The 114128-nt window shown below is 41.2% G+C and overlaps 1 protein-coding gene and 1 pseudogene across 1 annotated transcript; both read right to left on the reverse strand.

The window, feature by feature from the left end:
• Positions 1 to 1091: 1091 nt before the first annotated feature.
• LOC122224102 (maestro heat-like repeat-containing protein family member 1) lies at positions 1092 to 96348 on the reverse strand. Its single transcript, XM_042945488.1, has 41 exons — positions 96330 to 96348; positions 76430 to 76536; positions 75979 to 76101; positions 74898 to 75060; positions 73736 to 73828; positions 73152 to 73306; positions 72636 to 72776; positions 70524 to 70622; positions 69872 to 69950; positions 68972 to 69082; positions 67907 to 67980; positions 66892 to 67008; positions 66635 to 66679; positions 65679 to 65823; positions 64097 to 64140; positions 63222 to 63381; positions 62662 to 62714; positions 61954 to 62064; positions 56627 to 56743; positions 46807 to 46929; positions 46296 to 46448; positions 45715 to 45837; positions 45268 to 45347; positions 44531 to 44666; positions 43387 to 43476; positions 22585 to 22689; positions 21787 to 21922; positions 21238 to 21335; positions 20531 to 20680; positions 19274 to 19428; positions 18894 to 19029; positions 18091 to 18284; positions 17077 to 17214; positions 16775 to 16892; positions 16212 to 16352; positions 15673 to 15846; positions 11790 to 11948; positions 11282 to 11404; positions 9451 to 9556; positions 7572 to 7637; positions 1092 to 1711 (listed from the first exon to the last, which is right to left on the reverse strand). The coding sequence occupies exons 1-41, from the start codon at positions 96340 to 96342 to the stop codon at positions 1383 to 1385; spliced, it is 4983 nt and encodes a 1660-aa protein (XP_042801422.1). The 5' UTR covers positions 96343 to 96348; the 3' UTR covers positions 1092 to 1382.
• LOC122223925 lies at positions 34342 to 35512 on the reverse strand (annotated as a pseudogene).
• Positions 96349 to 114128: the final 17780 nt, after the last annotated feature.

The raw sequence follows: 114128 nt of genomic DNA on the forward strand, positions 1-114128 counted from the left end.
TGCCTACGTTCCAGTCACCAGGGAGACATGACAAAGATGGATGGGCCCCTGCCCTTGAAGAACATGTCTTGGAAGTCAGATATGCTACTTTCTCTTCCACCCACCTGGGTGGGTCAGACCTAGCAGCAAGGCAGGTTAGGAAACATATTCCTTTTTCTAGGCAACCAAACACACAGTTAAAAAAAAGAAGGGGAGAAAAAATACTGGAGGATCCACAGGCAGTATTATCAAGGCCATTTCTAGATGAGACGTCAGACGCACAGCAGTGAAGTGCAGAGCTCTGAGGTAGGATAAAAGAACCAGTCACTAATAATGGTTATGTGGGAGAGGGAGCAAGGATTCAAGTCTGAGTTTTAGAGTGATTTTTAAGTGTTGTTTTCTAAGTTATTTTGAGAGAGAGAAAGAGCATGAGCAGGAGAGAGGTAGAGAGAGAGAAGGATAGAGAGAATCCCAAGCAGGATCTGCATTGTCAGCACATAGCCCAATGCAGGGCTCGAACCCATGAAACTGTGAGATCATGACCTGAGCCCAAATCAAGAGCCAGATGTTTAAGTGACTGAGCCACTCAGGCACCCCAAGTGTGTGTGTGTGTTTTTTTTTAATTTAAGTAATCTCTTCACCCGACATGGGGCTTGAATTCACAACTCCAAGGTCAAGAGTCACATGCTCTTCCAACTGAGCCAGCCAGGCACCCCTAGAGTGATTTTTAAAAACAAATTAGAATGGACTCAAACTTATCCCCACAAGAATGTCACTTACTCTGTTGCAATCTGATGTGCTTTTTTAAGTGAGAGAGATGGGGCTGGTGTTACTGCCACTCCACTGTTTACACCCACAGCCTACCTTTTTCTGTTCCAACCTGAAATCTGAATGTGCCCATGTAAGTGTGTCAGGCCTGGGAATTTCATCCAAGGTGTGAGGCGGTGGGGGGAAAAAGATCAGAAACCAGAGGGTGTGCTGTTCCACCATCCTACTCCTCTTCACTCTCGTCATTTGGAATTTTACCTGAAGGTTGAAGGAGATACAAAGCTGTCCCTGTCACTCAGGTTTACCCCCAATCCCCCAAAACTAGGATGAAAGTCACCTTGTCTTAGGACGAGAAAATAAGTTTTATTGACAAATGTATATGCTGATAGCCAACAATCCCCTAGGGAGAGACACATACTGTGCCTTCTAGGATCAAAACCGCCTCCTTGGGTTTAATCCCAGGTAGCCCGTCCAGTTGGAAAAAGGTAGGAGAGCTACTGTGAATCAAAGTACTGCTTATCTGGACAACAAATGGAAAAGGCTTCAGTCCCAGAGCAGTTAGGTGCAACTTATTTAGGGGCAGGTCCAGCTTCTGTAGGTGGACTTTCAGATGTTGGGACCTGTGACCATATTGATTATTTATCTGAATTACCTATTATGAGTGGAGTAGTTTTCACCCTCCTATTGTGCCAGTTGCACAAGGAATTTAGAGGGCCTCGAAGCCAATTCCAGATATTCTTTTTCTGATTGTCATCATCATCTCTTTCCTGTTTGACAGTCTTAAACAGTCGCTTCTTTCTTTCTGAGGTTTTCATGCCAGTGACTTTGAAGATGTTATTGCTCAGCTGGCTCATCCTGGAAGCAGAGATAGACTCGGGATTAAGATATTCATCAAGGTTTTTCAGGGTAGTAGTGACCAAAGACTGGATAGATTCCACAGGATCATTCCTCAGGCTTCCAATAGCTGAAACCAGAAAGGAGGTCAACTCAGATTCTCAATCTCCAAGGATGCCATTTTTTTCCACCCCACATGCCAGGTTATTATTCTATAACTTCATTTAGAATAATTTTTGTCACCATAAAAGTAATACTTCTTTTACTGTAGAAAAAATGTTTAAATAGAAATCATTTTTTTAAAGGAAAGAAAGAAAAATCACTCACCCCTCGCCCAGAGATAAGACTGTTAATATTTTCGTTCCTATCTTTGCAGTATATATTTTTTAAGTAATCTCTGTGCCCAACATGGGGCTCACACTTATGACCAAGAGATCAAGAGTTGCACGCTGTGCTGACTAAGCCAGCCAGTCACGCCGGTAGTATTTTTTTAGATACCGAATATGGACACTTCTTTTTACAAAAATAAGATTTACATTTTTTTCTTCCCACAAAATATTCTGCTATACACCGTAATATCCAATCACATGATTCTATCATAATTTCTTTGATGAACTCTCTTATTAGTGAGTAATTAGGTCGTTTGCAATTTTTCACTGTTATAAACAATAACTATTAATTCTTTCAACAGCTGTTACTGAGCGCTTACTATCCGCTCAGGTGCTAGGGATACAGTGGTGAACAAGAAAGATTCCCCACCCTCAAGAACTTAACATTCTAGTGGAGGAAAGACAAAACAAACAAGCAAATGTAAATGAAGTATGAGGAAGGGAATTAACAGAGTAATGGCAGTGAATACCTGGGAAGGAGCTCTTTAGATAGGCCAGTCAGGGAATGCCACTCTGAGAAGGCAACATTTGAGCTGAGAAGTAAGAAGCTACATGAAGAGAAAGGGCAGAAGCACTCCCGAAGGTTGAAGGTTGGGATGGGGGCTTCTATTCACAATGTAGAAAGTAGCCAGTGTGGCTGCACCTTCTAGTGGGGGGGGATGGTGCTATAGGCTAAGGGTGGAGAGACAGAAACCAGATCAGTCAGGGCCTCGTGGCCAAAGGTAAGGGACCAGACTTCAACCTGAAGAACAATGGAAAATCACTGAAGGGTTTTAAGCAAGGGGCGACATGATTCAATGTACATGTTTCAAAGAGAATCTGGCTTCTGTGTAGAGAAGAGACAGGGGTGGGGGTTGTTAAAATGGTCCAGTTAGGGAATGGCCTACAGGGGGGCTTAGATCCAGGTGGGAACAGAGGGATGGAGACTGGAAATTAGTTAGCATGCAAAGAATAAAGAGAACAGGACAGGTGTTGGCTCAAAAGGGCCTTCAAGCCCATCAAAATCTGCTTCAGGTTCATCTCATTTGTACTTAGCACAGGCGGAAGAACTGGGCTCAAGCTACACAGTAAATACATAAATCCTGTGAAGAGCCATCTCGTGATCACAAGGTTTGTTAGGCACTAGATATGAGTGTAAATGTAACCGGAATTACTTTTGTTGGGGAAAAAAGTCCCTCCTGTCTACATCATTTAGGCAGTCTTTCTGAGAGGCTCGCTGGGATGAGGAAGGCAGTTCTCTGGTATGCTGAGGAGTCTAGGGTATTCATTCTAGGTGTACCTTCCCTGACATGCTCCAGTCACTGGGAATAGGGCTCTACTACCCAGTAGAGACCTCAGTTGTAAAAAAAATGAGGAGAAGGCAATAGAGGTACAAAACATTAGGGTCAGAAGCCAGGGTTAGGGCCCTAATGGGACAGATGCTGCTACCTGGTCACTGGGGGGCAGGAGAAGGCATGGCTACTCTTAACAGCAGCTAACAAACTCATTCTTCCTTGACCAGAACTCCGAGCACCCTCTCTGCCAACTGCTTCCGGCACCCTGCCCTGCCTCAGTCCAGAAGACTAAGCCAACTCAACACAAAGGTTCTGTGGGACACGTCTGTGCCCAGCAAAGCACGGGTCTTTACATGCATCTGTATCTGATACTTAAACAACGTTTAAGATCAGCACTATTATCCTCATGATACTGATGAAGAAACTGAGGCACAGAGACAGTAACTCGCTCAAGTTCACACGGCTCATTATTGAGAGAGCCAGTATTCGAAACTGGGCTAGCCGACATTGGAGCCTGTGTTTTTCATTACACATTGACTTGGAAGAAAAGACCCTTAAAAGTCATTTACCTCACCACTTTTTACCCTAGATAAAGAGCAGTGAATAAGCCAGAAAGGAAACAAAAACTTGTCTTTCTGCAGTGCCTGCTAGGCATTTCCTCTGAAAGATGAGCCACCATCCCTTTATTTATTTATTTTTTTTTTACATTTATTTATTTTTGAGAGACAGAAAAAGACAGAGTGCAAGCAGGGGAGGGGCAGAGAGAGAGGGAGACATAGAATCAGAAGCAGGCTCCGGGCTCTGAGCTGTCAGCACAGAGCCCGACACGGGGCTTGAACCCATGAACCGTGAGACCATGACCTGAGCTGAAGTCAGACGCTTAACCGACTGAGCCACCCCGGCACCCCATAGCCACCATCCCTTTAAAAGCAGCATATCCAGAGTATTAGCTCAAAGCAGGTCCCAGGAAGGTAAGTGGGCTCCAACCAGAAGGCAGGTCCCTGAGGACAAGCATGTGCAGCACTAGAACAGTGACAACAGCAAAGCTGTGGTACTCGTGTCAGGCCGTTCTGACACGCACACCCACTCTTATGTACACAAGGACCCGCACACAGGGGCAGGGCTGTAAAAGCCAACATTCTCTCCATCTTGTCTCTGCATCAAAGGAAGCAAACCGTGGCATGGAAGAATTCAAACATCATTTCCATTCGGCACTGGAATGAATCACACAGGCACCACTTAGCATAAGCACCCTGAATCCTTCCCACCCCACCCCCCACCTTGGAGGAGTTGAGAACTGTGTTTCGTGAAGTATCCCTACCACCCACAGCAAAGTCCTAAATCCTTACCATGGCCGAAAAGGCTGGCAGGATTCTGGCCCCACTGCTGTTCTCTGAGCTCATCTCCTGTTCTTCCTTTTGCTCACTCCACATGAACACGCTGACTTCTTGTTCCTCCTTGAACATGCCAGGTGCTCTTCCCTCAGCTACTCAGATGGTTCACTCCCTCACTTCCTCCAGGTCTCCGCTCCAATGCCTCTTATCGGTGGGGGCACCTCTGACCCTTGGATCCCTGGTCCTGCCTCACCTTCTCCATAGTGCCTATCTAACACATATGTACTTGGTTAGGGCTCCTCCCCTACCCCGCTGGAAGGGGTGCTGTAGCAGGGTGGGGACATCAGTTTTGTTCGCTGCAATTTCCCAGGGCTTAGAAGAATACCTGGTAGACAGCAGGTCTTTAATAATTAAGAAACTAATTTAATTGAGAGCAAGCGCAGAAGTACCTCCTATAGCAAACATAGGTATGGCTATTTTAGGGACCAAAGGATTTTGCAGGGGAGGTAAAATTTCTCTTCTGATATACGTTGGGAATCTCAGCTCTTCTTCCTCCACACCCCAACTCCTATTCCCTCTTTTTCAGGACTTTGATGAAATTAAAGGACAATGGAGTGAGCATTCATTGGTGCAAAGGTCCCTGAATTTGGAGGTACCTGGGTGGCTCAGTCAGTTAAGCGTCTGACTTTGGCTCAGGTCATGATCTCACAGCTCATGGGATTGAGCCCTGCATGGAGCTCCATGCTGACAGCGTGAAGCCTGCTTCAGATTCTCTCTCACTCTCCCTCTCTCTCTACCCCTCCATTTCTCTCTCTCAAAATAAATAAATAAACTTAAAAAAAAAAAAAAAAAAGTTCCCTGAATTGGAATTCTAGCTCTGGCTCTCCCAGTAATTCACTTCTATGATCATGGACAAATACCTCTGAAATTAGGAGGGTTAGAGACTGGGACTAGGAAACACTTCTCTGAAGTACCCCTAACTTCAGAGGCAGAAGAGAATAAATGCGTAGCCTCAAGGGTCTGGATGAATTACCTCAAATCTCATATACTCCACAAATCTTTAGAACCTCTTTATCTTAAAAATTCATGTATAATTTGCATTCTACTCCAAAACATGTCTATTATTAAAACAGTTGTTTAATGTTTTAATTTTTAAAAGAGTTTCATTTAGAAATATATACTAAAATATTTATAGATGAATAATATGAAGTCTGAGGTTTGGCTCAGAATAAGCTGGCAGGGAGGGGTGTATGTAGAGAAACAGAGGAAACAAGGTAACCATGAGTTGATACTTGTTGAAGCTGGGGGACAGGGTTGGAGGGTTTATTATACTATTTGCTAGATTTTTTTTTTAATGTTTAGCTATTTTTGAGAGAGCAGGTGGGGAAAGGGCAGAGAGAGAGGGGGGGGGGGGACAGAGGATCAAAAGCCGGCTCCATGCAGGGTTCAAACTCACAAACTGTGAGATTATGACCTAAGCCAAAGTCAGATGCTTAACCAACAGAGCCACTCAGGTGCCCCTATTTGCTATGCTAAAAACTAAAAGAAAAATCTTAAATTAGCTGGAGAAAAGGGATAGATTAACCTGCAAAGGAACAAAAATTAATGACAGCAGGCTCCTTTTAGCAGCAAATAAAGCCAGAAGACAGTAGTATATCTTCAAAGTGCTGAGAAATAAACTGTTGGTCTTGAATTGTGTCACTATTAGGGGCACCTGGCTGGCTAAATCAGGGGAGTATGTGGCTCTTGATCTCCGGGTTGTGGGTTCGAGTCGCACATTGGATATAGAGATTACTTTTAAAAAATAAAATTGTTAATTAAAAAAAAAGAATTGTGCCACTAGTAAAGCTACCTTGCAAGAATGGTGATAAGAAAAAGTCATTACAAACAAGCAAAATCCAAGAGAGCATAACATCAAGATACTAGCACTAAAGAAACTTCTAAAAAGTGTATTTCAGGATGAAAAAAAATGAAGGATGGTTAGAGATAGAGAAAGGAATGGAGAGCATATAACGCTGCAGTAAGCCCTCACTGTTTGTATAATGTAACAACAAGAATCATAGTATCTAAGTTCTGGGTTATAAAAAAAAAAAAAGAACTAAAATATTCAGTAACAAAAGCCTGTAAATTGGGAGGGGTGGTAATTGGAACTCATGTCAACACAGGAAGGAAGGTTAAAATGTTTTACTCTAAACCCTGTTAAGCTCAATATGCATGATAAAAGCCTACTTTCTGGTATCCAGCCCAGAGAAACACTTACACCTGTATACAAGGAGACATATGTGTATACACACACACATACACACACAGACACACACAGACACACACACATATATCTGTTGCAGAAAGTTATATATACATGTATATATGTATGTATACATATATATAACATTGTATATCCTATAATATATTACAGTATATATTATATGTTACATAACATATATATTCTATGTGTACACAGCAAAAGCATACAAGACTACATAACAAACAGGGGAAGAGGGTAGAGGAGCCAGACTTGAGCGTGAATAGAAATTTACCCCCCAAAAAAGAACTTTACCCTTATCAATAATGTTCCCATTTTTTTTTTTTTTTGCAAACAGACTACATTCATGCATTTCTTCCGTAAATAAAAATTAGCTTTAAAATATTTTTACTGCAATAAAAAAGAGCACAAAACTGCAAGTTCTTTAGGGGACAGGGGGTGTCTCCCTTGAACACCACTGTAGCATCAGCAACTGACAGCACATGACAAATTTTGAGGGACTAGAACATTTTGGTTAGCCTTGTTTTTCTCTAAGCAGCAACACAATGGATAACTTGTTTTCTTCCTCCTACTTCTCTCCATTTTCTCCTTGTCCATATAACATTTATAGTGGTAAAGACATACTTTGTTGAAAGTAACAAAACATGTCCTTAAGGGATTCCCCCTCTTCCTTTCTGTCTTGCCCCATGCCTTGTGGTACCCAGAACCCAGGTACAAGGCCCGGACTCACCATTCTGTAACAGCTCCACATCATCCTCGTGAATTCGTTTCATGGTTAACCTCTTAATTGTTAATCCTAAGGATAGGACAGATGTAAAGTCCTTTCAGAATTCCAGACCTTTGGGCCACCCTTTCCCCCCCTCTAGCGAACAAGGAAGTGTGTAAACCAGTTCTAGCAAGAAATGTTTCTCCAAGATTCCCTGTGGCTCACGTGTCAGTATTCTAGTGAAAGAGCAATGCTCAGAGCAGCTGTGACCCAGGAAAATGTTGTTGGCAGATGACAAGTAGGGCATGAATCCAGGGTGTCAAACTCCATGGGGTTCCCACACCAATTGGAAAATGAACAAAGGGCATGAGGCAACTAACTAATCTGCAAAAATAAAATATGCATTGTCAGTAAACATAGGAAAAATGTTTAATCTCACTACTGGTAAAAAAAAAAAAATAATCAGAACAACAGCAAGCTACTCTTTTCACCTATCAAATTGGTAATGAACGTTAAAGTACTACCCAGGGTTAGCAAATATCTGTAACATGGATACATACATGCAGTAGTGGTAACAATGGGAAATGATTGCAACTTTTTAGATGGCAGTTTAAGCACCAAAATCCTTAAAATTGTGCCTACCCTTTGGGCCCAGCAATTCTACTTATTAAGAAATTTATCTTGGGGCGCATGGACGGCTCAGTCCATTGAGCATCCAACTTCAGCTCAGATCATGATCTCACACTTCTTGGGTTTGAGCCCCGTGTCCTGCTCTGTGCTGACAGCTCAGAGCCTGAAGCCTGCTTCAGATTCTGTGTCTCCCTCTCTTTCTTCCTGCCCCTCACCTGCTCGTGCTTTCTCTCTCTCAAAAACAAACATTAAGAAAAAAATTTTTTTGAAGAAATTTATCTTAAAATAATCATGGTGGCATGTAGAGATTTAAGCACTGTCTCTCTGCTTATAAAAACAAAAGATGACACGGTCTCAATATTCAAAAATAAGAACTGGTTAAATAGTTTCATAAATCTACCTGTAAAATGGAATTAATATTATGCAGTGATTTAAAAAAAATGTTGAAGGGTATGTAATGGCATGTATTTGTGATAGGCAAGGGAAAAAACAGTATACCAAACTTCATGGTTTTTAAAATGGCTGTGTGTGTGTGTGTGTGTGTGTGTGTGTGTGTGTGTGTAGTATATTCTTAGGGGAAAATTCTAGAATGTTAGCAGTGGTTAAATCCAAATGGTAGAATTTCTGGCATTATTTATCTTCTTCTTTTTTGCCAATCTGAATTTTTTTAAGTTTTCTAACACAAACACACACTGTACTGCTATTATAATTTGAAACAAAAATATTTTTGAAAATCCATGGGGTTCCAATGGAAGCAATAGTTGTTTCCTTTTCAAACATGTATGGTTCTTTTCCCCACAAAGCAGCGTGCAGTCAGTGTGGGTGGACCCACACAGAGTGGGGCAAAGGCACAGAGCCTTCTCTTCTTCCTCCAGCCTTTCTAACATGGATTTCTTTTCATGCTTATTTATTTATTTTGAGAGAGAGAGAGCTGGTGAACTGTGGAGAGGAAGAGAGAGAGGGAGAGAGAGAATCCCAAGCAGGTTCTGTTCTGTCAGTACAGAGCCAACATGAGGCTCTATCTCACAAAGAGTGAGATCAGGGCCTGAGCCGAAATCAAGATTCAGATGCTCAACTGACTGAGCCACCCAGGTGCCCCTCTAACATGGACTTTGAGCCTGGGTCACAGGACAGCCTCTCTAATCAGGTCAGAGCTAGGAAAGGAAGTGACCTGTTTCACAGTACCATGGTTCTGGCTTAGCCCTTGTGGAAGGCCAAGGAGGGTCCCTTGCTGAAGACAAGAGGGAAGAGCTGCCAGGAGGAAGCATCTTACCTATGAAGTTGATGGCAGCTTCCCGTAGGAAGGACTGAGGGCTCGTCAGGAAGTCGAAGCTCTGGGACAGAAACTCCCCCACAAGCTGTATTTTTTTTGTGCCCACCTGCGGAGCCAAAGAGGGGTGGTGCTGACCAGGAGCTGGGGGGGGCGGTGCCTGGGAGCACCACTAGAGGTCCCCTCACCCCCCTCACCCTGTCCACAAGCAGCACTGTTCTGTCTTCAGTCAGCTGAGAGAGCTTCAATCTGGAACCTCAGAGATCCCTACCCCAGTGACAGGGCAGACTTTAGCAGGAAGTTCATAAAGAGGATTTTGCTGCTTCATACCAACATGATAAGGGGAAACACAACTGGTGTGGAGCCAGGAGACCCAGGGCTGAATACTGACTCTGACACTGGCTCCAGTTTTCTTTTCTTTTGTTTTTTTTTTAAATAGAACTTGTTGGCCAGTTGGCTAACGTACAGTGTGTAGTGTGCTTTTGGTTTTGGGGGTAGATTCCCGTGATTCATCCCTTACATACAACACCCAGTGCTCATCCCAACAAGTGCCCTCCTCAATGCCCATCACCAACTTTCCCCTCTTCCCCACCCCCCCATCAACCCTCAGTTTGTCCTCTGTATTTAAGAGTCTCTTATGGTTTGCCTCCCTCCCTCTCTGTTTTAAACTATTTTTTCCCCTTCCCTTCCCCCATGGTCTTCTGTTAAGTTTCTCAAGTTCCACATATGAATGAAAACATATGGTATCTGTCTTTCTCTGACTAACTTATTTCACTTAGCATAATACCCTCCAGTTCCATCCATGTTGTTGCAAATGGCCCGATTTCATTCTTTCTCATTGCCAAGTAGTATTCCATTGTATTATACCCCAACTTCTTTATCCATTCATCAGTTGATGGACATTTGGGCTCTTTCCATGATTTGGCTATTGTTGAAAGTGCTGCTATAAACATTGGGGTACATGTGCCCCTATGCATCACCACTCCTGTATCCCTTGGGTAAATTCCTAGCAGTGCTATTGCTGGGTCATAGGGTAGATCTATTTTTAACTTTGAGGAATCTCCACACTCTTTTCCTAAGTGGCTGCAACATCACTCATCATCAGGGAAATACAAATCAAAACCACATTGAGATACCACCTCACACCAGTCAGAGTGGCTAAAATTAACTCAGGAAACAACAGATGCTGGTGAGGATGTAGAGAAATGGGAACCCTCTTGGTGGGAATGCAAACTGGCTTCGGTTTTCTGATCTTTAAGAGTGGATATATAAGACCTGCCCATCCTTCACAGAATTGCAAGGCTCCACTGGGATAATGGATATAAAAGTGCTTTGTAAACCTAAAGTGGGTCTACCTATATAAGGCAATAAGCACCCAAGTCCATAATATTAAAATTACTAATGTTAATTCCTAATCTACTTGCTTAGCCCTTAAATATTTACTTTTCAACAAGGATTCCTGACCTCGTCCCTATTCTTGACTTCGTAGGAGCCACAGACCCTAACACCATGACCACTAAAGCCCTGATGACTCCTGCCTGCATCTCTTCCTGCCAAGTGTCACCAGAAAACCTCTGCCCCATTGCCATCTACTACCCTCACATGACCTCCCTAGCCTCTGAAAGCAGACACTGGGATGTTAAGAGAATCAAATATGAAGAACCAAGGACTGGCCTCCCAAATGTGTGTTCTCAGATTTTGCTGATGGTAAAGAATGAGAATTGAGGAAGAAAGAATGTATCTTCTGTCAGCCCTCCCCTCCTTAGCCTCTTAGCCTGCCTTTGGGTTCCTGACATGAGTATTGTGGCCTGGCTTCTCAGAGACTCTCACTCACCAGGTACTTGCACGTTTCTTCCAATACCTGGATGTGATCACTGAGGGTGGTGTGCTGGAATGTCTGTGTGAGTGATGACCAGCCAATCACCTTAGTCCACTCAGTCAGGGCCCCTCCACAGGCCTACGGGATGGAGAGAAGGGGATCCCCAAAGCCTCACTCCTATGGTTCTGCGGAGCCAGGGCAGGAGGCTAAGTGGAAGACCATGAAGGTAGCCCCCAGGGGGCTCAGTTGAGGGTTTGGAGCTGGAATCAGGTAAAACGTGGGACCTTGTTCAGGACATGGGACATAAATAGCTTCAGGGAACAGAACCATATCAGGATGAGATCAACAGCATCCAAAAGAGAGGGTAAAAGTGCTCAGAGCCAGCCCCGAGGATGACACCAAAGATGTGGACAGGAAATGTACAGCCAAGGCTGGGCTCATGAAATAGAGTCAAAGGGAAGGGGGCTCTGCTCTAGCAAAAAAAGGAGGGGTGGGAATCTGCCAGGACAAAGGTCGCCAGTACCTTGACTACCTCGGTGTTATTATCCTGAATGCTAAGCAGCAGCGGGACTAGAAAACTGTAGATCTCTCTTCGGGTGATGGCTCCCGGCTTGAATTTGTTAACTCGATGCAGCATGTGGCCCAGGGCAGAGGTGGCCGAGATCTTCACCAGGTCCCTCTCCTGCCACGAAGAGCAAAACAGAGATGGGCGGCTGTGCTTTCCCTCTGGCCCTGCCTGGCCTGGCTCCCTACTCCCACGTCTCATTTCCACGTCCAAAGTACCCTGATGGCACTGTGTTTACCATGTAAAGGCAACACGGTTTGTGTATCTGAGTAATTCTCTTTAGAGTCCAGAGCTAGTAAGTCCCTCTGTTAAGGCACAGGCTTAGAGAAGCCAAGATCATAGTTTCATTTCTTCCCTGGGTCACAATGACAGCTTAATTTCTCTTCTAAGGATTTAGCTAAGGATTTGGCTAAAATTTTAGCCAAATTTTTAAAAATACCTATAGCTATCCTAGTTATACTGTGAATAAAATTGTTTAAATCAATATTAGCCTGTACTAATTAACAACGGTCATAAACAGCTAAACTGTACACTTTCAAGAGTATATTCTATGTTAATTGAACAAATGCTTATTGGATAGCTCTCAGGAGCTAGGCATAGCACCAAATAACAGAGATGTGGTGGGACAAGACAGATAGTCCTTGAACTTGTAGGATTTGGGAAGCAGACATTTTAACAAAATAGATATACATGTTGTTATTTTTTGCACAGTGAACATAATAACAAAACAGATGATTCAGTGTTAGTACTTTAACTAAAAAGTATCACAGGCAGTTTGGCTCAAGATCAGTGATTGAGTACTGCTTCACTTATCCCTTCCTGCCCCAAATCCCTGAAAGAAATAGTAGAGACACGTCTCTTTAAATCCATAATGGTTCTGAAATAGTAGATGGGATCCCCCCTGACAGAGGACTAGAATATCCCTGAAAGACACACAGCAGACAGGATTGGAATTAAAGTTGAAACCACAGTCCAAAGTGTGGGCAAGAACAGACTGCTGGAGGAGGTGGGCATGTTCTGGGAATGCTCCAAGCTTAACAGCTCTGAATGTGAGGAGCAGAAGCGATGCTGGGCAACTGACAGGTGGTCATTTGGAGAGGGGTAGTCCAGGGGCACAGCACAGTGTCTCCTTCCGTGCTGCCCTCCCAGTATCCTCCTTGCTAAATAGCAAGCAGGAGGGAGACATACCACCCCCACAGAGCAGGGAGTGTGCTATCTCGACCAGAGAGAGGGGATGGGGCCCTGCGAGTCTGGCAACACCCAGGAAGAACAGGGAATCCCACAAAGACTGGCTATTGGTGCATCCTACTGTCCACATATCCCTGGACACGTCCCACAGTTACTGAAGCCAGGCTGCAGTCATAGGTATTTCACAGAGGGCTGGCCAAGAGTCAGTAGTGTAAACTTTCCAGAACTCACCACCAAGACTCACCAAATGTTCAGGAAAATCAGGACCACAAGAGAAGCAAACAAAAACCTGCACCACCCGAGGATACAATTAATAATACAATGTAGGGGCGCCTGGGTGGCTCAGTCAGTTGGGCGTCCGACTTCGGCTCAGGTCACGATTTCACTGTCCGTGAGTTCGAGCCCCGCGTCGGGCTCTGTGCTGACTGCTCAGAGCCTGGAGCCTGTTTCAGATTCTGTGTCTCCCTCTCTCTCTGCTCCTCCCCCGTTCATGCTCTGTCTCTCTCTGTCTCAAAAATAAATAGATGTTAAAAAAAAAAAAATTACAATGTAAACAAAACCTTAGAGAAAGTATAGTTGAATCATCCAGAAGATTTTGTAATATCTATCTATATCTATAGATATAGATAGATATATGACATTTTTTAAAGTCCAAACTTTGAAATTATGAATAAATGAGTAAATAAATACAGGTAAAAGTAAAGTAGTGTCTCTATAGAATAATGTAATAGCTATTCAGATACCACACCATCAACTAGAAGAGAAAAATAAAGAGGAAGGACCTGCTTCATAAAAAAATATTAAATAAAAATTCAATAGGTGGGTTGGATACAGAATAACCACAGCTAAAGTGTGAGTTAGTAAGAGGAGAATCAGCCCAGAAATTCTTCCAAGGTGGACAAAGAGATGGGAAATATGAAAGAAAAATGAAGAAACACGGAGAATAAATCTAAAGAAATTGCAAACGACAGAACAGAAAGAAGAGAAAAAAAGAGGATATAGCAATAAAATAATAGAAGAAAATTTTACAAATGGTAAAACAACAGAGATTTGCCTAAGTTCCTCTGGCTAGGTGAATCGTAAAAGCAGCACCAGGAACCCAGAACCTATGACCCGAGGGTCAGTGTTCTTTTCATTCTGGCAGGTTGTCATTGTGTACATGATAACCGTTTACTATTTCTTGATTAGACCATAAATCTCAACTTTCCATTCTAGCAATATGGGAGAAAAGATAACCTGATAACCTTATCACTATAAATGCCTTTAAATGCTAGATAATAAATACCCCCAAAATTTTTAAAAAATTTTTTAATGTTTATTTATTTTTCACAGAGAGAGAGAGAGAGAGAGAGAGAGAGAGAGAGCATGAGTGGGGGAGGGGCAGAGAGAGAGGGAGACCCAGAATTCAAAGCAGCCTCCAGGCTCTGAGCTGTCAGCACAGAGCCCAATGTGGGGCTCGAACTCAGGAACTGCGAGATCATGACCTGAGCTGAAGTCAGACGCTCAACTGACTGAGCCACCCAGGTGCCCCTACCCCCCTAAATTTTTTTAATGTATAGCTAAGCTTTAAGGAAGTAAGAGAGATTCCCAGAAGCCAAAGATGAAGAGGTTCCTGACGCTCCAGCTACTGTGGGGGTAGGAGGATGCCACCAGTCTCAATAGCTGAGGGGCACATCTGTTCATACCAGCTGGTCTCCCTGGCTGGCCCACAAGGAAACCAGAAACTGGGAAGCAAGCACCCTGGGCAGACAGCTCCAAGAGAAGCCCTCTACTTAATGCATGAAGTTTCTTTTTCTTCCCTTGATTCTCTCATGTCACAGTTCCAAAACAAGCCCCATGGGAGTCTATAGGAGCCAAAACTCTGAGAGAGGGGAAGCTTACTCTCCATCTGAAGGAGCTGAGACCCCAAGAGGATGGATAAGCCCCCATTGCTTTATTTCCTCTGCCATCATGCCACTTGGCCCCGTTGTGGGCACATAGAGGTGCCTGGCACTGCAGAGTAACTAAAGTACCAGCTTTCTTGTGAGACAACTGGAAAAAGGGAGCCCCAAAGAACTGTAAAACCAGGGAGGTCACAGAGAGGGAGGAGCTAGGGAGAGTGACCCTATAAAGTTGTTTATGAACTCCTGTGTTCACTCCATGCATAGATCTGACCCTAAACCACATACCATAGACTTTGAAAACTGAACTACAGGACAGACAACAGTCCAGGTCCCAGGCTGAGATGTGAAATGGATTGGTATTGGTGTAGGCAGTTCAGATTCCTGAGCCTTTGAGTCCTTTTGACAAGGTTCCTAGCATTCTAGGGTTCCTGTGTTATCTGGGAGAAGGGTAGAGTTGTGACTTGTCTCCCCACACTTCACTCCAGAACCAATTTCATAGCAGGGTGCCATTTTTTTTTCCTTCAGTGGCTCTTGGTGAGAGAATGGGTAGATAACTGTGTGCTAGGTCTGTCTGTAATGGAGAATGCACTGGGGACAACCCTATGCATGGCTTCAGGTAGCCAAGTATCCTTTTTGCTACCCTTTGGTGACTTCAGCCTTCTTCCACAGTCCCACAGCCCTGCCCCAGTACCCTCCGCTCAGTTTCCAGGGCTCATCCTCAGTCCCAGCCCATACTGTTTCCAACTGATCCTAGGAACTTTGGCCCGTACATCATTGATGAGTGGACGCAGCTGCTTGGAGATGCTGCAAAATACCACCTTGGTGTTCTGTTGCTTCCCAAAGCAGATGATGTTCCGTAGGCTCTTTACTGCCTGCATTGTCACTCGTGCCTCATTCTTCAGGAAGTCTCGCAAGAATGGAACCTGGCTCTTCAGAGATTCTGACTATTTGGAAGAAGGCAGAGATCACTCACCACCTGAGGATCCTGCAACACCCTAGGGACAGGATTTTTGGAAAACAGTGCCTAAGAAGAACAGACATGGGGAATCTGAGGGCCAGATGTGCCCAGGAAGTAGAAGGCTGGTGTTCACAGGGTTTAGGAGGTCTGATGGCCAGTCTATGTAAGTCTACAAACTGGACGTTGTGCTGTCCTTGGATGAGAGGTTGGGGAATGTACTATGCCCTGGATAACTAAGAGAACCAAGAGGTAAGTCCAATTCTTCAGGGAGAAGAAGAATTGGGCTGAAGAGGTAAGCCCAATTCTTCAGGGAGTAACACTCAATTCCCATTTGGTTCTCCCCACTCTTACTTGTCCTGGGTGCAATGCGAGGTTACTGATTCCACGGAGCCCAACTTCTTTCATAATGATGTTGGGCTCGTTGGTCCACTTGATTAGATTGCCCAAAAAGTCTTGCCCCACAGTCTGAGCCACTGATCGGTGCCAGAGCAGCTGTGGGTATGAGGAGACACAGCTATGGATGGAGAAAAAGTTATAAGTACCCAGTACTCCCTCAGTCCTCCCTCAGATCCCATACTCAGGTAATGTGTGTGTCCAGTTGAGCACAGTGGTAGCTCTGTATACACGGGGTGGAGACTAAGTTTAGGAGGTAGAGGATAATGCTGAAAAGGTTTGAAGTTTGAGTCAGGTACTAGGATCCCTGGATCATTCTGGAGCACAAGCCGCTGGCCCCCTCCTCAGGCTTTCCTGCCTCCTTTAACCAGGCACCTGAAGTGCCAGAGAAGGGACCCCACTTTAAATGACTTAAGATTATCCTTTCTCTTTCTGGGGCTAGTTATTTAACATTTCTGTTAAATGTTCCTCAGCCCAGGATATGAATGGCCTCAGGCTGTGGACCTTTCCCCACGCTTCACCTGTGCATAGAAAGTCCTGGCCAGAATCCTCCTGTGATAGTTGGAGCTATAGAGGATGTTCCTGATGAGGTTGAGGATTCGATGCAGGATGGCAGGTTCACAGTTCTTCACAATGCCACTGGGGTGGGACACAGGAAGCCAAGAGTTGCTGGCGGGGGTGGGGGGGGGCAGGTGGCAAGGGACCAGCATGCATGGAACAGGGAAGACACGAAGGCAGGAGACCAAAGGATTGGGAGGTGGGGAAGGGGCCACTAAAGGCTGGCACTAGAGCAGTACCAGGGTTACTGGAGAAATAGCCTCACCTTGTCAGGTCCATGATCCCTATGTAGTAACACTTGGGGCTGGACAGAAGGTCCCAGCAGTGATGCTGATTTGCATAGACCACCACTCCTTCATATGCAGCTGCCACGAACACCAGCTTCACTACCTCCAAGGCACAACTGAAGGTCACCACCATTGGGTGTGTGAAAAGAAAGGGAGAGAAGGATGAACAAGGCATTATGCCCCGGTCTGCATCCTGTGCTTGCAAACCAGGAGACAGTTTCCTGCTTGGGTAGCTGGGTTCTCCTTTCCTGCTGACAAGAATCAATGGCTCTGTGAAAGCCATTTCCAAATGCCCATCCACTCCCTCAACTCTGGCCCTCATCTAACCACAGAATCCTATGAAAGAGACTATAGAGATATCTGAGTGCTATGGTTTTCCAATTCTGCTCTCTGGGGCACAGAATGGGGTTAGGATATCTCTTCAACTCCACACCCACCTAATCAGTATGTGGTTTTATTTGGTTTTGGTTTTATTTGTTCTCATTTTATATAAGATTCCATATGGATAGAATGTCCTGAGGTTTAAAAGAAAAAAAAAAGCATGACAACCACGTATTTAGGAGTCCAGCCCCCATTTTTGAGATGAGAAAACAGAACTCCCAGTTGTGACCTGTGCAAGACAGCAAAGCTAGTGACAAAGCCAAGTCAAAGGTCATCCAGATTCAAATGCCACAACAGCATGGAGAGAATGACAAAGATGCGGGCTTGCCCTACCACCTACCATCTAGTTGAATCTCTTCATGGGCAGTTATGAATATGGACATGAACTACTGAGTGAATCAGCTGAAGAATGCATACAAGAAGATGATAAATGAGAAGCTTGAAAATATGTGAGAATATTCTAGCACATGTGACCACAGTACGCACACCCGTGTTCTGTCTCCGCTCTTCTGTTCTCTTCCTTGGCATTCCTAGGGGGCCAGCATCCAGTTGTCCAGGGCCCTCTGGAATGGACTAGTCCCAGCTGTCCGTCACAAGGCTGTTGGGCTTACCTAGTAGGATCAAAGGGCTTGCTTTTGCGGCCTGGGCCCTCCTCCCTGTTGTAGACCACCATCTTCTGGGGGACGTTTTGTTCAATCACCCAGTAGAGATGATGCAGTATAGCCAGCAACAGCCGGGGGTAGAGCTCCTGGACAGCCTCCTGGCACAGGGACCCTGACAGCATCTCACACAAAGCACATGTCACCTGGCAGATGGTGGATGAAGACATAAAATGGTCCCACAGCCCCACACACGGAGTCCCACACCCTGCCCTCCCTATCACTGCCCAAAGGGCACAGCTCACTCTGACTCAGGCTTATAAGAAGCATCTAAGAACTGAAAGCCCACCACTCTTCCCTAGGAAAATAAGGGGGCCACACACAGACAATCTGCTTTCTCTTCACTCTCTTGACATCAGAAACAAAATTGGAAGCAACTCTAACATTTTTAGGAGAAAAGGATTTGGGGAATACTTTGTCCATCCCTGGCAACCAAACCTCTTCTGCCTCTAACCCCCATGCCACACCCCAGGCCCTGGGAAAAGGAGTACCAGCCCCAGAATCAGGAGACAGAGAAAGCTGCTTAGCTTTAAACATCAGTTTCCTTGTCCATAAAATGGGATCAATCCCTGCTCTCTCTGCAACATGCAGTTCTTAGATACACAGGTACCAAGAGGAGGTACAAGTGTAAATTGAATGTACAGTATTAGTGATTGCTCCTCTAAGACCTGCTCCCACCCTGCAGCTCTTGACCTTCAGCTCTGCCCCCAAGTCCCAGAACAGGAAGTCCTCGGCTCCCCTGCTCCCATGCTGACCGCCACAGGCTGGAAGGCCATCTCCCTAGATTCCTCTCTGGAGTGGAGCTTTTCCAGGATGCCTATGAGCAGCTGCAGGACGCTGATTGTGGTCTCTCGCCGGGTGCCAAATGCCTTCCAAAGGGCCAGATTGGTTCTGCGGGACCCAGGGGCAGCTATGTCACAGGCCCTGGTGACCAAGCTCCTAGGATTAGTCTGGTCTTGGGCCTTTGAAGGGCCAGTTCTCAGGGTCTAGACTTGGCCAGAGAACGCAGACAGGAAGTGTGATTGGTGTCAAAGAGAAAGCATCCCAATGCATTGATTTTTGGGCTGGGCTTGGGCTGAGGCAGGGGAGGGTGTACTGGGCTGGAGACTGTGTTCCCGGGCCATGAGAGGGATACCTGTCCCAAGGCAGGGTCTTGTTGAGCAGCATGGGCACAACCCTGTGGGTGTTGTTGCCAGCCAGCAAGCACATGGCCCGCATTGTCTCCTCCTTTGTGTTGGGCTCCAGCTGTAAGTTGAGCCGTCCCACAATCCCCTCCACAATTTCTTCAATCTATAGGGAAGAGCCAAAAGAGTCTCAGCAAGTGTTTCCTTGCTACCTTCCCCCTTCCTTTCTACCTACCAACTCCCTGACTCAAGGGGCTACTTGCAATCCTGCCAGTGACTCTTAAGGCAGAATTCTAGGGTGCCAGAGGCTGGACCAGCAGGGGTGACAAAAGGAACTCCAGAAGCTGGCACTGATGTCCACTAGGACAGATGTCTGCCCGCAGCCCAAAGTCCAGAGAGTTACTCCAAGGTTACTCAGGAGACACAAAAGGCTCTGGGAGGGAGACAAAAGCCCTATACACCCTTCAGGGCTTCTTCTCCCCACTGAGATCAACTTGAAATCCCTGAAACTGCAGGAACAGTTGGCATTGGATGTGGGGGGTACCATAGACTCTCATCTGGCCCTTAGATTCCTAGTTTATGGCCCGCTGCCAAGTCCATTTTATTATAATACCGCAAGGACACCCTCAGAAGTATCCTTCCATTTCTGGCACCTAGGCCAGGCAAGCCACATAAATGAGTGAAGGCAATAGGTGTCAGGAGATTCAGAGATAGGAAGGTCTAGAGAGCCCGTGCCATATATAAAAGGGACAGTGGCCAAAGAATTGCCCTATGTGACCTCATTTAAAAGTTTTTCTCAGTGAGGCAGGAAATGTGGATTTTTAGGCAAAACCTTCCTGTTTGTACACATTATCCTGAAAGAAAATGTACTCAAAGGTCAGTCATTCCATGAGCTTGCTAGTTTGCAATCCACAACCTTACCTTCACAGAAATCTAAGCCCCCTGACCCCCCCCCCTCCCTGGGAATCAGAGTGAATCCCCCCTTCAGTGCTTCCTTGTGCTTCAGCCACTAGGCCCTGCAGCTGCCCACACCACTGCTTGTGGTTGTCTTTCTCTGAAGAACCAGCCCTGAGCTCAGAATTACAGATGTCCGAGCTCAGTGGGACCACAGAGTAAATCCAGCCCAAGCCTACATGTTAGAGGTGAGTGAATTAAGGCCTACGAGGAAAGGGACTTCCCAAGGCCCTTCAGCTGGTTTGGAATAGAGCCAGCAGAGAGCCCAGGCTCCTGGGATGCATGACAGAGCTCCCACCACAGCACCACACTACCTTTATCATATCTCTGCCCCGTTCTTTCATGACAGCACTCATCAGCTGGGCTGCTGCCAGAGACACCGTGGCCTTGCTGTCAGTCAGACCCTCCATGGCCGTCAGCACCAGGTGGGTGAGCTGCATCTCGGTGAAGTACTCTGCAAATGCCTGTAAGGGTGGCATCAGGCCGCCTGCACCCAGGGCCTCCTCTTTGAGGTAGCCTGTGCCATCCTTCCTGGTTGGGGTAGGAGGAGAGACCTTTTCTTGAAAACATGATGTGCTTTTGTCCTAGGCCTGTGCTATCTGCCTAGCTCCTAGAAGACTCTTTCACTGGGAACAGAGTCTTTGGGAATGGGAGGGAGAAAACACTGACCTCAGATGCACCGAGGGGCTCACAGGTCAGGGGCAGAGTGCTGGGAAAGAAGGGCTGACACCAAGATCCTTAATGACATGTGTTTGAGGCATGGGCTGAGTCTACAAAAAGCATCATTAGTGTGAAGCAAATGCTTCTGGGGTGACAGGTAAGAAAGAAGGATTAGGACCCATGATGCTTAAGAGGGAGCATACTGTAGCATGTTGAAAAATTTCCCCAAAGTAAAAGTTCACAATCAGCAATGGAATGGGAAAGGGGATGGGATAAAGGAGTCCCACCGCAGGAGTCTATAATATGATGTAGGTTAGAGGCCCAGGCTCTTCCCAGTTTGTCTCTGGCCCTGCCCTCTCACCTTGGCAATCTCAAAGGTGTTGTTATAGAACACGTTGGCGCTATAGACTTCACTCTTGCCCTCTTCTTCCCATAAGCCCTGTTTTTTCCTTTGCATCTCTGAAACAAAGACACCCGACCCCACCCCTCAGACACTCGAAAGGTGTCTTAGGTTCCCCTTAGGTTCCCATCTGCCCAACCCAAATCACCTACTGCACTAAATCAGCTTGGGGAGATGTATATCCCATGGGGAAGGGGAATGGGCTGTAAGATAAGGAAAGGTGAGAGCTAATGTCAAAGGAATCCCCATGTTGCCTGCCTCAGAGCAGAGACAGAATAAGGTCAGAGTATGGTGCTCAGCCAGAGGGGGAGAAACTAATTCAAAAGAACTGTTTCCTGAGTAGCTATTTTGTCCCAAGAGGGTATAGGTAGATGTCTAGGGGCAGGTTCCTCATTGGAAATGAGGTTGCTCAGGTCACTTCCTAGCTCTCACTCTTCCAGAACAGTATGTGGGTGGATGGCCAAACCTAAATGGGAGGCCAGAGCAGAAGTGAAAAGAGATTCTCCCTACGCTTTTGCAGCAGGAGGATACGGTAGAGGTTGTAGACTGCCTGTGAAGACAGGAAGCAGATGTTGTCCACTGGGTCCTGGCAGCGCATGGCCAGCAGCCTTACCAAGCACCCCAACCGAGAGAACTTGATCTCCACCTGGAGAGGAGAGCAGGAAGTCACAAGTTATCCCAGCCATTCCCTTAGGCTGAGTTAAAACGAGAGGAGGTGGGGATTCAGGAGAGATATGAAAGGAAAGACTAGGTGAGGTTAACGGGAATGAAATTAGACAGGTGGGTTGTAGCTATTAAAAACTTGTGGGATCATAGTTTTGGAATGACCTTACACTGTCCCTCTTCTTTGCCCCTTGATATTGCACTCATTGTTCAGGCCTAGCTCAAATGTCTCCTCCTCTATGAAGCTTTCCCTTCACTTACACTTCATTTGTGTTTTGATCTTTCATTCCTCCTAGATTTGGTTTGTACTTTCATAATCACCTTCTATTTAAGTTTGTTCTATGCATGCTTCTCTCCCCAGTGGACTATAAGATCCATGAAAATAGAAAAACTGTCTGGTCATCTATGTATCCACTGTAACGCTTAGCATGGTGCCTGGTGAGTATTCAGCAACTGTTTGTTGAGATAGCTGGAATCAAACTGAACCAAGTGAAATGGAATTGAATTGGTGGACAGGGAAAAAGACAAAGGGAGGAAAGAGAGAAGGTGGGGTGAGGGTGAGTAATTGAGGCTAGGTAATATGTGACCAAGTTTGACATAAGGGTAGAGATGAGGGCCCACGCTCCAGGGCAGGCTCCTGCTCACTCCAAAGTTGTTCCATTTTGCAGTGAAGCCAAGAATACGGGCAGCACACCACATGGCCCGTTCCCTCTCATTGTCGTTCTGGGAATTCAGCCATATGTTCAGATGCTAGAGGAAGAAGAGAATGAAGGGAGAGACCTGTTAAGCTGTATTCTGGAGGGTAGAAATGTAACCTGAACCTGGCTTCTGCACAGGATCAGGACAAGACTTCTGAGAACAGGACTTCTTTTGCTGTCAGGCAGGTTATATGTGGCTCTGGCACCAGAAGCCCTCATACCTCCAGCCCCCAATTTACCTTATCTAAGTGCTAGAAACACCCTCATTTAACACCTCCTTTTTTAAAAAAATTAAATCAGTGGCTCTCAAATTATATTGACTATTATTCATTTCAATGGGGGTCAGTGTCTCCCAGGGTCCCCCAATAATGTTTTCCCAGTCTTCAATAGAAAGAGAACTTGGTAGTAACAAAAAAGAGTCACTATATTCACAGATTCCTAGCTGAATTATGTATAAACCTGCTTGAGAAATATAATTATGGATGATTCCTATTTGAAACATAATATGTCAGTGTATCACTATTGGTAAATTATGGACCCAAAATACCACCAATCCAAAGATGCATTGTCAATCTACAATAATCAATCTGATATTAATGGAACTAAACAAACAGCAATTTATAACTGAAAAAAAGAAGGGTAACAGATGAAAAATCTACAAGCAATGGAAGAGAATACTGATGCTGCATTGATAAGAAAACAACATTCTTCTTGAAGATTGGAAGAATTCTAGTGGGAGATCTGCAAGTCTTCCTTGCAGCCAGACTCTGATGAAATAGCCCCGTGCCAAGACTGTGGTCTCTAAATACCATTTTTCACTAAGAGGAATCATTGGTCATTGGAGAAACAGTTTATCCCAGGAATGAGACAGGAAATATACAAGATAATATACTGGAGAGCAAGGAAGCCATGAAAGACTATTGGCGTTATATTAGAGGGATTCAGGAGCTAACCTGAAGAGGCTCCCATTGACCAAAGAAGGGACAATTTAAGCATCCATAAGAATAATAGTTGTAATTGATCAAAACATATGAAGCATTTAAAAATCCATTTTAGGGGCGCCTGGGTGGCTCAGTCGGTTGAGCGTCCGACTTCGGCTCAGGTTATGATTTCGCAGTCTGTGAGTTTGAGCCCGGTGTTGGGCTCTGTGCTGACAGCTCAGAGCCTGGAGCCTGCTTCGGATTCTGTGTCTCCCTCTCTCTCTGCCCCTCCCCTGCTCATGCTCTGTCTCTCTCTGTTAAAAATAAAATAAACATTAAAAAAATTTTTTTAATTCATTTTAAATTTATATGATACTAGAGAAATAACCCTCACTAGTTATCTTTGGATGACTAGGAAATAAATACTTACATTACCTTGACAGCTAATGAAGGGAAACCAGCATTTATCTTGTTTTTCCTATATGAGCTATACCTCAAAGTAACCAAACAGCTTATAAAGTCGATTTCTCTTTATAGAAGAATTCCAGGTAAAAATAAATAAGGAATGATAGAATTACAGTGTCATCATTTTGCAAAAATAATAGAAGTATATTGACTCAGTGGACTACTACATAGCAATAAAAAAATGATCTGATGCTACATGTAACAACATGAGTGAATCTCACAGATAAAATGTTGAAGCAAAATGATATAGACACAAAAAAGTACATACTATAAAATTTCATTTATGTGAAGTTTAAAGAACAAGCTAAACTAATCTATGGTGATAGAAGTCAGAATAGTGGCTATCAGTGGTTATTCACTGGGAGAGGAAACTTTTGGGGGTCTTGGACATGTTCTATATCCTGATCTGATATTTACACAGATACATACATATATATACAAACATATATACATATATACGTGTATATATGTATATATGTAAGAATGTATCTAAGTGTACACTTAAGACTTGTACACTTTATCATAGCAAGTGATATCTCAATAACAAGGTCTTTTTTTTTTTTAAAGAATGTCACCAGTTCTCAGCCATTAGTGAATCTAAGCAGTGATCATCAAAAGCTCTAAACACCACAAGACATCATGTGGCTGTTGATAGAAGAAGACAACACTACTTGTGAAGTAAGCTTGCCAAAAATTGATCAGGTTCATGATCTAGATCCAACAATTACAATTAGAATCTAACAGATTCTAGGTCTCGCAATTTACAGGACAGATTTAGAGGAGTTTATTAAGTGGCCCCCAAAAGATGTAATTAGTACAACCCAGAATGTGGAAAATTTAGAGAACAAATGACTAGGTTTCTTCAACAAATAAATTTCAAGGAAAAAAATGATTGAAGGGCAATATATAGATTAAAAGAATTAAGAGACAGGGGCGCATGGTGGCTCAGTTGGTTAAGCGTCCAACTTCGGCTCAGGTCATGGTCTCATGTGGTTCATGGGTTCCAGCCCCATGTTGGGCTCTGTGCTGACAGTGTGGAGCCTGGAGCCTAGAGCCTGCTTCAGATTCTGTGTCTCCCTCTCTCTCTCACCCTCCCCCACACTCTCTCTCTCTCTCTCAAAAATAAATAAACATTAAAAAAAATAAAAGAGACAAACCAACTGATTGGGATGTGTGAATGTTTAATGACACCAAGAAATGAAATTACTTTCTTTCATCAGTGTTTTATAGTTTTCAGAGTACAGGCCTTTCACCTCCTTGGTTAAGTTTTTTCCTAAATATTTTATTATTTTTACTGCAATTGTAAGTGAGATTGTTTACTTAATTTCTCTTTCTGCTACTTTGTTATTAGTATATAGAAATGCAACTGATTTCTGTATATTAATTTTGCATCCTGTAATTTTGCTGAATTCATTTATCAGTTCTAGTATTTTATTTTGGTGAGGTCTTTAAGGGTTTCCATATATAGTATCATTTCATCTGCAAATAGTGAAAATTTTACTTCTTCCTTCCCAAATTGGATGCTTTTTATTTCTTTTTCCTCTCTGCTGTGGCTAGGACTTCCAATACTATGTTGAATAAAAGTGGTGCGGGTGGATATCCTTGTCTCGTTCCTGATCTTAGAGGGAAAGCTTTCAGTTTGTTACCACGGAGTAATGTTAGCTGTGGATTTTCATGTATGGCCTTTATTATATTGAGGTATGTTCCCTGTAAATCTACTTTGTTGAGAGTTTTTATCATGAATGAGTTTGTGCTTTGTCATATGCTTTTTCTGCCTCTATTAAGAGGATCATATGGTTTTATCCTTCCTTTTATAAATTAAATCTTGCCATTTGCAACAACATGGATAGAGCTAGAGAGTATTATGCTAAGTGAAATAAGTCAGAGAAAGACAAATACTATATGATTTCACTCATATGTGGAATTTTAAAAACAAAATAAACAAAAGGGAAAAAAAGAGAGAGGGAGGCAAACCAAGAAACACACTGATGGTTACCAGAGGGGAGGTGGATACAGAGATGGGTAAAACAGGTGATGAGGATTAAGGAGTGCATTTGCTGTGAAGAGCACTGGGTGTTGTATGGAAGTGTTGAATCACTATATTGTTCACCTAAAACTAATACTATACTGTGTGTTAACTAATTGGAATTTGTTTTATTTTATTTTAAAGTGTATTTATTTATTCTGAGAGAGAGAGGGGGAGAAAAGGGGAGGGTCAGAGAGAAAGAGAATCCCAAGAAGGCTTCTCACTGACAGCTCAGAGCCTGATATGGGGCTTAAACATACGAACTGTGAGATCATGACCTGAGCTGAAACCAAGAGTTGGACGCTTAACTGACTGAACCATCCAGGAGCCCCTAACTGGAACTTAAATAAAAACTTTTAAAAAATTGAAATAAGGGGCACCTGGGTGGCTCAGTTGATTGAATGTCCAACTTCAGCTCAGGTCATGATCTCACGGCTTGTGAGTTCGAGTCCCGCATCAGGCTCTGTGCTGACAGTGTGGAGCCTGGAGCCTGCTTCAGATTCTGTGTCTCCCTGTCTCTCTGCCCCTCCCCCACTCACGCTCTGTCTCTTTCTCTCTCTCTCACTCAAAAACAAATAAACATTAAAAATAAATAAATAAACATTTAAAAATTGAAATCAGTCTCCCAGAAATAATATATTCTAATCAGAAGAGCACCCTTTGGGGGCACCTGGGTGGTTCAGTTGGTTAAGCATCCAACTTCGGCCCAAGTCACGATCTCATGGTTTGTGGGTTCGAGCTCAGCATCAGGCTGTGTGCTGACAGCTCAGAGCCTGGAGCCTGCTTCAGATTCTGTGTCTCCCTCTCTCTCTGCCCCTCCCTTGCTCATGCTCTATCTCTCAAAAATAAATAAACATTAAAAAGAATAAGAAGAACAACAACAACAACACCCTTTGGAAATTTCAAAGGAGTCAGACCTTGTGGTATATAATAAAAAGGATACATTGCCTTTCAAACTTATCAAACAAATTGATATTTTTTTCATTTCTTTGAGTTGCTAAGTATCATAGTAACTTTGTAGCTATCCTGCTGGATTACAAACAAAAACTCTGTGTGGTGGAATGGAGAGATGAATTTACACTAAAATGAAGTAGACTCATTCTGATTTATATGTAATGCACTAATGACACCAAAATGGAAGAAGCTAAGTGAATGCCAGTTATTCTTAAGCAATTTTATGGCCACTAACAGATGTTTCCATAATGTACTTCTCCAAAGTTCCAACAGGGTACATTCTAAAGAATACATCTTGCATGAATTATCTTTTACATAAATGTGTAATTAGCAAGGTTTAAAAATGCATATGATTGAACCCTGTGGCATGATCTGTACTTGGCAATATTGTCAACTCAAATTACTGTGATTCTTGTGATATTAATTAGGTGATAAATAAGCAAAGTGTTGCTAGGGAAAAGAAAGTTTTCTATCCGAAAAAAAAAAAGTAAAATCATGTAAAAAGTATGTCTTTGACCATAAAGGAATTAGACCAGAAATCAATAACCACAAGAGAATAGAAAATTCTCCAAACATTTGGAAATAACACACTTCTAAATAATCCATTGGCCAAAGAGGAAGTTTTGAGAGAGATTACAAAATATTTTGAACTGAAATGATATTGGAGGTATATATTAAAATGTACAGGATGCTGCGAAAGTAGTGCTTAGAGGGAAATTTAGAAAACTAAATGTTTATAGTAAAAAAGGAGAAAAGGGGCACCTGGGTGGCTCAGTCAGTTAAGCGGCCAACTTCGGCTCAGGTCATGATCTCGCGGTCCATGAGTTTGAGCCCCGCGTCGGGCTCTGTGCTGACAGCTCAGAGCCTGGAGCCTGTTTCAGATTCTGTGTTTCCCTCTCTCTGACCCTCCCCCGTTCATGCTCTGTCTCTCTCTGTCTCAAAAATAAATAAACGTTAAAAAAATTTTTAAAAAATAAAAAACGAGAAAGGGGTGACTGAAGTGGCTCATACACTGGATTTCTGTACCATCTCCACTGCAGGAGGAAGTATAGGTGGCCTGATCCTTAGCCTCCAAGTGTCCCCTTCCTTCCCAGCAGTTGAAGTCCTGGGTTCCCTTCTTCCTGGAGGTATATTTTAGAGGATTGCTGGGAAGATGACTCACCTCGTTTCACAAATACAACTAGATAACACTCACCTCAGTGTAAATAACCTAGAAAATGACCTGAAGGCTGGCAGAACAAACTCCACAACTAAATGTAGAGAAGAGGGTAGGAAGGGGAGAGAGGTGGTGAGGAGCTAAACAGAGCTGGGGGACTGTCTGCCAAGAGGCTCACAGGCACAGGCAGGGGAGAGAAATAGTCTATCGATCTGGGAAGCCCACACAGTGAAGACAAATCCCTTTAACATTTGGCTATGAAAACCAGAGGGGCCAAATTTCATCGGTTCTTACTGATGAATCCAGCAGACTCAAAACCTGGAATTTTATACATCAGCAGGCTTGGCTCTGGGAGAGCTGAGAGGGTGAGAGGAAACTGAGTCCCTGCCCTTAAAGAGACAGCACAAAAAAACAGCCCTTCAGAGATACAGCATAGAAGGAGCAGTTTGAAAAACATCTGGGGCATATGGCAGGGAAAGTTGTTTACTAATCTCAAATTATGTCCTGGAGGGACAGAGATTGTTGGGAAGCTCCTCCAAGAATAAAAAGGAGCTGGCAGGTGCCCATGCCCCAGCATAAACACACAGCCATCTGTGGGGACCAAGGCAGCACCAAATCTCTACCTAACTTGCTAATACCATGAATCCTACACTGCCCCTCTCACATCTGCAGATCCATCCTCTCCAGCCAGGCCTGCCCTAGTCCCTGCACCGTGGGACCCCTCCCTCAGAGGACCAGCACACAAACCTTGCTAACACTGCACTTCCTGTCCCAAAACACATTGCAGATCCACCTCCAATATGCTCTTGCCCTGAGCCTATCCAAAGCAGAGCCACAAGCCTAGCAGTGTGCAAGCAGCCCCAACAGGGACCACCACCACTCCAAAGTGACTCCTGCCCTAGGAAGAGGGAAAGATAACCAGACACACCAATCAAACTACTATCCCAGCAATGGGTTGGGGGCTAATGGTTAGCCCATCTAACTACAGGCCCTGCTCACCAATAAAACGTTCTTAGGGACAACCCAGGGAAAGTGCCTTGCAGTTTGGTGCTATTGTATTTCTGGAAAATGCCTGCTCTGACTCAGCTGAAGCCCAAGTTGGCCCCAGACTGATACACTGACCACACAGGGACCAAACTCTGCCTTCAACAAGCAAAGAAAGCCACTGCAGATGATTGGATTGAAGGCAAGAGTGACTCAGCCACAATAGTCGGGTGCACACATCACACATAGGAGACACCCTTGAAGCACCAGGTTCTGGTGAATAGGAGATGTTGCACCTCAGGGCACTACAGGACCTCTTCTTCACAAGACTACTACTTTCAAGAGCAGGAGATGTAGCTGACTTTCCTAACACAGAAACAGACACAGCGAGTTATATACAAATGAGGAGACAGAGAAATATGTCCCAAATTAAAGAACAGGGCATAATTACAGAAAGAGACCAAAGAAAAATGGAGATAGGTAATATGCCTGATAGAGAATTTAAAGTAATGCTCATAAAGATACTCACTAGACTTGAGAAAAGAGTGGAAGACATCAGTGAGACCTTTCATAAAGAAATAAAAAAGAAGTAATTAGAGATGAATAACACAATAGATGAAATTAAAAATACACTAGAGTGTATTTAATAGCAGACTAGGGGAAGCAGAATAAAATTGGTGACCTGGAGGACAGAATGATGAAAAATAATCAGTACAAATGGGTAAGAGGGGAAAAAAATTATACAAAATGAAAATAGAATAAAGGAACTCAGTGACAACATCAAGTGTAATAACATTTGTATTACAGTAATCTCAGAAAGAAAAGAGAGAGAAAGGGGGGAAGAAAATTCATTTGAATAAATTAATAGCTGAAAACTTACCAAATCCGGGGAAAGAAACAGAAATCCAGATCAAGGAGGCACAGAGATCCCTCAACAAAATCAACCCAAGGAGGTACACACCAAGATACATAGTAATTAAAATGGCAAAAGTAGTGGTAAAGAGAGAATTTTTAAAACAGCAATAGACAAGAAAAGTAACATACAAGGGAAACCCTATAAAGCTATCAGAGTAGTTTTCAGCAGAAACTTTGCAGGCCAGAAGGAAGTGGCATGATATATTAAAAATGCTGAGAGGAAAAGATCTGCAGCCAAGAATGCTCTATCCAGCAAGGCTATCATTCAGAATAGAAGGAGAGATCATTTTCCAGACAAAAAAAAGTTAAAGGAATTCATGAGCACTAAACCAGCCCCACAAGAAATGTTAAAGTAGACTCTTTGAGTGAAAAGGACAGATCATAAGTAAGATCAAGAAAAGTAAGAAACACAAAAGCTGTAAAAATAAGTATATTTGAAAAAAAGAGTATATCTGTAAATCAGTCAAGGGACTCACAAAATAAAAGGATGCTAAATATGACACCATACACCTAAAGCATGGTGGGGAAAGCAGTAAAGAATAGGTTCAAACTTAAGCAACTAACAACTTAATATAGACTGCTATATGCAGATGTTATATACAAATCTAATGGTAACCACAAATCAAAAACCAGTAATAGATATGCAAAAATAAGGAGAAAAGAATCCAAGTATATCACTAAAGAAAGCCAACTTATTATGAGAGAAGAAAACAAAAGAAAGGAACAGAGAAGAACTACAAAAACAACCATAAAACAAGTAACAAATGACAATAAGTACATAACTATCAATAATTACTTTGAATATAAATGAACTAAGTGCTCCAATCAAAGATATAAGGTGATAGAATGGTTAAAAAAACAAGAGTAGGGGCGCCTGGGTGGCTCAGTCGGTTGGGCCCCCGACTTTAGCTCAGGTCATGATTTCGCGGTCTGTGAGTTCAAGCCCCGCGTCGGGCTCTGTGCCGACAGCTCAGAGCCTGGAGCCTGCTTCGGATTCTGTGTCTCCCTCTCTCTCTGACTCTCCCCCGTTCATGCTGTGTCACTCTCTGTCTCAAAAATAAATAAACGTTAAAAATAAAATTAAAAAAAAACAAAAAAACAAGAGCAATCTGCATGCTGCCTATAGGAGGCTCGAGACTCATTTCAGACCTAAAGACACATGCAGATACAGACTGAAAGTGAAAAGATGGAGAAACATTTATTATGTAAATGGATGTGAAACAAAAGCCAGAGTAGCATATTCATATTGTACAAATTAGACTCTTTTATGTGTGTGTGTGTGTGTGTGCGCGCGCGCACGCACAAAATAGACTTTAAAACAAAGATTGTAACAAGAGGCAAAGAAGGACACTATATAATCACAAAGGGGACAATCCAACAAGAAGATATAACAATTGTAAATAGTCATGCACCCAACATGAAAACACCCAAATACATAAAACTGTTAATAACAAACATAAAGGAAGTAATCACTAGTAATACAATAATAGTAGGGAACCTTAACACCCCACATATATCAATGAACAGATCATCCAAACACAAAATCAACAAGGAAACAATGGCTTTGAATGACACACTGGACAAGATGGATTTAATAGATATATTCAGAACATTCCAGGGGCACTTGGGTGGCTCAGTCAGTTAAGCGTCTGACTTCAGCTCAGGTCATGATCTCACAGTTCATGAGTTTGAGCCCCACATCAGGCTCTGCACTGACAGTGAGGAGTCTGCTTGGATCCTCTGTCTCCCTTTTTCTCTGTCCCTCCCCTGCTTGTGCACACGCTCTCTCTCAAAAATAAATAAACATTTTTAAAAAGAACATTCCATCCTAAAACATAAGAATACACATTCTTTTCAAGTGCACATTGAACATTCCCCAGAATAGATAACATATTAGGCCACCAAATAAGCGTGAACAAATTCAAAAAGATTGAAGTCATACCATGCATCTTTTCTGACTGTAATGCAACCTCAAGAAAAAATCTGGAAAGAGCACAAATACATGGAATTTAAATAACATGTTACTAAACAATGAATGATTCAACCAAGAAATCACAGAGAAAATCAGCAAACACATGGAGACAAATGAAAATGAAAACACAATGGCCCAAAATCTTTGGGATGCAGCAAAAACTATTCTAAGAGGGAAATTTATATCAATACAGACCTACCTCAAGAAGCAAGAAAAAAAATCTCAAATAAACAACCTAACCTTACACCTAAATAAGCTAGAAAAAGAATAAACCAAGCCCCAAAACCAGTAGAGGGAAGGAACTATAAAGATTAGAGTAGAAATAAATGAAATATATAAAAAAACAAACAAACAGTAGAACAGATCAGTGAAACCAGGATCTAGCTCTTTGACAAGATCAACAAAATTGATCAACTTTTAACCAGATTCATCAAAAAAAATTTTTAATGTTTTTCAATTTAAGTTTTAGTTAGCATACAGTGCAATGTTGGTTTCAGGAGTAAAATTCAGTGATTCATCACTTACATACAACACACAGTGCTCATCACAACAAGTGCCCTCCTTAATACCCATCACCCATCCAGCCCATCTTCTACCCACCTCCCTCCATCAACCCTCAGTTTGTTCTCTATCATTAAGAGTCTCTTAGGAGTGCCTTGGTGGCTCAGTCGGTTGAGCATCTGACTTCGGCTCAGGTCATGATCTCACAGCTCGTGAGTTCAAGCCCCATGTTGGGCTCTGTGCTGACAGCTCAGAGCCTGGAGTCCGCTTCGGATTCTGTGTCTCCCTCTCTCTGCCCCTAACCCACTCGCATTCTGTCTCTGTCTCTCTCAAAAAACACATTAAAAAAATCTTTTTTAAAAAAGAGTCTTTGTGGTTTGTTTCCCTCTTCTCTCTTCCCTCCTTTCCACGTGTTCATCTGTGTTGTTTCTGAAATTACACACGAGTGAAATCATATGCTATTTGTCTTTACCTGATTGACTTATTTCACTTAGCATAATACATTCAAGGTCCATCCATGTCTTTGCAAATGGCAAAATTTCATTCTTTTTGATGGTTGAGTAATATTCCATTGTGTGTGTGTGTGTGTGTGTGTGTGTGTGTGTGTGTGTGTGTGTACACCACATCTTCTTTATCCATTCATCAATTGATGGAAATTTGGGCTCTCTCCATAGTTTGGCTACTGTTGATAATGCTGCTATAAACATTGGGGTGCACGTACACCTTCGAATCTGTATATTTTTGTATGCTTTGGGTAAAAAACTAATAGTGCAATTGTTAGATCATAGGGTATTTCTATTTTTAGTTTTTTGAGGAAAAAATTTTTTAAGAGAGAGAACTCAAACAAAATCAGAGGAGAAATAACAACCAACACCACAGAAATACAAAGGACTGTAAAAGAATATTATGAAAAATTATATGCCAACAAATTGGACACCTTAGAAGAAATGGATAAATTCCTAGAAACATGTAACTCCCAAAACTGAATCAGGAAGAAACAGAAAATTTGAACAGACCAATTACCAGCAATGATATTGAATCAGTAATCAAAAACCCCTAACAAATGAAAGTCCAGGCCAAATGGCCTCACAGGTGAATTCTACCAAACATTTAAAGAAAATATTCCAAAAAATAGAAGAGAAAGGAAAATTTCCAAATTTATTATATGAGGCCAGCATTACAGATACCAAAACTACTACAAAAAAAAAAAAAAAAAAAAAAGAACTACAGGCCAGTATCTCTGAATATAGATGCAAAGATCCTCAACAAATATTAGCAAACTGAATCCAGCAATACATTGAAAAAAATCATTCACTATGATTAAGTGGGATTTAGTCCCATGATGCAAGGATGGTTCAATATTTGCAAAAACATGTTTTCAATAAGACACATTTATTCAGCATCATGATCAGACAATTACATTTAGCAATCAGCAGCATGAGTACAAAAAAAATCTACATTAAAACCCTTTGTTTTGAATCCTTTTACTTTCCACAGAACAGAAACTAAGATAACCTGTTATACAATTAGTCACAAATACAGTCCTTGAGTTTTTTGTCCATACACATGAATTTGTCTAAAGCATGTCTGCTTTATAGCAGCTAGGCCCTGCCATCACTATGTTTGGCTGAGTTCACAAATCTGTTGTAACCTGTAGCTTCCTTGTCACTTCTCTGGCTCTCCTCTCCTGCTAAGCTTTGTTTTCTGGAAGTAATTAAAACCTTCTGCCACTATCATAGCTACTGCTGCTGCTGGAACCACCATAGCCACCTTGGTTTTGTGGTTTGGCAAAGTATTGGCCTCCACCACCACAGGGGCCAGAGCTTCTGCCTCCAAAACTTCCTCCTTTCATGGGTCCAAAAGTTGAAGATTGATTGTTGCAATTGCCAAAATCATTATAGCTTCCACCACCTCCAAAGTTGCTTCTATCATTACCAAATCCATTATAGCCATCCCCACTGCCACCATATCCACCATCACCTCGACTGCCACCAAAGCCACCTCACCCATAACGTTGTCATTCCCACCAAAACCACCTCCACAACCACCACCAAAGTTTCCAGAACTACTCTGACCTTTTTGGCTGGATGAAGCACTAGCCACCTCTTGCTTAGATAGAGCTTCCCTTACTTCACAGTTGTGGCCATTCACAATATGGTATTTTTGAATGACAATCTTGTCTACAGGGTCATGGTCATCAAACGTTACAAAAGCAAAGCCTCTCTCTTTGCCACTGCTTCAGTCAGTCATGATTTCAATCACTTCAATTTTCCGATACTGTTCAAAATAATCTTAGATGATGTTCTTCAGTGTCTTCTTTAATGCCACCCACAAAAATCTTTTTCACAGTTAAGTGGGCACCAGGTCTTTGAGAATCTTCTCTTGAGACAGCCTTCTTTGGTTCTACAACTCTTCCATCCACCTTGTGTGGCCTCACATTCATGGCCGCATCCACCTCTTCCACAGTGGCATATGTGACAAACCCAAAGCTTCTGGAGCTCTTGGTGTTTGGGCCTCTCCTTACCACACAGTCCATAAGTGTTCCCAATGCTCAAAATGGCTCCTCAGACATTCATCAGCTGTTTCAAAGCTCAAACCTCTGGTGAAAATCTTCTGCAGCTGTTCAGGCTCTTTGGGAGACTGACTTAGATATGGTGGTGGTGGGGGGGTGGGGAGACTTCAACAATGCTTACTCCCAATATTTGCAAATTAATCAGTGTGATACACACATCAACAAGAAAAAGGATAAAAACCATATGATCATTTCAATAGATGCAGACAAAGCATTTGACAAAGTATAACATCCATTCATGACAAAAACCTTCAACAAAGTAGGTTTAGAGGGAACATATGTCAACATAATAAAGACCATAATTGAAAAACCCACGGCTAACATCATATGCAATGGTAAAAAACTAGGAGTTTTCCCTTAACGTCAGAAACAAGACAAGGATGTCTGCTCTCACCACTTTCATTCAACATAACTACTAGATGTCATAGCGACAACAATCAGACAAAAAAAAAAAAAAAAAAGGAATAAAAGGCATCCAAACTGGTAAGGAAGAAATAAAAGTTTCACTATTTGCAGATGACATGATACTGTATATAGAAAACCCTTGAGACTCTACCAAAAAAAAAAAACCCTACTAGAACTGATAAATGAATCCAGTAAGGCTGCAGAATACAAAATCAATGTACAGAAATCCATTGCATTTGTATACACTAACAATGAAGCATCAGAAGGAGAAATTAAGAAAAACTCACATTTACAATTGCACCAAAAATAATAAAATACCTAAGAATAAACTTATCCAAGGAGGTAAAAGACCTGTACTCTGAAAACTATAAAATACAGATGAAAGAAATTAAAAACAACACAAACATATGGAAAGATATTCTATGCTTATGTATTGGAAGAACCAACATTGTTAAAATGTCCATACTACTCAAAGCAATCTATAGATTTAATGCAATCCCTATCAAACACTAACAGCATTTTTCACAGAACTAAAACAAAGAATCCTAAAATTTGTATCAAACCACAAAAGATGCCAAATAGCCAAAGCATGCTTGAAAAAGAAAAATAAAAATTGAAGTATCTTAATTTCAGATTTCAAGTTATACTACAAAGCTGTAGTTATCAAAACAGTATGGTACAGGCACAAAAATAGACACATAGATCAACAAAAGAGAATAGAAAGCCCAGAGATAAGCCCACAATTATACAGTTAATTAATCTTTGACGAAGGAGAAAAGAATGTGCAATAGGGAAAAGATAGTCTTTTCAACAAATGGTATTGGGAAAACTGGAGAGCAATGTGGAAAAGAATGAAACTGGACCACTTTCTTATACCATATATAAAAATAAACTCAAAATGGGTTAAGGACCTAAATGTGAGACCTGAATCATAAAAATCCTAGAAGAGAGTACTAGTAGTAATGTCTCTGACGTCAGCTATTACAATATTTTTCTAGATATGTCTCCTGAGGCAATGGAAACCAAAGCAAAATTAAACTATTGGGACTATACCAACAAAACAAAACAAAACAAAACAAAAACAAAAAACAAAACAAGCTTCTCCACAGCAAAGGAAACAATCAACAAAACTAAAAGGCAACTTGTGGAATGGGAGAAGACATTTGCAAATTACATATCTGATAAAAGGTTAGTCTCCAAAATTTATAAAGAACTTATACAACTTGATACATACAAAAGACAAATAATCTAATGAAAACTGGGCAGAAGACATGAATAGACATTTCCCCAAAGAAAACATGCAGATGGCCAACAGACACATGAAAAGATGCTCAAATCACTCATCATTAGTGAAATGCAACTTAAAACTACGATGAGATATTACCTCACACCTGTCAAAATGACTCAAATCAGAAAGACAAGGGGTGCCTGGGTGGCTCAGTCAGTTAAGTGTCCAACTTGGGCTCAGGTCATGATTTCACAATTCCTGAGTTTGAGCCCCTCATCGGCTCTATGCTGACAGCTCGGGGCCTGGAGCCTGCTTTGGATTCTGTGTCTCCCTCTCTCTGCCTCTCACCTGCTCATTCTCTCTCTCTCAAAAATAAATACATATTTTTAAAAATTAAAAAAAAAAAGACTAGAGACAACAAGTGTTGGTGAGGAAAGGAACTCTCAAGTACTGTTGGTAGGAATGCAAATGGGGGTAGCCACTGTGGGAAACAATATGAAGATTCCTCAAAAAATTAAAACTAGAACTAACCTACAATCCAGTAATTACGACTGGGTATTTACCCCCAAATTACAAAAACACTAATGCAAAAGGATATATACACCCTTATATTTATTACAGTATTATTTACAATAGCCAAATTATGGACATAGCCCAAGTGTCCATCAATAGATGAGTGGATATAGAAAATGTACGTGTATATGTATATGTATAGGTATATGTATATGTATATGTATGTGTGTATACACACACACACACACACACACACACAATGAAATATTATTCAGCTGTAAAAAAGAATGAAATCTTACTATTTGTAACAACATGGATGATCTAGAGTGTATAATACTAACCAAATTAAGTCAGTCAGAGAAAGGTAAATACCGTATGATTTCACTCATACATGGACTTTAAGAAACAAAATTAGCAAAGGAAAAAAAGAGAGATAAACCAAATAACAGACTCTTAGCTATAGAGAACAAACAGATGCACACCAGAGGAGAGGTGAGTGGGGGGATGGGTGAAACAAGTGAAGGGAATTAAGAGTATACTTCTCTTGATGAGAACTGAGTAACATATAGAAGTGAATCACTATATTGTATACCTGAAACTATTATAACAATGTATGATAACTATACTAAGTTAAAATAAAATCAAAAGGAGAAAGGTTTCAAATTAAAAATCTAAGTTTCTACTTTAAAAAAACCTAGATAAAGTGAAATAAATTCAAAGCTAACAGAAGGAAGAAAATACTACAGATAATAGCATCAAAGAATAAAATCATAAACAAAAACATAAAGATATGAAGAAAATTAATAGAGAAAAAATGAAACAAAAAGTGGTTCTTCAAGGAGGGCAATAAAACTGATAAACTTCTAGAAAGATGGACAGAAGTAAAAAGAGAAAAGGCACAATAATGAAAGAAAGTTCACAATAAGAGCATAATAAGAGAATATTACAAACAACTCTCACATAAATTCAATAATTTAGATGAAATGGAAATGGACCAATTTTTCAAAAACTAAAACTCCCAAAAATGAAACAGATAACCTGAATAGTCCAAAACTATTTTTTAAATTGAATGCATAGTTTAAATACTTCCCCAAAAAAGAAATCTCCAGGTCAAGATGTTTTCAATGGTGAATTCTACCAAATACTTAAAAAGGAAATAACATAGATTATACATAGTCTCTTCCATAAGATAGAAGAAGATGCACTACCTAGCTCATTTTATGAGGCCAATCTTAAATTGATGACAAAATCAGACAAAGACAACAAAAAAGGAAAACCATAAGTCTGTCCCTCAGGAACATAGATACAAAAATTCTCAACAAAATATTAGCAAATTAAATCCAACAAAATATAAAAAAAATAATACACCATGACAAAATGCAATTTATTCTGGGAACACAAGACTGTTTCAACATTTGAAAATCAATCTAATCTTCTATATTAATAGTCTAAAGAAGAAAATCAACATGATCATATCAATTGATACAGAAAGAGAATTTCACAGCATTCAGCATCTATTCATATTAAAATTTTTCAGCAAACTAGGAACAGAAGCAAACTTCCTAACCTCATAAATGGCACCTACAAAAAAATCTATAGCAAATATCATACTTAGTAGTGTATAACTGAATGCCTTCCCACCAAGACTAGGAATAAGGCAAGGATGTCTACTCTTAGCACTCCTATTCAATGTCATACTGGAAGTCTTAGCTAGTGCAATAAGGCATGAAAGTGAAATAAAAGGTATAAGATTTGAAATGAAGAAATAAAATTGTGCCTATTTGTAAACAAGATGATTTCTACATAGAGAACTCCAAGGAATCCATATACCAAAAAAGTTCTAGAATACAAGTCAGTATTCAAAACTCAACTGAATTTCTATATGCTAACAATGAACAATTGAAAACTAAAAATTTTAAATAGTTGCAATTACAGTATCTCCTCAGAATGAAATACTTAGGTATATACAGGTTCTTCATGCTGAAAACTACAAAATGCTAGTGAATGAAAAAGAAGATCTAATAAATGAAGAGACATAACATGTTCATGGATTAGAAGACTCAACATAATAAAGCTTTCAATTTTTCCCAATGAATCTATAGATGTAATGCAGCTCTATAAAAATCCAGCAGGATGTTTTATAGATATAGACAAGTTGATTCTAAATTAATATGCAAAGGAAAAAGAAGAAAGAGAAATTAGATTATACAATTTTAAGACTTACTCTGAAGCTAGATTAATCAAGACAGTGTGGTATTGGTAAAGGAATAGACACAGAAGTTAATAGAACAGAATACAGAGTCCAGAAATAGATCTATGCAAATATGGCCAATTGATTGTGACAAACGTGTAAAGGCAATTCAATATATAAAGGATAGCATTAGAAGAACTGAAATTTCATGTGCAAAAAAAATTGAACTTCAACCTAAAGCTCATACATTATACAAAAATTAATTCAAAATGGGTCATAGATTTAAAGTAAAATGTAAAACTAAAAAGCTGTTAGAAGAAAACATGGAAGAAAATATTCATGACCTAGTTCTTAGACATGACACCAGTCATGATTCCACAGAGAAAAAAATATAAAATGGACATCATCAAAATTTAGAATTTTTTGGGGCGCCTGGGTGGCTCAGTCGGTTAAGCGTCCGACTTGGCTCAGGTCACGATCTCATGGTCCGTGAGTTTGAGCCCCGCGTCGGGCTCTGGGCTGATGGCTCAGAGCCTGGAGCCTGCTTCCGATTCTGTGTCTCCCTCTCTCTCTGCCCCTCCCCCATTCATGCTCTGTCTCTCTCTGTCTCAAAAATAAATAAACGTTAAAAAAAAATTTTTTTTTTTAATTTAGAATTTTTGCTCTGTGAAAGACCCTGTCAAGAGAATGAAAAGACAAGCTACACATAGCAAACCATAGATATGACAAGGGACTTTTATCTAAAATATATAAACAACTCTCAAAACTCAACAGTAAGAAAACAATCCCATTAGAAAATGGGCAAAAGACATGAACTGACATTTCATCAAAGATGTATATAGCAAATATGCACATGAAAATATGTTCAACATCATTAGCCATAAGGGAAACATAAATTAAAACCACAGTGAGGTAAAATTTAAAAATTATACCAAGGATTTTATTTTCCAGCAAGGATGGGAAGAAACTAGACATCTCATACATTGTTGGTAAAAACATAAAATGGTTCAGTCACTCTGAGAAATAGTTTGGTAATTTTCTGATAAGACTAAACATGTACTCACCATGACTCAGCAATTACACTCTGGAATATTTATCCCAAACAGTGAAAATGTATATTCACACAAAAGACTGTACATGAATATTTACAGGAGTTTTTTTCATAATTGTCAAAAACTGGAAACTACCCAAATGTCTTTCAATGGGTGAACGGCTAAACAAACTCTAGTATCCATACCATGGAATACTACTCAGCAATAAAAAGGAATAAACTAATGATGCAGACAACTTAAAGGATCTTAAGAGCATTAAGCTAAATGAAAGAAGCCAATCTCATAAAATTTTATATACTATTTGATTCCATGTGCTTAACATCCTCAAAATGACAAAATTACAGAGATGGAAAACAGATTAATGGTTTCCAGGGAACAGGGACAAAGCGGGAGAAGATGTGACTATAAAGGGGCAGTACAAGAGTTTCTTTTAGTGAGGGAACATCGTATATCATGATGGTGGTGGTGGTGGTTTCACAATTTATACGTGAGATTAAATCTCATAGAACACACAAATAAGTATGTGTAAAAACTGGCCAAACTGAGTAAAGTCTGTAGCCAAGCAGTAATATACCGACAATTCCCTGGTTTTGATAGTTATTGCTGTAATATACGATGTCACCATTAGGGGAAGCAGGGTAAAGCATTCAAGGGACTATATGTACTATTTTTTTGCTACTTCCAATGAATCAACAATCATTGCAAAATAAAGTTAAGAAGAAAACTAGCAGTAGGGCGCCTGGGTGGCTCAGGCGTTTAAGCATCCCAGTTTGGCTCAGGTCAGGCTCAGGTCATGTTCTCAGTTCACAAGTTCCAGTCCCATGTTGGGCTTTGTGCTGACAGCTCAGAGCTTGGAGCCTGCTTCAGATTCTGTGTCTCCCTCTCTCTCTCTGCCTTTCCCCCTCTCACATTCTGTGTGTGTGTGTGTGTGTGTGTGTGTGTGTGTCTCAAAAATAAATAATCATTTAAAATTTTTTTAAAAAGAAGAAAACTAACAGCAAAATGATTGGAAACAGCCCAATGTCTGTCCATAGGGAACTGGCTGAGTAAATTATGGTACATCCACACAATGTATAAAACCACAAAGAAAATAAGGACTGTATCTGTGAACTGATTGTGGATAAGAGAAAAAAGTAAGATCCAGAGCAGTAGATAAAATGTGCTACCTACAGCACAAGAAAGGCAGGAAAATAATAATAATATATCATAAACACAGGTTTGCTTATTTTCACAATAAGAAAGACAGGAAGGTCAAACCAGAAGCCATTAAAAATGGTTATCTACAGGGGATAAGTGGGAATGAGGTTAAGAGAATCAGAGGAGGAGCAAGAATTCTTTGCATGAAACATTATAAAGTTTTAAGTTTTATTCTCTTCAATTAAATAAAAGAAAGGAAGCCCTAAAATTTAACACAAACAAGTTTAAATTATCCCAATTTGATAATATAATCATATAGAAAATAATTATTTCAAGTAGCTTTTGAGCACAATAGTCTGACTATATTACTTAGTGATCTATATTTTGACAACAAAAGAAACTACAAAGAAATTTTGAGCCTCATGTGGTAGCTGGGGAACAGGATATTAGGAGAAGGCCAAAATATGATGACAATAGTATAAAGTAAATCAAATCAATTAAAAGACAAAATTTATTTTTTATTTTTATTTTTTAAATATAATTTATTGTCAAGTTAGCTAACATACAGTGTATACAGTGTGCTCTTGGCCCAGTGCTCATCCCAACAAATGCCCTCCTCAATGCCCATCACCCATTTGCCCCACTCCCCTATTCCCCCCATCAACCTTCAGTTTGTTCTCTGTATTTAAGAGTCTCTTCTGGTTTGCCTTCTCTCTGTTTGAAACTATTTTTCCCCCATTCCTTCCCCCATGGTCCTCTGTTAAGTTTCTCAAATTCCACATGTGAGTGAAAACATGATATCAAAAGACAAACAAATTTTAAATGAGCAGATGAGCCAAGCACTTTGTAAACATTATCTCATTCAGTTATCAAAATGACTATGTTAACTACTGTCATCCCATTTTCCAGGAGAAAACTGAGGCAGATGGAAGTTAAATAATTCCCCAAGGCTATACTGTTAAGAGCAGAATCAGAATCTGGAATTGCAGCGTATGGCAGTCAAGAGCCCATGCTTTTAACCTTTAGCTCCCATGAGGGAGCAGAGGGAGCTGAGAAAGATGACCACAGCAATGACTGAAGGGGAAGAAAGAAAAAGGAAAAGATGTCCTCCAAAGAGCAGACCAATGTTATCTGGATCCTAGCTCTGGTTATCCTTTCCCTAAAAGGTCTGAATCCAACCTTCATCCTCAGACCTCTTACTTTTCCCCCCAACTGTTCTGCTGTTCTATTCCCAACTGTACTGCGTTGATAGAGTCCCCCCCAAATTCATGTGCACCCAGAACATCAGAATGTGACCTTGTTTGGAAAATAGTCACTGGCAGATGAACTCAAGTAAAGGTGAGTGCATATTGGATTTGGATTTGGATAGGCCCTAATCTTATGACTCCTGTCCTTATTAAGAAGAAAAGACAGAGAAACATACACACACACACACACACACACACACACACACACACCCTCCTGCACCCCACAGATACCCTGTGAAAATGGAAGCAGAGATTGTAATGGTAGGTCTATAAACCGAGGGACACCATGGGCCACCAGGAATCACCAAAAGCTAGGAGGGATGCATGGAACAGGTTGTCCCTCAGAGCCTCCAGTGGAAACCAACCCTGCTGATACCTTGATTTTGGACTTCCAGCCTTTACAACTGTGAAAGAATATATTTCTGTTGTTTGAAGCTACTCAGTTGTGGTACTTTGTTATGGCAGCCCTAGAAAACCAATACACCAACTTCAGGGGCTCCTTACCACTGACCTCCAAACAGTACTGGATCTGAGAAGGCATCTCAACAATAAGTGTCTCCATTAGCCTTAGGAGGGATTGAAGGGTCTCCATGAGCAAATCCTGAGGGAGAAAAGAGAGATCTCAAAGACTTGCTGAGATATCAGTCCCATCCCTCCTTCTAAACTTAGCTCAGTGCTCCAGCTCTCCCAGGAAGCCTTCCTTGAGAAGTTCTGCTCCGCAAGTTTCCCCCTAACATTTCAAGTGCCACTTGCCCATTACTAACTTGAAGAAATTTTTCTGTTGTTTTCAGCAGAGCACAAATATCTGCTTGATACGCGGTTTGTCCTAGTGGATGGGGAGATCCCAGCTTGCCCCAAACATGGGGAAATCCTGTCAAAACCTTCCCTCTCTAACCAGAGCTACACTGAATAAGGCCTCATGGGGGTACAAGCGTAGGAAACCGACCTCAGCTTTCTCTGTATGTACCAGTCCTTCCTTCATAACATAAATAAATATGAACTGACAAAGAAGGACCACCAGACATCTGATGAAAAGGCCCAACTAAACAAATAGACCAAATGGTCCTAAAGAAAACCAAACTAATTCAGTAAGTAATAGAAACCTTTATTTTTAAAAATTCTTATTAATATCCTCAAAAAAAAGAAGCAGGAGATTGTGGTATCAGTAAAACAAGAACAATCAGTCAAAATAAAGGAGTAATCAGAGAACATGAAAGAATTCCTAGGAACTAAACATATAAATGCAAATTGGAAAACTGAATCCCTCTTCCTTCCTTCAAGGAAACACTACAGACCCTGTGGGAAATGGACTCAGCTCTCTTGCTGACTCTCTGAACTTATTTACCCATGGGCCTTTAGTAAAATCACGTTTGAAACCTTCCCGTCTGGTTTCAATTGTACAACAGTAAAAGGTAAAGAATTGAGTGTCCGTGTCTGGGCCAGAATATTAAAGTTGTGACAGTGGCAATCAATGAGTGCTCTCAAGAAGGAAGTACTTTTCATGAGTAGTGTTCAGACTATATGACCTAGTAATCTCTGATGATTATCATGTTTTTATCAAAGAGGTCCTTACATATAACTGCTGAACTTATACTTCTCATCCTCTCAAAAGTAAAAAATAAAAACAAAGAGACAAACATCAAAGAGTTAATTACTTCAGTGGCCTGGGCTTCCTGGGAACTGGATGCCTCCTTCTGCAAATCCTCTGTGGATGGCAGGCATAGCACACTCTGAAAGCACGTTTGGAGTAGCTCTGTTCTTTCTTCCACCTCTGTGAGGGGATGGAGCTTCCTAAGATCCATGAGGAAGGAGCAAAAATGTAACCAGAGAGTAATGGCCAGGAATAACAGCTGAGGAAAATAAGAGAGAGATGGTGGAGACAGAGGGAGAGGTGGGAGAAAGAAGATACCAAAAGAAAAGGTAACCAAAAGAAGAAAAGGAGGAAACAGTAAGAAAAGTTTTAAAATGCCAGGAATATGGAAAGAAAAGGATAAAGGGAAAGAGGAACTATTACAGAAAAGGGTACTAATATTTGGGGATGATATATTACTGTTTGGTTCCCCGGGTATTTTGAGGGAATGGGGGAGGCAGTCAATGATGGAGATGGAGGTGTTTAGTCAGGGACATCCCTGTGAGCAGAAGAAAGACTGGACCAGAAACAACAGCAAGTGCCTATGGAAGATGGGAGAGGTGGTCTCTGCCACATGCTCCAAAAATCCCATCCAAAAAATCTTGGTAAAAAGAGGTGGCATACATTGTCCAACAGATGTCTACAACTGCCTGGGGCCCCCATACTAAAAGCAGAGAAGAAAATAAGGTGGGGATAGATTAGGGAATAAAGAACTGAAATCCATTCAGAGGAAGGAGGACAGAATGGCTGGAACATTGTTACCTGAAGTTAGTGATGAAGTTCATTGCCCTCTGCCTAATGGAACTGGAGATGGAATTCAATGGCTCCTCCCTGATTAACTCCTGTAACACACCCACCCCAATCCCCCACCCCAGAGAACAAGAGGATGTGAATATATCTTTCTTGCCTTCCTCCCCCTCCTCCCACCCAGGCTGTATTCACAGGAAACTGGGACCTAGAATTTTCAGAGACTTCCAAAGACTCTGAAGGATAGCACATCTCTCCTACTCCCAACCATACCTTCCCCACAGCACTCACCCCTACCTTGAGAATGGGAAAGGGAACAATAAGGTAGGAAAAAACAACCAGAAAATCTGGACTTTTATCCTCCAGGCCTAGTCTAGGAGCATTGCCAATGGTTTCCATGAATGAGGACCCATCCTCCCTCCTCTGTGCATTTCTACCTCCATCCTCCTGAGTTGTACTTACCATCATAAAGGTTACAATTTCTATTTTCTGAGGGAACTTGAATTGAAAGGCCATGGGCTGGCTGCTCAAGATGTTTATTAGCTTGGTCAGGGCATCCAGGTACTCCAACTTCAGGTTCTTATCCTGAACCAACCAGTATACTCAGAGATTTCCAAGGTAGGAATGATCCTGGGGCAAGGGAAAACTACCTACACAAAATCTGGGAGATGAGGTGCTAAGGCTTCCTTAGGCTAAAACCCTGCATCTTCCTTCTGAGGGAAGCTTAGGAAAGCAAAGCTCCCAAAGCTTCCATGTCTCTTAAGTTATTGTCTTTTTACCAAATAAGTTCTTCCGAAGGATGTCTAGTTGGATGGTAAATGAATAGGGAATGGGAAAGGCTTCTTTTCCTACCCTAGGGATATATGCTCTGAACAAATGGCAAAGGCAGAAAAATTATTTGGGGCTCCCTCTTACCTCCCCTGAAACAACTGTGATCGCCCCACCCCCGAGTTCCATTCAAGGCCAGGCATCATTTTCTTGGAGCGGAAGGGCCAAAAAAGTCAGGGATGGGACACTGGAGAAGTAGAGAAAGCAGGAAGTACCTTTTCTACAATACAGTTGCGGTAGTGTTGCAGGACCATGGCCAGGATGTCATCTAAATGCATGAAGATGGCTCCCTTGCTCTCTGAAATAATCTTGCTATAGCTTAAGTAGATGATGTTACAGACCAGCCCCCATTCCCTTTGCTGATGTTCCTGTAGGGGGAAGGGGGAAACTTGCCTTCTCTTCATCTTATCCTCCTTGGCTGATGGGGAAATGGAGGTTCAGAGAGGAATGGATTGCCTGCATGACACGGAAGGGAAGATGGGGCTGTGGAATGGTGAACAGCTGGGAGGAAGGTGGTGCAGCTGGTGATACCAGGGCCTGATTCACGGCATAAAGGAGCACGGGAAAGGGACAAGAGGATGAAACTTCCCCACAGTTGGCCAGAGGGAAATAGAAACATTTATAGGTGGGTCAGCACACCTCAGAGAAGTGAGGAGTCTGGGGTGACAGGGATGCCTTGGAGGGCTTTGTGTGGGAGGTTGGCAGAGCTCCCAGGAATGCCATCACCTTCATCAGTTTGAGGATGGATGATGAGTTCTTTTCAGTGAGTATAGCACTATATGCTTGCAGTTGGTCCAGGGTTACCTTCAGATGTTTCATGGACACGATACTGAGCGCCACAGCAATGCCCTGTAATAGGGATAGCCTCAACCTCATGCCACAGCTCAAAGTGAGCCAGAACTTTATGTTCTCCCAGAACTATAGATTTAGAGAGAGGAAGAGAGAGGAATGGGAAAGAAAATAAATGGAAGGAAAATTTGGTTCCTCTGATTCAAATTACTTAAAATCAAGGGGGAGAACCAAAGTCCATACAAGAAATAATTTAAGAAGCAAATTACAAGAAACAGACTCTTAACTATAGAGAACAAACTGATGGTTATCAGAGTGGAGGTGGGTGGGAGGATGGGGGAAATAAGGGATGGGGATTAGAGAGTGCAGTTATCATGATGGGGGAAAAAAGAACTCTAAAAGATGATTGATAGATAGATAGATAGATAGATAGATAGATAGATAGATGATAGATAGATAGATAGATAGATAGATAGATAGACAGATGATAGAGTGGCACAGAGTTTATCAAAATTCAGGAGTCCTCATTTTTGTATTTTTCATACTAATTGACAACATCCAGAAAAGCCCTTCCTGAATATCATGGAGCAGAGGAACACCCCCCACACACACCCTGCCATAATATTTGTGAACTGTGGGCCCTCATATGTACATGAATTCATTTGTGGATTCAGTAGAGTTTTGGTGCCTAAGGCATGGGGGTGGGGAAGCAAATTAACTCAGATTATGAAAAATTAGAGTCACAGATTTACAAAATCTTGGGATTATCAAATCCAACATTGCAGAACAGAGAATACTTACATGCACTAGTAATTCAGAGAAGGGTGGTGAGGAGGGAGCAAAGGGGAAGAACAAATCCAAGGCACATTATTGACAGGATTGGATGGATAATCAGAGAAGAAACAGAAGAGAGAGACAACTAACAGACAGTGCAAATATTTCTAACCCTGAATAACAGGAAACAGCAGTAACTGACCAATAATGGGAAGGTGGAAAAGGGGGGCCTGTCTAGAGTTGGGGAGAGAGGAATGAGGAACGTCCTGCATGTGTTTTGTAGGACATAGTAGAAGGACAACTAAGTGAAAATGCTATCAGTGGTTAGTGGATCTGGGAACAGATGACTGAGTGGGAGACAAGAGCAAGGGAAACTTGGGGATTCTATAATTCCTGCCAGGAACAGCATTTAATTTAAATCCCTCTGCCTCATAACAGGCCCTTTGACTTAAATGTCAGCCAAGTGTCTTCCAGAGCTTATTCAACAAGGATATCTGGGCACAGAGCTAAAGGAACATCTAACACAGACAAGCAGGTGCCAGCTATTTGCCAACTGGCTTGTTTATGCAGGATAGGCCACCGTTAAGATTCTGCAGTAGAGGAGGCAGAGTGACAGGGACCTGGGGACAGTTACAGTTGCTCCAGGACACAGATCTTCAAGAAAGGATGAAGTATTAGTGGGACTTACAGACTTTCGACCTCCAAGTAGATGAAGGGAAAATTTTGCCTAGTTGTGAAGCAGGGACTAGTTGAAAATCAGAAAGGGGGTTTATTCTGTCCCTCTTCTTATGCCATCCCTTATCCATGGCTTCCAGTCATCCTGGTCATTCTTCTTCATCATCATCATCATCATCATCATCCATCATCATCTTCTTCATCACTGACATCATCAGAGTATTTACTGCTTAGTTTTTACCAAACTTAACACATGCTATCTCACTGATCCTAACCCTAAAGATTTGAGGTAAATATTACCAATCCTATTTTACAGAAAGGGACAATATAATTGTTCCCTAACGTAGCCATCCAGCTCAGATCTGAGCTCCAGATCTACATGGCTACTGAACATCTCCACCTGGCTATACCAAGGGCACCCTTTTCTCTCCTGATCAAAAACTGAATGCATCATCTTCCTCCCCATTTTGCCCTCCATTCCTGGTTTCAGTGAAGGATACTATTATCCTCCCAGCTGACCATGCCAGAAACCCAGGAAACATCCTGAACATCCTCTTCCCTCTTATCTTTATCCTTTGTATCCAGTCTGTCCCCAGGTGGCAGCAGAGGGGTCATTTTCACTTCCCGTCAAAGAATTCTGCATTCCAGTCCTACCACACGACTAACAGTTCTATAGACATGCCCCCAAAAGTTCTTGCTCCTGAGTCTTGTCTTGGAATATTATGTCAAGTGAGAATACCCACTTCACTACTTCTCCTAATCTAGACCCAACTAGCCCAAGTCCCCACCACCCCACACAGCCACTGTATGTCTCTGTGACCACTCATGTAAGGCTATTCTGTGTAGTCAGCTGTTTTCTTCCTATATGTGTCTGTCTCTTCAACGATACTGTTTGCATCTTGGGTTTGGTAAATACCTGATGATATAGTCATGATGATGGTGGATGCTCTGAGAATCTGGCAGGGAAGAGACATTGGAGAGGGGAGGCCTGAGAACATGGGTACCAACTCTACCAGTAACCAACACCTAGAGAGTGCTTGTGTGCCAGGCATTGTTCTAGGAGCTTTTATATATTTAATCCTTAAAACCATCCTTTGACACACATACTCTGTGGTATTCCCACCAAAATACATAATCTAAACCTAATCATGAAGAAATATGAGACAAACCAAAAATGCCATATATTCTACAAAATAAATGGTCTATACATTTAAAATGTCACGACTGCCTTTTGCATCTTTCCCAGACCCACGCCCTGTGGAGAGATTCTCTTCCCCCTTTGCCCCCTGTCTGGGCTACATCTGGCAGGAGGCTTCTTGGAAATTGACACATCATCCCTAGGTACAAAGGAATCAGATTTCAGGAAGATCAATTCAAATATTTGTTTGTCATTTAAAGGAATTTCAAGAAAGTTGTTACAGCAAATACTTGGCACACAGGAAGAGACAAGTGACACGCACTCAGAGACTCAGAAAAAACTTTCTTTCACACCAGTGCCAGCCCAGCAGAGTCCTCTCCAAAGGTTGAGCCCCCCAGCCCTGGTGCTAGCCTACTTTTATGCCTGACCAGCTTTCAGGGCTGAATGAGTGCCCAATTTGCCCTTTAAAACCATCTCACCCAGAGGAGGGAGGAAGATGGCGACGTAGGAGGACACTGGGCTCACCGCGTCCTGCTGATCACTCAGATTCCACCCACACCTGCCTAAATAACCCAAAAAAACACCAGAAGACTAGCAGAACAGAGTCTCCAGAGCCAAGCACAGACGAGGCAACCACAGCTCGGATTGAAGAGGCCCACAGAATTGGGTAGGAAGGGCAGAGAGGTGATGCGCGCTACACGGACTGGAGGGAGGGAGCTGGGGCTGAGGGGCAGCCCGCCGGCCAAGCAGAGCCCCTGAGTCTGGCTTGCAAAAGTGGAGGGGCCAGACGGAGTGTGTTCTGACAGCAAGTGGGGCTTAACATCTGGAAGGTTATAAGTTAACAGCTCTGCTCAGAGAGCGGGAGGGCTGGAGGACAACGGGAGGGAGAGTTGTTGAGCCCCAGACGACAGAGCTCAGCTTGGTGGGGAACAAAGGCACTCGCCAGCGCCATCTCCCTCGCCCATCCCCCAGCCAAAATCCCAAAGGGAACCAGTCCCTGCCAGGGAACTTGCTTGCACCGTGCAAACACCCAATGCTGTGCTTCTGTGGATCCATCCCTCCTGCGGGTCTGACTCCCTCCCAGTGCCACAGGGCCCCTCCTGAAGTGGATCACTGAAGGAAAAGTGAGCTGAGCCTGCCCCTCCTACCCCTGTGCACCTTGCTGATCTACCTCAGCTAATACGCCAGATCCCCAACACCACAAGCCTGGCAGTGTGCAAGTAGCCCAGATGGGCCACGCCACCCCACAGTGAATCCTGCCCCTAGGAGAGGGGAAGAGAAGGTACACACCAGTCTGACTGTGGCCCCAGCAGTGGGCTGGGGGCAGACATTAGGTCTGACTGCAGCCCCGCCCACCAACACAAGTTTTTCAAGAGACCACAGGGGAAGTGCCCTGCAGTTCCACACCACTCCAGGGACTGTTCAAAATAATGAAACGGAAGAATTCCCCTCAAAAGAATCTCCAGGAAATAGTGACAGCTAACGAACTGATCAAAAACAATTTAAACAATATAACAGAAAGTGAATTTAGAATAATAGTCATAAAATTAATTGCTGGGCTTGAAAACAGTATAGAAGACAGCAGAGAATCTATTGCTACAGAGATCAAGGGACTAAGGAACAGCCAGGAGGAGCTAAAAAATTCTATTAATGAGCAGCAAAATAAAATGGAGGCAACCACAGCTCGGATTGAAGAGGCAGAGGAGAGAATAAGTGAACTAGAAGATAAAATTATGGAAAAAGAAGAAGCTGAGAAAAAGAGAGATAAAAAAAATCCACGAGTATGAGGGGAAAATTAGAGAACTAAGTGATGCACTAAAGAGAAATAATCTACACATAATTGGTATTCCAGAGGAGGAAGAGAGAGGGAAAGGTGCTGAAGGTGTACTTGAAGAAATAATAGCTGAGAACTTCCCTGATCTGGGGAAGGAAAAAGGCATTGAAATCCAAGAGCACAGAGAACTCCCTTCAGATGTAACTTGAATCGATCTTCTGCACGACATATCATAGTGAAACTGGCAAAATACAAGGATAAGAGAAAATTCTGAAAGCAGCTAGGGATAAACGTGCTCTAACATATAAAGGGAGACCAATAAGACTCGTGATGGACCTCTCAACTGAAACTTGGCAGGCCAGAAAGGAATGTCAGGAAATCTTCAATGTGATAAACAGAAAAAATATGCAGCCGAGAATCCTTTATCCAGCAAGTCTGTCATTTAGAATAGAAGAAGAGGTAAAGGTCTTCCCAAACAAACAAAAACTGAAGGAATTCGTCACCACTGAACCAGCCCTACAAGAGATCCTAAGGGGGATCCTTTGAGACAAAGTTCCAGAGACATCGCTACAAGCATGAAACCTACAGACATCACAATGACTCTGAACCCATATCTTTCTATAATAACACTGAATGTAGGGGCGCCTGGGTGGCTCAGTCGGTTGAGCGTCCGACATCTCAGGTCATGATCTCGCGGACTGTGAGTTCAAGCCCCACATCGGGCTCTGTGCTGACAGCTCAGAGCCTGGAGCCTGCTTCAGATTCTGTGTCTCCCTCTCTCTCTGTCCCTCCCCTGCTCACATTCTGTCTCTCTCTCTCTCTCTCTCTCTCTCTCTCTCAAAAATAAATAAAGATTTAAAAAAATTTAAAAAAAAATAACACTGAATGTAAATGGACTAAATGCACCAACCAAAAGACATAGGGTATCATAATGGATAAAAAAACAAGACCCATCTATTTGCTGTCTACGAGAGACTCACATTAGACCTGAGGACACCTTCAGATTGAAAGTGAGGGGATGGAAAACTATTTATCATGCTACTGGAATTCAAAAGAAAGCTGGAGTAGCCATACTTCTATCAGACAAACTACACTTTAAATTAAAGGCTGTAACAAGAGATGAAGAAGGGCATTATATAATAATTACAGGGTCTATCCATCAGGAAGAGCTAACAATTATAAATGTCTATGCGCTGAATATGGGAGCCCCCAAATATATAAAACAATTACTCACAAACATAAGCAACCTTATTGATAAGAATGTAGTAATTGCAGGGGACTTTAATACCCCACTTACAACAATGGATATATCATCTAGACACATGGTCAATAAAGAAACAAGGGCCCTGAATAGATACATTGGATCACATGGACTTGACATATATATTTAGAACTCTGCATCCCAAAGCAACAGAATATACTTTCTTCTCGAGTGCACATGGAACATTCTCCAAGATAGATCACATACTGGGTCACAAAACAGCCCTTCATAAGTATACAAGAATTGAGATCATACCATGCATACTTTCAGACCACAATGCTATGAAGCTTGAAATCAACCACAGGAAAAAGTCTGGAAAACCTCCAAAAACGTGGAGGTTAAAGAACACCCTACTAAAGAATGAATGGGTCAACCAGGCAATTAGAGAAGAAATTTAAAAATATATGGAAAAAAATGAAAATGAAAATACAACAATCCAAATGCTTTGGGATGCAGCGAAGGCAGTCCTGAGAGGAAAATACATTGCAATCCAGGCCTATCTCAAGAAACAAGAAAAATCCCAAATACAAAATCTAACAGCACACCTAAAGGAAATAGAAGCAGAACAGCAAAGACACCCTAAACCCAGCAGAAGAGAAATAATAAAGATCAGAGCAGAAATAAACAATATAGAATCTAAAAAAAACCGTAGAGCAGATCAACGAAACCAAGAGTTGGTTTTTTGAAAAAATAAACAAAATTGATAAACCTCTAGCCAGGCTTCTCAAAAAGAAAAGGGAGATGACCCAAGTAGATAAAATCATGAACGAAAATGGAATTATTACAACCAATCCCTCAGAAATACAAGGAATATCAGGGAATTCTATGAATTCAATATCAGGGAATACTATGAAAAATTATATGCCAACAAACTGGACAACCTGGAAGAAATGGACAAATTCCTAAAAACCCACACACTTCCAAAAATCAATCAGGAGGAAATAGAAAGCTTGAACAGACTCATAACCAGAGAAGAAATTGAATCAGTTATCAAAAATCTCCCAACAAATAAGAGTCCAGGACCAGATGGCTTCCCAGGGGAATTCTACCAGACGTTTAAAGTAGAGATAATACCTATCCTTCTCAAGCTATTCCAAAAAATAGAAAGGGAAGGAAAACTTCCAGACTCATTCTATGAAGCCAGTATTACTTTGATTCCTAAACCAGACAGAGACCCAGTAAAAAAAGAGAACTACAGGCCAATATCCCTGATGAATATGGATGCAAAAATTCTCAATAAGATACTAGCAAATCTAATTCAACAGCATATAAAAAGAATTATTCACCATGACCAAGTGGGATTCATTCCTGGGATGCAGGGCTGGTTCAACATTTGCAAATCAATCAACGTGATACATCACATGAATAAAAGAAAAGATAAGAACCATATGATCCTGTCAATCGATGCAGAAAAAGCATTTGACAAAATTCAGCATCCTTTCTTAATAAAAACACTCGAGAAAGTCGGGATAGAAGGAACATACTTAAACATCATAAAAGCCATTTATGAAAAGCCCACAGCTAACATCATCTTCAATGGGGAAAAACTGAGAGCTTTCTCCCTGAGATCAGGAACATGACAGGGATGTCCAGTCTCACCGCTGTTGTTTAACATAGTGTTGGAAGTTCTAGCATCAGCAATCAGACAACAAAAGGAAATCAAAGGCATCAAAATTGGCGAAGATGAAGTTAAGCTTTCACTTTTTGCAGATGACATGAAGCAACAGAATGCTTCAATGCTTCAATAATGAAGCAACAGAAAGACAAATAAACTGATCCCATTCACAATTGCACCAAGAAGCATAAAATACCTAGGAATAAATCTAACCAAAGATGTAAAAGATCTGTATGCTGAAAACTATAGAAAGTTTATGAAGGAAATTGAACAAGATATAAAGAAATGGAAAAACATTCCGTGCTCATGGGTTGGAAGAATAAATATTGTCAAAATGTCAATACTACCCAAAGCTATCTACACATTCAATGCAATCCCAATCAAAATTGCACCAGCATTCTTCTCGAAGCTAGAACAAGCAATCCTAAAATTCATATGGAGCCACAAAAGGCCCCAAATAGCCAAAATAATTTTGAAGAAGAAGACCAAAGCAGGAGGCATCACAATCCCAGACTTTAGCCTCTACTACAAAGCTGTAATCATCAAGACAGCATGGTATTGGCATAAAAACAGACACATAGACCAATGGAATAGAATAGAAACCCCAGAAATAGATCCACAAAAGTATGGCCAACTAATCTTTGACAAAGCAGGAAAGAACATCCAATGGAAAAAAGACAGTCTCTAACAAATGGTGCTGGAAGAACTGGACAGCAACATGCAGAAGGTTGAAACTAGACCACTTTCTCACACCATTCACAAAAATAAACTCAAAATGGATAAAGGACCTGAATGTGAGACAGGAAACCATCAAAACCCTAGAGGAGAAAGCAGGAAAAGACCTCTCTGACCTCAGCCGTAGCAATCTCTTACTTGACACATCCCCAAAGGCAAGGGAATTAAAAGCAAAAATGAACTATTGGGACCTCATGAAGATAAAAAGCTCTGCACAGCAAAGGAAACAATCAACAAAACTAAAAGGCAACCAACGAAATAGGAAAAGATATTTGCAAATGACATATCAGACAAAGGGCTAGTATCCAAAATCTATAAAGAGCTCGCCAACCTCCACACCCAAAAAACAAATAATCCAGTGAAGAAATGGGCAGAAAACATGAATAGACACTTCTCTAAAGAAGACATCCGGATGGCCAATAGGCACATGAAAAGATGCTCAATGTCGCTCCTCATCAGGGAAATACAAATCAAAACCACACTCAGATATCACCTCATGCCAGTCAGAGTGGCCAAAATGAACAAATCAGAAGACTATAGATGCTGGAGAGGATGTGGAGAAACGGGAACCCTCTTGCACTGTTGGTGGGAATGCAAACTGGTGCAGCCGCTCTGGAAGACAGTGTGGAGGTTCCTCAGAAAATTAAAAATAGACCTACCCTATGACCCAGCAGTAGCACTGCTGGGAATTTACCCAAGGGATACAGGAGTACTGATGCATAGGGGCACATGTACCCCAATGTTTATAGCAGCACTCTCAACAATAGCCAAATTATGGAAAGACCCTGAATGTCCATCAACTGATTAATGGATAAAGAAATTGTGGTTTATATACACAATGGAGTACTACGTGGCAATGAGAAAGAATGAAATATGGCCCTTTGTAGCAATGTGGATGGAACTGGAGAGTGTTATGCTAAGTGAAATAAGCCATAGAGAGAAAGACAGATACCATATGTGTTCACTCTTATGTGGATCCTGAGAAACTTAACAGAAACCCATGGGGGAGGGGAAGAAAAAAAAAAAGAGGTTAGAGTAGGAGAGAGCCAAAGCATAAGAGACTGTTAAAAACTGAGAACAAACTGAGGGTTGATGGGGGGTGGGAGGGAGGGGAGGGTGGGTGATGGGTATTGAAGAGGGCATTTTTGGGGATGAGCACTGGGTGTTGTATGGAAACCAATTTGACAATAAATGTCATATATTAAAAAAATAATAAATAAATAAATAAATAAATAAAATAAAATGTCAAGATCATGAAAGATAAAGACTGAGGAACTGTTCCATATTAAAAATTGTTAAAGATAATTGATAAATAAATGCACTATTTGATTCTAAATTAGATCCCAGACCAGAGGGGGGAAAAATGTTTTTCTTCTGCTCTAAAAAAATGTTGGTGGGACAATTGGCCTTTTTCATAGATCAGCTGTATAAATTAGATAATTAGATAGTAATTTGCTAGTACTGTAGCAATGTTAACTTCCTAATTTTGATCACTGTGCTTTGATTATATAAGGGAATATTGTTATTTTTAGGTAGTACATCCTGAGGTATTTAGGGGTAAATACGCATGCATCATGACTGCAACTTCCTGAAGTGATTCAGAAAATAAAATAATAATAGTAAGTAACTTGCCCAAGGGCACACAGCTATAAAGTGGTAGAGCTAGGATTCCAGCCCAGGTTGTCTAGTTTGCCAGGTCCCAGCTTTTAACCACTTTGTCATCCTGACTCTTAAAGTAAAAATGCTCCCCCCATCCACCCTGCTTTGCCAGTTCCTCCACCTCACCTCCCTCTCATGCAGCTCTTCATGGACAGTTTGTAGGATGGCAGAGAGCATCATCTGCACCATTTTTATATTCCTCGAGGTCCGCAGGGTGAAGCCCAAGAATTTATATAGAAAAGCCTAGGAGAGGTGAAAGGGTAGAGGTGAAAGGCTATGCATAGCTTGGAATAAGCTTAGGGTAGCCTGGGGAATAGACATTTCCCAAACTGGCTTTGTAACTGTCAGCCAGCACCTTCCCCCAATGCCCCATCCTCCACACAGTCCCTCTTGTTCTGGGGGGGGGGGGGCATCTGGATAAGGTAGTAATCCTACAGAGCAGGGACTCAAGCTAGAGTTAAGAGAAAACTGTATTTCTAATTTCTCAAACTCTTAGGGCATGGATCATCCCTTTAGGGACTTTCCCTGATCCACATACTTCCCATTTCCAGCTAGGAAATGAAAAGTTCCTTACTTCAATGTTTTACAGTTTTCACCTCCTTGGTTAAGTTTATTCCTAGCTATTTTATTATTTTTGGTGCAATTGTAAATGAGACTGTTTTCTTAATTTCTCTTTCTGATGCTTCATTAAGTGTATAGAAATGCAACAGATTTTTGTATATTACTTTTGTATCCTTTACTGATTTCATTTATCAGTTCTAGCAGTTTTTTGGTGGAGTCTTTAGGATTTTCTGTGCATAGTATCGTGTTATCTGCAAATAGTGAAAGTTTTACTACTTACTTGCCAATTTGGATGGCTTTTACTTCTTTTTCTTGTCTGGTTGCTGTGGCTAGAACTTCCAGTTCTAATGTTGAATAAAAGTGGTGAGAGTGGACATCCTTGTCTTATTCTTGATCTTAAGGTAAAAGCTCTCAGTTTTTCACCATTGAGTGTGATGTTAACTGTAGGTTTTTCATATATGGCTTTCATTATGTTGAGGTATATTCTCTCTAAACTTACTTCATTGAGAGTTTTTGCCATGAATGGATATTGTACTTTGTCAAATGCTTTTTCTGCATGTATTGAGATGATCATATGGTTTTTATCTTTTCTTTTGTTAATGTGATGTATTGTTGATTGATTTGTGAATATTGAACCACTCTTGCATCCCTGCACTAAATCCTACTTGATCATGGTGAATGGTTTTTTAAAATGTATTGTTGGATTCTGCTTGCTGATATTTTGTTGAGCATTTTTGCATCTATGTTCATCAGAGATATTGTCCTGTGGTTTTCCTTTTTTGTAATGCCTTTATCTAACTTTGGTATCAGGGCCACAAACAAATGGAAAGATCTCCCATGTTCATGGATTGGAAGAACCAATATTGTTAAAATGTCTATACTACCCAAAGCAACCTACAAATTTAATGCAACTCCCATCAAAGTACCAACTGCATTTTTCATAGAAGTAGAACAATCCTAAAAATTGTGTGGAATTATAAAAAACAAACAAGCCAAACCAAATAAAACAAAACCCTGAATAGGCAAAGCAATCCTGAAGAAGAAGAACAAAAGGTATTACAATCCCAGGTTTCAAACTTCACTACAAATCTGTAGTAATCAAAACAGCATGGTACTGGCACAAAAAGAGACACATAAATCAATGGAACAGAATATAGTCCGGAAATAAACCCATGCTTTTATGGTCAATTAATCTATGACAAAGGAGACAGAAATATACAATGGGAAAAAGACAGTCTCTTCAACACATGAAATTGGGAAAACTGGATAGCTACATGGAAAAGAATGAAACTGAACCACTTTCTTACACCATACACAAAAATAAAATAGGTTAAAGACATAAATGTGAGAGTTGGAACCATAAAATTCCTAAAAGAAATAATAGGTAGCAATTTCTTTGACATCAGCCATAGAAACATTTTTGTAGATAGGTCTCCTCAGGCAAAGGAAACAAAAGCAAAATTAATCTATCGGAAATACACGAAAATAAAAAGTTTCTGCAGAGTGAAAGAAACCATCAACAAAACAAAAATTCAACCTATTGAATGGGAGAAGATATTTGCAAATGATGTATTTGGTAAAGGGTTAATATCCAGAATATTTAAAGAACTTATACAACTCGACATCAAAAAAGCAAATAATTCAATTAAAAAATGGTCAGACGACCTGAATAGACATCTTTCCTAAGAAGACATATAGATGGCAAGTAGACATATGAAAAGATGTTCAACATCACTAATTATCAGGGAAGTGAAAATTCAAAACCACAAAAAAATATCATTTTACACCTGCCAGAATGGCTAAAATAAAAAACACCAGGAATAACAAGAGTTTGTGGGGATGGGGGGGGGGGGGAAGGAACCCTTGTGCACTGTTGGTGGGAATGCAAACTGGTGCAGCCACTGTGGAAAACAGTATGGAAGCTCCTCAAAAAATTAAAGATAGACTAACCATATGGTCCAGCAAGTCCACTCCTGGGTATTTAACGAAAGAAAATGAAAACACTAACTCAAAAAGATATATTCACTCCTATGTTTATTGCAGAATTATTTATAACAGCCAAGATATGGAAGCAACACTGTTCATTGATAGATGAATGGATAAAGATGTGGAATAGAATATTACTCAGTCATAAAAAGAATTAAATCTTGCCATTTGCAACAACATGGATGGACCTAGAGGGTATAATGTTAAATGAAATAGAGAAAGACAAATACCATATGATTTCACTCATATGTGGAATTTCAGAAACAGAACAAATGAACAAAGAAAAAGGAGACCAACAAAAAAAACAGACTCTTAAACACAGAGAACAAACTGCTGGTTGCCAGAGTGGGGATCGGTGGGTGGACAAAGTACACTTATTGTGATGAGCGCTGAGAAATGTATAGAATTGTGAAATCACTGTATTGCACACCTGAAACTAATACAACACTGTATGTCTATTATACTTGAATGAAAAAATAAATTAAAAAACAACAAACAAAAAATAAAATAAATTTTGATAACAATGTCTCACTTGAAAAATTTTAAAAATAAAAACAGTTCCTCAAATTTGTGTAATTTTAAAATTAACATAGCATAATCAAAAAAGTATCTTTATGTAATGTTTATCTCTCCCTCCTCTGAATTTCAGTAGTCTTTATCCTTGCTTACTGTGTATTGCCTTTGTCTACCTTGTAATACTCATATTTACGTACTCACCCACTTTCCTGCCTCAGGGTTTCTATATTTCCTATTTCTCTGTCTGGAATCTTCCCTGGGCTCTTCAAAATGCTGTTTCATTCTCTTTCTGATCCTGGCTCAGTGAGCCTTCCCTGACCTCCTAAATTCCTCTCCAGCTCACCATCCTGCTTCTTTCGTTCAAAGCTTCATCACAACTGCTAATTATCTTGTTAATGTATTTGTTAGGTTAGTTCTTAACTTGCCCCATGCTCTCATCTCCAATGAGAATAAAGCTCAGGAGCAGTGCGTGTCTGGTTCATTGCTCAACTCCAGTGCTAACACAGTGTCTGACACAGTAGACAAATAGGGTATACCAGATGTTCAGTGAATGTTTCAACTCTCCCCCTAAAACCTCCTGTCTGTGGGCACCTTTTCTTCCCCTAGCAGATGCCTTTAGTGCTTTGGCCAGACTCAAGGGTTCCTTCCCTTCCCTGACTGCAGGCACCATCATGAGCAGTTCCTACCTGCAGCCTTTTTGGACCTTTTTGCCTGGAGGTTCCTGAGAGTTACATTCTTCTCTCTCCCATCCCTGCCCCATACCAACTATGGAAGTGACAGAGAGGTGGAGGGGTGGGGAAGTACAAAAGCCCCTCTCACCTGTCTCTAACAGGATGGACTCTGCAGTATAGTTTCCATCAGGGCTCCCCATATCCTTACTTAACCTCTCCCCTTCCTATCATGCTTCCTTTACTTTATCAGCTTCTCCTGAGAGCACTTTCTTGCTAAATCACTTGACAAGGACCCCCACCTTAGGCTCTGCTTCTATGAAACCTGACCTAAGGTAAACTGCTTCTCTGCTCAGCTGACAAATGATTACTCTTCCCAGACCTATTTATTCTTCTCTAGAGTGATGATCTTCTCAGTTTTCCCAGGACTGAGGTATTTCCTAATATGCTGGACTTTCAGAGCTGAAACCAGAACAGTCATGAGTGAACTGAGATGGTGGACCGCCTTTGAGAAAGCTTCTCTGGCCAGTGCCCACAGGCCAAGTAAACAGCTGCCTTCTGTGTTCCCAAGCAAACAGTGCACATTTTGATCCTGATGCTTACCACACTTACTGTAATTGTCCACTCTGTCCTCTGTTTGCTCAAGCAGACAATGATTTCCTGAAGGCAGAGTCTGTGTCTTTTATGTGAGTACTCTATGCCTGATTCATGCCTCCTGTGCTGTGAGCATTTAGTACATATTTTTAATAACTTTATTGATAAGATCAGAATTCCTGCTTGCTTCATTTTACCACCCACAAAGCTTTGCATATAGCAGGTGCTTCATAAATATTTATTAATAATTAGAGAGCTAATAATCAGTCTTGAAAATAGGGCCTCTTCCCTGGAGACCCCCCAAAGCCCAAGTAAAGTGTTGCTCAGTGATAGGAAAATAAGATTAAAAATCAAGAAACCTGGAATCAGGTGCCAATTTTACCTATAATTTGTGTAAAACTCTGAGTCCCTCTGGATTGAGCTGTCTGGTTATTTGGTCTGTTGAATTTACAGAGCAACTGCACAGATGTTGTTGTCTATATTCACCCACTCTCCTGTGCCGTAGGAGTTATTGCCACTTCCCAAGTGAGTCAACTGAAATTTCACGAAGGCTGAGACACCTGACCCAGATTACACCCAGAACACAGGAAAAGCCGGGACAGAAACAAAGCCTTCACCAGCATAGACCTTGAACTCTGTGAGCAAAGAGCCCTTCCTCCTTACTCAGCTCTGCAGCCCCAACATCATGCACAGTGCCTGATCCATGGTATGCCCTCAAATATTACTTGAATTAACTTGCTTAAATGTGACTGTTAGGTCAATAATCTTTCCACTGCACCCAAATACCAGATCTAATCTGTTACTTCTGAACTACTGGGAGGTTTAATTAAGGCAACAAATGGCAAAGTTCTTAATAAAACCCAAAACACTAAGCAAATATAAGACACTGATATTTCTGCTGTTCTTGTGTGACCACCAGCTCCATGTCCTCCCCAACCCTCCCTTCCCCAGGACCAAGAAACATGGGTTTGCTTTTCCCCCAAGACCTGTACTTTATGTACATTTCTGTATTCCCTCCCCCCAAGCTCCACCCCCCCATTTGTCTCTTTGCAACTACCACCCCCAGCCGTGTGGTGTGCCATGCACGCAGACACACACACACACACACACACACACACACACACCTACCTTCTCCTCCTCATCATCATCGTTGAAATAATTTATTCTCTCCAAGACAACATTAATGAGTTGCTCCAGCCAGCTGTCATCATCGATAGCCAATAATGACTGACTTGAAAACTGAGTAAAAAAGGAGAAAAGGACCACACAGAGCAGTGGCCGGGATTGTCTGCCTCATGAAGTGGGTAAGAAAGAAGCAAGAGACAAGGGGACATGGTCTTTAAATATGAAAAAAGAGCTCAAGAAATGGGGAGGAGCTGAAATATACAAAGGGGGTTAGTCAGGACTGAGAATGACAATATAGCAACAATGATGGTAATGCCAATGATGTATGTGAAACTATAGTCTACAAGGCTCTCTCTCTCTCCTATATTATCCTATTCAATTATGAGAGATAGGAGTTATTTCTATTTTACAGATGAAGAAGCTGAGGCTGGCAAAGGCTAAATAACTTGCCCAAGATCACAAAGCTAGGGCCCCATTTCCTTACTCTCTCTTGACAGTCGGACTTTGAGGGTGTGGAAGGTAAATTAAGGTTTAGGATATAGTCAGAGACTCTGATGCAGAGGCCAGGAGCCAAGGATTCCCCAGAAATAAGTTTTCTTGAGTAGGGAGGTCTCTTGATCATGTCTCAGTCTCTGGGGGGGTCTCCCTCAGGATCCTAAAGAGGAGAAAGAAGGCAAGTGTGGAGGGAGGAATGTCTCATAGGGTGCTCACCTGGAGCAGCCTGTCTTCCCACTCCTCCTGATTCAGGCTCTTCTCAGTGTGATCTAGGAAAGGAGAAAGCATGATCTGCCCGACCAGAAGGCCCCAGATGGGGAAAAAGAACCAACATCTGGACACTATTCCAGGGGCCTTATGCCCATCATCACATTTAATTTTCACCATGACCCCACAATATAACTATTCTCCCACTTTACAGAGGCTCCAGGAAATGTATGACTTTTCAAAGGTCAAACGTACCCAGCAGGCAAGTGTTAGAACAAGGATACCAACCTGGGTCTCTCTGGTTCCAAAGCCCACACTTTTCCCTGATCCTCTGCCCACAAGAAGGGGCATTCTGGGAACTCTGGAGCCACAGAATTCTGGACTGCATATCTACTCAGTGCAGAACATGGTCCAAGAAGCAGACCTACCCAAATGGCATCTCAGAAAGACAGAGAGACTGGTCCTGGTTCTCCTCACCCCAAGGAAGATCCATCCTGTACCTCAGACTCTTCTGGAGTCTGCCCCCCTGCCCCAGCTCCATTTCTCCCACCTTGCAGCCAACCCCTCACCATCCAGCATCTGCAACATCTGTGGGATCTCCGTCATCCACAGCTGGCCCACATTCGAGTTGATAACGGGGTGCAGGGAGGTGATAGGATGCAGGGCATATAGTAGCCTTAGAGAGCTTACACCAAACTCCCCTTCTCTATAGGGCTTCAGGGAAAACATCTGAGAAACAAGAGAAGCGAGCAGGAGGCAGAGAACGGATTTAAGGGAAAAGAAGGAAGAAAATAAGAACAAATCCATTGAATGGTAGAGCTGAAGCTTAGACCTTCCCATTCTTTTCCACCTGTGAACTACATGTTCTGCAAGATGCTCTCAAAACGTTGCCTCCTCTGTGATGCCTTCTTTGATTCCTGAAGACCAAATCAGCCCATCACTCTTCTAAGATCCCAATGCACCCCATGTATTCCTCTACTAACATTTATCACACTGCATTATGGGTAGTTATTCCCAGGCTTGTCTTTCCCACTAAGACTGTGAACACTTCAAGAGCAGTTCTACACCTTGTCTTTGCAAGTATACATAATGTCTATAACATAATGTCTGGGCAAATAGAGAAACTCAAAACACACTTGCTGAGAAAATGAGATCCAGAAAGCCATGTCTAAGATCAACAGAGAACAGCTCACAATAAGGCCACATAGAATACAGGCCAGGTCTTCTCCGACCCACATTCCTTCCCTCCTCCGAGCTGTTTGGCCTGGATCACCTCTCCCCAAAGTCTCTATGATCTTTGGCCCTACCCTTTATTCCTTGCCCAGCACAATGCCTGGAATAGAGTGGTACTCAACTATTTGTAGAATGGGGAGATGGACGGATAGATGGATGGATGGAAGGATGGATGGCAAGGTAGTATTCATCCCATTCATTCATCACTTACCACAAGATGGGTCAGGAGTTTCTGTGGGGAGATGAACTGGGTAGCTGAGTTAAAAGAGGATAAGAGAATAGGACAGAGTCAGTGCCAGCTCCAGGATGCCCAACCTCCAGCCCCCCATTCCCAGCAGCCCACCATCCATTCTTTAGTGGAGGACAAAAAGCAAAGTGGAGAGTGAGCATTGGTGCCATTGCCATGGGGATTTTGACATTTTGACTCAGCCTCAAAACAAACCATTTCCAGCATAAAACAGATGCGTGCGCACGCGCACACACATACACACACACACACAGGAATATTATTCAGCTATAAAAAAGAATGATTATCTCGCCATTTATGACAACATGGATGGACCTAGGGGGTATAATACTAAGTGAAATAAGCACAACAGAAAAAGACAAATACCATATGATTTCACTTTTATGTGGAATCTACAAAACAAATCAAATGAACAAAGAAAAATAGAAACAGAAACAGAATCATAAATACAGAGAACAGATGGTTGCCAGAGGTAAGAGATGGGCAAGATAGGTGAAGGGGATGAAGAGGTACAAACTTCCAGTTGTAAAAGAAATAAGTCATGGGGATGAAAAGTGCAAAGTAGGGAATATAGTCAACAATATTGTAATCATACTTATGGTGACAGATGATAACTATACTTATCATGGTGAACATAATGTATAGAATTGTCACATCACTACATGGTACACTTGAAATTAATACAACACTGTATGTCACCTATATCACAATTTTAAAAGCTTTTTTTTTTTTTTTTTGATAGAGATAGAGAGAGAAACTAGGGAAGAAAGGCTGCTATGTCAGCCTGGCATTGTCCAGCCAGAGCATGGTAAATGGTCATTACCCATGAGTGTATTCTATTAGTGGACACCTTGAAAACATCTCCCACTATTCTAAGTTGTAATCCAGGTATACATTTTATTGAGCGTAGACTTTCATATTTGAAAATCCTAGGTCCATATTTTAAATATCTATTGTTCATATGGATTATAATCAGAACTCTCAACACTGGGAAAGTAATTTGTTACCTTTCCACCTTTTAAACCCTAATAAAGAATGCTTATTTTCCAAACACACAAGCACACATACATACCCCAAGTAATGTGCTGAACAGATATCCTCACCCCAACTCTGACTCCCACTGGGACTCGAGGTCAAGAAGGGGTGAACAAAGAGTAATGCTCAGAATCGGGGCAAAGGGTCAGGAATGTCTGTGTACACATTACTTTGTAATTAACAACAATATTCTTACATCTCTACTCCAGTGTTTCAAGATGAGGAATAAAGGCAAGAAGGATTTGTGTCTGGGGTTGCCTGTCTCCCAAAGAAATCCCCTTTTCATTCACGTGAAGGGCCAAATGGCATCAATCTGCTGTGCTAACCCTTTGCCTACCTCTTCCATCATGGCTCAGGCTCACAGTCATAGCCCTGCAGATCTGCACCCTGTCCCTACACCCACCGCCCCTTCAGAATCTCACCCTGTCTCCTGCCCCCACTCTCCTGGCCTGTGGCAGCCTGTGCTTTCACAGTTAACCTCTCTCCACAGTCTTCCCCACCGTGCACTTACGCCTGAGGTGAAAGCTGCTGAGGTAGGGAACCTGGCCCAGGGAACGGGCCCTCAGAGCCATTTTCGTGGCCATCTTACTCAGGGGCACGAAGGCCAAGGTGTTGCTGGGCTGGCATACCAAGGTGATCAGTTTGGGCAAGGTTACCTAGTAAGATGTGGCAAGGGATTCAATGTCAAGCCCCAAATTAGCCCCAACTATAAGTTCTCCAACCCCATGGCTTTGTCTTCCTTTCCTGGAGGGGCATTTGAGACCTTATATACACAGTCTGCCCATTTCCTGCCCTTCCCTCTCACCCTCTTTCCCTTTCCACTCCATGTTGGTAAAACATAACCAAGGTCCTGATTAAAATTACAGTAGGAAGGACTTGATTAGATAGAGGGACTTCTTGAAATTTGGAATTGTGTCACTTGTAATCACCTTCACTGGGGAACATCCCAAGGGTAGAAGACATGCTAGTGATCAGGAGACAGCTTTGCTGGGAGAGGGGGACTCTGGGAGGGAGAGTAAATCACAGCTTTTCCTCCCATGGCCCCTGACTCAACTCTGACCACACAGCAACCCGTAGGAGTCTTCAAGAATCCCTAGAGATTGCTAAGACCAGCAAGGGTGAATAGTCACCAACTTTTTTACGGAAAGAGAAACTGCAACCTAGAGAGCAATTTACTCAAGATTTTACAGCCAGAAACTGGCTGAACAGGACCCAGGCTCAGGCCTCCAGGTTTACCATCCAGTGACCCTCTTCTGCTCCACTGAGCCACTTCTTAGAGAAGTCCCAGGCACTTGAGTGGTTTCAGACAGAGGTGGGGAGGGTGGAAGAGACAGTACAAGGGGTTATATGGAGTTGGGAGGGGGTGGAAGGCAGGCAGAGAGTATGCAATCTGGGTGTCAGGGTAGTGATCTGGGGAGTCAGGGGAGGAGGAGATGAAGGGGCCTCTTTGACCCTAGTTGTTTGTACCATCTGTAGGATTTTGGAACACGTTAGTTGGATGTCCTCTTCATTCTGGAATAAGAAAAGGAAATATTTAAATCTGAAACCAGTGCTAGCTGAGTCTTCTGGCTCAAGGCCTCCCCTGGCTCACCTCTCAGAGTTTAAGATATCAAAGCCCATTCTCATTGTGCCAACCATACCCTCCTCTTCTTTCCCTTCTGCTCCCAAACCTGCCCTTCTCTTGCTCCCACCCTCTGTCTGCTCCCTGCCTGGACCCTGCTCACTGAGCAGTCAGACATGCTGAGCTTGATGACATAGTTGATGATGATGCTCCCCTGGGGCAGGGCCAAGTAGTCATGCTGGATCAGCATCTCGATGAAGTTCAGGAGGGCCCTTCGCACCTGTGGGGGTTATAGACCATCATGTGGCAACATAGGAAGGCACATCAGTATGACCCTTCCTATTCCAGGTGAGGACACAGAGGACCAGAGCAGGTGAGGGGTATCTTCAAGCGACTCAGATCTCCTGACTTCAAACCCAATGTGACTCTTCAGTGGGCTTCAGGGGATGACAGCCACTGACCCTGACCACCTTACTCCACCCTCAAATTCTAGCCCATTTCAGCTGCTACCAGGATGCTACCATCCTCCTGGAGAACTATAAGCACTTAGCTTGCCCACACCTTATATAAGATAAGAAATTGGCAGAAGTATTGGGTAGGGAGAAATCGGAGTCCAGGAAAAGTACCATGTTCTGGCCTTCGTTGAGAAAGCCAGGAATGAATTCCTCAAGTCCTGAGGGCCCAGCCCTCATGATCCCAGTCTCTCCATTAACCTTCTGAATATTTAGGACTTTGTTTTTAGGGACAGTGTCATTGTTGTCCATTTAGCACCCTAAACCACTGCTCCTCTTCTCCCTGTCCTGCACGATTCAGAGCTGGGAGCAGTTTCTGCCTCTAAGCCTGGCAGAGCTTGTTAAAACCATGGCTTCTCAGACCCCATGCTAGATATAATGTTTGAGGTCTTCTTCCCCTCTGAATTTTTAGTATCCTTTAGAGCTCTGTGTCCCCACTGACAAGGCTCAGAAAATAGCTGGAACCACCCGTCCGCTTCTCAAATCCTTCTCAGGTTTGAAGAGCCCAAATGTAACCCATGGGAATGTCTGAGGCCATGAAGAGCTTGGTAAGAGTGCCTTACCTCTCCCCTCATCCATGAACCTCCCCCTCTCCATTTTATACAACTTCAAGGTCTCATAAAACCAATTGCCCTCCCAGCCCAAACATTTAGCCTTTCTGCTCACTGGTTTGAGATCCTCCTGAATCATGATTATGACTGAATGCATCACCTCATTCTTCAGTTGCTCTGTCTGGGGCACTAGAGAAAAGACAGACATGCAGCTGGGGGTCAATTTCCACCCTTCTCTGTTGTTTTGGGAGGCACAAGAAGATAGACAGTTGGGAGGAATTCTAGGTACTGTCCTGGTATTCAAGGGCCAGGTAGAATCCTTAGAGGTTATTTCCACCATACTTTTGCTTCAAAGCAGACTGAAGAGTGACCTAAAACAGTATTTTCATCAAGCTGGCATTTGAGTTCCAGCCCTTTCCAGTTTCCTATGACTGCCCACACAAATCCACCTCTCCAGCTGCTCCCCCTGCCCCATATATATCTCAACCTTTAGAACTATGACCACTGTTCTTCTGTTCTTCTTTATGTGAATTCCCTCTCCTAACTTGCTGTTACAATCTCCTTGCCTGCATCTCCTGCACAGAGCCCATCTCATCTCTGGATTGACAAGCTTCTCTGTTTTCCTATTGCACATCACCATGCTCACATTTAAACAACCTATCACATATTATCTTGCATTGTTTCACTATGTGAACAGCTTTATATTCCCTGCTTGATAGTGAACTCTTTTGAGAGTAGAGACTATGTTTTATTTAAGTGTCTATTTTCAGTACCTTGCACCGTGCTAGGCACAAAGCAAAGGTTTGGCAAACACTTGATTGGAGTTGAAGCCTATTCCCACAAGATAACAATCATAGACTACATCACTATGAAACTGACTGCATAGTGGGAACTTGTCTAAGCACCTGGCATATGTTTTTCTCATTTAATCTTCACTAAAAACCCTGAAAGGTAGGTATTAATATTACCTCCATTTTCAGATGAGGAAATAGAGGTACAGACTAAAAGCAACCTGTTACAGTTTGCACGCTAATAAGAAGTGAAGGCAAGATTTAAACCTATTGAGTTTACTTTGAGTTTACATTGAGTTTAAAACCAAGTTTTTAACTACTACATGGGACTGTCTCCCAGAGAAAAGAGCTCTCATAGGAAAGAAGATCCATAGGACCAGGCCACTCACCTTTCTGGAGCACATCTGTGAAAATTTGAATGGTTGATACTATCTTGGCTGGATCCTTGGATTCCACGTTCTCTCGTATTAAGGTTACCACCCGATCATTATATAACTTGGCTATCAGAAGGGTGTGAATACAAGGGAATCAAGTGTATGTTTAAGTAGGAAGTGGTAAGTAGAAGTAAATCATGTTTAGCAAACCACTGATGCCATGAACTAGATAAACTAGTGTCCTTTAGGTTGGAGAAAGGAAAAAGGGAAAAAGAGAGCCAGTGTTTACTCAGCATTTACCATGTGCCAAGCACAGGGCCAGATCGTTTTCCTGAGCTGGGCTCTGTCCCTCCACGGCTCCACCACACGCCCTCCCATAGGTCAGCACACTTTTCGTGATGATTAGTGTTGTAATTACAGGATCACCTTTCTTTTTTTTAATTTTTTTTATGTTTATTTATTTTTGAGAGAGAGAGAAACAGCATAAGTGGGGGAGGGGCAGAGAGAGAGGGAGACATAGAATCCAAACAAAGCAGGCTCCAGGCTCTGAGCTGTCAGCACAGAGCCCAATGCGGGGCTCAAACCCACAAACTGCAAGATCACAACCTGAGCCAAAGTCGGACCCTTAACTGACTGAGCCACCCAGGAGCCCCTACAGGATCACCTTTCTGAGCTGGGAATCAGTGAAGGAGAAAGAGAAGTCAACTTCAGGTAAAGGGAATGGAGCTATGTCTATACCCTTCGAGATTCATTGAATTTCAGGCAAAGCTCACATGGATCACTTTGCATTTAATCTAGAAGAATGGAAGCCTCTTATGGGAACTTAGGCCCCTGCTCCAGTCCAAGGAGACAAAAAAATGATCCTGAGTGCCCACCCACACAAATACCTGGGGTTAGGGAACTGTGGTAACTTACTCAGGATATAGAAGGCCTTCAGGGCAAGGCTGTGGTTCTGTACCGAGTGATGATTTGAGTCCTCAACTGTTTCACTCAGCTGTGGGGAGACCAAGGCCATCAGACCCAGGAGGACTGAAACTAAGGGCCCTGAATGTGGATGAGGAAACCAAGGCATGTATCCATGGGAAGTGTGGTGCTTAGCCATAAGGAGAACAAGAAAACAGAACCCAGGAATCCACATTCCCAGCCCCAAAGGGAAGAAGACAGTGGGAAGCAAATTAAACATACAGAAGGTAACCCTTTTCTGCAAAATGTTCAGTTTTCCTCTTCCTACTCTAGGCTGCAAAACAGAGGGCCTGACATTTCGCACAGGTATTATGGAGTGGTTTGAACTTTCTGCCTTTTAACCAGAGATTAGGGGGAAGCAGCAAAGGTCTGTGACCTTCAAGAAACATGTAGAATGTACCCAATTTACCTTATGGAGAATATCCCACTCAGTTCCCGGAATCCAGGCATTTGCCTATTCCAGGGAAACCTGATGTGTATGGTTAAGGTCACCATGTGAAAGACACCTCCATCGTGTGGAGGTTGTGACCTGAGCTGGGGTAGCCATCACCTCCAAAGAAGAGAGAAAGCAAGCCCATAATCCTTCTAGCCCCATAACACTCACCTGTTTGAACAGCATGCCTATAATATTTCCCAGCTGGGATTCCAAGTTTATACCTCCACAGCCACTAAGAGCCAGAGCATCTATAAGTTGGAAGATACACTGTGTGAATAAGGACAGAATAAGTACAAGTCAGCTCAGACTTTCCACAGCCTCAAGAGAAATCCTCTGTCCTCACATCTACTCTTCAAGGATGGCCCAAGTCATCATTGTTTCACACTGCCCTCTTGGACATTTCCAAAAAAGGCTCAGGGTCTAGTTCTTTCATAGCCTAACACAGTCATGACCTGCCCTTCCACTTTGCCCAATAAGCTATACTTATTTTCATATAATCTCATTATTCCACAGAAACCTATAGGGAAATTCAACATTGCAAGTATTGGCTGTCTTCAAAGGAGCAGGATAAATTTAAAAAATCAACATTTCCTCTCCTTTGGTCTACCTGATGGATTCCCAGTTAGGGCCAGCTTGCTTAAATAGAGCTGGCTAGTGCTAGTTGATGTCCAAACAAAATTATACTGTGGGCTGATAACTATCTTGATTCTTGACCACCATTCCTTGGAGAGAGGGAGGAGGAGGAATGAGAAGAAGAAAGGGAGTAGTCAAAACATTTCCACTGTCAGCCAAGACATGAGGTGAAATTTCCACCTGAATAATCTTCAGACTAGTAATTGGTATACAAATTTCAGCCTTCAACTGGCTAATTGGCTACATAGAGCAAACCTTTGTTCCAAATTCATAGACCATACACCAGGCAACATGGAGACATGTGCCAGAAGGGAGATTAAACAAGAGATTGTGTGGCTGGTCCACTAATGTGGAAAACTCAGAGCATATGTGTGAGAAAGGCCATCCCTTCATATACCAAGGAAAGTGTATTTGAGGTGGTAGCATAACAGTAGACTGAACACTGTAGTCACTGGAAACTTGATGTTAATGTGTGTTGCACTCAAAAAAAAAATCCTCCTCTTTGAAATTCACAAATGCACATTAGCATATTTAGTAACCCTGAAAAATATGCCTCTCAGATGCCTATTGGTGCATAATTGACCAATATGTGCAGCTGCCATGCTCTAAAATCCATCACTGTGTTAAAACTGAAGTCAGATTCCCACAGGTTTGTCCCAGCCAATGACTGAATATGGCAGGTCCACTAAAACGGGCCTATTAGTCCTTCAAGATATAGGACTTTTCTGATGGGTAACTTTGGTTCAGTGACTCCCTGTTGGCTTTACTAAAACTTTCTTACAACTGCACTGTAATCTAAAACCTTCCTCTCTTTCCTCTCTCCTTCCCTTCCTTCCCTCCTTCTCCCTAGCCTTATCAAGGGTCAGACATACATCATAGTCTGATGGCTCTCCAAATCCTCTCTGGTTCTATCCCTGTTTTCCCTCACAGATGTTTCTCCAATAAATCTCTTGCACCTCTAATCACATGTTAGTATTTGCTTCTTGGAGGACCAGATTAGCCTACATACTGAAAGCTCTGAGAAGTCCTGCATTTAAGATATTTATTTAATTTTAACTCAGTATTTCCCACCCATTTTGCTAACTAACACATCTTCTTTTTGCGGAATCCCCATTAAAATTTGAAGGGAAATTGGTTTGAGGAATGCCATTGAAATGGAAGAAGGACTGAAACAACAATCAGAAAATTTGGGTAGTGGTTCCGAGTCCTCTGCTCCTAAAGATATCTAATATTGGTGTAACAGTTCTAAGGTAGGCAGAATATAGCAATGGCCCCCCCAGATTCCAGGGCCTTTCTCCCAGTTATTCAATCAAGCAGTAATGTAGGTGTTTATATGAAGAGATTTTGCAGACATAATTAAAGTCCCATACCAGTTGACCTTAAAATAGGGACATTATCCAGGTGGGCTTGATCTACTCTGATGAGCCATTTAAATCTGAGTCTAGAGGTAAGAGGAAAGTCAGATTCAAAGTGTGAGATGAATTCAAAATGGGAGTGGCAGAATTCCAACAAAACCTCACTTTACAAAAACAAGTTTCAGGCTGGATTTGGCCTGTGGGCCGTGCTTTGCCAACCCCAGCATTAATTACTCAGTAAACATGGAAAGCATAAACCCATTAAGTTATCTTCTCACCCCATTCCAATCACCTGGGAAATGTAGAAAGGTGCCACTTTTGCAGACATCAAAGTCATTAACCATCGGGTTAAACGGTTCACTTGATTCTTGAGTTTGGATGGTGGAATGAGGAAGAAGAGATGGCCAATTATCACCAGAGTTTCCTCTGTCACCTGTGCCCAAGGAAACACAACAAACTTGCCTCAGCTCAGGGATGAAGGCAAGATAATCCCTTAGAGGCTTTGCCTTAGTCCTTTTTGTATCTGCAAGGTTTAGCACAGTGCCTAGCAAATGATGGTAATCAGTAAATGTAAGGTTGCTTAATTGCATACATATTATATGAACAGACAGTGGAGTTTTCTGTCTTAAAAGTTTCCCTTTTAAGGAGAATGGGAGGAGGAACCTGAGGAAAATCACCCTGCTCTTTTGGAAGAGCCATTTAAGTTATCCTCCCACCAATAAGTGGCTAGACATGGCCCTGTCCCATCTTTGATTCAAGACTTACTCCTTCAGCCCATGCATCCAGCCCCTGCTATCTACAATCCCACCTTGTTGTTGCTCCTCAGGGACCAACGATTGAAGAGAACCCGAAGGGTGAGGTAAGCCTTGATGGACAGTGCCTCTTGTGTGATGTCCATCATTTCATCATTCTTAGTACCCAGATCCAGATGTTTCCGGGCACTGATGACCAATCCTTTGAGCACTATGAGGGTTACAGGGAGTTTGAGCTGCACATCACCTTTCCTTTCCCGCAAAACGAAACATACATACATGTGGGCACAGTCTTCTCATCCCCAACTCTAAAAGGGTCTGTGGTGTCCTGTGCTGGGAAACACCAACCCATTCACCATCTCCCCAACTATCTTTCTTTTCTGACCACACTTTGTCCACACAGCAGGGAAAGGGAAAGTGGTTGAGGCTGTCTACACCCACAGCATCCCTAATCAAACTTGGTCCTTGCCCCAGATCAGGAGAAGAAAAGTCAGATGGAGAAGAGCAGCTGCTCTCAGACATTTCCTGCCCCTCCCCAGCCTTCTGGGATCCCTATTCAGAGGGACCCAGTCTCATTCTTCCCTTCTTTCCTCTCTCCCTTATTCCAGTAGAGTCTTCCCCAGACCCTCCTAATCCTCACCATGACATACTGCCAACATGTCATCCTCCTTTTGGGCCATCCTCAGAAGGTGCAGTATATATTCCCATGTGACACCAATGTAGGGGTCTGCACCTAAGAGAGAGAGTACAAGAAAAACATCCCTATCCCAGGGAGGGGTGCATCCTAGCCTTAGTGTAGGAAACTCTATAGATTGGGAGGCAGGAGACCTGGGTTCTGATCCTAGCTCTGCCTCCAGAGTCTGGGCAACCTGGAGCAAGTTACTTAATTTATCTGAGTTTCAGCTTCTTCAACTGTTAAATAGGACTACAATTCCTGATGTGACTGCTGCACAGGGCTGCTGGAAAGATTAAGCTCAATAATGGATGTTAGCATAGCATACAGATACAAGATATTGGTACAGCCTAGGCATGAACACTCCCTTCCAAGGACCCTTAAGGAAATAAAGAGCGATGATGTCTGAAGTGGATGTGAAAACATTTGTCCTGATTATATCAGGATACACATTTCCAATTTCTGTTACTGTGTCCTCTGAGCTTGCTGTGCAGCCTAAGCCACATGCCTTGTCATTTTTATCTTAATGCCCAGAAGGTCAGCTGACTTCCCCCAGATTCTCTTTGGCCCCAGTTCCAAGTGGTAAAGGGAAGTCACTGTCATAGGCCGGTGACTTGATTATTTTTTCATACTTTGTGATTGGGAGAGGGTAGTGGAATGAGTAAGAGAGCCACTGCCATCACCAATAGCCACCAGGATAGAGATTGTATGGTGATTCTTGGTCTCATCCTGCTACCTATTACCTTCCAAGCCCCTAATCAAATTCAAAACTTAAGGTTCCCTTAAGTAAACCACTCCTTGCTTCCTCCTTTGCCCCACCCCACCACTCTATTCTGCCTTCTCTCTCCACCTGGAGTCTTCTCTCCAGCTCCACAGTCTCTCATGCCCTAATATGTCCTACTCTGCCATTCTTGGTCTCCATAAACTCCCTCCTGAGTTCCCAGCAGCCCAATAGGGACCTAGTTTGTCCCCTTCCCATCTACACATACATCCCATGACTGAACTAAATGGAGATGTCCAATGAGAGGAATCAGGAGAATAAAGCTAGTCTAGAATAAATACAAAGCCCCCACCCCCTGCTGGCCCTATCCTCTTCTCAGACTAACTCTTCCACAATAGGGATCTATACCCTGGCAGAAGATGAGTCTCCCCACTGCAACCAGGAGACCGTTTGGGGGCAAGTTGTTCAAATGCCATCTGTCCCACAGCTTGAAGATGACTATTCCTGGAGACTGGAACCCCAGAGCCAATAGGACTTCAGTGCACAACTCCTCCAGTTCTCCCTCTGGCTTCTGAAAAGAGAAAGACTAACTGTTCCAAGGCTAATCCCCAAGATGAGTCCCACAGCTCTGAGAATCAGATTTGGTCAATAAGTGATTCTCCTCCATCGAATAGGCAGGAACTCACCTACCACCCATCCAATAGACACCTTCCCAGTGATGGAGGGCAAGAGCTTCCTAAAGTGTGCAAAGAACAGGAAGACAAGAAATCCGCACAATCTGTGTATTGGGGTGGGAGTGGGGATTAAAGTTTCCAAAGCACAGAGGTTTCACTGCAGCAGCAAGTGAATCATCAGGAAAGTGGGTAGATTACAGAAGCAACTTTGGAAGTCCCTGAAAGGTCAGTGGTCTTGATCAGAAGACAGGCCTGCCAAAGAAGGCAGGCAAACTGGAAGGAAGATACCCCATAGGTAGGTAGTTAACCAAGAAAATAAGGAACCAGATTAACCCAATGTCAGGGAAGTAAGTACAAAGTATGTGAATAGATGGATAAGTAGATATCATGAATGTTCACTCTAAAGGTGGGCTAGCATACAGATATGTGGGTTTAAATAAGTTAGTAAATAGATTGAGATGCTTAGTTGAGTTGTAATAACAAAGGTGACCACCTAAGGAATCCCAGGACACAGTCTGAAAACCAGGTCAGACTCTGAGATCAACAGCCCAAATCCTTCCCCCTTTCCATTTCACTCCTCCTGCCTCACCACTTCACTTCACTACTGTATCTTCCAGTTCTGTCTATGTCACAGTTCTTGAGATAGGCTCACAGTACAAGATACAGACTCCAGCAAACTGTTTAGAAATGAGATACTCATATCCAAGTTTTCACATAGTTTCCAAGTGTCATTATCCACCAGAAAGAACTCTTGGGCTCATACCTGGGGTGCTTTCTTTCCCCAAAGCTCCCAACCCAGAGGCACAGCTCCTCACCATGGTCTTCATGTAGTCAACGATGATATCTGTCACCTTCTGGCATCGTGGAGTTGCCATCTTGTTATTTAGGATTTTGACTTTCAGCAACTTGAGCGTTTGTAAGACATTGTCTGCTGACAACTATAGGAGAGAGGGGACTCAAGAAGAAAGGAAGGTTGAAGGGTAAAGATAATAAAGAGAATAATGATCCCTGGTCAAGAAAGGAAGAGGAGGAGTGAATCTAGGAAGAGGATTAAAGCTGGACCAGAGGTTGAGGAGTGAAGAATATGGGCCAGACTAGGAACACTGGAACTAGACCTGGAGCTATGAATGGACTGGACCAAGTAGTGCTCTGCTGACTGGAAATTTTCCCACTCTCCTGGCACAGTGGGTGTGTGCCCAACCAAATACCTTGATCGAGATGGTCCTATGCTGGCTGGAGCCAGGAAGATGTCTGAGATGTCCTCACCTGACCAGCAACTTGGAGTGCCTCCATAAAGTCCTTGATGTTCTTTTCTGAGACATCCAAGTTCCTGTCCGTGATCTCTGAAGAACCTACCATAACTATAAACATCTCTATAAGAAATAAAAATGGTGAGGAGGGGGAGCTGTTTCTCTCTTGCTATAGGTGGGTATTTCATCACAGGTGGGTATCATGGTATGATGAAAACATGCAAAGAATAATTAAGAATCAGAAGACACAAGTTTGGCTCCTGACTCAGAGTCTGTCCCCCACTAGCAATATATCCTTAGGCAATTTATTTAACTCCTGGAGACTCTATTTATTCATATGTAAAATAAGTATAATAAAAATTAACATGAGAGTCAAAAAAGATGAGATAGGTACTATTAGGTATCACTTTCAGCATTTCAGCCTGCCCTTTGGATCACATCTTTTCCCTTGACATTATAAAGTGCTTTCTATGGGTGAGAGTTGGATAGAGATTTGGAGTAGGAGAGTACTTGTCTATAGGACTACAAAAATTTCATAGAAATAAAATAATTTCATATTAATAAAATTGGCTATTATAAACTACAAACTTATATTCCAGTGACATATACCCATAGTTTTGGTTAATAATGATAGGGAAAAAAAGCCAGAAAATTAATTTGGTCTGAGTTCAGTCTATCTGCTACCAGCAACAATGGATTATTTATTCATTCATTCATTCATTCATTCATTCATTCAAATGTTCTGGTTTGTCTTCACTAAAGGCATTAACATGCCTTAATTTACTCATTTGTAAAATGGTCATCATTGTGGTAGTGATAGTAGAAGTAATAGTCATAGTAGTCGTAGCAATAGTAGTAGTAGTATCTAACTCATAGAACTGTTAGGAACATTATATGAAATAATATATGTAGAATAGTGCCTGGCATATAGTATTAACTCAGTAAATATTGATTATTATTCTCAATTAGAAACTGTTGGCACTCTACCTGAATCCACAACATCCCCATATCTCTACAGGAGAAGAGCCACTTACTGTCATTTTAAGACCAGGTTCTGGACATTAGATCAGGAGTAGGGGTGCAAATGAGACAGTCACAAAAAGCAACGAGAAAGGAAGTGTTTTACACAGAAGGAGAGAAAGAGGGAAAGGAAGAGAAATAGAGAGATGCTACTTAAAATAAACAAACTCAAGTTCCCAAAGACATGTAGAAATCTAATGCTACAAAAGATAGACAACATAACAAAATCAACAATTGGAACAGGAAATTACTTCAGAGGAGATTAATTTTGTAAAACAGTCTCTCAAAGACTTTAATAAAATAATAATAATGATAATCATTGTCACCATCCTCTTCTCCTCCACCTCCTCCTCCTCATTATCATCAAATGAATGTGCTTAGGATGCTAAAAAAGTGAAGAAATAATTTCCATCTTAAAAGAACAAATAAAGACAGAATGAAATAATTTATAGGTAGATATGAAAAGAACCAATTAGAAAACTTGGAAATGAAAAACATAGGCATCAAAATTTGAAATCTCAACAAATAATATATAATCAAGACTGAATACAGTTAAAGAATTAGTAAATCAGGGGCGCCTGGGTGGCTCAGTCAGTTAAGCGTCTGACTTCAGCTCAGGTCACGATCTTGCGGTCCGTGAGTTCGAGCCCCGCGTCGGTCTCTGGGCTGATGGCTCAGAGCCTGGAGGCTGCTTCCGATTCTGTGTCTCCCTCTCTCTCTGCCCCTCCCCCGTTCATGCTCTGTCTCTTTCTGTCCCAAAAATAAATAAACGTTAAAAAAAAAAGTTTAAAAAAAAGAATTAGTAAATTAGAAAATAGTGAGGAATTCACCCAGTGTGCAATGTAGGAAAATAAAGAAAATAATTTTTAATAAAAGAACAAGTAGCAGGTGTGTTGGATGGACTGAGAGGAGTTCCAAAAGAATGGCAGGATGGTAATATATAAAGATAACTGAGACTTTTCTAGAATTGAAAAAAAAAAGACAAGAATCCTCTGATGGGAAGTGTAACCCAAGTACTCACCAGGACAAATAAAGATAAACTGATGTTTCAGTGACACTGCAGAACATCAGGGATAAAAATTAAAATTCTAGAGCCACTAGAATAAAACACAAATTACCTACAAAGGAATAACAATCAGCTAGTTCCTTAACAGCAACAAGAGATGCTAAAAGATAGTAAAGAAATATCAAGATGGATGTTGTACTCTACCCTATAGAGTAAGAGTCTAAAATATCGACTGTAGGGGCACCTGGGTGGCTCAGTTGGTTAAGCGTCCAACTTCAGCTCAGGTCATGATCTCATGGTTCATGAGTTCAAGCCCCATGTCAGGCTCTGTGCTGACAGCTCACAGTGTGGAGCCTACTTAGGATTCTGTGTCTCCCTCTCTCTGCCCTTCCCCTGCTTGCACTCTGTCTCTCTCTCCCTCAAAATAAATAAACATTAAATAAAGTTTTAAATAACCACTGTAGTAAATATAAAAGAATGTGTAAATAATTAGGTAATCGAAGGGGAAAATAGAATGATTTTTTTAAAAAATTCAATCCAAATAAAGGCAAGAAAATAGAGAAATTAGAGACATATAAGAGGTGGCATATTCAGAAAATGCTTTTAAAGAGGGTAGATTTAAGCCCAGATATACTAGTAATTACATTCAATGTAAATTTATTACATGTTCCAATTAAAAGAAAAAGATGTCTAAACTGAATTAACAATAAAACCAATCATATGCTATCTACAAGAGACACATCTCAAGAAAAGGATGCAGAAAGACTGAAAGAAAAGGAAAGGCAAAGATATATCAAGCAAACATGAATCCAAAAAAAAGCTAGTATAGCTAGATTAGCAGCAGATCTTCAATAGATCTTAAGGCAAAGAGCAGTACTAAAGAACATCATTTCATATTAATAAAAGATTTAGTTCACCAAGAAGATACACTCTTACATTGGATGAGTTTAATAACATAACCTCAAAATGTATAAAGCAAAAATTGATAGAACAAAAAGGAGAAACTGATAAACCCAGGTTTAAAATGTCAGGTTTTTTAACACCTATCAGAACTGATAGAACAAAAAGATAATCAGTAGGAATATAGATTTGGAAACTATTATTAACAAATTTATATAAGGAACCTACAGAACACTGTCCCCAACAACTGCAGAATGTATATTCTCTTCAAGCATACATAAAACATATAATATCGATTGTGTGCTGGGCAATACAGCAAGAATCCACAGATTTCAAACAACTAAGTTCATATAGAACATGTTTTCTGTCCACATGTGATTAAGCTAGAAATAATAAAAATATAACCTCAAAATCTTCATATGTTTGAACATTAAGAAATATACTTCTAAATAAACAATGGAACAAAGAAGCAACCTCAGTGGAAATTAGGAAATATTTCAACTGAATGACAAAAATATGACATGTCAAAATTGCTATGAGGCAGCTAAAACTCTTTATAGGGGAGTTTACAGCATTAAATATAAACATAATTTGAAATAAAGTAAATGTTTTGTATAAGTAAAAAGTACAAGTCAGAAATAGAGTAATCCTCAAAAATCGAAAACAAACTGAAACAAACAAAGCTCATTGCATATTGTTAGTGAAATCAGAGAGAAAAAAATCAGGAGAGAAATTATTTCGGGTGATTTTAAAATCCAGTATTTTGTTTGTACAATCATAATGGTGTATATTCTAAAGACAAAAAGAAATCTTGAACTGCGTTCAATAGTCTCATTGTCAGTAATAATATGGGTATAACATTCCGAAAACGTCATATGTATATTTTTAGCTTAATGTAAATAAGACATGTTAAAAACTAAAGGAAGTAAAACCCTGTGTTCTAGTTATCAATTTGTTGCCTCTTAGCTTCAAATCTACCCCTTCATGCTTCACTCTGTAATACTGAAACTGGACCCTGAAACATTTCTTCTTTGCTAGTTGACATGATGATGTTAAGCTTTATTAGTAGATGGAGCTAGAAAAATCTGCAAGATGAGCTTCTACTCTTCCATTCCTGTGGCATGGTATGTTTGTGGGACATGCAGTGGTGCTCACTATCCAGAAAGTTTTGTTGCCAGTCCCAGTCCCACCCCCTCATTCCTTAATCACCATCCTTGGCTTGCCAGCAAACCAGCAAAAAAAAAAAAAAAAAAAAAAGAAAGAAAGAAAGAAAGAAAGAAAGAAAGAAAGAAAGAGTTCAAAAGAGCTTTATTAGTAACAGCCAAAATGTCCTCCAATACATGAATGGCTAAATAAACCATAGTACATCCATACCATAGAATACTACTCAGCAACTAAAATACAAAACAAAACAAAACAAAAAAACTATTGGGGCATCTGGGTGTTTCAGTCGATTAAGAGTCTGATTCTTGATTTCGCATTAGGTCATGATCTCAGTTTGTGGGATCAAGGCCCACATCGGGCTCTGCGCTGACAGCACAGAGCATGCTTGGGATTCTCTCTCTCTTTGCCCCTCCCCCTGCCTCTCTCTGTCTTTCTCTCTCTCTCAAAATAAATAAACAGTAGAAAGAAAGAAAGAAAGAAAGAAAGAAAGAAACAAAGAAACAAAGAAACAAAGAAACAAAGAAAGAAACTATTGATACATGCAACAACCTGGGTAGATCTCAAGAGTATTATGTTAAATGAAAAAATCAATCTCAAAAGGTCACAATGTTATGACAAATTTAAAGGTTTTTCAGTAAATTGGACAAATTCCTAGAAAAAAAGGATGCTCTATTAAAACTGACATAAGTAGAAAAAACTGAATAGTCCCTGCTCCTAAAGAAATTTAACTTGGGGCGCCTGGGTGGCTCAGTCAATTGAGTGTCCAACTTTGGCTCAGGTCATGATTTTGCAGTTCATGAGTTCAAGCCCTGCATCAGGGTCTGTGCTGACAGCTCAGAGCCTGGGGCCTGCTTCAGATTCTGTGTCTCCCTCCCTCTGTGCCCCTCCCCTGCTCATGCTCTGTCTCTGTCTCAAAAATAAATAAACATTAAAAAAAAAATTTAAGTATACAAAAAATTTAAAAAGAAAAAGAAATTTAACTCATAATAGCCTTGCACAAAGACACTCCAGGCTTAAACAGCTTCATCAATACATTCTACTAAACATTTAAAGAAAAAATAATTCCACTTATACACAAAATTTCCAGAAAATCAAAAAAAAAAAAAAGGGAAGGGACATTACTCAACCTGCATTATGGTGATACTAAAACTTTAAAAAGATTGTACAAAAACAGAACACTGAGGCCAATCTTTCTCATGACTTTAGATGTGAAAAACTTTTTTTTTTTGAGTAAAAAACTAAATCAAGCAATAATATATAAAAATTCGGGGCACCTGGGTGGCTCAGTCGGTTAAATGTCTGGACTTCAGCTCAGGTCATGATCTCACTGTTTGTGGGTTTGAGCCCCACATCGGGCTCACTGCTGTCAGCACAGAGCATGCTTCAGATCCTCTGTCCCCCTCTCTCTGCCCCTCCCCTGCTTGCTTGTGTGCTCTCTCAAAAATAAATAAACATTTAAAAAATTAAATAATAATAATAATATATAAAAAATTATAACCCATAAAAACCCATAAAATACCTAGGAATAAATCTAACCAAAGAGGTGAAAAATCTATACACTGAAAACCATAGAAAGCTTATGAAAGAAATTGAAGAAGACACCAAAAAATGGAAAAAGATTCCATGCTCCTGGATAGGAAGAACAAATATTGTTAAAATGTTGATACTACCCAAAGCAATCTACATATTCAATATAATCCCTATCAAAATAACACCAGCATTCTTCACAGAGCCAGAACAAATAATCCTAAAATTTGTATGGAACCAGAAAAGACCCTGAATAGCCAAAGCAATCTTGAAAAAGAAAACCAAAGCAGGAGGCATCACAATCCCAGACTTCGAGCTATACTACAAAGCTGTAATCATCAAGACAGTATGGTACCGGCACAAGAACAGACACTCAGAACAATAGAATAGAATAGAGAACCCAGAAATGGACCCACAAACGTATGGCCAACTAATCTTTGACAAAGCAGGAAAGAATATCCAATGGAATAAAGACAGTCTCTTCAGCAAGTGGTGCTGGGAAAACTGGACAGCGACATGCAGAAGAGTGAACCTGGACCACTGGTCTTACACCACACACAAAAATAAACTTAAAAAATGGATGAAAGGCCTAAATGTAAGACAGGAAGCCATCAAAATCCTTGAGGAGAAAGCAGGCAAAAACCTCTCTGATCTTAGCCACAGCAGCTTGTTACTCAACATGTCTCCAGAGGGAAGGGAAACAAAAGCAAAAATGAACTACGGGGACCTCATAAAAATAAAAACTTCTGCACAGCGAAGGAAACAATCAGCAAAACTAAATGGCAACCGACAGAATGGGAGAAGATATTTGCAAATTACATATCAGATAAAGGGTTAGTATCCAAAATCTATAAAGAACTTATCAAACTCAACACTCAAAAAACAAATAATCCAGTGAAGAAATGGGCAAAAGACATGAATAGACATTTCTCCAAAGGAGACATCCAGATGGCCAACTGACACATGAAAAATGCTCAACATCATTCATCATCAGGGAAATACAAATCAAAACCACAATGAGATACCACCTTACACCTGTCAGAATGGCTAACATTAACAACTCAGGCAACAACAGATGTTGGTGAAGATGTGGAGAAAGAGGATCTCTTTTGCATTGTTGGTGGGAATGCAAGCTGGTGCAGCCACTCTGGAAAACAGTATGGAGGTTCCTCAAAAAACTAGAAATAGAACTACTCTACAACCCAACAATTGCACTACTAGGTATTTATCCAAGGGATACAGATGTGCTGTTTCGAAGGGACATATGCACCCCAACGTTGATAGCAGCACTATCAACAATAGCCAAAGTATGGAAAGAGCCCAAATGTCCATTGAGGGATGAATGGATAAAGAAGATGCGGTACATATATACAATGGAGTATTACTCAGCAATCAAAAAGAATGAAATCTTGCCATTTGCAACTACGTGGATGGAACTAGAGGGTATTATGCTAAGTGAAATTAGTCAGAGAAAGACAAATATCATAGGACTTCACTCATATGAGGACTTTAAGATACAAAACAGATGAACATAAGGGAAGAGAAGCAAAAATAATAAAAAACAGGGAGGGGGACAAAACAGAAGAGACTCATAAATATGGAGAACAAATTGAGGGTTATGGGAGGGGTTGTGGGAGGGGGGATGGGCTAAATGGGTAAGGGGCACTAAGGAATCTACTCCTGAAATCATTGTTGCACTATATGCTAACTAATTTGGATGTAAATTTTAAAAAATAAAAAATAAAATTTAATAAAATGTTAACCCATTACAAGGTCTACACACACACACACACACACACACCAGCAACTTAAACCACACCAAGGGGGGCACCTGGGTGGCTCAGTTGTTTAAATGTCTGACTCTTGGTTTTGGCTCATGGTTTGTGGGTTCCAGCCCCACATCGAGCTCTGTGCTGGCAGCATGGAGCCTGCTTGGGATTCTGTCTCCCTCTCTCTCTCTGCCCCTCCTTTGCTTGCTCTCTCTCTCTCTCTCAGAAATAAATAAATAAACATTAATTTTTTTTAAAAAAACTACACCAAGATCAATTTCTCCCCTCATCAGATTAACAAAATTTTCAAAGCCAATAAAGCTTAGAAAAACAAACTCTGCCATACATTGCTGGTAGGTGTACAAAATGGCATGACCCCAATGGAGTGACGTATTGCAACATCTAATAAAATCACATACACATTAACTCTTTGCTCAGCAAATTCCATTTCTAAAATTTACCTGGAAGCTTCTCTTCTATAAATATGAAACAATATGTGGACAAAATCACTCATCGTAGTATTGCTTGTAACAGCAAAATACCGGAAACAAAATGCCTATCAATCGGAAACTGGATGAAGAAACTATGGTACCTTCCCCAGTGGGGGAATGTGCAGCTAAAATGTGAGGAAGATCTCCACAAAATGATATAAAATTATGCTACCTTTTGTGTAATAAAATGATAATATATGTGTACATTTTTGTGTATGTATATATTCTTATGTATGTGTATAGTTTTGCTTATTTTTTTTAATGTTTATTTATTTGCTTTTGAGAGAGAGAGCGTGGGGGGGGTGGGCAGAAAGAGAGGGAGACACAGAGTCCAAAGCAGGCTCCAGGCTCTGAGCTGTCAGCACAGAGCCTGACATGGGGCTCAAACCCACGAACAGTGAGATCATGACCTGAGCCAAAGTTGGACGCTTAACCAACTGAGCCACCCAGGTGCCCCTAAGTTTTGCTCCTTTTTGAAAAGAAAACGCAGAGAAAGGATAAAACCAGAAACTAATAGAAATGGTTACTTATTAGTGCGTGAGGGAAGAGAAAGAGAGAAATATGAGACCAAGACTCCTTCGGCTTGGAGCACATGGGTGGCTCAGTCAGAAGAGCCTGCAGCTCTTGATCTCAGGGTTGTGAGCTCAAGCTCCATGCTGGATGTAGAAATTACTAAAAATAAATTAATAAGCTTAAAAAAAGACCTCTTTGGCTTTACCTCTTTATAAAGTTTTGACTTTTCAACCATGTAAATGTTTCATGTATTCAAAAATAAGCTAAATCCAAATGGGACAAAAAAGACAGACCCTATAAATGAATAAAACAGAAAGAAGTGAACCTAACTGCATATGAAAGTGATTATATAACTACACAGAAAAGTATTCCAGTAACTTTTAAACACAATACCTTAAGCATATGCCCTTATTGGGATATATTCTAAAGATAAAAAGACCTGCAAAGAAGCCTTGAACTTTACTTACTGAGTTTGTTATTGGTAGTGTTATTGGGGTAGTGATTCTGAAACTATTCTGTATATTGTAGGAAACAAACTGTTTTTCAGGAAACAGGACTGTTACCATGGAAAAAGGCAGATGCAAATATGGAATGGGAGCCCATGATGTTCAAATTTTAATTAATTTTAAATAATTTAATTAATAATTCCTGATTTAAAGTATCACTGTGTCCACTGAAGAGGCCTAGAAGCAATGACCACACCTACTACCTAAAATCGACTTTCTACATACCATTCATAGCCTGGTCTTAAAAAAAAAAAAAAAAAAAAAAAAAAAAAGCTTCTTGGAGAAATGATTACTGATTGGGAGTAGGAAAAGTACAAGATAAGTCTCTACCTTTTTGTGCCAGAAACAGGGAAGTGCTCAAAAACTAATGGGTATGCATTAAAAGGACAAAAGATCCAGATTAAAGGTTTCTCTCACTATCCAAATGAGCAGCAATTTGAACATCAAAAAAGAATGATAATAGATTTAAAATCCATTTAAGAGGGGCGCCTGGGTGGCTCTGTCGGTTAAGCGTCTGACTTCGGGTCAGGTCATGATCTCACAGTTCCTGAGTTCGAGCCCCGCATCGGGCTCTGTGCTGACAGCTCAGAGCCTGGAGCCTGCTTCAGATTCTGTGTCTCCCTCTCTCTCTGACCCTCCCCTGCTCATGCTCCATGTCTCTCTGTCTCAAAAATAAATAAACATTAAAAAAAATTTTTTTTAATAAATTAAATAAAATCCATTTAAGAAAAAAGAAAAAGGAAGGAATCCATGGACCCAAATTGGAGCTAAAAAATGCATGGTAGTTATAGTGGGGGAGAGAATGATAGAAATACAACTACAAATGAAATAATTGATGCAGTCAAGAAATATCAAGGAACAAAATATTGACAAGGCCTCAAAGCATCACCATACATGTCATGTATTAATTATAACAGGAAGAAAGTACTTTCACAATAGAGAGATCTGATGGATACCACTACACCAAATGATCAAACTTAAAATTATCAATAATACAACTGATGTTATGTGTTCCTGATGATGCCATGGGGAATGCATATCGCCATGTAGTACTATAAACATAGTATCACTATGTTTAACCTGAATCTAAAATGGGAAACAGTTAGTCAAATCCAGATTATGGGACATTCTACAAGACAAGTAAAGGCAAAAATGTTGAGTGGACTATTTTAAGTGAAAGGAGAATACGATGATCATCTTTTTTTTTTAATGTTTATTCACTTTTTGAGAGACAAAGACACACACAGCGTGAGCAGCGGAGGGGCAGAGAGAGAGGGAGACACGGAATCTGAAGCAGGCTCCGTCCGACAGGAGGGCTCGAACTCACAAACAGTGAGATCATGACCTGAGCCAAAATTAGACACTTAACTGAATGAGCCACCCAGGCGTCCCTGCAATAATCATCTTTGATTGGATCTTAGCTGGGGAGAAAAACAGCTAGAAAGGAAATTCTAGCTATAAAGAAAATTTCAAGGATACTTGGGGAAATTTGACCATAGGCTATATGACAATAATAATATTGTATCAATATTAAGTTCCTTGAGATAATAAAGTTATTAGAATTTCCTTTTTTTTTAATGTTTACTTATTATTTTGTGAGAGAGAGAGAAAGAGGGAGTCAGCATGAGTGGGGAAGGGGCAGAGAACAGGAGACACAGAATCTGAAGCAGGCTTCAGGCTCTGAGCTGTTCAGAGCCCAATGCAGGGCTCAAACCCACGGACTGCGAGATTATGACTTGAGCCGAAGTTGGATGCTTAACTGACTGAGACACCCAGGCACGCCCTCCTTTTTTTTTAAGGGGATACATGCTGTAATACTTAAAGTCTATAATATAAGTGTGAAATTAATTTGGAATGATTCAGATCTTTATGTGTGTGTGTCTGTGTATGGATTGAGAGACAGAGACAGAGACAATATGAGATGAGCACAAAGATGGCAAAATATTTTAGCAAATTGGTGAATGTAGGTTGAAGAATAATAAGTGTTCATTACATTATTCTTTCAACTTTTCTATAGGTTTGGTATTTTATTAAAATAAAATGTAAGAGAGAAATTAAAATTCACCAGTCATCAAAAGACACCATTAGGTGAGTAAAAATGGTAAAGCTCAGAGTGAAAAAAGATACATATCATCCATAAGATCAACATAGTAACCATATCCAAAATATATAACAATCCCCTGCAAATCAGAGAAAAACACAAATAAAAAAATAGGTAAGAGACTTAAGCGGAATTTATAAAAGAGGATATCTAAATGGTCCATAAACACATGTAAAGGTTCGGCTCAGCCTAACTAGGAATTGGGGAAGTAGAAGTTAAAACCACAAAAGTATATTGCAACACACCCACCAGAATGGCTTAAATTTAAAGGTTTACAATAACTAGTGTAGCAAGGATTGGAACAATGGGGATTTTCACATACTACTAGTGGGATGTAAAATAATACAGCCACTTTGGAAAACAATTTGTTATTACCTTCTAAAGCTTAAAATATGCATACTCCATGATCCTTTCCTGGGTACACAGCTAGTGGAATGCATGCTTACTAATAGCAACAGATAATGTGCATAGCAACATAGCGCCATTATCCATAATAGCCCCCAACTGCAACTCATATGTCCAATAACATCCTAATGGATAAAGTGTGATATATTCACACAAATTAATATAATAGAATGCTATGTAACAATGCAAATAGGGGCGCCTGGGTGACTTGGTCGGTTAAGCGTCCGACTTCGGCTCAGGTCATGATCTCACGGTCCGTGAGTTCGAGCCCCGCGTCGGGCTCTGTGCTGACAGCTCAGAGCCTGGAGCCTGCTTCCGATTCTGTGTCTCCCTCTCTCTCTGACCCTCCCCCATTCGTGCTCTGTCTCTCTCTGTCTCAAAAATAAATAAACGTTAAAAAAAAAAAAAAAAAAAACAATGCAAATAAACAAACCACAATCTCCTGCAACAATATGGGTAAATCTAACAAATACAAAATAAGTGAAAGATGCCAGAGACAAAATAATACATACTTCATTATTGTATTTATAAAAAACTCAAAAACAGACAAATATAAACTACTGTGTTTCAGAATGCAAATTTAGGTAGTAAAACTTTAAAGAAAAGCAATAATGTGATTTTTATTTAAAAAAATAACCATTTCACTTCTATGTGGAATCTAAAAACCAAAACAAATGAACAAACAGAAACAGACTCATAAATACAGACAGCAAACTGGTGGTTGCCAGAGGGAAAGGGTGCAGGGGAAGGATGGGTGAAGTAGGTGAAGGGGATTAAGAGGTCCAAATTTCCAGTTATAAGATAAATAAGTCACAGAAATGAAAAGACAGCATAGGGATATAATCAATAATGTTGTAATAATGCTGTATGGTGACAGAAGGTAACTACACTTATTGTAATGAGCATTGCACAATATATTGAGTCATCAAATCATTCTGTTGTACACCTGAGATTAATATAACATTGTGTGTCAACTATAATTCAATAATAAAATGTTTTAAATTAATGATTATCTTGGAAGGGAGTAATGACTAGGAAGGATCACAATAGAGAGATCTGGATGGTGGTGACACAGATATTTGATTTGTGGTAAATCATTGACGTCTACTTACTCATTTCATGCACCTTTCTGTGTGTTTATTTAACAAAATAGGGTTTTTTTTAAAATGTTTATTTATCTTTGAGAGAGAGACAGAGCATGAGCAGGGGAGCGGCAGAGAAAGAGGGAGACACAGAATCAGAAGTAAGTTCCAAGCTCTGAGCTGTCAGCACAGAGCCCCACACAGAGCTCGAACTCAGGAACCTGGAGATCTGAAGCTGGATCTCCTGAAGGAACCTGAGCTGAAGTTGGATGCTTAACCAACTGGGCCACCCAGGTGCCCCAACACAATAGTTTTTAAATTAAGAAACAGGAGGCGCCTGGGTGGCGCAGTCGGTTAAGCGTCCGACTTCAGCCAGGTCACGATCTCACGGTCCGTGAGTTCGAGCCCCGCGTCAGGCTCTGGGCTGATGGCTCAGAGCCTGGAGCCTGTTTCCGATTCTGTGTCTCCCTCTCTCTCTGTCCCTCCCCCGTTCATGCTCTGTCTCTCTCTGTCCCAAAAATAAATAAACGTTGAAAAAAATTAAAAAAAAAAAAAAAAAAAAAAAAAAAAAAAGAAACAGGAACTGTAAGGGATCCTGGGTGGCCCAGTCGGATAAGCATCTGACTTCAGCTCAGGTCATGATCTCTTGGTCATGGGTTCGAGCCCCATGTCGGGCTCTGTGCTGACAGCTCAGAGGCTGGAGCCTGCTTCAGATCCTGTGTCTCCCCCTCTCTCTCTCTCTCTCTCTCTCTCTTTCTCTCTCTCTCTCTCTGCCCCTCCCCCACTCACTCACGCGCTCTCTCTCTCTCTCCCTCCCTCAAAAAATAAACATAGGGGCGCCTGGGTGGCTCAGTCGGTTGAGCATCCGACTTCAGCTCAGGTCATGATCTCACGGTCCGTGAGTTCGAGCCCCGCGTCGGGCTCTGGGCTGACGGCTCAGAGCCTGGAGCCTGCTTCCCATTCTGTGTCTCCCTCTCTCTCTCTGCCCCTCCCCCTGTCTCTCTCTGTCTCAAAAATAAATAAACGTTAAAAAAAATAAATAAATAAATAAACATAAAAAAAATTTTTTAATAAAAAAATAGGAACTGTAAGAAGAATACAGGGGGCGCCTGGGTGGCTCAGTCGGTTAAGCATCCAACTTCAGCTCAGGTCATGATCTCACGGTTCGTGGATTCGAGCTCTGTGTCGGGCTCTGTGCTGACAGCTCAGAGCCTGGAGCCTGTTTCAGATTCTGTGTCCCTCTCTCTCTCTCCGGCCCACCCCTGCTTGTGCTCTCTCTCTGTCTTTAAAAAGTGTGTAAACATAAAAAAATCTTTATAAAAAGAATACAGGATTTTACATAAAAGAAACAAGAAGTTATATTTTTAAAAGATAATGCAGAAAGAAAAACATAGACATCAAACAACTCAGTAGATAGGCTTCATAGTAGACAAGATACTGCTAAAGAGTGAGTTAGTGAATTGGAAGAAAGAGTAGCAAAAGTGACCCAGAATATAGCACAGACATATAGAGAAGAAAATAAAAGAGAAGTTTAGAGAGATGGATGAAAAACTCCAATATACACTTAATGGGAATTCCAAAAGAATAAACAGGCAAGAGCTAATAGTTGAAGTGAAAATGTCTGGTCTTTCAGAATTAAAGGAAATATGAATCCTCAGATTGAAAAAGAACACCAAGTCTTTCACAGGATAAAGAAAATCGATCCATATCTACATACACTGGAATAAAATAAAAGACCAGAGAAAGCAAAAGAATACTAAATGCTTCAGAGAAAAAAGATTAACTACAAAGGCAAGACTACCAGACAGACTTCTCATGAGCAACAACAGAGAAGACAGCACAATAATAGCTTCCAAGTTTTGAAGGAAAATAACCATGGGGCACCTGGGTGGCTCAATCAGTTAAGCATCCAACTCTTGATTTCAACTCAGGTCATGATATCAGGGTCATGAGATTGAGCCCCGTGAGATTCTCTCTCTCTCTCTCTCTTTCTCTCTCTTCCTCTGCCCCACCCCTGCTCACTCACACACACACACTCTCTCTCTCTCTCTCTCAAATAAATAAATGAATGAATGAATGAATGAATGAATAAATAAGGTAAAATAACTATCAATCTAGAAATTTATACTCAGCTATATCATGCAAGAATGAAAGCTAAATGAAGACATTTCCAGATAGGCTAAGAAATTTTTTATTTGTAAGCCCCCAATGAAAGAAATACTAGTATATTTCCTTATTTCAGCAAGGAATAAAATAAACCTGGAAAGGAGGAGGAAGATTCAAGAAATGTATTAGTTATGTACTAAGAATTAGTAAAACACTTTGTATCCTGAATATCTTCTGTTGGCTCTCCAGATCTTGCCTACACTCTTCTACACTCTGCTAAATGCTTTGGAAGCTACATCAAATAAACTCCCTTGTCCTCTGGCTTGGAACTGGGTTTTGCCAATGGGGAGCCCTAATAGTACACTGCAGAAAGAAAAGATGTCAAATCAGAGTATATATTTTTGTTTCCTCCTATCATGGTGGTCTTTGGCTGGGTGTATACCTTGAGGTCACTATTTCTCTCATGATAGCCCTATATGTATTACTCTCCTTTCAGCTTTTCATGGTGGCTCCCTCCCCAGATCCCTTCAGGTCTAGGGGTGATAAAACTCTGGTTGCTATCAGCTCCAGCATATTATACTATCTCTTGTGGGTTTCTTTCTTTCTTTTCTTTTCTTTTTTTTTAAGAGAGGGAAGAGTACAAGCAGGGGGAAGGGGCAGAGAGAAAGAGAAAGAATTTTAAGCAGGCTCCACGCTCAGTGTGGAGCCCAACACAGGGCTCAATTCCACTACCTTGAGATCATGACCTGAGCCAAAATCAAGAGTCAGATGCTCCACTGACTGAGCCACACAGGTACCCTAATATCTTGTGGGTTTCTTAATCTCTATTCACACATACTCATTAGAAATAGTTGCTTTAATTTATTTGTTAAACTGTCCTTGAATTATCCTAATTTGAGTGTGTAATTTATTTTCTGTTAGGAGACTGAGAGGTTGGTAAGTTTAAATAAGTATTGACTATGAAATATAATAATAACCTCTAATTTGAGGGAGTTAAAACCATGATGGAATGAAAACATTAGACAACACAGCACAAAAGATGAGAAGGGTGAGGTTGCAGGCTAATTAAGGAGTTTAAGATCCTTATCTTCTTTAGAAGAAAAATAGAGAATTGGTAAATTTTAAACTTCGTTAGAAAAATATAGAGTAATTTCAGAGTAACAAAATCTGTCTCCCTAGGCCTTAAGTTGCAAATAGTTATTTCTATATTTTAGACTTCTTCATTTCTTGTAGTATTTAAAACTCAGCACATCCAACATTGAACATATTATCTTCTCTCCATCCCAAAATTAATCCCTATCTCTGGGCAGAGCTTAAGTCTCAGTCATCTTTGACTTCTCTCCCACACCATCCACAGCCCTGCCAGGACAGAGAATTTTACTTATTAAATGTCCCCTGAATGGGGCACCTGGGTGGCTCAGTCGGTTAAGTGGCCAACTCTTGGTTTCAGCTCAGGTCATGATCTCATGGTTTATGGGTTCGAGCCCTGCACTGTCATCATGGAGTCTGCTTGGGATTCTCTCTCTTTCTCTCTCTCTCTGTCCTCCCCTGCTTATTCTCTCTCTCTCAAAATAAATAAATAAACTTTAAAAAAAAGTCCCTTGAATCCATTCCTTTCCCACCCCTGTCTAGTTCATTTCTCATGTTCAGACTCACCTTCTCTCTAGGCCTGACCCTGCTCCAGTCCCTGTTTCTCTCCTTCTTGCCCACACCAGATGGACAACAGCACTATGAGGAAGCAGTTGAGATGGCATAGAAGTGTCTCCTGGGAATACTACCCAATTATTGAGAAACAATTACACCTTAGCAACCAAACCTGGAATGTGTACCCTGGAACTAACCCACCAGCTCCTATTCTAAAGAACCGAAGGTAGAATAGAGCTTCCCCTCCCCCAATTATGACTCCTGGAGAGAAATGGCTTTATTATAACTTCTTTACAATACCTGCTGCATAGTAACTATTCAATAAACTCGTTATGTTGAACCAAAGGTGTGCACAGGGTTTATATACAAAAATATTTACCATGGCATTATTCGTCTATAAGTAAAATTTCAAAATTTTCTTGACACTCAACAATACATAGATATTTACATCACAGTACATACATATATGTACAGTAATTAAAAATAATTTGGGGGGCACCTGGATGGCTCAGTAAGTTGAGCATCTGACATTGGCTCAGGTCATGATCTCACAGTTCATGAGTTTGAGCCCTGCATTGGGCTCTGTGTGGACAGCTCAGAACCTAGAGCCTATTTCAGATTCTGTGTCACCCTCTCTCTCTGCCCTTCCCCTGCTCACACTCTGTTTTTCTCTCAAAAGTAAATAAATATTAACAAAAAATTGTTTTAATAATTTAAAAAATATTTTCAAAAATTTTTGTAGGAGACCCTGGCTGGCTTAATTGGTGGAGCATGCAACTCTTGATCTCAGAATTGTGAGTTCAAGTCCCACATTGGGTGTAAAGATTACTTAAAATAAAATAAAATCTTTAAAAAGTAATAATAATTTTGTAAAATAATATTTAGTGACATGATAAAACATTAATATTACATTAAGTTAAAAAAGACAGGCTACAAAAAGTATGTATCATACTGTTTTATATATATACATATATATTCATATATATTACACATACACATATGTGTATACATATATGCATATATACGTATATATTCATATATACTACACATATACATATATGTGTATAAAATATATGTGTAGTATATATGAATATATACGTATTTGTGTACATTATATAAACACACATGTAGGGGCACCTGAGTGGCTTAGTTGGTTGGGCGTCTGATTTCAGCTCAGGTCATGATCTCATGGGTTTGTGAATTCAAGCCCCACATCGGCCTCTCTGCTGTCAGCACAGAGCCTGCTTTGGATCCTCTGTCCCCCTCTCTCTCTGCCCCTCCCCCGCTTGCACTCTCTCAAAATAAAAAATTAAAAACACACACATATATTATGCACACACACACACACATATATACACAAACACATATGAGTCCACAGAAAAAAGTGGAAGAGCTTACATCAAAATGGTAACATATCCAGATGGTAGATTTACAAAGAATTTTTATTTTCTTCTAAGGACTTTTCTATAAGTACCATTCAGTTTAAATAAACATATGTTACTTTTCTCATCTAAAAAAATGTTATTTTTAAGTATGTTCTTTTGAAAATGTAAACAGTTTGACAATTTAGAAAATGGTCTATTAAAAGCAAGGTTTATAGAAAAAGCCTAATTCAAGTGAGCTCAACAAAAAATTTTTGGCATTGTCTATATGATAGGTATTGTGAGGGTATTCAAGATAAATCTTTTTTTTTCTTTTTTTTTTTTCTTTTTTTAACGTTTATTTATTTTTGGGACAGAGAGAGACAGAGCATGAACAGGGGAGGGGCAGAGAGAGAGGGAGACACAGAATCAGAAGCAGGCTCCAGGCTCTGAGCCATCAGCCCAGAGCCCGACGCGGGGCTCGAACTCACGGACCGCGAGATCGTGACCTGAGCTGAAGTCGGATGCTTAACCGACTGAGCCACCCAGGCGCCCCTCAAGATAAATCTAACATGATTGCTGACCTCAAAGAACTTAGTAAAGAACACATGACAATTATCGGACAATACGTGCAATATTATAGGCATGTACAATGTTCTGAAAAAAATAGAGATGAGCACATAATTAATTCTGTAAGAGTTAGAGAAGCTTTCAGAAAGAATGGGCTGGTGAGTGTGGTTTCTCAGGATGAAACAGAGTAGAGGGGATAATATGGAAGGAGAAGGAACAAGATACACAAAAAGCCCTGAGGCATGAGACAACATGATAGGTAAAGGGAAGTACACACAGAACCCATCAAAAATGTACAATATCGGGGCGCCTGGGTGGCTCAGTCGGTTGAGCGTCCGACTTCAGCTCAGGTCACGATCTCACGGTCTGTGAGTCCGTGAGTTCCAGCCCCGCGTCGGGCTCTGGGCTGATGGCTCAGAGCCTGGAGCCTGCTTCCGATTCTGTGTCTCCCTCTCTCTCTGCCCCTCCCCTGTTCATGCTCTATCTCTCTCTGTCTCAAAAATAAATAAACGTTAAAAAATTTAAAAAAAAAAAAAATGTACAATATCTCCAAATGATGTAAGTGTCATGTAGCTGTTAAAATTGATATCTTAAGTGCATTAATGAGTTCAATATTTGGTGGAAGTGTACAAAATGAAACTGAGGAGGAAAAACTTTGTTTGCCATGCTATGGCAATGGGAATCTTTGAAGGGTTCACATATCAGAGGATCTGTGATTTAGAGAAATCACCCTTTGGGTAATGTGGAAGGTGGATTTGAGGAGGAGTGAGAAATAATAGTCACTTGATCTAAGGTAGTAGCAGTGGAGATGAAGAGAAAAGAACAGATTACAAAGATACTTTGGAGGTTAAAATAGGCAGAACTAGGCAGTTGATTAGAAAAGGCAACAGGAGTGGCGCCTGGGTGGCTCAGTCGGTTGGGCGGCTGACTTCGGCTCAGGTCATGATCTCACGGTCTGTGAGTTTGAGCCCCACATCGGGCTCTGTGCTGACAGCTCAGAGCCTGGAGCCTGTTTCAGATTCTGTGTCTCCCTCTCTCTGACCCTCCCCTGTTCATGCTCTGTCTCTCCTTATCTCAAAAATAAATAAAAACGTAAAAAAAAAAATTAAAAAAAAAAAAAAGGCAACAGGAGGGGTGCCTGGCTGGTTCAGTTGGTTGAGTTTCTGAATTCGGCTCAAGTCATGATCTCACAGTCCGTGGGTTCAAGCCCCATGTTGGGCTCTGTGCTGACAACTCAGAGCCTGGAGCCTGCTTTGGATTCTGTGTCTCCCTCTCTCTCTGCCTCTCCCCCATTCGCACTCTTTATCTCTCTCAAAAATAAATAAACATTTTTTTATTTTTAAAAAAAGAGACAGAAAGAAAAGGCAAGAGGAAGGAGCACCTGGGTGGCTCGGTTGGTTAAGTGTCCCCACTCTTAATTTTGGCTCAGATCATGATCTCAAGGTTCATGAGATCGAGCCTTGTGTCAGGCTCTGCATTGACAGCATGGAGCCTGCTTGGGATTCTCTCTCTCTCCCTCTCTCTCTCTCTCTCTCTCTCTCTCTCTCTCTCTCTCTCTCTCTCTGTGCCTCCCCTGCCTGTGCATGCACAGGCATGGAAAATAAATAAACTTATTTTGCACATGCATGCAAAATAAATAAGTAAACTTAAAAAAAAATAAAAAGGAAAGGTGAGAGGAGGGGCCAAGGAGAAGCACTCCAGGTTCAGACTTGAATAGGGTAAATGGAAAGGAAGAAGTAAAACAGTCTTACCCACAAATGACATGATCTTGTATATTGAAAATCCTAGGAAATCCACTAAAAAAAAAAAAAAAAGCTAGAATTAATAAGCCAGTTTGGCAAGTTCACAAAATCAATATACAAAAACCAACTGTATTTCTATACAGTAGCAATGGACAATGTGAAAATGAAATTAAGAAAATTAATCCATTCACAATAAGATAAAAAAGAATAAAATACTTAGGAATAAACTGAACAAAAGAAGTGTAAGACTTGTACAATGAAAATTATAAAACAGTGCTGAAAGAAATTAAAGAAGACTTAAACAAATAGAAAGACATCCCATGTTCATGGATCAGAAGACTAAACATAATTGAGATGAATATTCTCCCCTAATTGTCTACAAATTCAACATAATCTCTATCAAAATCCCTGCTGTCTTTTTTGTGAAAACTGGCAAGCTAATCATAAAGTTCATATGGAAATGCAACGAATCCCAAAACAATCCTAAAAAGAAAGGTTGGGGCGCCTGGGTGGCTCAGTTGGTTAGTATCCAACTTTTGATTTTGGCTTAGGTCATGATCTCACAGTTCATGGTAACCCCACATTGGGCTCTGCACTAACAGCACAAAGCCTGCGTGGGATTCTCTCTGTCCTCTCTTTTTGCCCCTCCCCCTGCTCATGCTCACTCTCACAAAATAAATAAACAAACATTTAAATAAATAAATAAATAAATAAATAAATAAATAAATAAATAAGAAGGGTTGGAAGACTTATACTTCTTGATTTCAAAACTTACTACAAAGATAATCAAGACAGTGTAGTACTGGCATAAATATAGACATACAGGTTAATGGAAATGGACTGAAAGTCCAGAAATAAACTCTTACATTTATAGTCAAGTGATTTTCTACAAAAGTACCAAAATTCAATGGGAAAGAAATCATCTTTTCAACAAATGGTGCTGGGACAATTGGATAACCTCAGAGGAAAAATAATTTGGGCCCCTACCTCACACCATACACAAAAACTAGCTCAAATAGGTCACATCTAACCTAAATGTTAGAACAAAAACTTAGGAGAAAACATAGGAGTCAATTTCTGTGGTCTTGTATTAGGCAAAAAGCAAAAGCACAAGGAGAAAACAAAATGACAAATTAAAAACTTTGGCACTTCAAAAGACACATTAAGAAAGTGAAAAGATGATCCATAGAATGGGAGAACACATTTACAAATCATATAGATATATGTGACTTGTATCCTGAAGAACTCTTACAACTCAATAATAAATACATATAACTCAATTTAAAAATGGGCAAAGGATCTGAATACACGTTTCTCCAAAGAAGATATATTAGTGACCAATAAGCACGTAAAAAAAAGCACTCAACATCATTAGTCACTAGAAATCAAGAAGAAAATAAAAATAACTCCTTCTGACCAAAGATGAGACATTTTGCATATTAACAAAGTTAATAATTGCAATGTATTAAAATACATCAAACGCATTTAAATTCCTGAGTTCATAATGATTCTTAAAGGGGGAAAAAAGTGGCCACCTTTGAAGGGCATAATAAAAAAAATTATTTTGAAAAATGGTAATAAAAATCAAGCAATTATTCAGGCTTTTCTATATAAATTGTAGCACTGGGTAGCAAAAACAGTTTATAAAGAGCAGTATCTCTTTCCAGAAGTATACCAACTAATAAAGGGAGAAGCAATGATATAATAATGCCAACATTTAAAAAAAACTTTTTTAATGTTTATTTATTTTTTGAGAGAGGGAGAGAGAGAGAGACAGAGTGTGAGTGGGGGAGGGGCAGAGAGAAAGGGAGACACAGAATACAAAGCAGGTTCCAGGCTCTGAGCTGTCAGCACAGAGCCTGACACGGGGCTGGAACTCACAATCATGACCTGAGCTGAAGTTGGATGTTTAACCGACTGAGCTGCCCAGGCACCCTATGCCAACATTTTTCAATTCATAATTGATCAATAGCTGCTAACATACTAAAAAAAAAAAAAAAAAAAAGACATCCAGATATGATTATCTCTGTTGCCCCCCACATCTCTAACCAGAGTCTGATCAAGCCACCAGAACAAACTAATTTATAGTAAATACAAAGAACAGAGGGACATGTAAAACAACATCATGAGGCTATAATTAGCAAAATCCAAAATATGGGAAAAACAGTCCTTTTTCTTCAACAAATAAATCACAAGGGAGAAAAAAAGAGATGAAAGGGGAAATCAAAGTTCAAAAAAGCTAAGAGACAAATCAAACAATCATGAAGTGGGACTTTATTTGGATCCAGGTTCAAACAAACACATTGTAAAAAAGATATATGAAACTGTAAATTTGGAGATAGCAGAATATTTGATGATATTGAAGAATAATTGTGTGGGATGATTGGTGTGACAATGGTATTGTGCTTATGTTTTTTTAAAGAGACCTTATCTTTTACAGATACATACTGAATATTTATGGATGAAATTATATAATGTCTGGGATTTGCTTTAAAATAATAAGCGAGGGGAAGAAATGGGTGGGAGTATATGTGAAACAAGAATGGCTATGAGCTAATAAACAGTACATTTAGTGATGGGAACAGGAAGGCTGACTACACTATTTTCTTGACTTCTGTATGATTAGAATTTTCCACAATAGAAAGTTTTTCTAAAAATCTACTTCATGACTTTGTAGTAATAAGTAATTATCTAGAGGGCTTATCACCATGGCTGAAGATAACCTCTAAACATTGTTTTTCACTTTTATATTCCCTTTCAATTAATTAATCACACCTAAAAGTACATTACTTAGACAAAGACCCATGGTTCATATGACTTTATCCACCTAGTAGTAATTTACTGAAGTTTCAAATTTAGAATTAGGAAATGCCAACCTTCAGAGTCCCAAACCTACCCTACAACAGCAGAGGCAACAATCCCAAATGCCTCCCTATCACTACTAATAAATTATTGCTTTCCTCTCACCTTGCAGAAATACTTGCAATCATTCATTTAGTCATTATTTTCATTAATTTATTATGTGTCCAGTATTAGGTGTAAGGATACAAATAAATACTAATACAGTAGATACTAATAAATACTAATACAGTAGACCCTTAGGGCTCCTGGCTGGTTCAGTCAATAGAGCATGCGACTCTTGATCTAGGGGTGGTGAGTTTGAGCCCCATGTTTGGCAGAGAGATTACTTTAAAAAAACACAGTAGCCCTTTGGTTGAACACTAGATGAATACTTTTGAGTGCCAAATGCATTCAAGAAACAGTGCTAAGTAACTGTAACAAATACACAACCTAACTCTCTCCTAAAAGGCAGCTCTACTGGGCACATAAAAATGAACAGAGATGGGAATGCAAGCTGGTGCAGCCACTCTGGAAAACAGTATGGAGGTTCCTCAAAAAACTAAAAATAGAACCACCCTGTGACCCAGCAATTGCACTACTAGGCATTTATCCAAGGGATACAGGTGTGCTGTTTCCAAGGGACACATACACCCCCATGTTTATAGCAGCACTATCAACAATAGCCAAAGTATGGAAAGAGCCCAAATGTTCATCGATGGATGAATGGATAAAGAAGATGTGGTATGTGTATACACACACACACACACACACACACACACACACACACACACACACAATGGAGTATTACTCAGCAATCAAAAAGAATGAAATCTTGCCATTTGCAACTACCTGGATGGAACTAGAGGGTATTGTGCTAAGTGAAATTAGTCAGTCAGAGAAAGACAAAAATCATATGACTTCACTCATATGAGGACTTTAAGACACAAAACAGATGACCATAAGGGAAGGGAAACAAAAATAATGTAAAAACAGGGAGGGGGACAAAACAGAAGAGACTCATGGAGAACAAACTGAGGGTTACGGGAGGGGTTGTGAGAGGGGGGATGGGCTAAATGGGTAAGGGGCACTAAGGAATCTACTCCTGAAATCATTGTTGCACCATATGCTAATTTGGATGTAAATTTTTTAAAAAATTAAAATAAAAAAATAGAAAATAAAAAAAAACTCTCAGTAAATTAGGAAAAGAAAAAGCTTTCTGATAAAGGGTATTTATGAAAAAATTATCACTGATGAGCACTGGAAAAATAAATAAACAGAGATGTGGTACTCGCCCTCACATAGTTTAAAAACTGATAGAGCCCATGAGACAAGAACCCAAACAACCAAGAATAGAAAGCTGAATGTGATAAATGGTCCCAAAATGATTCAGTCACCAAAGTGGGAAGTGGTGAGTAGTCAAGATTGGCGGGAGGATTTAAGTGTCTAGGTAGAGTTGGAAACTAAGGCTGGAACGATACGATAGAGCCATTATGTGGAGTTAGGTTAAGGGATCTGAATTTTATTAGGCAGCAACAGAGAATTGTTTAATGTTACTGAGCAGGGCATGACACGCACAGAACTGTGACTTGGAACAATGTGTCTTGCAGCAAGTGGCAGAGCCCACAGACCACTCGTGGAAGACCAGTTCAAGCCTGAACTACATCTCCAGGCTCACAGCACACTCCTACATGCATGTGAACAAGCTTAATGACTAACAGATTTATAGCACCTAAGATGCACTTGAAGCTTTTGGAGACCGCGCTCCAGAGTACAGCACCCAGACCAGCACTGAACTGCCTCGGAGAAAACTTCCAGCCACAGCCTAGAGCAAAGCTTAGCAAACTTTTTTCCATAAAACGGTCAGATAGTAAGTGTCTCAGGTTTTGCAGGCCATGTGGTCTCTGTTGCAACTACTCAACTCACTAACACAACCAATGACAACAACGTGTAGATGAAGGAGCTGAGTTGTGCTCTAATAACATAGGACTTGGCCCTTGAACCATAGTTTGCCAACTCCTAGCCTAGAGTCTGGAGCCTCTTCCAGAACCCAAGTGACCAATCCAGATACAGACCAACTCCAACTCCTTCCAGAAAACTAGTGTCATTCATCAAAGACTAAGAAAGCTCCTTCAGAAGTACAATCCCTCTAGGCCTGAGGGTCCATCTGCCCACTGAAGAACCGGAGCAACTAATTCTCTGCCTAAGCTTGTGACGGCTAAACCCCATCAGGCCCACACCACTGTTATCCTTGCTTACCCCCCAAGGATACAAGCCCCTCCAAACGTCTTACTCTCCCACATCCTCTTTGCCTTTGCTCTTACTGTCTCCTCTCCCTAGAAGGGATGCTCACCTCCTACTCAGCTCACATGTCAATGCCACCTCCTCAGAGAGGTTTTCCCTGGTCCCCCAACCTATTAAAGCTCCCCTAGTCAGTCTCAATTACATTTCCATTTTCCATTCTTCATAGCACTTTGTACTATCTGAAATTATCTTATTTATTATATGTCTTCTCCCACAAAAATGTAAGTTCCATGAGATTGGGAAACTTGCTCATCTTGATCGCTACTGTATTTCTGGCCTAGAACCTGGTCCTCAGTACCAACTTATTAAATAAAATGAACAAATAAATGAGTTGCCCTATTTGCTCTGTGCTTCTTCCTTCCAACTACCCCTCTGCCTCCACCCCTTCCAACTTCTCTCCAATGCCTTTGGAAAAGCCTCTGTATTACAAAAACTTCCTTCTCTCCTCAACTCTTTTTTTTTAAGTGTATTTTGAGAGAGAGAGAGAGAGAGAGAGAGAGAGAGAGAGAGAGAGCGCGCGCCCCAAGCAGGGATTCCACACTGACAGCGTGGAGCCTGACAAGGGGTCATGAGATCATGACCTGAGCTGAAATCAAGAGTCGGTCGCTTAACTGACTGAGCCAGGATACGGGCCACCCAGGTGTCCATATCCTCAAATGGAAACCTGAGAACATGATTTTTCCTGCATGCTCTCAAGTGGAGGCTGCTTGTTTTCTCCTGTGCTGCACACCTTAGGGTCAGGCACCACACATACCCCCCCCCTTTTTATTTCCAGTCTTGTTTAAACACTTTCTCTCCAGTCCCACCCCCACTGCCACCTGCTCCCTCATTGGGTAAGTCTCTACTCATCCAGTTGAGCCCTGATGTCATTGCTCTAAAAACTCTGCCTGGGTACCTGGCCCACACTGCTGTCATCCAGATAATGTGCACCCCCCAGCCCCTGGAATGTTCTCATTTATGAGAGCATTTTTCATACTGTATTGCAACTATCAGCTTAAGGTATCTATCTCTTCCTTCACCCTATCCCCCGGAACTAGGCCATAAGCTCTGTGGGGGAAGGAACTTATCATAGTGCCTGAATGTAATGGGCTACCCATAAACATTTATTAAGTGAAAGAAGTCGTGGGGCACCTGGGTGGCTCAGTCGGTTGGGTGTCTGATTCTTGATTTTGGCTCAGGTCATGATCCCAAGGTCATAGGATAGAGCCCCGCATCAGGCTCCATGATGAGCATAGAACCTACTTAAGATTCTCTCTCTTGGTTGGGGCACTTGAGTGGCTCAATCAGTTAAACGTCCAATTTTGGCTCAGGTCATGATCTCACGGTTATGTGGGTCCGAACCCTGCATTGGGCTCTGTGCTTACAGCTCAGAGTCTGGAGCCTGCTTCAGATTCTGTGTCTCCCTCTCTCTTTCTGTCCCTCCCCACTCACACTCTGTCTCTCTCTCTCTCTCTTTCAAAAATAAGTAAACATTTTTTAAAAATTAAAAAAAAAGATTCTCTCTTTTGGGGCACCTAGGTGGCTCAGTCTGTTAAGCTGCCTAGTCTTGATTTTGGCTCAGGTCATGATCTCATGGTTTGTGGGTTCAAGTCCCACATCTAGCTCTGTGGGATTCTCTGTCCCTCTCTCTCTTCCTTTCCCCCACTAATGCACTCTCTCTCTCTCTCTCTCTCTAAAATAATAAATAAGGAAGGAAGGATGGAAATAAATAAATATATAAATAAATAAATAAATAAATAAATAAATAAATAAATAAATAAAAGAAGTCATAAGTTATTCCAACAGTGAGAGAAACTAAACATGGTGAGACCTAACAGGAAGCCTCTGCCAGTGAGAAATACTAAGGGTCTAGATTGGAGGAGTATGGCAGGAATGAAATGTAGAGTAGGACATGATGCCCCATACTTGTCAACGACATGCCATCTTTCTCACCAGATCTCTCCTCCTCCCTTCTGTTCATCTCATCAGCTGCCACCAGCACTCACCCCTGCCATTGAAGCCAGAAACCTGGGAGACATCTGCCCCCAACCCACTCCATCTAATCAGAGACCAAACCTCATGTCCAACTCTCCTTCCCCACCCCACTGCTTCCATCTTTGTTTAGAGCACCATCATCTCGCACCCCTGCCTGTTCCAGGTAAATCAGTCTTCAGGTCTGCCCTTCCTACAACCCTACAGTATCCCTCCTCTACAGACCTGGAAGAGTGAACTTTTTAATTATTTATTTTTTATTAATTTTTATTTATTTTAAGAGAAAGAGTATGCACATACACACATAAGCAGGGGAGGGACAGTAGAAAGCGGGATAGCAAGAACCCCAAGCAGCCTCCACACTGTCAGCACAGCACCTGACAGGGGCTCAATCTCATGAACCACGAGATCATGACCTGAGCTGAAATCAAGAGTTGGTCACTTACCCAACTGAGCCACCCAGGCACCCCTAAAACAGTGAATTTTTTAAAGTGCAAATCTGAGTGTGTTATTCTCCTGATTAAACCCCTACGATGGCTTTCCATTTCCTTCATGGCTCTAGTTCAGGCTCTTAGCATGGCAGCCAAGGATAGCACTACATGATCCATCAGCTTCCAGAGGCTCTTCTCCTGCTCCCTCCCCAGCACCTTTTGCCCATAGTCAGTGTTATGCTCACCCTGGCTTCCCTGCCTGGGATGCCCTTCTTGGCTGTGTATGGACACATACATATGACTTCGTTCTTTCATTTATTTGTTTATTTATTTATTTACTTATTTATTTATTATTTTAGAGAGAGAGAGTGTGCATTAGTGGGGGAGAGGCAGAGAGAGAGGGACAGAGAATCCCAGAGAGTTAGACGTGGGGCTCGAACCCACAAACCATGAGATCTTGACCTGAGCCAAAATCAAGAGTAGGCTGCTTAACTGACTGAACCACCCAGGTGCCCATCATCTTTCAAGACCTAGTTCAAGCATCTCCTCTAAGGGGGTGCTTTGTAATGTCTCCCCATCCTTCCTTGAGACACTGCAGTCCTCCAAGCAGCCTTTTGCCTTAGCACCTCACGCCATATCTGGCACTTTATGTGTTTCCATTGGCTTCTCCAGAGCAGGGTCCCATATCTTAGTCAGCTTTGCATCCCCAGTGCCCAGCACATAGTGGGCAGTCAGTAACCATCTGAAAACTGAATGGAATCCAAGGAAGCTCTGGAGTGATCACCTGGGTGAAGGGGGAAATGATCTGCTGCCCTCTCCTGACAACATGAGGCATTGTCCTAACCACAGACACCATCCAACCTTGCAAAAAAAAAAAAAAAAAAAAATTGGAGGAGGAGTAAGCTGGAAAAGGGGAGGATGGAGAATAGAATTGGATTGAGGTGTTGGTGGGACACCTTCGTCCACTCCCACACTGTTCCCATGTCCATGCAAGCTAGGGTGCAAAAGCCAGGTCAGTGCTTCCAAAGGAGGGCATATCCTTAGAATGGGTCTGTCCCTCACACTGAACTGTAAACTCTAAATTATACTGTATTTGTTTTCCACTCTGTCCTGTTGTCATTGTTGTTGCTATTCCTGCTGTTTTCATTCATTTTAGTAGGCAATCAGTAATTTTTTCCTCCATTGTTTTAAAACATGTTTTTTGGGGCGCCTGGGTGGCTCAGTCAGTTAAGTGTCCAACTTCAGCTCAGGTCATGATCTCACAGTTTGTGAGTTCGAGCCCAGCGTCAGGCTCTGTGCTGACAGCTCAGAGCCTGTAGCTGCTTCAGATTCTGTGTCTCCCTCTCTCTCTCTGCCCCTCCCCCGCTCATGCTCTCTCTCACTCTCAAAAATAAATAATAAAACATTTTTAAAAATTAATAAATAAAACATGTGTTTTGTTCTTGTACATAGAAAGACTGAATTTGACCATTAGTTTCTCTTGATTTTAATTCAACTTCCCACTGGTCTAGTGTCTAGTGTCTAGTGTTGTGTCTAGTGCTCTGGGTGTCTCTGCTTTCTGCCAAACTACAAACACCAGTTAGGATCCCCCACCCTTCACCCCTTCCCACAGCTTCAACAAGCCACGTGAAGTCATGGCAGGGGAGGGTGGCTTTCGGCAAGGAGAATCATTACCTTGCTCCTCTTGGGGCCATAGTCTTATTGCCTGCATTTTGACATGTGGAAAATTGTCTAACACCTAACATGAGAAATCGACTTGGTGAAGGAGCTTGAGACTGGAGACAGAAGTTGGTGAGTGATGTGTACCCAGATAGGTAAAGACTCAGAGCAGCTAAGATAGCCACCTGCAGAGAAACATCACCTCTTACTCATCTTTGAGTCCTTAATGTTTACCACACAAGGTACTCAGTAAATATCTAATGTTTGTTGAAATATTGAAAGGAGAGTACACACACACACACACACACACACACACACGAAAGAAAAAAAGGGACAAGGATGAGAGGCCCAACTTTTTATAGTGTGAATGATTAGAGCTGCCTGATAGATTTGCCCTAAATTTAGGGATTCACCCCACTAGAAAGGAAATGCCTTTTTCAATGAACAAATGATCTCTTCTGGGCTTCCAAAGAAGGCCTCCTCATCTCTTACTTAGTTCCGGTCCAATCATCCTACCCTTGAAGAGTTTACTGAACAACTTTGGAATGGGATCATAAACATTGTCTCCACATAAAACTGTACCTGCCCTCAAGTGGTTTACAATATACTTGGTGAGACGTAGCACGAATGAAGAAAATTGTTCCCTGTCCTCAGGAAGGGAACAATTGAGTCACCAATTCCTAAGTCATCTCACTGGAACACAAGGCGTCCATCTGTACCTGCCTTTTCAGAATAATTAGATGACCCTATAATACAGGATGAAATAGTCAACCAACAATCACTGGGCGCTGAAAACATGCACTGTAGAAAATAAGTAGAATTCAGGTGGAGCTACCAGGGAAAGCTTCCTGAAGGAGGCTGGGTTTGAACTCTCCTAGACTAGGTAGAAGTAGTAAAGAGAATGGAAAATTCCTTGTCCAGGGGTCTGGAGGCATCCTGGGTCTGAGGGACAGAAGTCTCATCAAAGCTCCAGAGGTGGAGAGACAGTGTAAGCCCGCCCGCGTTCTCAGCATGGAGTGTGCCACCAGGGCCAGAGAGAGAGGTGGAGAGGACAAGTGCATACCTCTCAAGATCCCAAATAGTGTGCTTTGGTGCCCTTTGAATATGGTCCCCCTCCAACAAAACCCATGCCCGTGCAGAGTGTAGTGAAGTGCTGGCCAGGCTGACAGCGCCACCTCAGAATGTCATCAGGGAGGCCTGCATTAGTTCAGAGACGACTGACGGGGTGGGGCATGCTGGGCAATCTGGAGAGCCAGAGTGTCTCAGACAGATGAGGTGGCCGTGACTCCCAGATCCGCCAACCTTCATGAACAGTGTCCCTTTGATTCTCAGAACTGTGTGACGCTGTTCTGGAATAACAGTCAACAGCATGCCAGGTTCGCCCTCCCACCAGGTGGAGTGAGAGAGGCTGAGTCTTTTCTCCCCCTGCTCATTGCATCCCAGTCCAGCCAACACCCCCCTCCAAACTTCCAATGAACCGCCTAAACACTCCAATCCGAGTGGTCTCTTATCAGTGGAGGGCCAAATTCCTCTGCTTCCACCTAATAATCTCATCTCCCGCTCTCCGGCACACTCTACCCCATCCGAGGCCCATCTACTCTGTGCAGCAGGTGCTCACGTCCATTTTAGGGCAACTCTCTCATAACTGTTCTCACCTCCTGAACACCCTGCCCCCTCCACTCAGAACAGTATGGCAGAAACAAAATCAAGACTGGACACAGAAGCAAAGAAAAAGGCTCCGAATTGTTCCATAAACACTGAGTGCCGATATACCTCTGCTCTAGCAAATCACCGCAGATGTGGGACTTCAAACAACACAAAGTGGTTATCTTACAGTGCGAGGTCAGAGGTCCAAAATCAGTCTCACTGGGCTAAAATCAAGGTGTCAGCTGGGCCACATTCCTTCCGGAGGCTCCAGGGCACCTGGGTGGCTCAGTCGGTTAAGCATCAATTTCAGCTCTCAGGTGTGATCTCACCGTTTGTGAGTTCAAGACCCACATCAGGCTCTGGGCTAACAGTGTGGAGCCAGCTTGAGATTCTCTTTCTCCCTCTCTCTCTACCCTCCCCCACTTGCGTGCATGCGCTCTCTCTCTCTCAAAATGAATAAAGTTAAAAAAAATAAAAATAAAGCAGTGCCTGGGTGGCTCAATTGGTTAAGTCTCCAACTTCTGTTCAGGTCATGATCTCACAGTTCATAGGTTTGAGCCCCATGTTGGGGTCTGTGCTGATAGCTCAGAGCCTGGAGCCTGCTTTGGATTCTGTGTCTCCCTCTCTCTCTCTGCTCCTCCCCTACTCACACTCTGTCTCTCTGTCTCTGTCTCTGTCTCTCTCTCAAAAGTAAAAAAAAAACAACAAACAAAAAAACATTTAAAAGAATTAAAAATAAATCAAAATAAAAATAGCATTTATAATAGCACCAAAACAAACAAAAAATTCCTAGGAATAAATCTAATAAAAGATGTGTGAGACCTCTATACTGAAAATAAAAACATAAAACATTACTGAAATAAAAGTAAAGAATATCCAAATAAATGGAGGAATATATCATGTTCATGGGTTGGAAAACTCAGTATTAGATGTCAAAACTCCCTAATTTGATTTATAAATTCAATGAACTCTCAATCAAAATCCCAGCATTTTTTGAAGACATTGACAAGGTGACTATAAAATGCATATGAAAAAAATCAAAGAATAGAAAAACCAAGGCAATCTTGAAACAGAAGAACAAAACTAGAAGACTAGTACCACAAGATATGAAAACTTATTTTAAAGCTAGAGCAACTAAGATAGTGAGATATTGGCACAAGGATAGATTAACAGACCGATGGAACAAAATAGAGTACACAAACAGATATAAATATATGGTCACATGTGACAGATGACAAAGGAGCTATAGAGCTACAGTAGTAATCAGGACAGCACGGTATTGACAAAGGAAAAGACAAACAGATCAATGGAACACAACAGAGTGTGCAGAAACAGATCCACATAAATACAGTCAACTGATTTTTCACAAAGGAGCAAAGGAGATACAACGGAACGAAGACCGTCTTTTCAGCAAACGGCACTGGAGCAATTGAACACCCCGGTGCAAAAAAAAGAATCCAGACCCAGACCGTAACCCCTTCACAGAATTAACTCAAACTGGATCACAGATCTAAATGTCTATGGGCAGAACTACAAAACGCCTAGAAGGTAACACAGGAAAAAAAACCTAGATGACCTCGGTCATGGCAATGAGGTTTTAGATCAACACCAAAGTCACAATCCATGAAAGAAACAATGGATAAACTGGACTTCATTACAATTAAAAACTTCTGCTCTAAAAATCAATGTCAAGAGTATGGGAAGACAAGACACAGACAAGAAGGAAGTATTTGCAAAAGACACATCTGATAGTGGACTGCTGTCCAAAATATACAAAGAATTCTTAAGACTCAACAATAAGAAAACAAACAAATCTGATTTTTTTTAATGTTTATTTATTTTTGACAGAGAGAGTATGAATAGGGGAGGGGCAGAGGGAGAGAGGGAGACACAGAATCTGAAGCAGGCTCCAGGCTCTGAGCTGCCAGCACAGAGCCTGATGTGGGGCTCGAACTAACAGACCACGAGATCATGACCTGAGCTGAAGTTGGATGCCCAACCGACTGAGCCACCCAGGCACCCCAAACAAATGTGATTTAAAAATGGGCCCAAAACCTTCACAGATATCTCACTGAAGATACACAGATGGCAAATAAGCATACAAAAGGGTGTTCTACATCATACACCACAGGGAAAAGAAAATTAAAATGACAAGAAAACACTATACACCTACTAGAATGGCCAAAATCCATAACACTGACAAAACCAAATGCTGATTAGGATGTGAAGTATTAGGAAAGAGAGTTCCTAACTGTCACTGGTGGGAAGGCAAAACACCCAATTTGCAATATAGTTTAGCGGTTTCGTACAAAACCAGACATACTCTTATCATACAATGGTTTACCCAAAGACGTCTAAAACTTATGTCCATACAAAAACCTGCACACAGGTGTTTGTAACAGCTTTATTCAGTTATTGGTATATGGTATGGTATATGGTACATACATGTCATTACAAATTTGTCCAAATCCATAGAATGTACTAGACCAAGAGGGAACCTGGGGTGCCTGGATGGCTCAGTCGGTTAAGGGTCCAACTCTTGATTTCAACTCAAGTCCATCTCGTGAGTTTGAGCTCCACGTCAGGCTATTTGCTAACAGTGCAAAATCAGCTTGAGATTCTCTCCCTCTCTTTCTGCCCCTCCCATGCTCATGCACTCTCTCTCTCTCTCCTCTCCCCTTTCTCTCTCTCTCTCAAAATAAATAAACTTAAAAAAAAAAAAAAAAAAGACCAAGAGTGAACCCTTATGTAAACTATGGGCTTTGACTGGTGGTAATGTATTGATGCAGGTTCATTGATTTTAACAAATGTACTCCTCTGGTGGGGGGATGTTGATAATGGGGAGAGGCTATAATGGGTGTGAGGGTAGGGTTCTAGGCGAAATCTCTGCGCCTTCTGCTCAGTTTTGTTTTGCACCTAAAACTGCTCTAAAAACTAAAGTCTATTAGAGAAAATCACCAAGCATAAAAAATACATTAGTAAACTGAACTTCATTAAAATTAAAATGTTCATCAAAACATACCATTATGTGGAGTGCCTGAGTGGCTCAGTCCGTTAAGCATCTGACTTCGGCTGAGGTCATGATCTCACAGTCCATGGGTTCGAGCCCCACATCGGGCTCTGTGCTGGCAATGGAACTTGGGATTCTCTCTCCTCCTCTCTCTCTCTGCCCTTCCCCACTCATGCTTTCTCTCTCTCAAAATAAATGAACTAAAAAAAAAACACATATCATACCATTACGTGAGTGAAAAGTCACACTACAGACCAAAATATTGCAATATATCTGTCAAAGCAAATCATACCTATAATATATAAAGAAATTCCAAAATTAATAACAAAAACATAGACAATGTAATCTTTTAAAATGGGCCAAAGATACAAACAGGTACCTCACAAAGATTTGAACAACCCATACAGATGGCCAATAAGTATATGAAAAGGTGTTCAATTTCATTGGCTATCAAGGAAATACAAATTACATAGCACTACTTCCCCCAGATAAGCTAAATTTAAAAGGACTGACAATACCATGTTTTGGCAAGAATGAGCAAGAACTAGAACTCTCAGACACTCTTGGTGGGAGTGTAACTTGATACCATGACTTCGGAAAATTGGCAGTATCCACCAAAGCTAAATATAAGGAAAACCCATGACCCAGCAATTGTGTTTATTAGGTATATACCAAACTGAAATGAGCACTTGTGTCTCCAAAAGTCATGTATAAGTATGTTCACACGGTGGCTGCGTGACTCAGTCGGTGAAGCGTCCAACTTTGACTTAGGTCATGATATTGCGGTTTGTGAGTTCAAGCCCCACATTGGGCTCTCTGCAGTCAGTGTAGAGCCTCCTTCAGATCCTCTGTCCCCCTTTCTCTCTGCTCCCCCTCCCTCTCGCTCTCTCTCAAAAATAAATAAACGTTTAAAAAAAAAGAATGTTCATAAAAGCTTTGCACATAATAGCTCAAACCTGGAAACAACCCCAATATCATCAATTGAATGGGTAATAAAATTGTGATACAGTCACAAGATCAAATATTATATAACAACAAAAGGTAATGAACTACTCCTGCATATAACAAAATGGATGAATTTCACACACAATGTAGAATGAAGGAAGCCAGTCAAAAAAGTACATACTGTATGATTCCTTTTGAATGATGTCCAAACACAGAGAGAATTAATCTATGGTGATAGAGGTCAGAATAGTGGTTACTCCTACTCCTAGGGATGATTATTGCCCAAGCAGGGGACATGAGGGAGGCTGCTGGGGTGCTGAAATGCTCTATATCTTGATCTGGGTGGTAGTTAGGTATATATGTGTGTGTGTGTGTGTGTGTGTGTGTGTGTGTGTGTGTGTGTGTGTGTATATACACACATGTGTGTGTATACATTTATATATATGTATACATACACACACGTGTGTATACATATATATGTATGTATATATATACCTATATATATACACATATATATGTGGATTCATATATATACATATATATGTATATATATATATATACACATATATATGTAACAATTTATCGAGCTGTACATTTACATATTTTTTAAGTAAATAGATAATACTACCCATCTTTCCAGATCTTCCTTAAGTTCTAGCTCTTTCTGAGGCCTTCCCAGCATACTTTCCCCCTTACCAGATCTGGGCATTTTGCTCTCTGAAACAGTGCCACACTGATTCGCCCTTGGTTTTGCTCTAACTTCTCTGTGTGAGCATCTCAAGGGTAGGGTACTTCTGTTGTAGACTCTAGGCACCCTACAAACCCTAGTGATGACCTTGGAACTCAATATGTGTGCAGTAAATAACTTTATACCAACTGGCCATTTATAGGAAGTAGTAGCAGCAAGCATTAGTGGGCACCAGTCTTGAGGAAGGGATGAGGGATGTTCTCCATAACTCTATCTTTCCTTCCCATGGGAAAGAGAGGACAGTTGGAATGTCGAATAATTGATCAATGAAGGAGCAGACCAAGAACCCCTTTATAAAAGGATACCCTTCTCCCCCCAAAGGTGTATGAGGCTTTGTCTGGTCTATCCCAGAATCTATGTGAGTATTTCCAACCTTGGTTAGGGTTCCCAGTATCATATGAAGTAATTAAACCTGAGGAAGTGAGCCCAAGGAAATACCAGAATAGTTTCCCTGGAGGTGGCTAGTTGTGGAGAGAACCCAGGTGAAAGGTTAAAGACAGAGATGTTCTGAATACACATTCTGAATAAATGCTAAAAGAATAAACATTAAGCCAATATTTGACTAACTGGTAAAGCTATTACCGATATAGAACAAACTTCTGGGAAATAAGAATAAATCTGAACTTTCACATAAATTTTTTATTATTATTACAATTTAAACACTTTAATTTTTTTAAATGTTTGTTCAATTTTGAGAGGGAGAGGGTGAGTGTGAGTGGGGAGGGGCAGAGAGAGAAGCCCAAGCAGGCTCTGTGCTATCAGCTCAGGGCCCGATGTGGGGCTCGAACTCGCCAAACACGAGATCATGACCTGAACCTAAGTCAGTGCTTAACTGACTAAGCCACTCAGGTTCCCCCAGAACTTACTTAATGTAAGCAGACCAACTATAGAAGTTTGACACTATACTGAAGGAAAAATAATTTCTTAATTTTTCAGTAATGACAGCTACTGGGTTGCTCCTGTGGTCATTACAGTGCACATTTATGATATTAAATATACATTTACTTTCAAATGAGGACAATAGAGGGCAAGATTGTATTTTTCCGAAATGAAAATCTCCGTTTTAATTATGTTAATTAGACATGATGACAACCACGACAAACACCTGATCTTCAATCACACTCAAGTTTGGGAACCTAGAAATAATACCAAAGTAAGTATTTGGCTATATGACCCTCTGAAAAACAAGGCCGAAGCCATATTTCAGTGCATTCATAGATACAGGGGATGAAGATTGGCTACTTTTTATGACCTTAGGATCAAAACAAAAAAATATATATTTATCTGTGGTGGGAAATTTTAGTTTTAAAAGGAAGAAAAACTCTTTACTTAGCAGGATAACCACTAAATATCCTGTCCTCCTGTCCCCAGAGAGATCAGATAATGGTGGAGCCCAAGGAAATATTAGGACCAAATCTTTACCATCACAGGATTCCGGGTCTCTTTGGAATGACAAATTATCAGCACACAAAGATACTATGAGTTAGAATTAGGTAGATTCATAATTGAGTGTTAAAGAGCAAAAGGTACAGATACGATTTAACATCAGGAGAGAGCACTCCTCTGGAAATGACAGAGCAAACCCAGTGGCTCTCAACCTAAAGGCCAGAGCCAGGGTCCTCCAGGGCTTCTATTTCATGGTCCAGCAATCGACAGCCTGCATCAATAAAACGGGGCACTAGGGTTATTACGACTTACTTATTACCATGTGCCATGCACTGCTTTGAGTACTTCACACATAATAATTCATTTACTCCTCCCAGGAAAACCCCTATGAGGTAGGGACTATCACGATTCCCAATTTAGAGCTCAGGAAAACTTGCCCAAGGGCCCACAATATGTTCAATGATGAAACCGAGATTTGAACCCAATCCAGAGCTCAAGAGCTTTACACTATGCAGATCTCTCTTATGTGCAAACTTCACACAGACGTCTACCAATTTTCAAGTGTATGAAAATGGACCAGTAAATAAATAAGTAAATATATGTATGCTTCATGAACTATGGAGCAGCTGTTTTGGTCAGTAGTATAGTTTGTATTTCCTCAGTCAAAAGACACCGAAAGTAGCAAGAAATGATATAAGTCCTTAACATTTTTAGTATTACATTTTTTTTAAATTCCAATATAGTTAACATACAGTGTTATATTAGTTTCAGGTGTACAATATAATGATTCAACAATTTTTTTTAATGATTCAATAACTCTATACGTTACTCTAAGAGTACTCAGCGTACTCTTAATCCCCTTCACCTAT

The sequence above is a fragment of the Panthera leo genome, chromosome B4, assembly GCF_018350215.1.
Source record: "Panthera leo isolate Ple1 chromosome B4, P.leo_Ple1_pat1.1, whole genome shotgun sequence".
Lineage (NCBI taxonomy): Eukaryota > Metazoa > Chordata > Mammalia > Carnivora > Felidae > Panthera > Panthera leo.

Bases quoted from the DNA above. Each gene is read 5' to 3' on its own strand.
- LOC122224102 (XM_042945488.1), bottom strand. The intron at 56,744-61,953 runs GTAGGTGTGTGT...CACCTCTCCTAG, and splicing joins ATGATGATGAGGAGGAGAAG to GCTTTTCTATATAAATTCTT. The intron at 16,353-16,774 runs GTGAAGCGTGGG...TCATACCCACAG, and splicing joins CCAGGACTTTCTATGCACAG to CTGCTCTGGCACCGATCAGT.